This window comes from Leucoraja erinacea, chromosome 3, assembly GCF_028641065.1.
Source record: "Leucoraja erinacea ecotype New England chromosome 3, Leri_hhj_1, whole genome shotgun sequence".
Taxonomy (NCBI): domain Eukaryota; kingdom Metazoa; phylum Chordata; class Chondrichthyes; order Rajiformes; family Rajidae; genus Leucoraja; species Leucoraja erinaceus.
In genome coordinates this window covers 70,734,448-70,878,626 of record NC_073379.1, presented here as the reverse complement: position 1 = coordinate 70,878,626, position 144,179 = coordinate 70,734,448, and the positions used below count along the sequence as shown (strand labels likewise).

At 42.5% G+C, this 144,179-nt stretch overlaps 2 protein-coding genes across 8 annotated transcripts in view; one reads left to right on the top strand and one right to left on the bottom strand.

The window, feature by feature from the left end:
* The first annotated feature begins 50,343 nt into the window (after positions 1-50,343).
* Positions 50,344-127,692, top strand: LOC129695699 (spindlin-Z). 7 transcript variants are annotated; one of them, XM_055632888.1, is made up of 8 exons: positions 50,344-51,677; positions 82,406-82,499; positions 87,925-87,993; positions 105,623-105,681; positions 111,390-111,438; positions 118,305-118,555; positions 118,672-118,908; positions 121,254-127,692. In XM_055632888.1, the coding sequence occupies exons 4-8, from the start codon at positions 105,627-105,629 to the stop codon at positions 121,454-121,456; spliced, it is 795 nt and encodes a 264-aa protein (XP_055488863.1). In that variant the 5' UTR covers positions 50,344-51,677; positions 82,406-82,499; positions 87,925-87,993; positions 105,623-105,626; the 3' UTR covers positions 121,457-127,692. The 7 variants fall into 7 exon arrangements, with proteins under 7 accessions (XP_055488863.1, XP_055488862.1, XP_055488864.1 ...); XM_055632887.1 differs by having other exon boundaries at positions 105,462-105,681; XM_055632889.1 differs by having other exon boundaries at positions 50,344-51,761; positions 105,462-105,681.
* Positions 127,693-133,391: 5,699 nt separating this feature from the next.
* nxnl2 (nucleoredoxin like 2) overlaps positions 133,392-144,179 on the bottom strand; it is a 13,420-nt gene continuing 2,632 nt past the window's right edge. The window contains exon 2 of the mRNA XM_055632895.1: positions 133,392-133,815. Coding sequence (XP_055488870.1) covers positions 133,644-133,815 — 172 coding nt within the window. The 3' untranslated portion in view covers positions 133,392-133,643. The remainder of the gene's footprint in view (positions 133,816-144,179) is intronic.

Genomic DNA, 144,179 nt, shown 5'->3' with positions numbered 1-144,179 from the left:
TTACATGCACTGTATTTTGGAAACTACACACAGATACAGTGAAAATATATCTGGGAAAAGGAGCTCTGAATAGGAGGATTGACCAACATCCTGGCTAAATCTATAGGTCTTGATCAGAGTTGAAAGGAGGAGAGGAAATGTAAGGTTTTGACTTTTGTTCCTCATAAACAAGAATATCATTGCATTTTTATCAACATTCCCACAGAATATAACACAGAAAAATTAAAAGTCAGAAGTGTTATCCCACTTTTTAAGACAGGAGGGAGAGAGAAAATAGGGAATTGTAGACCAGTTAGCATGACATCGGTGGTGGGGAAGATGCTGGAGTCAATTTTAAAGGATGAACTAGCGGCACATTTGGATAGCAGTAACAGGATTGGTCCGAGTCAGCATGGATTTACGAAGGGGAAATCATGCTTGACTAATCTTCTAGAATTTTTGTGGATTTGTGAATGCAGTGTACCTGGACTTTCAGAAAGCATTTGATAAAATCCCACATAGGAGATTAGTGGGCAAAATTAGAGCACATGGTATTGGGGGTAGAGTGCTGACTTGGATAGAAAAGTGGGTGGCAGTCAGGAAACAAAGAGTAGGGATTAACGGGTCCCTTTCAGAATGGTAGGCAGTGACTAGTGGGGTACCGCAAGGCTCGGTGCTGGGACCGCAGCTATTTACAATATATATCAATGATTTAGGTGAAGGAATTCAAAGTAACATTAGCAAATTTGCAGATGACACAAAGCTGGGTGGCAGTGTGAACTGTGAGGATGATACTATGAGCACGCAGGGTGACTTGAACAGGTTGGGTGAGTGGGCAGATACAGTTTGATGTGGATAAATGTGAGGTTATCCACTTTGGTAGCAAAAACGGGAAGGCAGATTACTATCTAAATTGTGTCAGGGTGTGAAAAGGGGAAGTACAACGGGATCTGGGGGTCCTTGTTCATCAGAAAATGAAAGTAAGCATGCAGGTACAGAAGGCAGTGAAGAAAGCGAATGGCATGTTGGCCTTTATAACAAGAGGAGTTGAGTATAGGAACAAAGAGGCCCTTCTGCAGTTGTATAGGGCCCTAGTGAGACCACACCTACAGTGTTGTGTGCAGTTTTGGTCCCCTAATTTGAGGAAGGACATTCTTGCTATTGAGGGAGTGCAGTGTAGGTTTACAAGGTTAATTCCCAGGATGGCGGGACTGTCATATGCTGAGAGAATGGTGCTGCTGGGCTTGTATACTCTGGAGTTTAGAAGGATGAGAGTGGATCTTATTGAAACATATTAACAAGATTATTAATGGTTTGGACACGCTAGAGGCAGGAAACATGTTCCCGATGTTGGGGAGTCCAGAACCAGGGGCCACAGTTTAAGAATAAGGGGTAAGCCGTTTAGAACAGAGTGTTGCGAGTCTGTGGAATTCTCTGCCTCTGCCTCGGCCGGTTCTCTGGATACTTTCAAGAGAGAGCTAGATAGGGCTCTTAAAGATAGTGGAGTCAGAGGATATGGGGAGAAGGCAGGAACGGGGTACTGATTGGGGATGATCAGCCATGATCACGTTGAATGGCGGTGCTGGCTCGAAGGGCCGAGTGGCCTACTACTGCACCTATTGTCTATTGTCTATTGTCCATTCATATGTTGTCACATCATAAATATACAAATATCATCATAAAGTCCAAAAATACACAGCTATAAACATAAATAGACACTGGCATTAACTTATTGTCTGCTGAGAGCACATGACATAAATCTGACATGGTGAACCTTGTACATGATCACTTCTGCAGGTCCTTGCCTGTGTCCATAGATTCTCATTTGGCATTACAGTAATATAAGCCAAAAGTCCTCTAAAAAAAAGATCAATTTATGTAGCATGAAAAACAAAACACCTGAGCTGCCAACAGCTTTGTTTCTTTGTGTTTTACAATGAAAAAAGGGGACTCACTCAAGTGAATCTTACATTCCACCAAGAACAGGATGCTTACTATAGAGACTATAGGAATCAGCAGGAGGTACCTGTAACACCAACAAACTTTAAACCCTGGATTTGTTGCTCAATTTTAGGATGTTTGGAGATAAACTGTTTGTTTTTCACCACGCCATCTCCCAGCTTACTTATATCAGGGAAATTAAAATTAAAATTAGGGAAGGAAGCTTATTTCATGTGATGCCATTCATAGTATAAACTAATACCTAAGCTGAGAATGAGTAAAATAGGTTCAAGAAAAGCAATAACTACTGGGAATGTTATATTTCCTTTATGTTTTATTTTCAAACGAGTAGGAACCGTTGTTATTTAGGAACTTTTTAGGGGGATAATAAACACAACTTGATTCTTTGATATAACCAAATAGTTTTAAAGTAGAAACACAAACCTTTTATAGTGTGCTTTAAGCTGAATGTGTTTGGCAACTTAAAATCATTGTGAAATGACATTGGTCTAACCTCAATGTATTTTAGTGTGACGTTAATCATTGTAAATTTAGATCAATGCAGCAGAGGTTCATTTCCTTCACTGATGGGACAATGCAGAACAAGCAGAATAATTGCCCCAGCATCTCTATAAGCTGTTACCACTATTAAATCAGCTACTTCAGTATAATAGCACCCTTAAAAGAAAACAGATTCAATTAAAACAGCTACACGTTTATTTATTTACGGAGAGTCGGTATGTCAAGGAGGACTCTCTCGAACATCTCCAGGTGCACAGTAGAGAGCATGCTGACCGGTTGTATCATGGATTGGTACGGTAACCTGAGCGTCCAGGAGCAGAAAAGGCTGTAAAAGGTCGTAAACACTGCCCAGTCCATCATCGGCTCTGACCTCTCTACCATCGAGGGGATCTATCGCAGTCGCTGCCGCAAAAAGGCTGCCAGCATCATCAAGGACCCACACCATCCTGGCCACACACTTATCTCTCCGCTGCCATTGGGTAGAAGGTACAGGAGCCTGAAATCTGCAAGGTTCAGGAACAGCTGTTTCCCCACAGCCATCAGACTATTAAACACAACTTCAAACAAACTCTGAACTATAACAGCCTATTGCACTTTATCTGTTTATTGATATGTGAAAAGAAAGAGATTAGTTAAGATATGTGAAAAGAAAGAGATTAGTTAAGATATGTGAAAAGAAAGAAAGAGATTAGTTAAAACAAATGTAGGTCCCTTGCAGTCAGAAACAGGGGAGTTGATCATGGGGAACAAGGATATGGCGGACCAAGTCAAGTCAAGTCAAGTCAAGTCAAGTCAAGTTTATTTGTCACATACACAAACGAGATGTGCAGTGAAATGAAAGTGGCAATGCTCACGGAACAACAAAACAACCAAACAAATTCTAAACACAATCACACATATTATTTTACGTAATAAATAATAGAAGGAAAAACGTTCTGTACAGTTAGTCCCTGGTGAGAAAGGCGTTTACAGTCCGAATTGCCTCTGGGACAGTCCGAATTGCCTCTGGGCAGTCCGAATTCCAATTGAATAACTACTTTGGTTCCGTCTTCACTAAGGAAGACATAAATAATTTGCCGGAAATAGCAGGGGACCGCGGGTCAAAGGAGTTGGAGGAATTGAGTGAAATCCAGGTTAGCCGGGAAGTGGTGTTGGGTAAATTGAATGGATTAAAGGCCGATAAATCCCCAGGGCCAGATAGGCTGCATCCCAGAGTACTTAAGGAAGTAGCTCCAGAAATAGTGGATGCATTAGTAATAATCTTTCAAAACTCTTTAGATTCTGGAGTAGTTCCTGAAGATTGGCGGGTAGCAAACGTAACCCCACTTTTTAAGAAGGGAGGGAGAGAGAAAATGGGGAATTACAGACCAGTTAGTCTAACATCGGTAGTTGGGGAAACTGCTAGAGTCAGTTATTAAAGATGGGATAGCAGCACATTTGGAAAGTGGTGAAATCATTGGACAAAGTCAGCATGGATTTACGAAAGGTAAATCATGTCTGACGAATCTTATAGAATTTTTCGAGGATGTAACTAGTAGCGTGGATAGGGGAGAACCAGTGGATGTGGTGTATCTGGACTTCCAGAAGGCTTTCGACAAGGTCCCACATAAGAAATTAGTATACAAACTTAAAGCACAAGGCATTGGGGATTCAGTATTGATGTGGATAGAGAACTGGCTGGCAAACAGGAAGCAAAGAGTAGGAGTAAACGGATCCTTTTCACAATGGCAGGCAGTGACTAGTGGGGTACCCCAAGGCTCAGTACTGGGACCCCAGCTATTTACAATATATATTAATGATCTGGATGAGGGAATTGAAGGCAATATCTCCAAGTTTGCGGATGACACTAAGCTGGGGGGCAGTGTTAGCTGTGAGGAGGATGCTAGGAGACTGCAGGGTGACTTGGATGGGCTGGGTGAGTGGGCAAATGTTTGGCAGATGCAGTATAATGTGGATAAATGTGAGGTTATCCATTTTGGTGGCAAAAACAGGAAAGCAGACTATTATCTAAATGGTGGCCGATTGGGAAAGGGGGAGATGCAGCGAGACCTGGGTGTCATGGTACACCAGTCATTGAAGGTAGGCATGCAGGTGCAGCAGGCAGTAAAGAAAGCGAATGGTATGTTAGCTTTCATTGCAAAAGGATTTGAGTATAGGAGCAGAGAGGTTCTACTGCAGTTGTACAGGGTCTTGGTGAGACCACACCTGGAGTATTGCGTACAGTTTTTGGTCTCCAAATCTGAGGAAGGACATTATTGCCATAGAGGGAGTGCAGAGACGGTTCACCAGACTGATTCCTGGGATGTCAGGACTGTCTTATGAAGAAAGACTGGATAGACTTGGTTTATACTCTCTAGAATTTAGAAGATTGAGAGGGGATCTTATAGAAACTTACAAAATTCTTAAGGGGTTGGACAGGCTAGATGCAGGAAGATTGTTCCCGATGTTAGGGAAGTCCAGGACAAGGGGTCACAGCTTAAGGATAAAGGGGAAATCCTTTAAAACCGAGATGAGAAGAACTTTTTCACGCAGAGAGTGGTGAATCTCTGGAACTCTCTGCCACAGAGGGTAGTTGAGGCCAGTTCATTGGCTATATTTAAGAGGGAGTTAGATGTGGCCCTTGTGGCTAAGGGGATCATGGGGTATGGAGAGAAGGCAGGTACGGGATACTGAGTTGGATGATCAGCCATGATCATATTGAATGGCGGTGCAGGCTCGAAGGGCCGGATGGCCTACTCCTGCACCTAATTTCTATGTTTCTATGTTTCTATGATGTGTGTGCATATATATATATATTCTATGGTATATGGACACACTGATCTGTTCTGTATTTATGACTACAATATCCTGTTGTGCGGCAGCAATGCAAGAATTTCATTGTCCTATCTGGGACACATGATAATAAACTCCCTTGACTTGACTTGCCAACAATAGTCCTAAGGAACATGCCAAATAATTCTGCACCAGAATGCTACATTTCACCGTCATGGTAGTAAAAGGTTAATGATGACACATTCCATTTGGTTCAGTTTCTCCTACACGTAACACAACACCAACTTATATTTATTCAGAGCCTTTAATGAATTACAACCTTCCAGGGCAAAAAACAAATGTTTAGTGGATTTTCTTAAATAAGCCGAGGAGATTGAGATGTTAAAAAAGGTTATTCTCAAGATGAGAGCTTTACTGTGGACAGCATGATTGACATCAAAAATACGAATGCTCCAGATGCCAGAATTTATAGGAGCACTGCTAGAGGAAAGATGTTGTTAGGCAGAGAAGATTTACGAAGATGGGGTGCCAGGACTTGAGGGCCTGAGCTATAGGGAAAGGTTGGGCAGACTTGGACTTTATTCCTTGGAATGCAGGAGGATGAAGGGTGATCTTATAGAGCTGTATAAGATCATGACAGGGATAGACAATATGTACAGAGTGTTATTACCCAGAGAAGGGTAATCAAGAACCAGAGAACATAGGTTTCAAGTGAGAGAGGAAAGATTTTATGAGAAGCTGAGGGGCAACTTCTCCGAGATAGAGGATGGTGGATATATGGAACGAATTGCCAGAGGAGGCAGTTGAGGGAGATATTATAACAACAAGGGCGGCACGGTGGTGCAGCAGTAGAGTTGCTGCCTTACAGCATCCTGAATATGGGTGCTGCCTGTACGGAATTTGTACATTCTCCCAGTGACCACGTGGGTTTTCTCCAAGATCTTCGGTTTCCTCCCACACTCCAAAGACGTACAGGTATGTAGGCAAATTGGCTTGGTGTATGTGTAAATTGTTCCCAGTGTGTATAGGATAGTGTTAATGTGCGGGGATCGCTGGTTGGTGCGGACTCGGTGGAACGAAGGGCCTGTTTCTGCGTTGTATCACTGGACTAAAACTAAACTGAAACTAAACTAAAAATGTTAAAGATATTTGGACAAGTACATGGACAGTTTAAAGGAATATAGGCCAAAGGTGGGTAGGTAGGACTAGTGTAGATGGGGCACCTCGATGAACATGGGCAAGTTGGGCTGAAGTGCCTTTTTCCATTTGGTATGGTTCAGTGACTACAACACTGATATCTAAAAGAGTTGCAGACCTTATGTTGATGGAGAGATGGAAAGAGTTGAGGCCATTGTTGAGAAACACCAACAAAAAGGATTAACTGCCTCCAAAACTTAGTGAATTTAGGCTGCAATTAAGAACTGTAACTGATATTTTATTTAAATTTGTCATTAAATTTGCAAATAAATTTGTACTTGGGGCAGCACGGTGGTGCAGCGGTAAAGTTGCTGCCTTGCAGCGCTTGCAGCGCCGGAGAGCTGGGTTCGATCCCGGCCATGGGTTGTGTCCATACGGAGTTTGTACGTTCTTCCCATGACAGGGTGAGTTTTCTCCGAGACCTTTGGTTTCCTCCCACACTCCAAAGACGTACAGGTTTGTAGGTTAATTGGCTTGGTGTATGTATAAATTGTCCCCAGTGTTTGTAGGATAGCGTTAATGATCGCTGGTCGGTGCGGATTCGGTGGGCTTGTTTCCACACTGTATCTCTAAACTAAACTAAACTAAAACTAAAAGATGAATTGTAGCATCACAAAAATATTATATGAATTCTAAACTGGCAGCATCATTGGCATGGCTCTACATTAGATCATTCCACATAGTTAGTCTTATTAATGTGGCCCTTGCTCATCTTCATGGCAAAATGCCACAAAAATCCGATAGTGCCAGCAATACCATGGGATACACTACATCGTTTGCACTCAGCCTTGGAGTTAACACCGTGATTCAATCATGATGCTAATGCCATTTGGTGGCAACATGCTGAGAAGGAATTTCATTCCACATTTTATAGGACAGTACTATTCATGACAGCAATAAAAACATGAAACAATGTTCCTGGGGCATAGTACTGGATTTTTAATTGACAAGAACCAAAAACAGTGTTACATTCAGCAGATACATAAATATACAAATATTAATATTGCAGAATTTAATTTCTGGACAGAATTTCTGCCATACCACATTCAATACCAAACCTTCAATTAAAAAGTGCTGCAGAATCTTCCACTTGAATTCATGAAAACATTGCTGTATAAAACATGTTCATGCATGGCTTTGAGAGAGTGTTCTTGTCTGTGATACATCCGGTAGGCGGCGCGACTCTCGTCAGCAGCGGCCTCTGCAGCCCGTCTGCGTTTTTATTATTTTTTGTCTATGTTTCTGTGTAGTTTTTTTTTTTTTTTTTTTAGGGGTATGTGTGTGGGGGGGGGGGGGGTAACTTTTAATCTCTCCCTGCACGGGAGACCCAACCTTTTCTGTCGGGTCTCCGTTGTCGTTGGGGCTGCAACGAGGAGCGGCCTCCAACAGTAGAAGACCGGGGACTCTGGTGCCGACGACTCACCTCACCGTCGTGGAGCTGGCCGAGTCCGGAGCGGGTGGAGCGGTGGTGGAGCACTGCTGCTGCTGCGGCCCGACCTCCGGAGATTCGGAGGCTGCAACTGCAGGTCTGGCGGACGGCGGCACCGGGAGCCCGCGGGTCCCTGGAGGGAGACCACTTTTCAGGGCTCTCGCAATGGCGACTTCTCCCGCCTGAGTTGCGGGGTCGAAGAGCTCCTGGAGCGGGGCCTGACATCACCGCCCCGCGCGGCTTGGAATGGCCGCGGGACTCTGCGAGCGCACGCCGGGGGCTCTAACACCAAGACCCGGTTTGCGCACCACCCGGCGGGGTTTTAATGGCCGCGGGACAATCGCCATCGCCAGCCGGGGGCTTTGACTTTGACTCTGACATCGGGGGGGGGGGGGGGGGGGGGAGAGTGCAGTGGAGAGATACGTTTTTTTGGCCTTCCATCACAGCGATGTGATGGATGTTTATGTAAATTATCGGTTGTGTCTTGGGTCTATTTGTTTGTAATGTATGGCTGCAGAAACGGCATTTCGTTTGGACCTCAAGGGGTCCAAATGACAATTAAATTGAATCTTGAATCTTGAAATCTTGAATCTTGAATCTTGAATACAAGCTCTGCTGTAGAGATCTCAGCGTGGATTCCAAGCATTAAAGCATCGTCATAGGTAATGCTGCAATTGCTTGAGTCATATTTTTCCATGGCAAAGCATTACCCGGTCGAGGGTGAGGATGGCACTGGCTATCGAGGATGGGCCATGTGGGTGCTGGAGGACAGACACGCCACCGAGAACAAAGGAGGACCTGGCGTAGGGGAACTGCTGTGAGTGGGGGTTGGAGGGGGGGGAGAAGAACAAATGAGGACCCGGTGTGGGGGAACCGCCGTGAGGGGGCAGAGGAGAACAAAGGGGAGGACCTGTCATGGGCGGACTGCCATGAAGGGGGAGGGGTGGGGGGAGAGTACAAAAAAGGACATGGCATGGGATACTTTGTAACTTTGTTGGTGTTCTTTATGTAGCGACTCTTTGCATACCTTGGTTATGCAAAATAAAAAAATATCACTGTGACTATAAAGTATAATTCATCCATTCATTCATTCATTCATACATACCTGCTTCATATTATTTCAGGGATTTGTAAAATAAAATTACTTGATCATTTATTTTCACTTGTGTATTTCCTTTAGTTCTTTTGAATAAATCCCCACATCACACACAATGAAATTACAGGGTTAGGATACCAACTGCCAAAAACTGTTAAACCAGTCAAAATAACTGACTGAATTTCCTTACCAGTGGGATAATATGTGGCCTCTAAACTGCACAACAGAATCGCAGTATGAAACTTAAACTACAATCTTTAGAGCATGTTTTTATTCAACAGAGTATTATGTATTAAATAATTAGTCACAATTTATGTTTAATCGAACACCGTAATAATACTTTAAGTTTAGGATGGACTTTGAATATGGTTTTGTGACTGAGGAACAATTACTTCATATGTTATTTTGCTACTAAATTGCATAAAATAGAATATGATAAATTCTCAGAACCGCGTCAAAATTCTGAATTTGCAAAATGTATTTGGAAATAAACTGCAGTTTTAAATGTTTTGATTTAAATGCAACTAAAGAATTTTGATTTAATTGCTTCTAAATAGATAGATAACTCTTACTCTCTGTTTGCACATTTCCTTCCTTTCTCTATAATTTTCATCTGCTCGAATTTCAAGCCAGGCCTCATTCTGAGTCTAAGGTAGACACAATGCGCGGGTGGACACCTGTCTCCCTGTAAGCTTTAAAGGGTAGGAGTATATATACAAATTGCTGGAGTAACTCAGCAGGACAGGCAGCATATCTGGAGAGAAGGAATGGGTGACCTTTCGGGGCGAGACTCTTCTTTAGTCTGAAGAAATGTCACCCATTCCTTCTCTCCAGAGATGCTGCCTGTCCCGCTGAGTTACTCCAGCATTATGTGTCTTCCTTCGATTTAAACCAGCATCTGCAGTTCTTTCCTATTCATTCTGAATTTTATGTTTTTCTAACATCTTTAGAAGTTCTTGAAAGACATTTGACACTTGAAAGGCAATTGGCAAGTTGTGAAAAGAGTTTTCCATGTATTCCTATATCTTACTATGCACTTCTAAAGGTGAAAGAGTACAAATCAGAGTTTTTGCTGGAACAGGCATCGGCCACTCTGAAGCGTATTTTTCAAATCGGAACTTTGTTTTTCTCTACACCTTCTCAATGTGGACTGGTGCAGTAATGATGAATCAACTAAGATGGCACAAAATGCTTGTGTAACTAAGTTGGTTAGGCAGCATCTTTGGAAATAAATTTGATTGTGACATTTCATCGGGTACACAGATGTCACCTGACCCACTGAGCTATTCCAGCACTTTGTGTCTTTTTTTTGTACACCAGCATCTTCAATTCCTGGTGTCTCCATCAACTAAGGTGTGGCGAGCAATGGCCAGATTTAACCTGCTGCCTTGCCACTAAACCAATAACAGCAATCCTGCTGGATGCACAAGGCCTTCCCGTTTTAAGCCTCTTTGCTCTCAATCCTGGTCTTCCACCCTTTACACCTCTTTTGGTTTCTCACCAAGGTAAGTGAAAGCTGGAAGTTATGCCTGATCTTCAGCGGCCTCCAGTGGTCCCTCCAGAGATGTCAGGAAGACCAAGGGAAATTGATCAGAGCAAGTATGTTAGCTTCGAGTCTCACTAATGCCCTCAATCAAATACCTCGTCGCTTTTAATATGTTTATTGTGCCTAGCAATTGGTGTACTCATGATTCCCTCAGAATACGGCAATGCTGTTTGGGTGGCTAAATTAGCCTCAATTTCTGTCCAATTTCCACCAAACATTTGATAGAGCTTCCTTTGCAGATTAAGAACCCTCCTTGCTTTGAAAACTTGTTCAATGTCATACTGAGCTCCTATAATGTTATACATAGGATGCTATAATCACATTTCCCGGACTCCCAAATAATTCACATCCTGAACTTAAACTTTCAAAAAGACATGCAATTCCAAATGACGTATACATTCTGATGTCAAATATTTGGAGGGTGTGGGAGATGGTAAAAAGTATGCAAATCCTGGCAGGGCTAAATTCCACATGATGGATTGCTAATTAAGCACATCCATGGGGATTCATATTTTGGATGGAAATAATAAAAAACTAAGATCTAGTTAGTTCAAGATTCTACAGAGAGAATATGTTAAGTCAGGGGAAAACAGGAAGACAATAGACAATAGGTGCAGGAGTAGGCCATTCGGCCCTTCGAGCCAGCACCACCATTAATGTGATCATGGCTGATCATCCCCAATCAGACCCAGAATATGTTAAGGCAGGGGAAAACAGGAAGAGGATCAGCCAGCACATAACACAAGTACCATCCTTGTTTACAATTTACAGCCAGGTTCTGAAAACCGTTTGAACTTAGTTGCAATTATAATTATAAACAAATTCAAAGGGTCAACAGAACTGAAAGCGGAAGTTCTGAAATTACTGCATAGTATAAATACAATCTGCTCCTTGGGTAGACCCAGAGGATTGAGGTTGACTTGCTTCCACACTGGTTTTGTTGGTTCTGTAGAGCTGAATGTGGCCAATGTGAGGACTATAGACTATGCTACAGAAAGAGGTGGTGGTGGCTAATGGGTAGCCGATGAGGTGGTGTGATCCCTCTACCATCTATGTGCTGTTTCTACGTGTTTCCGATAGATTGTCTCATGGTTTGTATAATTCCCAATGCTCCCTCTCCACTTGGACTGGTGGTAACCCATAGATTCCCAAAAGTCAGTGAGAATGTTGCATTTGCACAAGGAAGTAAAGAGCACATCATTGAATCTTTTCCTCTGTCCAACTGCCAATCTCCTTTCATGGCAGAGCTCAGAATAGAGCATCTGCTTTGGGGAAACTGGTGTTCAGTATGCCAACCTCATGGACTACTCAATGGTGCTGATTGACAGAAGCCGGGAGGTCTCAACGCTGGGAGTGACAGCCTGGTTCATTTATCATTTCAGTGAATTGGATGATTTTGATACATGAATTGATTGATTGAAAGATATGGCACGGTTTCAGGTTCTTTAGCCCACCAAGTGCATGCCAACCATAATCTTTCAGCCACTCTAGTTCCATGTTATCCCACTTTCGCATCCATTCCCTACACAATAGAGGCAAATTAATCTACAATTTGAGATGGTCCCTGGGTGGAGGTATATGGAGACACACATCTTTCCATCCACCCCTTTTCGGCCTTCCGCAGAGACTACTCCCTCCACGAATCCATGGTGCACTCATCCCTTCCCACCCAAAGCATCCCCTCCCCAGGTACTTCCTTCCATCCCGGGACCCCAGCAGTCTTTCTAGGTGAGACCGAGGTTCATTTGTACCTCCTCTAACATCATCTACTGCATCCGGCAGCTTCTGTGGAGGGAATGGTCAGGCAACATGGTGTTTTCATGTCTATTAAAGTTGCTTTGATGTACAGTCTTTTACCTAGAGTAAGGAGGTCAAGGACCTGAGGACATAGGTTTAAGGTGAGAGGGAAAAGATTTAATAGGAGCCTGAGGGCAAATTTGTCACACAGAGGATGGTGCGTATATGGGAAAAAAGCTGCCAGAGGAGATAGCTGGGCCAGGTACTATCACAACATTTAAAAGGCATTTGGACAGATACATGGAAAGGCTTTGAGGAACATGAGCCAAACGTGGGCAGGTGGGACTAGTGTCGAAGGGGCATTTTGATCAGCATGGGCAAGTTGGGCCAAAGGGCCTGTTTCCATGGTCTACGACTCTATGTATAGTCATGATGTGGGAGAACACAGGTAATAATCTGCACCTGGCAAAGTTCCACCAGCAATAATGAAGTAAAGGATCAGGTAACATGTTGACTGTGGGAAAATTCAGCCAAGAACTTACAGCAAGCTCCCACCTCCTGTTGATATATAATATGAAATCAGGAAGCAGGAATGTTCCTCCATGTACCATAATAAAACAAGCGAGTGCCGGTACATTTGCAACATCCCTCTCCACTATAGATAATTTCCCTTGTGGCACCAAGGACCCTGTCTTTATGCCAACTCATGTATTGCCCTCCTCAAATGGCAACATGCAGCAGAGTGCCTGTTTGACAGTACAGCTCTCGAGGACCACTTACGTATGGTAGGAATTCAAGCTTGGTCTGTGTTTCACACTGAGACAGACAGGCATCTGGGGTTACTCACTCAGTTGCATTTGTGACTGGATTTAACACAAGGTAAATACCTACCACAATATAATTTACAGCTTTAGTTGTTAACTTTAATAGATTAATTGAGGATAACCTCAATTCTGTTCATTGTTGACAAAGGATCATTTTAAACTGTATGCTTAAAATACTGAGTCTCCTAAGATAGTCCTTGATATGAGTTCAGACTTAAAGGAAATGGCATCTATTTTCAGCATTGACACTGGCAAAATCACCAATTCAGTATTAATTTCCCGATTAAAAACATAATTTGAAGAGCATTCCGCTCACTTGGATCTGACTCCGGTTCCGAAGCTGCCCTGAGGCCTGTGACAGATGGGATAGGCTGACTACTGTGTCTGTCACTCCAGCTGATCTGCAGGAAGTAACCAGGGAGGTAAGAGATATCGTGGAGCAGTTTTGTGCACACCAGGTGCTCCCATTTAAATTATAACAATGAGCAAAAGCAGAGAAAAGAAGTACGGAAAACCAAAACAAATAATATATATTGGAAATTATTCCAAGGCACAATTAAGCTCTGACTTTTAACGTTAAAACAACATGATTGTAAGATAGAATCCAGGAATAGCAAATAACAAATGAACATAGAAACAATAGAAATTAGGTGCAGGAGTAGGCCATTCGGCCCTTCGAGCCTGCACCGCCATTCAATATGATCATGGCTGATCATCCAAATCAGTATCCCGTACCTGCCTTCTCTCCATACCCCCTGATCCCCTTAGCCACAAGGGCCACATCTAACTGCCCTCTTAAATATAGCCCATGAACTGGCCTCAACTACCCTCTGTGGCAGAGAGTTCCAGAGATTCACCACTCTGTGTGTGAAAATAACAGGCTAATGACCTGACTGTTAAAAATTGCAATATCCACTGGAATAATGTGACCACTTAAGAAGGTGAAGATTAAAAATGATGACTTTAAAAATGTAATTACGTAAATACAAAATTGTGGGAAAAGAGTTTTAACATATTATTTGCAAATAGATCAAATTATATTTAGAAAAGTAATACATTTAACTTGCGAGAGTCTTTGAACTGATTTTAAAAGCTCGAAGAAAATTCATCAATGATTGTTTGTGCAATTTATTGAAATAGCTGGCATAATTGCTTTAATAATTAGACTTTGCACACTTTTGGTGGACTTAGCATGGACCATGTAGAATACTAATGCCCACTTAGTTCTCTTGAAATAATTTATTTGAGATTTGGCAAAAGTCTATAAAAACAACACTATGATGTTTTGCACATAGAATCGTGTGCTAATACAGGTCCTCTGTGCTTCCAATTCTGAGCTGTATGCTGCAAGATCGCTAATCTAATGGCCAGCCTGAAGACATTATGTTTTATATTTAACCCTTCAAAAGGCAATTCATTATTTTTTTATTTGACATTCTATTCGTCTTAAACCTGATATGTGTATCTTTACCTACTTCATCTTTGTTCTGGGCTATTAATACCAGAGATGCTTTTGCTGAACAAAACCTACTGAGTGGCTCCAGAGAATTTGTGGTACTTCAGTCTTCATCGCTATGTTTCCAGATCATGCTGGAGATGAATGAAAATTCATGCAAACTCAGCATAAAAGGGGACCATTGAAGTGAGGGGAAAAAGGCAGGAGAAAGGGAAATAGTGACTCCTCCTGTCTCTGTTCCCATTCCCCCCCCTGAAGATGCTTGGTTTACCAATGCTAGGCCATAAAATGCGCTTTACTCTGGAGTCCAACCTGCCTTTTCATTGATAGGATAGGATTGCCTCTGTAATTTCAGCGGGGTTCCAGCACTAATCAGACCTTCTCCATTCCTTTCCTCTCAGCATTCTGAAGGGATCTTTTCATCCACTCTTCCCTCTCCACAAGTCACCCCCGTTATCAAGATTAACAAGTTATCACTTGTTCGTACATCTAGGAAATGTAACATCCAACCTTTTCTCTATTCCCTTCCCACCAGTCATGTACCCTTCTATATAATATAGAGACAAAGATCTGGAGATGCTGGTTTACCAAGGTAGGCCATAAAATGCTGGAGTCACTCAGTGGGTCAAGTAAAATCCCTTGAGAAGATGGACAGCCGATGTTTCGGGTCTGGGGCCTACTTCAGATTGAAGAAAGGCCCCAAAGTGAAGCATCGCCTATCCATGTTCTCCAGGGATGCTGCCTGACCCGCTGAGTTACTCCAGCATTTTGTGTCAGTCCTTCCATATAAAGTCCTTCTTCCAATGTAATATATTGCATTTGGTGCCTATGATGCAGTTCCTTCTAAATTGGAGAAACTAATCAGAGATGGAGATATCTCTTTGCAGAACACTTCTGTTTAGTTCTCTCCCACTGTTCTCTGCCTTTGGCCTCTGACTTTGCTCTAATGCGACCCAGCATATGGTCAAGGAGCAGCAGCTTATCATTTGTCTGGGCACATCAATCATCTGGACTTAATATTGAATGTAACAATTTCAGATGAGCCTCTGTACTCTGCCTCTGCACAGATGTGTCTGTACCTTTCTGTTTCAATTTGTTTCAATTTTCTCTGCTGACTGCTGGTTTAAAAATATATATTATCCTGGCAATTTTGGTCTGCACTCGATCACAAACATTCCTTCTCTTTCCTACACCTCCCCCCCTCCCTACAACTTTAAGCACAATTCTATTTGTGCAGGAGTCTAAGAGGTGATCTTATAGAGGTGCATACGATCATGAGGGGAATAGAGAGGGTAAATGCATAGTCATTTTAGAAACATAGAAACATAGAGAATAAATGCAGGAGTAGGCCATTCGGCCCCTCGAGCCAGCACCGCCATTCAATATGATCATGGATCATGAATCAGTACCCTGTTCCTGCTTTCTCCCCATATCCGTTGATTCCGTTAGCAAGTTAATTTATACCCAGAGGATGAGAATCAAGAACCAGAGGTCTTAGGTTTAAGGGGAAGAAGATTTAATAAGAACCTGAGGGGCAACTTCTTCACACAGAGGATGGTGAGTAGATGGAACAAGCTGCCCGAGGAGGTAGTTGAGGCAGGTACTCTAACAACATTTAAAGACATTTGGACAGGTACATGGATAGGAAAGGTTTAGAGGAATATGGGTCAAATGCCAGCAGATGGGACCAGTGCAGATGGGGCATGTGGATCGGAAAGCACAAATTAGACTGAAGGGCCTGTTTCCATGCTGTGTGACTAACTCTAATGAAGGATTTATTTCTCTCACCGGCGGCACAGTAGCGCAGCGATAGAGTTTCTGCCTTACAGTGCTTGAAGCGCTAGAGATCCGTGTTGAATCCCGACAAAGAGTGCTGTCTGTATGGAGTTTGTACGTTCTCCTCGTGACCGGGTGGGTTTTCTCAGAGATTCTCGGTTTCCTCCCACACTCCAAAGACGTACAGGTTTGTAGGTGAATTAGCTCGTATTAAATGTAAATTGTCCCTAGTGTGTGCCGGGTTGTGTTAATGTGCGGGGATCTGTGGTCGGTGTGGACTTGGTGGGCCGAGGGGCCTGTTTCAGCGCTGTATCTCCAAATTAAACTAAACTAATGCTGAATGTTCCCAGCATTACTATGTTTCTTTCAAAATTCCAGTTTCTGCGGTTTTTATGTTTCAATTCCTTGAACTTTTGCTCAACCATATCCCATGATGTTTTATCTGACCACCTCCCAACCATTTCCCACCACCACCACAGCACACATATGGTATCCATCCCAAGTCGTGTAAATGCACATTGCATGACTTTTCTGACATGGCCCAAAGATGCTTTGTGTAACTCCAGGATAAGCTATATTTTATCACCAGATATCATAATATAAAACCATAGTTTAGGATCCTCTGCAACCCAAGAGGAATTAGTTTGGGGAATTAGTATTGTGATAATCAGTGTTATACTGTTTGTGGTTTGAGTAGTTCATTGTTAAATTTTCATAAATTTAACGTTTTCCCCGTTTGGATTTATAACATGCCAAATTACACTCATTCATTTTTAATCGTCTTTATTTATAAATGTTTTATTATTGCAAAACATTTTATGAATAGGCTAGTATAAAAGAAAGAAACTAAGTTCATGGCATACAATGTTGTTTGGGGTCAGTTAGAATCTGCATACGTCTTGGAACTTGACTGAAATGTACTAAGTGTATCCGTGCTACCAAAGCAGGGAAATAAGGTTGGCATCTACACTGTTACCAGCCATATTTCCAGTGTGGATATCAGCCGCATGGTATCCCCACTGGGAATATACTCGGACAAAATGCAGCAACTGACTGGTGATGTGTGATGGATATTCTCTATCCACACTCGAAAGGCTTATGCCAACCTCAGTTTTCTAGCACAGCAGCAGAAACTGACTGAGGTTCAAAGAGCTGATTAGGACAAGATTCTGACCAGTGCGCTGGTGACAATGATGACTTTAAGATTATGAACCTCATGACTCAAGTACTAATATAAAAAACCCCAGAAACTCCACAGTAACCTTATCAAAACTGTGATGTTAGTAAAGAAAAATATAAAGCCCACAGTGATGTAATCAAGTCATGCCATGCGCTTGTCCCAGTCAATGTAATCGTCACATACCGATGATGGCGAGGTAGATAACAGTATAATTGTTCGGATACTTTATTTTAGACTTTAGAGATACAGCATAGAAACAGGCCCTTTGGCCCACCAAATCTATGCCAACCTGCGATCACCCCACACACTAGCACTATCCAACACACTAAGGACAATTACCAAAGCCAATTAACTTAGACACCTGTACGTCTTTGGAGTGTGGGAGGAAACCAGGGCAGCTGGAGAAAACCCACGCGGTCACAGGGAGAATGTACAAACTCCATACAAACACCCATGGTCAGGATCGAACCCGGGTCTCTGGTGCTGTAAGGCAGCAACTCTACTCCTGCGCCACTGACCTCCCCTAATACAGTACAGTTACAGATACTGTGAGGGAGTTGAAGAGTTACAGAGAAAGACACATAATGATGAACTGTGTGTGTGAGTGTGCATAAAGCTGTTTTTGCACCTGCCCTCAACAGATAACTTGTTCTCTGCGATTCATTGGTATGTTTTTCTAATATTGTACGTGTTTTGGAAATACAATTTATAATCTCTTTAGAAATTAATCCTCTGAATTAAATGTGCTTCATTCAAAAACATAACTGTGTTTAAACAGCTTAATTAGCCGGGAGGGGGGACCTGCGGCTCGAATTATTGACAGCTAAACCCATTCATAAAAGACACTAAGGTCAAGAAGTAAATTAGTCTTTGAATTATAGGCTTTCTTTATTGAGGGTACTTACAACGGATAGGGCTTAACATCTTGAATTAAGCTTAGGACTCAAGGAGAAATGCACTCAATATCATCACAGATGGTGCACATGTCTCCTATTGCTCCTATGCTCCTATACGTCAACCAATATCCATTTCATATGTCTTACCCAGGTTCTTTAAACTTTCAAGACAAACAAAACGACACAAGCCAGATCCAGATGAAAACACAACTCTATTCACTTATACACACACACGCACACGCACACACATACACATACACACAGTTAGTCATGCAGCACTTAACTTAGATTCTAACTATATGTCCGAGTCGTAAGCACTGTATGTTATGCTCAGGTCTGGTCACAAGGGTTTTGGTTGGGTATCAAAGTTCTCTGCTCTTCTTGAAGTTTGATCTCCTACCTCAGGTGATGCTGGTACCATCTTCATTCCTTTGGTTGAAACCCTCAAAGTAAACCTTCGCTACCTGTGCTGCTTGCTGGCTACACTGGCTGCAGAAAAGAGTCCCAACCTCTTCTATCATCACCTATCCATGTTCTCTATTTATAAATTAAACTTTGTAGTCCAGCAATCATCTGGTAAAGCTGCACAATACCTCCACACTACTCACAGTCCCCCAGGACTGGTCTTACCGAGACATTTTACTGTGTGGGATAACTTCCAAGTCCTTGTGTTCGAATTCTTCAGATAAAGATATAAAAGCCCAAATTCTGTTAATGTTTTCAATTTTTTTAATACCGTTCCATAATTTCCATCTGGATCATTGGAATTCTACTTTTGCATTTCACCTTGTCACCATTTAAATGTATTCTGTTTTATTCCTTTTAAAATCAAAATGAAAAACTTTGTTTACCTGTAATTATTTGCTCATTTCCTTAAGCTATTAATAATTCTTCAACGCTTCTGGGTACATTGGCTACAATCCACCTTTCTTTGTGCCATTAGCAAACTTGGAAAAATCATTGTTCAGGTTTTCAGTTATATTCATAACACATAATATAAGACATTGCTGTATCTACCATCAAAAGATGAGAAGAAATGTAATGGTGACAAAACGGGTTTGACTTTGCATAGTCTTCCGGCTAATTGTATTGTGGGTTAACCTCCTTGAGATTAAGTTAACAGTAGTCCTGCAATCCAATAATATTACCACAATGTGAGGATGTTAGTTTGGAAAAATCTTGAAAGTTATTGTTGTTAAAAACTAAATAATGTCATGTTAAATATGATTGGTCACCATAAATAAGATAAGCTAAGAATTTTTAAAAACTGAGTAATGTACTTTCCTTCTGGCGGTCAAAGTATGGCTGCGTCTTTTCAAGAAGATTGAAATAAGAATTATTAATAAAATCCTTCACAAAAAAACTGCAATTAATTTCCTTGCATGTAGACTGAATTTGGTTAGAGTAAAGGAAAACACATGCTACAGAACTCAACTTGTGCTCAATGTTCTGTCTGATCAGCGCTGTAACATCACTCTAAGATCCACTTTATCCCATACCTTCTGGGTAGCCTACTCTAACGCACTCACCCATTGTTCACCTCAGACTGTGCATGAGGCTGTGAAAAATATAATGCAAATTCAATCCTGATATTGAAGGCTTATTGATTGATACGTACACCCTTAATAAAAGTTTAGTTCAATGTGACAATTAGATTAGTTGGTACAATATTATCTGCATCAAAACAATAGAAAATGTTTTATGTAACAGCATTAATATGGCACACTACTCGATAATTTGGAAATGTTCCATGTAGATATTGCTTATTATTTCTGCTTTACGACATTGGGAACAAGATATATTTAGAGGTGTTCAAGAAGGAACTGCAGATGCTAGAAGATTGAAGGTACACAAAATTGCTGGAGAAACTCAGCAGGTGCAGCAGCATCTATGGAGCGAAGGAAATAGGCGACGTTTCGGGCCGAAACCCTTCTTCAGACTCTGAAGAAGGGTTTCGGCCCGAAACGTCGCCTATTTCCTTCGCTCCATGGATGCTGCTGCACCCGCTGAGTTTCTCCAGCAATTTTGTGTACCTTATATTTAGAGGTTCTCTATTGTAGATTATATTTTACCATATATAGTTTCCTAGGGTGTTATCCCAAATATATCCACAGATTGCTCAACCGAGTCCTTGCATTCCAAACACACATTTCTTTAATCAGCAGCATTAAAAAAAATGTAAATGTTAAACTATTTTAGATAAGTTCTCTGACAAAACCATGTATGTGATAGAAAGATGTGATTTGATTGTACTGGCTCCAATGGGGCTGCACAAAGAATATTGCTGGTATAAGGATGAATGTTTACAAATCTGAAATGTAGAGCAAAACCTGTCATTCAAGATGTGTGTAAGGTTAAAATGCGAAAAATTGCTGACAGGACAAATTTCTGAAGAATAATGAAGGACGTTGTATAAATGTGAAGGAGAGCTAAGGCCAATGTATGTCTGCTCTCTCTAAGAATATAATCAATGCTTGAAAACACTGAACTTCTCACCAGCAAAGAAGAGGTTAAAAGCAAGTCACTGAAGAGGAACAGGCAACAGATGTTTGACATGGTGAACCAGGAGAATTAATAAACTGCGAGAAGTTTATTAAGTCTAAACAATTGGAAGTTAAAAAAAAAAGATAAATGAATACAGTGGAAAACAAAATCTTGTTGCATGTTAAAAAATGGTTTTGGATAGTGCTTCACGATTCTCACCCCAATTTCACAGAGTTCTGACTCGTATACAGGCCCACTACCGATTCACTGACACCCTTGGTACCAGAGCCTTGCCCATATTAAGGATAAGAGGGAAGTCTTTTATGACCGAGATGAGAAAATTACACAGAGAGTGGTGAATCTGTGGAATTCTCTGCCACAGAAGGTAGTTGAGGCCAGTTCATTGGCTATATTTAAGAGGGAGTTAGATGTGGCCCTTGTGGCTAAGTTACTGCAGCATCTTGACATTATTCTATCTCACCTTTCAGGTGGACCGCGTCACCATCCCCTCTCCAAATCAATCGTAAGCCCCCATTTACTGCAACGTATCTAAGCTACTAGCGGTAGGGGCCCCGGGTGATCTACTGTAACACACTGCTGAGAGAAACAAGCTTCCTTATCTCCGTTTACTATTTCATGTTTACATTTACCATCCACCCTTCAACACTTTCCTAAACAAGAGGTAATACGTCTAATCTTCCTTTGCCGATTCCCACAAACCTCGTCTACACCTGGTCAATGAGAGATGTCAATTGTCACTTCCAAACACCCTTTCGTTACCTTGTTCAATCCAATCAAAATTAAGTAAGGAAGGATATTAATATTTACTCCCTCACTAACAGTCTATGGTGCTTTAGAGACACGGAAGATGTATAATTAGTGGATCAGAGGTGTATTGTTGAATTATTATTACGTGACCTCTGTTGGTCCGACAAAATAAATAATCTGGCAAGACTTGGAACCAAGGATGCTGGAAATCGGTGGTGTACCTGTACTTGTGGAGTAGGAAGCCCAGGTCTCAGACGCATTATTGAGGGTAGTGGTCACTGTTGTCTGAACTAGGTTTGGATTTTCAAATACTCGTCTTCTGAATTAAACAAAGGCGATGTTGGGCAGACCACATTGCTTGCATGCCCAACATCAAGTTCGCAACACACTCTATTCCATGTTTTATACATCAGCGAGGCTAAATGTAGATTAAGACGACCGTTTTGCAGTTTACTTACGCTTGGTCCGCCAAGCCCAGCTGGATCACATGGTTGCGAACCATTTTAACTCCCCTTCCCATACTGACCTTTTCGAGTTATCTGGATTTAAAGCATGCAATTACACCGTTAGTCTCAACATGCTATCCTTAGACTAGTCACTGAGAATTTGTTTAGATTCTAAAATGTTTATTCTCAAAGTTACTCCTGTGGGCTGCAAATTCTGTCTGGTCTGTTATTTGAACTAATTTGCACACAATGCACTTATGTTGCACTGCATTACTTCATTAATTACTGGAGTTCATTTCAGTCTCTGGTTATCATCTCACCAGATGAAGGAAAAGAGGAAGGGTGAGTATATGTGATAAAATTAATGGTGGCTACAGGGGAACAAGACAAAGGGGAATGGAAAATAGACACAAAGTGCTAGAGTAACTCAGCAGGTCAGACAGCATCTCTGGAGAAAAAGGATGGGTAATGTTTTGGATCAGGACTCTTCTTCCGACTGAAAGTAGAGGTGAGGGAACTGGAAGTAAGAAAAGGCCAGAACAAAGCAGAGCTGGCAACAGATGACCCAGGAACGGTGGAGCAACAATGGGCAATTATGGGCTCCACCCTTCCTTCGTATTACCCTATACAAGCGAGCTTCATTCCTCTAAAGTTGGTCTCGGTGCCCCATCCAACCGCACAACATATACCATGAAGAAAATTACATTACATTTTATTTCAATTTGTAGATTTTCTGAGACAATCCTTTAGGATTGAGTATGACTTACTTTCACCCAATTCCATTGACTTCAAGGTGGTTGATGAGGTCATAAGTTCATGTTCATAATTGATAGGAGCAGAATTACTCCATTCGGCCCATCAAGTCTACTCCGCCATTCAATCATGGCTGATCTATCACTCCCACTCAACCCCAATTTTCCTGTCTTCTCCCCAATACCCCTGACACCCGTACTAACCAAAAATCTATCTCTCTCTGCCTGAAAAATATCCATTGACTTGGCGTCCACAGCTTTCTGTGGCAATGAATTCCACAGATACAACACCCTCTGACTAAAGAAATTCCATCTTATATTTTTAAGAAAGGAAATCCTTTTATTCTGAGGCTATGACTTTTGGTCTTAGACTCTCCCACGGGTGGAAACATACACTCCACATCCACTCTATCCAAGCCTTTCATTATTCGGTAAGTTTCAATATGGTTCCCGCCCCCCCCCCCCCTCATCTTTCTAAGCTCTAGAGATTAGAACCCCAGCACCTCCAAATGCTCATCACATGTTACCTACTCAATCCTGGGATCAACATGGAACCTATTGAATCTGCCGCAAGTCAGATAGGAGGTTTTGAAGGGTGGATGGATGGAATGAGAAGAAGTGCTTTGTTCATCACTTCTCACCACACTTCCACTTAAGTGATGTGTGGTTGGCATTGCCTTACTAGAAATTACTTCTTTGTTTTATTCAGTCACAGGACAGAGGCTTCCACAAGTTATAAAAAATGAACACTATTCAGGAAACGTCTCATGACTCTTCCCATAACTGAGCTTGAAATAGAATATTTATTTTGGGAGTCTGGTGTCAGGCATGTAAAAGGTATAGAAGCTAGCTGCCCATTGAAGCTAGCTGGGTGGAATTAGAGCATTATTGCTGGGGATGTTGGCCTGGGGGAGAACTGTAATATCCATATATTGTTGCGGCTGTACTGGGCTTTCAGCGTACCCTATTAATCACATTCCGTATTAGCAATTGTTGAGCTGTCAAATGGTCTTTTGATCTGTCCTTGCATTATATTCTCCTCTGATGCCTGAAACTCCGAGATGGTAATTGTCGTGATGTCCAAGTTTTGGGTAACGCTGCTCTGTCTTTGTTTTCCTACAAGAGTTACCGAAAGCAAGAAGCCAAGTTCCTTTCTTACTGACAGATAAACTTCTCACAGGAATTCTTAAGAATTAGATTTAAAACTCAGCGGGTTTCACAATTTTGCTTAACTCATAGGAAAACATTTTCTGCGTGCATTCTAATTTCCAACCAGTTCAGTGTCAAATCTATGGTTTTCAATGTCAATAGTTTTTTACCATAGCATAATGCGCTTTTAGCTAAGGTAATGAAGAAGCTTCATACACTTCAAGAGGCAGTGAATGCAAATGAATTCTGGCAAAGATAATGAGTAACCAACAATGCAGTTGACTAAATATTGCAGGCGAATTGAACTCAGACTTAGAATAGAAACCACTTAGTCAAAACGTTGACAGTTTTGGGTATAGCTGGGGCATACTAATATTGCAGATCTCAACAATGGGGCATTATTTGTTTGCATGGAAAGGAGGTGCCCAGAATTACCAATCAGCAATGGGGAATTCAACCATCACGCACTAGTGTTCGATTCCTATTTAGTCAATTTTTGTTAAAGGGTGCTGCAAGATACTAAAAACAATCCAGAAGACATTTTTAGGAGGGCTTGACTGAGCAAAGTTCTCCTGAGTTACATGTCATGAAGCCTCTTTCCCACAAAGCTAATTTTGCTGCCATTTCTGAAGCAACAGTGAGGCAGATACAAAGCATATAAACATACACCAGTATGATACAGGCAAGCTTGGACCTTGAGCAAACACAAAGGGGTGGTTGGATGGTCAGTCCATTTGTTTATGCCGATTTTGAGAGCTGCTTTAAATCACCTTTGTATGTTTTATGGCTGAGTAGTCACTTGAATGAAAACATTATCTTTGCATGGGCCCTACTACAACAAAATCATTATCATTAATTTAGCATGAAAATAGCAGCACCTCTGACCTTTATTTATTGGCTTAATGCTAAACTTACAGAGCTATACAAAATCATATCTACCGTCTGTGCTTTTTTGTGAGAGTACGCACCTCTAAAAAGTTAAATGTTATTATTTCGTTTTCCAGCCACATGATATATTAAAGGTGCGTACCTTTAATAGGTGGCACCTATTTGTCTACAAAAAAAAGCACTGTCTACCATTGATACTTTTCTTTATGAAGGCAGAAACTTGCCAGTTTCCAATTCAACAACAGGTGTGGGCTATGTAATTTGTTATGGTCTCTAATCCCGAGGGGTTAAGGGAGATTCACCTGATCGCAGTTTGATTTGCTGTATCTAGATTAGGAAAGCCTGCAGACAGAGCTACACCCTATGGATCAGATAAATGTGATCATAACTCCTTTCAGTTTTCCACTTCATTTGCTGCCAATTAACTACTTTCCTCTGGCATCAATGACACCCAGGTGCAGACAGTTTATCGTCTGACTTTGTTCAATACCCCCATTTGAGATAGATGTCTTCTTTTTTCTGCAATAAGTAATTTTCTGTTATACGAGTTAAACTGCAGGGGGTAATTGTGGTTAGATGCCTCGATATCACAGAAGAAAGAAATCCTGAAAGATTTCTTCAAAAACGTAACTGATTGAGAATGCATTACTTTTAATATCCTACAGTGGAGAGTTTATATATTTTATCCCAAGCGCATTTTGGTAGATGTTCTTCTTTATCCAAAAGCTATTGAAGATAATTAATAATACACAGCGCAAGAAACTTGGTAAGTGATTATTTTGTTACAGAAAATGTATATATGTAATGGTTTTTTATCGTGGCTTTTGCAATGTTTGCCAGAATAATACTACTTTTCTCAAAAGGACACAAAGTGCTGGAGTAAATCAGCGGGGCAGGCAGCATCTTTGGAGAACATGGATAGGTGAGGTTTTGGATCATGATCCTTCTTCAGTGATTGGGGGAGAGAGGGGGGGTGGTGAAAGCTGGGAGAGAGTAGAGGTAGGACAAAGAGGGGCAGGTAATGGGTGGATACAGATGAGGAAGGCTCTTGATAGGCAGATGGATGGAACAAAGGACAGAGATTAACACAGAAGGCGTGAGACAGAAGGATGGAAGAGTTGCAAATTGTGAAGCCAGAGAAAGGAATGTAGGATGAGGGTGAGTTATGATCAAAATCGGAACAATATATACTTTTCAACCCCCCCTCGCCTGTGTCCACGCTTTATCTTGCCTCTCCTCTCCCAGCTGTTTACCCCACCTCCCCACCAATAGTTTGATTTCTGACCCGAGTTTTTTGACCCGAAACATCACATCCATGTTCTCCAGAAATGCTGCCCGACCCGCTGAGTTACTCCAGCAATTTATCTCCAATTGGGTAGACCAGCATTTGCACTTTATAGATAATTAAACAAACAGCTTGGACCCATTAAATAGATGTCTGAAAACAAGAAGTTATCAGGTTTAGAAAAGTGAAAACAATATGAATAAAAGCAGGATAAAATTCAGGAATGGCTTTTCAAAAGATTTAAATTTGGATTCATGCCATTCTTGATGCAAAAAATAGCCCAGCGTACTCGTGCTTTTGAATAAAATTGAAATAATTATAACTATTGTGCAAGTGCAAAAAGCATTGTGACAATTATGTTACTTCTAATTTTTGATACATTTTTAAAAGCAGATCTAAATGTTGAAAATAAAACGCTGGATAACAGATGTTGAATAACAGGTTTCAATTTTCTAAAAGTACTGAGAATTCTTTCTAAATCCAGTCTCATGTTTGAGATCCAAAGTTAAGATTGTATTGTACTTTGAATGTACAGAGCAGGGTGTCTGACTCCTGTGTATGGGTTAGGGTGCCTGAATCTCTGACTATTTGGGGAAATGTGTTTGCAGTTCTGCCAATATATTGAGGAGTTTGTGGTACTTCTTACTGCAAAGTAAGCAATTTCTCACTATGTAGTGAGGGGCACGTGGCATTTCTGACTGAATGGGGAGCGATTTATGATTTCTGACTGTAGTGAGGGGGCATTGTACTCCTCACTGCAATCAAAAGGGTGTTTCATCTCTGTACATTGAGAGGATTGTGTGGCAGTCCTGACTGTGCAGGGAAAGGTGTTTGATTTCTGACAGTGAAGTAAGGTATGTCTTATACGTCTGATTATATGGGGAGAGTGGTTTGACTTCTAACTGTTGGGGGGAGAGTGTTTTAGTCATGAAGCAAAGTCTATTTCTGACTGTATGGGGAGAGATGGTTGATTTCTGACTGTATGCAGAGAGAAGCATAATTTCTGACTGTATGTGGAGAGATGTATGATTTCTGACCATATGGAGAAGGGTGTCTATTTAATTACTATAAGTGGAGGGATGCCTGACTGTATAGGGAGAGGAATCTGATTCCTGTGTACAGGAAGAAGAATCTGATTTCTGACTGGATAGGGTGGGGTGTCTCATTTCTGACTGTACAGTGAGGAATGTCTGATTTCTGAATATATAGGGAAGGGTGACGAATTTCTGATTGTATAGAGAGGATTGTCCGATTTTTAACTATTTGGGGAGGTTTCTGATTTCTGATTGAATAGAGAGGATTGTCTGATTTCTGACTGTTTGGGGGTAGTATCTGATTTCTGATTGTATAGGGAGAAGTGTCTGATTTCTATGTAATGACTGGTATCTCATTCCGGACAGCACGGGGATGGCTGATTTCAAACTACATAACCATATAACCATATAACATATAACAATTACAGCACGGAAACAGGCCATCTCGACCCTTCTAGTCCGTGCCGAACACATAATCTCCCCTAGTCCCATATACCTGCGCTCAGACCATAACCCTCCATTCCCTTCCCCTCCATATAACTATCCAATTTATTTTTAAATGACAAAAAAAACGAACCTGCCTCCACCACCTTCACTGGAAGCTCATTCCACACAGCTACCACTCTCTGAGTAAAGAAGTTCCCCCTCATGTTACCCCTAAACTTCAGTCCCTTAATTCTCATGTCATGTCCCCTTGTTTGAATCTTCCCTACTCTCAGTGGGAAAAGCTTTTCCACGTCAACTCTGTCTATCCCTCTCATCATTTTATAAACCTCTATCAAGTCCCCCCTTAACCTTCTGCGCTCCAAAGAATAAAGCCCTACATAGTAAAGAGCGTCTGATTTCTGACAGAGTATTAAGGACTACTTACTCTAATTGCCTTAAGGGCAGTTTGAATTCTGACAGTATAAAGGAGGATGTCTACCTCTGACTGATTTTTGCCTGCAGATTGTGGATTTCTTGTTTCCTGACAATGTAATGATGGGTAAAATAAACATCAAATCCTTGAAATGCTCAGGCAAATTCTGTGGGAAGAATAACATAAATAATATATCCAATCAATGACCTTCCATCTATAGCTTGCTACACTGATACTGCCTAACCCGATGATTCTTTCCAGCATTTTCTGATCTAATTTCAGATTTGCAGCATTTATGGTGTTTTGGTTTTCAATCAGTGTACGATGAAATCTGACCAACACCAGTATATAAAATTATACAAGGCCAGAGTGCAGAAGCAGAGCTCGTTAGGTCATCTATATCTAGCAATGTTACAAAATTTTGAGATTTTAAAAATCAAGTCTTTAATTTATCCCATCAGATAACGCATAAAAAGAAGTTTAATTTGACATCTAATTCACTTTCATATCTTCAGTATTAAAGAAGTTATGGCCATTTTCATACTCGGAAATTGGCATCTTGTTCCCTATTGCTTTTTCATTGACTTAACACAAAAGCTGTGATCGAGAACATTTAAGAAAGCCAATAACTTTCTTAAAATTTAAGAGAACTGAAAGAAATTTTCAGTTATTATAGATTGAAGCATTCTGAAACAAATATGAAACAATTTTACTTAGATTACTTGAAATTAAAGCATATAATTAGTTAGTTACCTAATTGTAGCTAATTACTAGATCTAAACATCTATCCATTTCTTAAGAATAGATTAACATTTTTAAATGGCCTAAGTGTCCAAATAACATTCACACAAGAATTCAGAATATAACATAATTTTTAAATCTCATTGTCATGGGTTTCTAGGCCAAATGGAAGGAATTTAATGTTTAATACCTGTAAATTAATGGCCATTTAAATCAGCTTGCGAGTGGGATTTTCTGGAACAGTACCATTTGGAACGTTCAGGTTGCGGTGAATTTAGTTCCCCATATCGGCAGCAAATACACTGCCAGTTCTTTGGGGGGAAAAAAATGACCGTTTCGCAACTTAAAATGTGAATTAACTACATCTTAAGAAACACTTTTATACATAAAAATAAACTACTTTCTTTTACCTGGTCCTCCATAAAATCCGTTCCAGTTGTCTGCCTTCACCATTGACGCCTTCAGAAGCTGATTTTAAAATAATTCCAGCGATTAACTTTCGGGTGAATTTTTTTAAAAACACACAGAACGGCTGTAGGAACGATTCTTTAGCAACATCTTGCACTCCAACAAAATATAATTCAGGACCAGGTTGGGAAAAAACTCCGTTTTAACCCCGCCCGCCCTTCAAACGCGCCAAAATTGCGCACACGGCTAGTGGCAGAATCGCAGCGCCGCTGAAGGTAAGTTTTGTAACATACCTACTATATCTATATCTATGTGTTTGTGTATATTATCGTTTGTGTATTTGGCTGTTAGTTTGTATATATATGTTCTATATTACTAAAAGTCTGCTCTTGACCGCTTTTGGCCCACTGTGCTGCGATTTCCGAGAGAACGCCACCACTTACAGCCGTCATTTTTGGCCACCTCACACAGAGCCCCCCCCCCTTCCGGGACCAGAGGATTTTACCCATCGATGAAAAATCAGAGAGATATTAATGTTTTTTTTTAAATTGCCATTCTCTCTGCTGCCCCTGTTGGAGGGAGGGGGAGGGCCTATAAAACCAGGAAGTGGTGTGCCTCACTCAGTCTCTGCAAGATGGAGGAATCCAGAGCGTCACGTCTCGACTCAGCTGTGAATCAACAGAACACACTGAATGTGTACTGAACTGTGAGTGTGGTGTCTATGTGGTGTTTTGTGTGGTTTTATTGTGGTTTCACCCTGCTTGAAATGGTATGAAACTGCATTTGAATGTGGTGGCCTTGCACCCTGCTTGAAGTCGTACAAAACTGCACTTGAATTTGGTGGCCTTGCACCCTGCTTGAAGTGGCATGAAATTGCACTTGAATTTGGTGGCCTTGCACCCTGCTTGAAGTGGTAAACACCACACTGACAGTTAAGTAGTCATTCAGTGTATTCAGTTGATTCGCAGCTCAGTTGTGACCTTTCCCTCCCCCATCATGCAGCGACTGAGCCACACCCACACTTCCCGGTTTTATAATCTCTCCCCCCCTCTCCCGCCAGAAGGGGCATGGCCTTCATGGAGTGATTGACAGGAGAGTGAACATTTTTAAAACACTAATAACTTTTATTTTTCATTGATGGGCATAATCCTCTGCACCTGATAAGCGGAGGGGGGCTGAGTAAGATGGCCAAAAATCACAGCCGTAAGTGGTAGCATTTTATCTCAAATCTATATACAGTGCAAACAGGAAGTTGACAGGTATCCACCACCAACAGCCATTTGCAGTGCTTCACTTCAAACCAACCACCGCGAACAGCCATTTGCAGTGCTTCACTTCAAACCAACCACCACCAACAGCCACTTGCAGTGCTTCGCTTCAAACCAACCACACCCACACAGTCATTTGCCGTGCTTCATTTTACAGAATTTGCTGCTTCACTTCCCCCTCCCGCCACCAAGGGGCATTTGGTGCTTCATGGAGTGATTGACAGGAGATTTGTGCTTCACCTCAAACCACCACACCTTTTTAAAACACTAACCAACACATTTTTTATTTTCAAATTGATAAGGGCAGGTCAGTAAATCCTCTGCACCTGATAAGCGGACTGGGGGACTGAGTAAGATGGCCAAAAACTCAAACAACAACCGGTAAGTGCCTTCAGGAGAGAGAATCTCAACATTTTTTAAACACTAATAACTCTTTTATTTTTCATTGATGGGAACAATCCTCTTGTATTGCACAGCGGAGGGGGATTCTGAGTAAGATGGCCAAATGTCACAGCCGTATGTGGCGCCGTTTTTTCTAAAATCAATATACAGAACAACAGGAAATGGTCAAGATCAGACTTACTCAAATATAAATATACGTATGTATGGATATATAGACTGAGTGGGACCCGTTGGGTCCGAGCTTCACAAGGGAGGGCTGGTCCTCAATGCAATATTCCACATCTCCACCAATTCCGATATACACACACGCACACACACTCACACACTCACACTCACCACACACACACACTCGCATATTTACACACACACATACCACACAGACCATTTGCTGTACATTCACGCACATACAACCAACAGACTCACATTTACATTTTCAAACACACATTATAGGGCACTCACAGGTCACACTCAAACACACACTCACAGTTTACACACATACAGGTGTTCAGTTTTATTCGAAATCTGGGACTGAGAGACTTGTCGGACCCTCACGGATTCCCCCATCTTGAAGAGATTGAGGTAGATTAGGTACGTAGCGCGGGCGGCTTTTATAGTCCCTCCGGAAGGGGTGTGGCCTTCAGGAGAGAGACTTCTCAACATTTTTTAAACACGTCAAGTTTTTATTTTCCATTGATGGGTGAACAATCCTCTTGTCCCCTACCTGGTGCACTCCCAACATCGCGGAGGGGGATTCGTGAGTAAGATGGCCAAAGCTCCGTCACAACCGTATGTGGCGCCAAATTTTTTCTAAAATCAATATCCCACAGAACAATGTTGGGAAAGGCGGTCAAGCCCAGACTTACTCAACCCGGTAAGGCATTGCCCGCTTCCCGCTGGTATCCCAGTGCTGTACGCTGCCGACTCCCAATATAGACTGAGTGGGCCGCGGGCGGCGTTGGGTTGGAGCGCCTCGCAGCCAGGGGTAGAGTTGGGGGTCGGAGTACAACCTCAATGCCCCGCAGCCCCAGCTGGGATCTGGCCACCACAGCGCTCCGATACACACACACACGGTCAGGCACTGACCGCTTACACTCTCCGACCAGGTAGGGGACTAAGAATTACAGTTTATCCCTCACCCACTCCCCTCCCCCTCACACACCCCCACACATACATTCACACACATAGCCATCCAACTAACTGACTCATTTAAGCAATGATTTACAGAAAGTGTCACATACGGTCTCCGGGGAGGAGGCAGCCATACAGTACACAGACCTGGATTGACGTGGGTCGACGGGTCAACTCTCACGCCAAACCACGAGCTTTGGTGTGCAGACACATCCTGGAAAAAATGGCCGGTTTTCGGAGTTCTTCGGTTTCCGGAACACCGGATAAAAGGTTGTGCACCTGTACTCACATATACACACACACACTCACGTATACACACTCACACACACATACACGCACACACTCACACTGACTCACACACCATCATATGACAGTAAACAATCTTGAATATACTCACATGGCTGAGCGCGGCCACTCCAATGTGGAGCTTCCGCAGTCAGCGTGACCTCTGCACTTACCGGAAATTACGCAATTAGCACGACCTCTGCACTAACCGGAAATTTATTCCTTCCAAACACAGTCGGACCTAATAAAGTATTTATTCCTTCCAAACACTGTCGGACCCAATAAAGCATTTATTCCTTCCAAACACAGTTGGACCTAATAAAGCATTTATTCCTTCCGAACACAGTCAGACCTAGTAAAGCATTGCAGTTTCAAGCACAGGCAGGGCAGCAGGCCAAACACCTCATGGCATTGTCATTTCATTTCAATTCATTTCCAATTAAGCATTGCACTTTCAAGCACAGGCAGGTCAGCAGGCCAAACAACTCATGACATTGTCATTAAGAGCTAAGAAATCATTTATTGCAAGTACATTGCAGACTCACAGTTCAGTTGATTCACAGCTTAGAATGACAGTCGTGGCCTCTCCCTCGCGATCTTGCAGAGTGACTGACTCGCGTCCAGGTATCCGGGATTTTATAGTCCTGCCGCCCCCCCCCCGGAAGGGCGTTACCTTCATCGCGGTGATTGACTGGCGAGAGGATCAATTAGCTGATCTCAAGGTTTTTTAAGCACTCGTAACTTTTTTATTTTTCATTAATGGGAAAAATCCTCGGGGCTGGCTCAGCAGAGGCGGACTGTAAGTAAGATGGTCAAAAATCACAATGATACAGGGTAGCGTTTTTTCTAAAAATCAATATACAGCACAGACAGGAAGTGGTCAAGATGAGACTTCTAATTATATAGATATACACACTTTTTAGTTTGATTATTTTTTGTTTTACAGCTATGTGCTTACATATCTGTTGTGCTGCTGCTTGTAAGAATTGTATTGTTCCGTTTTGGGACATATGAGAATGAAAAACACTTGACTTTCGACTCTGTATGTCCTTTCATTAACCTTCAATACTGATGTCTTCTTGTTTGTGAAGACTTTGTGATTTCTAATAAAATAATGAGTGTTGGATTTCTGTCTGTGGCAAGGCCTGACTTACCTCCGTGTGTATTGAAGATAGTTTGATTTCTGACAGGGCTGAGAAGGAAGCCGGATTCTGAATGGGAAGGATTTCCAACTGTGTTGTGAGGGTTTATGAATAGTGAGTGATATGGGAATAAAGACTATCTGAGTTTGAAATATGTATTGAAGCCTATCCGATTTCCAGTCAAATCGTGCAGAGTATTTGATTTCTGACAGTGAGTTAAACTATCTGATTTCCGACTGTAATAGTAATACTGTTCTAACTGTAAAATAGAGATGTCTCTCATCATGTGGAGAGGGCTGTTTGATTTCTGCCTGTGTAACTACCTGATTTCCATAACAGAAAATGCTGGAAGTACTCAGCTGATCCCATTTCTGACTGTGCAGCAAGTTTGTTGCAATTTAAGACGGGTAGAAATGATTGCTTGATGGTGCTCACTTAATGAGCACTGTCAGATGTTTAAAACCACTCATTCAGAACCCAATTGATGAGATTGCAGCATTGATGAGAATAACAGTATCATTGAATATCAGCACTTGTGAGTAACACGCCAGTTATACAGCAAGAATAATAAAATGCAATGAATATATTACCAAAATACTTCAGATTGATACTAGGCATGGGTGCAGAGTTAGTCCCAGAGCCACAACAGGGATCTTTCCAGCTTCTATGAGGGGAGGATCTTTCCTCCTTGCACCAGTCCTCAAATGGTGATGCATCCTTCAGAGATACTGTGGGTGGCCATGGTGGCACAGCAGTAGAGTTGCTGTCTTACAGCGCTTGCAGCACCGGAGACCGGGTTTCGATCCCGACTATGGATGCTGTCTGTACGGAGTTTGCACGTTCTCCCCGTGACCGCTTGGGTTTCCTCGCACACTCCAAAGACGTACAGGTTTGTAGATTAATTCAGATTCAGATTCAGATTCAACTTTATTGTCATTGTGCAGTGTACAGTACAGAGACAACGAAATGCAGTAATTGGCTTGGTGTGTGTGTAAATTGTCCCTAGTGTGTGTAGATAGTGTTAATATGCGGGAATAGCTGGTCGGTGCGGACTTGGTAGGCTGAAGGGCCTGTTTCCATGCTGTATTTCTAAACTAAACTAAACTAAACTAAACTAAACTAAACTAAACTAAACTAAACTAAACTAAACTAAACTAAACGTTATGCCTTCGTGGGTGTTGATGCTTCCTGTCTGTAAATGGGTACTGTAAAGCAGCATTCTTAAGCCCCAGTCCCACTTCACAACCTAAGTCGCGATCTCTGATGACCTTAAACGACCTAAAAAAAATCAAGGTTGCGATAACCTACGACCATCCACAACTATGTGTACGACCTCCTACGATTATGTTGAAGACCTCCCACGACTATGAAGAAGACCTCCTGCGACCTCCTTCGCCTGTGGTGAAGACTGGCTTCGACCATCTACATTTTGCTGCTGTTTGCAGTAGCCCTTTTGCTTCAGCAGCCTTTTAAGAAAGGCAGAAGGGGAAGAGCAAGGGTGAAGAGGAATCACATGAAGAGGTCTCAATGGGTGAATGGAGATAATGTGATGGACGTCCCAGTACACCAGATGACTGGAAGAGAGTGGCGCTGGGCTTTGACAAAAGATGGAACTTTAAGCACACTTGTGGGGCAGTGGATAGCAAGCATGCCGTTCTTGTCCCTGTCCCTGTACCCCTCATTTTCCATTTCGTACCGGATGGCATTTTGCTGGAACCATTTCTCAAGGTCCCCCTCCTGCTGCCTGGTGAAGGTGTAGGGCATAACCTTCCTCCAGCCCTCCCTCACCACCAATGGGGCATCTGCCTCTGAGGCTGTGTCAGACACAGGAGAAAGGGCTGCTCTGCTGTCTTCAAAGGAGGCAGTGAAGGATGGGATGGTGGTGGGGATATATACTACCACCCTGGTCTCCTCCTCCAGGTGTCTCTCATGCAGGGCTCCCTCCTCCTGCACCATCACCTCCTGTGGCATCACCTCCTGTGGCATCACCTCCTGCCACTCTTCCTCTTGGGTGGCCAACACCTGCATGGCTGTTTATTTTTTAGGGTTGTGCCCTTCGCCTGCTCTGCTGCCTTGTTGGTGCCATCTCTAAAACACAAGTCTCCTCTCCAAAAAACTCTCCAGCTATGAATGAGCAGGTGACATTCTGCTGTTTAAATAACCTTTTTTATCTACTGACCTTTTTTTCACCCCGGAGCTATTACCTTTGACCGCCTCCGACCACCTACAACTACCTACGACTAGCATCACGACCTACCTATGACCTATCTACGAGTAAAAAGTATCAATTTTTTTCCATTCCGACCTTTTTTTTTTAACTCATGGACATTTTTTATCAGGGTAGAAAAAACGCCGCGACCTACTTGATGCCACGAGTACGCGGAGACCACTCACGAGCATGAAGAAGACCTCCTATGACCTTCTACGACCTCGTGGCGACAAGGGCAAACTCGGCAGAGGTCGTGAATTAGGTCGTGAAAGTGGAACAAGGGCTTTACACTTTTTTTTGACCATGTTTTGACAATCTAACCAGCTATCATGGACCCTTATCACACTTTAATTATTCTTCTTATCACATGGGGCTCAGCAAATCCTTATTGTAGACTGTGTTTAAGAGGGAACTGCAGATGCTGGAGAATCGAAGGTTACACAAAAAAGCTGGAGAAACTCAGCGGGTGTGGAGCATTATGGAGCACACGTTTCGGGCCGAAACCCTTCTTCAGATGATCTTGGGTGGGGACAGAAAGGGGGAAAAGGAGGAGTAGCCAGAAGGCTGGGGGATGGGAGGAGACAGCAGGGGGGCTGAGGAAGGGGAGGAGATGCTGCTGCACCCGCTGAGTTTCTCCAGCTTTTTTGTGTAACCTTATTGTAGACTGTTGCTTCGGGCAACCACGCACATTGATTTACTCTGGGATTATCTCTCGGTGCAGCCTTATCTATGATCAGAGTCCACTGGTCATCGCATTGTTCTAAATTTAAACACCATTGGCTGGTCTGACCCTTACCTATAACTGACAGTAAACACACAAATCATTAACTGCATTTCTGTTTTAGTTTAGCTTCGTTTAGAGATACGGTGTGGAAACAGGCCCTTCGGCCCACCGAGTTCACGACGACCATCGATCACCCATACACTATTTCTATGTCCTACACACTGTGGGCACATTACAGAGGCCAATTAACCTATAAACCTGCACATCTTTGGAATGTGGGGAAAATCCGGAGAAAACCCACATGAACACAGGGAAAGCATAAACACCACGCAGTCAGCAACTGAAGTATCAAACCCGGGTCCCTGGTCCTGTGAGGCAGCAACTTTACTGCTGCGCCACTGTGCTGCCTGTTGTAATAGGTGAGCTATTTTTTATATTGTTATATACATTAATCAAAGGATAATATCAAATTTGGCAATTTTAATTTGCAAGTGTAGGAGGGCATATGCATCAGTTAATTAACCCTTCATTTTCTAATATAGTCATTTCTAATGATGTATTGCCCACGGTGGTTGTCTAAAACAGAACTGGGCAATGTGAACATCTGAATTTTTATTACGTAGAGAAGTCTTTTTGATTTCTTTGTGAATCTGTCTTTTCCAATCAGCAAACCTCTAAATCCAGAGCCTGAATTTGCACAATGGATATTTGATGACTTCTTTACTCTAAGTGTTTCTTCAGAGTCTTGCCTCTTGTCAATTAATACCACAGACAAAAGGCCAGTCAACTCTATTATACTTTAAGGCTTGTTATTACTACTCATTACGTCCAAAACTTAGTACACTTATAGCAACTGTCTCACATTTTCAGATCATTACTTGATCTAAAATAAATGTTCAAGCATTACTTGATCTAAAATAAATGACCAGGTTCAATCCGAGAGCAACTAGTCTACTCTGAACCTGGGATGTTTTTCTTTGCGATAGTTGTTGTCACATTTTTTGTGCTTATATCATTAGTTTTATATGTTTAGAAGAAACGTCTTCTGGAACATTCTATGCTCATTTCTTGCCCTCAGAAAACACAATGTTGTGACTGACTGTCACTGACACTGAAGTTTTCAGATTTAAAAGGGCTTTATTCATCACAAGCGGGTCTGATGGCGAATCTATTTCTCCTGTCTCGACATTCAACAGTAGATTTTTCAAAAATACTTTTCGCTAGTCTATGGTTGCTCTGCTGTCCCTCACACAACCTGGTCATGAAGAGGGGACAGCCTGCCTTGAGGTCTCGGGAGCATGGAAGAGAAGATTGACGTCAACAGAGAGCAAATGAAAGAAGATACAGGCAAATGGGCAGCTGGCTGTGAGTTATAGGTGAGGGCATTACATGAGAACTAAAGATGGGAGGAGAAATGCAGACATCCTGAGTCAGACCTATTGTGCTCCACAATGTCAGTGGAGATCCAGAGACTTTGGGCAGACAACACAATGGGTCAACTGCAGTCAGGCTGCATCACTGCTGTCAGAGTCTGAGCCAGAACCAAATTAGCAACCCCATCAAGGAAACTGTCTACTCCCTGATGGTCACAGTTTGCTCTCAATTGCCAGTTCCCTGATCTATCAGAACAGCAATCCACTCTCAGGTGGCAGCAATATGTTCTAGGCTGGCAACACACTTTTTTGGAAGATAAAGCAATCTGTTTTCGGTTAACAACGAGCTGTTCCTGGGTGGCATCACTGTTCTTTCCAAACACTAATATATTCCAGAGAGACAACAAGCAAAGCTTTGATTTGAGCAGCCTGAGAATCCAATGAGTCACAGAGACCTTGAATAGTCTCCTCTTATGTCTCCATGGAAACCAAAAACCTGCTCCATCAGCTGGTGCAATGTGGACGTTTTGACGCCGGCTTGCACAACCGTGTAAATCACTTTCAGAGTTTAAATTATACCCTCGTAGTTCCACAATAAATAGCTTTATGTTCCAATGAGCATGTGCAAGGCTGGAGATGGATTGCTTCATGCTCCTTGATGTCTTGCATTCTGCCAGACAGGATGAAAATGGCTGGGATGTTTGAGGTTGTCTTGTGAGCCCCCCCTCTCCTTAGATCAAAGACAGTCATACAGTGTGGAAAGGGCCCTTCGGCCCAAATTGTCCACATCGACTAACATATCTCATCTACACTTGTCCCACCTGTCTGCATTTGGCCCATATCCCTCTAAATCTGTCTGATCCATGTGTCTGTCTAAATTTTCTTAAACATTGCAATAGTACCTGCCTCAACTATCTCCTCCAACAGCTCGTTCCATATACCCCATACCCTTTGTGCGAAAAAATTACCCCTCAGGTTCCTATTAAATCTTTCCCCCGCCTCACCTTAAACCTATTCTTGATTCTGGATTCCCCTACTCTGGGCAAGAGACTCTGTGCGTCTACCCGATCTATTCCTCTCATAATTTTGGAATTTTGGTAATAAGATCACCCCTCATACTCCTGCACTCCCAAGGCATAGAGTCTTAGCCTGCTCAATCTCGCCCTATGGTTCAGGCCCTCGAGTCCGTGCACACAAAGTTGAGAAGGTTGTGTTAAGTAAAGTTAAATTTCTTCCTCTCCTGAACTTCTCATGCACAGCATGCAGCACTAGCAGTGGTATTACAGCTTACGAGCTGTGCCCCTTGATGCTTGGAGTCCTCACTATATGTAGCTTTGAAAGTTTTCGGCAGCTGTGCTAAAGTAAAGCAGCAATGGCTTCACAACTGTGATCAAAAAGTACCTTCCAACTACATTGAAATGAGTCGGCAAGTTGAGCATTCAGATGCTCTCCTTTGGAGTAATCCAATTTTTAGGTAGTCTTATTTGTGATTCATGTGCCTTGAAATATCTAAAAAGATAATCTGAATACAGGTCTGCTTTTAAAAATTTCTGGAAAAATTTTAACTGCTAAAATGTACAATTATATTTTGGTATCATCGAAAAATGATATGTGTTAGTAAAGTAAGTACAAGTGAGTTCAAATGAAACCTTGAACAGAATCTGATACTTAACATATCCAATTACACCAAAGTAGCAATCAATAAAGCAAATTGAATCTTGAACTACATGGTTGAGAAGTACATTTTAAAGAAGACCATGCTTAAATTGTGCAATGAATGTTTTGACTACCTTGTTCAATCTTGACCAGAGATAAAGGAAAAGCATTTACGAACTAATTATTTATCTATTTGGCTGTGTTCAAATTGTCTGCCACATATGTTGACAAAACTGTGAAAGCATGGATAGTTTGCCAGGTAAGATTGGAAAAAATGGGGCTTCAGGAATGTGGAATGCAGTCAAAATTAATTTAACTAAACTTACAAGAAAGGAGTTAGGTTGCGTTTTGTAGCCTTCACCAATAGTGTGATGACATTGAGTGTGCCCCTTCTTGAGTCCTAAGCTTAAGTCAAGACTTTAAGCCCTATCTGTTGTAAGTATCTACTTGGACCCTTGTTATAGAAAGAATTGAATTGAATACATTTTATTCGCCAAGTATGTATACATACAAGGAGTTTGCCTTTGTGCTTTGCTCGCAAGTAACAACGCGATATACAGTAGACAATTAAAAATAAAACATTATAATTTAAACATGTGAAGAATTAAATAAAATACCAGAGCAAAAGGAGGCTACAAACTTTTGGCTGTTGAGTAGAGTAGAGCTACTGCTCGTGGGGAAAAAAAGCTTTTTTTAATGTCTTGCTGTGGTAGCTTTGACAGTCCGGAGTCGCCTTGCAGAGGGATGTGCTTCAAACAGTTTGTGGCCAGGGTGAAAGGGGTCAGCGATGATCTTACCCACTCGCTCCCTGTCCCTTGCAGTGTACCATTCGTCGATTGGGGGGGGGGGGGGGGGGGGGGAGGGGGGGAACGTTGCAGCCAACAACCTTCTTGGCTGATCGAACGATGCACTGCAGCCTCCGGATGTCATGCTTGGTGGCTGAGCCAAACCAGACCATGATGGAGAAGGTGAGGACAGACTCTATGATGGCAGTATAAAACTGGACCATCATTGCCTGTGGCAGATTGTGTTTTCTCAGCTGCCGCTGGAAGTACATCCTATTTTGGTCATTTTTGACTGTGGAGTTGATGGTGGCCTCCCATTTAAGGTCCCTGGAGATGATGGTTCCAAGGAACTTAAATGACTCCACAGATGTGACTGTGGTGTTGTTGATGGTGAATGGGGGGGAGGGAAGGGGGACCTCTCCTAAAGTCTACAATCAATTCCACTGTCTTAAGTGCATTGGGCTCCAGGTTGTTACGATGGCACCTGGACGCCAGCTGTGTCACATCCTGCCTGTAGGCAGATTCCTCCCCATCTTGGGTCAGTCTAATCAGGGTTGTGTGATCTACAAACTTGAGAAGCTTGACAGAGGAGTCTGTGTGAGGTTCAGTCATTGGTGTAGAGAGAGGAAAGGAGTGGGGAAAGTACGCAGCCTTGCGGTGCTCCTATGCTGAGGGTCTGTGGGTCCGAGATGTGCTTTCCCAGCCTCACATGCTGCTTCCTATTTGGTTTTAGCTTAGTTTAGTTTAGAGATACAGCGTGGAAACAGGCCCTTCGGCCCACCTGGTCCATGCCGACCAGCGATCACTGCACATTAACACTACCCACAAGGAACAATTTTTACATTTAACAAGCCGATTAACCTACAAACCTGTACATCTTTGGAGTGTGGGAGGAAACCAAAGATCTCGGAGAAAACCCCTGAGGTAACGGGGAGAACATACAAACTCCATACAGACAGTACCCATAGTCGGGATCAAACCCGGGTCTCTGATGCTGCATTCGCTGTAAGGCAGCAAATCTACCGCTGCAACTGTAACCACCCCCAAACTTCCTGTTTGTCAGGAAGATGGTGATCCATTGACAGAGGGGTTCAGGCACAGTCAACTGGGAGAGTTTGGAGCTTGGAGTTTTGAGTGTTGAATGCAGAGCTAAAATCCACAAACAAAATCCTTGCATTGGTCCCCTGGTAATCTAGTTGCAGGGGGTCCAGCAGGTGGTTTGTGATATTTTTCAGGTGGGTCAGTACAACTCTTTTAAGGGTCCTCATGATTACAGAGGGCAGTGCGACAGGCCTGTAGTAAGACTAGTAACCCTTGGTTTTTTGGGTACGGGAACAATAGTGGAGGCTTTGAAACGGCAGGGACAGTGCAAGTTTGCAGGGACTGGTTGAAAATGTATGTGTAGACTGTGTAGACTGGTGCCAGTTGTTTGGCACAGAGCTTGAGGCTAGAAGGGGAAACATTGTCCAGTCCTGGAGATTTCCAGCTTTTCTGACTCCCAAATAGCCTCTCCACCTCCTCAATTGCTATTGTTAGCAATGGAGAAGAGGCTAGACTGATGTTGGGGCAGCAAGGAGGGAGTGGGTAGTGGACGAGGGCCCAGTCTTTGCAGACTGGAGTCAGGCTGTAAGTGGGTGTGAAGTGGTGATTTGGGAGGAGTGGGTGGGGGAGGGAGGGTAATGTTTCTGTCTATCGAACCTGTAGTAGAACTCATTGAGGTCGTTGATCAGCTGATAATTGTCCAAGGAGTGGGGGGTGGGGGTTTCCTCGTTGCTGGTGACTTCTTGCAAGCCCTTCCACACTGAAGAAGCATCATTAGCTGAGAACTTGCTCCTCAACTTCTCAGAGTACCTTTCCTTGGCAGCTATGATTCCTCTTCTCAGCTTGTACTAGACCTGCCTGTAGAGGTCTGCATCCCCACTCATGTAGGCCTCATCTTTAGATTGGCGGAGTTGTCCGAGTTCTGCTGTAAACCAAGGCTTGTCATTGTTCAAGAGTTAAGAGTGTTTTATTGTCATATGTCCCAGATAGGACAATTAAATTCTTGCTTGCTGCAGCACAACAGAATATGTAAACATAGTACATAACGGGAGAAAAAAGTTCAGTGTGTGTATACACACATGCACACATACTCAATAAATAAACAATTATAGTACAATAATAATAATAGTCTGTTGTAGTTCAGAGTTTATGTCGTGTTTAATAGCCTGATGGCTGTAGGGAAGAAGCTGTTCCTGAACTTAGACGTTACAGTTTTCAGGCTCCTGTACCTTCTTCCCAATGGCAATGGTGAAATGAGTGTGGGGCCAGGATGGTGTGGGTCTTTGATGACGATGGCTTCCTTTTTGAGGCAGTGACTTCGATAGATCCCTTCGATGGTGGGGAGGTCAGAGCCGGTGATGGACTGGGCAGTGGTCACAACTTTTTGCAGTCTTTTCCGCTCCTGGACAATCAAGTTGCCGAACCAGGCCACGATGCAACCAGTCAGTATGCTCTCAACTGTGCACCTGTAGAAGTTCAAGAGAATCCTCTTTGACATACCGAATCTCCGTAGTCTTCTCAGGAAGTAGAGGCGCTGATGTGCCTTCTTTATAATTGCATCTGTGTGCTGGGTCCAGGAAAGATCTTTGGAAATATGCAAACAGGATTGTGGGTCCTCATCCTTCCCCTTCAAAAGTCCACAATCAGTTCCTTGGTTTTACTGATGTTGAGAGTCAGGTTGCTGTGCTGGCACCATTTGGTCAATCCGTCTATCTCACTTCTATACTCTGACTCATCACCATCTAAAATTCGTTCAACAACAGTTTTCGGCAAACTTGATGATGTAGTTCGCACTATGTCCGGCTACACAGTCATGGACATGGAACAGGGATCGGCAACCTTGTTCTGCACAGAGACCAGGACGCATGTGTGTGAGCGGATGGCGGGCCACATCTATCACGTGTACACATGGATCCTGCCCCATCCCACCCCGGATGGCAGGCATCAAATCACGTGTTCACATAGATCCCGTCCCTTCGAGGACGCCACCCGGAACACTGGCCCCTAGTTACGGGCGCTCACAAACATGGCGCACCTACGGACCATTGCCTTGGCTCTGTCCTGAAGGCGGTGGCTCAAATAATCATACTCACTCGTCACCGGCCAATTGACAGCCCCGATCCCGACAGTGAAGCCCAGACACAGAAGATGCACGGCTGTGCCAGCGACTTTGCGCAGGATACAGTACAGTCGGCGCTCGGCCGCGCTCGGCATGGCGCTCACCGCTGCTCTGCAGCTCCGCTGTTGCGGCCGCTAGTGCAGGCCGCCTTGCGGCCTTGCGTCACCGCGCCTGGGTGCTGCGGCCTTGGGTCCAGGAGGTACCGGAGATGATGGAAGTCTGCAAGACGGATAATTACGGGAAAAAAATATGCCTGCAGGCAGGATGATTTCGGGTTACGGGCCACATTCGGCCCAGGGTCCGTAGGTTGCCGACCCCTGGTATAGAGTGAGTAAAGCAGGGCGCTAAGCACACAGCCTTGAGGTGCTCCCGTACTGATTGTTACTGAGGATGAAGTATTCCTGCCAATTCAAACAGACTGTGGTCTGTGGATCAGGAAGTCGAGGATCCAATTGCAGTGGGATGCGCAGAGACCCAGTTTCGTGAGCTTGGTATCCAACTTGGAGGGGATGATAGTATTGTACGCCGAGCTGTAGTTTATAAACAACAACCTGACGTAAGTGTTTTTATTGTCCAAGTGGTCCAATGCGGAGTGGAGAGCCAGTGAGATCACATCCTCCTTTGACCTGTTGTGGCGGTACGCGAACTGTAGTGGGTCGAGGTTCTTGTCGAGGTAGGAGTTGATATGCCCCATAACCAACCTCTCAAAACACTTCATCACCGCAGATGTTAGTGCCACTGGTCGAAAGTCATTAAGGCACGTCAACTTACTCTTCCTCGGCACCGGTATTATTGATGCGGGTCCTAGTGGAAATGCAACTGTCCTCACAAAAGTTGACATTTATTTTTAGTATAGAGATACAGCGCGGAAACAGGCCCTTCGGTCCAACGGGTCCGCGCCAAGCGATCCCCGCACATTAACACTATCCTTCACCCACTTGGGACAACTTTTACATTTACCAAACCAATTGACCTACAAACCTGTACGTCTTTGGAGTGTGGGAGGAAACCGAAGATCTCGGAGAAAACCCACGAAGGTCAGGTGGAATATGTACTAACTCCATACAAACAGCATCCATAGTCGGTATCGAACCCGGGTCTCTGGCGCTGCATTCGATGTAAGGCAGAAACTCTACCGCTGTGCCACCGTGACCGCCCCAATATCAGTGTCTGTATATTCATCAAGGCTTGTGGTTGATTCCCTGAACACAGTCTAATCAGTGCAGTCAATGCTGGATTGTAGTTTTCAATGCCCTCGCTTGTCCACTTTTTCATTGTTCTGTCCACAGGCTTATAAGATTTTAGTTTCTGCCTGTAGGAGGGAAGAAGGTGAACTAAACAATGATCCGGGAGTCCCAGAGCAACATGGGGAATGAAGCGATATGCATTCTTGATTGTAGATTAGGAGAACAAAATTTAGACAGTATTGTGATGTTGCAGCATCAACCCTGGTTAGTATAGAAGCAAATTCCACCGCCTCTTGAAATAGTGTACTGTATCAACCTATATTTCAAATGCTTCATGACCTTAGTCTCATTTTTGAATATATTTAGCTGTCAATAATCACTATTTATAGCAGCAGGTCCCCCCTTCTACCAAATGAAGTCGTTGAAACATAGTTATATTTAAATGAAGTGCATTCAATTCTGAGAAGTAATTTCTAGGTAGGTTATAATTTATGAAGGATTTCCAAAACACTTACAATACAAGAAAAGCTTTTCCCACTGAGAGTAGGGAAGATTCAAACAAGGGGACATGACTTGAGAATTAAGGGACTGAAATTTAGGGGTAACATGAGGGGGAACTTCTTTACTCAGAGAGTGGTGGCTGTGTGGAATGAGCTTCCAGTGAAGGTGGTGGAGGCAGGTTCGTTTTTATCATTTAAAAATAAATTGGATAGTTATATGGACGGGAAGGGAATGGAAGGTGATGGTCTGAGCGCAGGTATATGGGACTAGGGGAGAATATGTGTTCGGCACGGACTAGAAGGGTCGAGATGGCCTGTTTCCGTGCTGTAAATTGTTATATGGTTATTATATGGTTAAAAACGTACCAATGAGTTGCAGACGAACAAGTCGTTCGTCGAGAACAGAGGCTGAAGAGTGGATTGTGTGTCTTTCCTAAAACACTTGCCTTTCTTCCAGTTTTTATGCTTTTTAAAAACTAACTACATCATCGAAATATGATGGTTAAATTCATGAGACTAAGTGGATGGCATGACTTTATTAAATCTATGTGAGCCTTATCCTTTTATTTATATTCAGTCCTTGGTACAGGATGGTTCAATTCCTAATAATCTAATGGGTCAGAATATTTCTCTTGATAATGAGATGAACAGTGCTCTTTTATTATTCCGCAACAAGCCTTTTGAACCTTATGGTCATTTTATGCTGCTGTGCTAATTGCTTCTGCTGTGCTAGAACACCGAGATTAGCAAAAAGACTGGATAGTTAATATCCATCACAATAAAAAATTACCATGCTTAATACTCCAGTCAACTGTGAGGAACCAAGGTACTCTACAATGATCTGTTTCAAATAGGTTGAATGCTGAAAAGTAGTAGTCAAAAGCCATTGAGAACATTACTGACCAGAGCAAAATCCATTCATTATTGTTAAACAGAAACTCCCCATCAAAATACCTCTGTGTGATAACTGACAACAATCAAACAATTACATTTCCTCAAAGACAATGTGGAAGTCAGCCAATGGACCCCTTGACCCCTGGATAACTACAGGATAACGATTACTATAATCAAAAGGCAAATGGAGGCAGCAAAATTAGTTGTATACAAAAATACATGCAGTCAACTACAGATTTAGAAAAATGAACTGCAACTTAATTGTTACAATTCCAATTTATTACACAATCTGTCTGTGATTTATTGAATCCTTTGAGATAAATGTGAGGCTGACACAGATGACATAGAATGAGTTAAAATTTTGCTTAGAAAGCAAGGCTTGCAGACAATGATTTAGGATGGAGGATGTGAGTGATTAGCACAAACTTTAGTGGATAATCATTCGTGAAGGTGGGGATTCGGCTAATTATGGCCAGTAAAGTTAATCTTTACTGGTATGAAAATAGGAGGGGTTTCCTGGATAGATGCAAGAGCATGTACATCATTGGCAGATAGACCAATGACAGCTGTGAGGAGGTAGGGTTAAGCTCAAGTGTGTCATAGAGTCATAGTGCCATAGAGTGATACAGTGTGCAAACTTGCCCACACCGGCCAACATGTCCCAGCTACACCAGTCCCATCTGCCCGCGTTTGGTCCATACCTACCAAACCTGTCCATCCATGTACCTGTCTAACTGTTTCTTAAATGTTGAGATAGTCCCTACCTCAACTACCTCCTCTGACAGCTATTTCCATACAGCCACCACCCATTGTGTGAAAAACTTCCCCCTCAGATTTTCACTAAATCTTTTCCCCTTCAATTTAAACCTATGTCCTCTGGTCCTCGATTCACCTACTCTGGGCAAGAGACTCTGTGCATCTACCTGATCTATTCGTCTCTTTTTTTTTATTTTTAATTTTTTTTAATTTTATATCACTCCAAAATCTATAATGTTTTATGCAGGAAACTAAGGAGTGTGTTATAGTTGCGTTTTGGGATAGTCATTTATCATAAATGGGGGATATAGTTGGATAACATTTGTTCATTCTTGTTTTTGAATAATATAATCTATGTAATAATACAAAGTTGGTTAGAGTACAAGCTGGTTGTTATTTTCATTGACGCGCTGTATTAGAGACATGATTCCTACTTCAAACAAAGAGGGTGTAAAAGCTGTCTGCCACTACTTTTACATTGCAGCTGCAGGGAACAGACAGACTTATAAGATAAATTAAAGGTAACTGCAAAAACAGCACTTTTACATCTGTAGCATTGTATGTTTTTAAATCATGGATAACATTAAATTGTTCTCCTGTACATAAACTAATATATTGTTATAGATACTCACATGAACACCCGGGATACTCCGCAGCCTTCGTCTCCAGCAGGTTGCGCTTTCTCTCCCTATTTCTATAATCCTCTCTGGATTTGTCATAGAGAATCTCATTGCATTCCACCAGTTCCCCCTCTTGTTCCCTGTTGATGTTATATGGCCTTACCTTCTGCCATCTTCCCTTTATGTTATCGTCTGCTGAAGCTATTGGGGAGGCAACAGCTACTGGGGAGGCAATCTCAAATCCACTTTGATCACCCTCTCCCTGCTCCAAGGAGCCCACAGGCAGTGGTATCTCTGGCATCTCCTCTTGCCTCTCCACCTGTCTCTCTTGCTGAATCTCCTCCTCATTTACCTGCATGGCTAAAAACTTTCTGACTTTCTTTGACCCCTTTCTTTGCGCTTTTCTGAGAGGCATCTCTGCAAGTCTTACTGTGAAAAAGATTCTCAAACAATGACAATTAGGTGGGACGTCCTCGATGGACACATGGTCCATTGGCGATATTGACACCACCTTTTTTACTCACCTTATGTCCCCTCTGTCAAGCTTCCGGGTTTACCGTTCACAGGAGTTCCCACGGTACCCGCAAGAGTCATTACGGATATCGCACGGATATCGCACTGGCATCTGCGTTCATACAATGTTGCAATGCTCACCAAAAAGTGCTCAAGTCACTCTTGGAGAAATTCAAAAATGTTTGAATTTTCTCCCGACCTTACAAAGTTACACGACTACCTGCCGTTAGCGCCACGGAGGTCCTCGGTGGTCCACGAATGCCGTACTGTTATCGCAGGAGGTTCCCACGATGTTAAACTCTTGTTAAGTCTTGCGTCAGGTCGCACCGTGAGAAAGCCCTTTAAAGGGGGCTGAATACTTTTGCACGCCACACTTTTCAGTTTTTTATTTGTAAAAAAATTGGAAAACCATGTATCATTTTCCTTCCACTTCACAATTATGCGCCACTTTGTGTTGGTCTATCACATAAAATCCCAATAAAATTCATTTATGTTTGTGGTTGTAACGTGACAAAATGTGGAAAAGTTCAAGGGGTATGAATACTTTTGCAAGCCACTGTAAATGCGGCCTCACCAATGTCTTATAAAACTGCAACATGACCTCCCAACTTATATACTCAATACTTTGACTGATTGACCACTCTATCTACCTGAGATTCCACCTTCAAGGAACCATGCACCTGCACTTCTAAGGTAGACAAAAGTGTTGGAGAATCTCAGCGAATCTCAGCGGGAAACTCTTCTTCAGACCTCACCTGCACTTCTATATCCCTCTGCTCTACAACACACCCCCAAGCCCTACCATTCACTGTGTGGTGTCTAATGCTGGAATGTTAGACTTCCCAAAATACAACACCTCACATTTCACTGTATACATTATTGGACCATTCCTCAGCCCACCTGGCCAATCGATCAAGATCCTGCTGCAATATTTCACAACCATCTTCACTATTTGCAAAACCACCCACTTTTGTATCATTTGCAAACTTGCTAATCTTGCCATGTACAGTGCATTCAGAAAGTATTCAGACCCCTTCACTTTTTCCACATTGTGTTACATTACAGCCTTATTTTAAAATCGATTCAACTCATTTTTTTATCATCAATCTACACACAATACCCCAGAACGAAGAAGCGAAAACAGGTGTTTAGAAATTTTTGTGAAGTAATTAATAAATAAATAACTGAAATATCACATTTACATAAGTAAACACACTCAAAATTGTCCGTAGACCTCGGAGACAGGATTGTGGCGAGACACAGATCTGGGGAAGGGTATAAAACAATTTCTGCAGCATTGCAGGTCCCGAAGAGTACAGTGGCCTCCGTCATCCTTAAATGGAAATCTTTGGAACCAATCTTCATAGAGCTGGCCACCCGGCCAAACTGAGTAATTGGGGGAGAAGGGCCTTGATCAGGGAGGTGACCAAGAACCCGATGGTCACTCTGACAGAGCTCCAGAGTTCCTCTGTGGGGATGGGAGAACCTTACAGAGGACAGCTATATCTGCAGCACTCCACCAATCAGGCCTTTATGGTAGAGTGGCCAGACGGAAGCCACTTCTCAGTAAAAGGCACATGACAGCCCACTTGGAGTTTACCAAAAGGCACCTAGAGGACTCTCAGACCATGAGAAGCAAGATTCTCTGGTCTGATGAAACCAAGATTGAATTCTTTGGCCTGAATGCCAAGCGTCACGTCTGGAGGAACCCAGGCATCGCTCATCACCAATACCACACCTACAGTGATGCACCATCATGCTGCGGGGATGTTTTTCAGCGGCAGGAACTGGGAGACTAGTCAGGATCGAGGGAAAGATGCAAGGCGCAAAGTACAGAGAGATCCTTGATGAAAACCTGCTCCAGAACGTTCTGGACCTCAGACTGGGGCAGAGGTTCACCTGCCAACAGGAAAACGACCCTAAGCACACAGCCACGACAACGCAGGAGTGGCTTCATGACAAGTTTGTGAATGTCCTTGAGTGGCCTAGCCAGAGCCTGGACTTGAACCCGATCGAACATCTCTGGAGGGACCTGAAAATAGCTGTGCATCGACGCTCCCCATCAAACCTGACAGAGCTTGAGAGGATCTGCAGAGAAGAATGGGAGAAATTACCCAAATACTGGTGTGCCAAGCTTGTTGTGTGCGTGTGTGTGTGCGTGTGTGTGTGTGTCTGTCACATTCTATTGAGCAAGATGTTTTGGCCCTTCTACAAGACAGAATATTGCTGCAGGAGCAAGCATACAAAACGGTGTGGCATACCTATGCAATGCTGGTTTCATGATTTTTTTCTGCACAAAAGCATTTTTAGGCTATTAAATGCTATTTAAAAAAATGTGACATGAACATTACTTCAAATTGAACTGTCAGAAAGGCACAGCTCCAGTGAACAAAAATAAAATTTGGGATCAATTGGATAGATTTTTTAGATGATAGATATAAACACATTCTACACTTTTCTAAGCAGTGCATTAAGAACAAAAACAGGGAGGCTGAAGAGGAGGGGGAGTCCTGGGGGATAAGGGGAAATGAGCCGCCCCAGCGCAGTTGGGGGGCTATGGTGGAATATTGCATTGGGGGAACGGTTGCGTCGGGGAACGGGTGAGTGTTGGAATATTGCATTGGTGGAAAGGGTTGCGTTGAGGGACCAGGCCTCCTGTGTGACTGGGAGCCAACGGGTCCCACTTGGTCTAGTAAGCTATTAAAGTCCTCAAACCTCCCCTGTCACTGAGTGGGATTTTCTAATCTTGGTTGATCTTCAACAATTTCTATGAGTAATCTCAGTTTAGACCGTACCTCCTCCCATGCCTTGTACACAATTTGAAGACAGATGCCACAATGAAGATCCTCATAAAGTGGTGCTGTGGATCCTTCACTGTTAGTCAACATTTACATTAAATTGCAGCATATTGGAAAATTTACATAAGATCTGAGCTCCTGCTCTGATTTGCATATTCTGCAACTGGAACAGATTTTGCTTTAGACCTTTTCAACACGATAAATGTGCTTCTATGGCGGTATTATTTTTGCAGCATGACTTCTTGAAAAGTAATAACATGTTGAAACGAGGTACTGCAGGTGCTGGTTTATAAAGAAAAGTACAAAGTGCAGATCAGCGGGTCAGGCAGCATCACTGGAGATCAGGGATAGGTGACATTTTAGGTCAGGACCCTTTTTCAGACTGTAGCGATGTTGACCTGCTGAGTTACTTCAGCACTTTGTGTATTAATCAACATCTGCAGTTCCATGTTTCTACACTTTTGTGCTTTCTTTATATATAGGTGCGAACACTACTGAGTGTGACACTATTGAATGTGTAGACACTGAGAATATATGCAGAGTTTTGCACAGTTTCAGTGTATATATTTATTCTGAATAAAGTTTATTTTTGGAAATTTATAAACAAATCCGAAACGGATGTATGTAGCAGAATGAAAGGGACTGCCCCTGTTCCATTGACCATTGCAAACGATTTAAAACTGAACAAAAGAAACTGGGAGAGCTTTTTAAATTCGCGCGCGTGCGTAGGAATGGGATAAGTCGGAGCCTTGTTCCAATGCAGCGGCTGGTGTGTGTGTGTGTGTGTGCAGAATGCCAGTGATGGACATGCAAGCAATGCTCTTTTTGCTGCCGCCTCCTCAACACAGAGCATTACCAGAGACACTTTGTGGCAGGAAGTGGGTACTGCGCGATGTTACCGGCTGCAGATTGGCGTGAACTCCATGTGCGAGCTCACAATCTGGCAGAGAGGAAAGGGAGGGAGTGAATGAGTTTCACCGCCGGCGCTGCTGCTGCTGCTGCTGCTGTTGCTACTGCAGCAGTGTGTTGCTTGTGTGAGACCGTGAGGTGGACGTTGTGTGCGCCCGGGACACGCACCGCGGCTCCACAAAAACAAATCTATATAAAAAAAGGTAAAGGAAATGCATGCATTTTTTTAAACCTTAACTTATACACAGTCGGTTGGGGTTTGCAGCATTGGAGCGGCACCAAGTGAGGTAACGGAATATCAGGGAAAGAGGGGGGAAATGCCCAAGCGGGCCGGCCGCTGCTGCAGCAGCTCCTTTGTTTGAGTGCGGGCGACAGGAGCCGAGCCCAGTCGCTGCTGCTGCTGCTGCTGCTGCTGCTGCTTCTCTAGTGGTGCCGTGGACATTGTGCGGCATCGCTGCTCTGCAGAGCGGCTGCCACCGTGCTGTTGTGATTTATCATATTTCTCTCTCCCTCTTTGATGCCGTGAGCGTCCGGCGACTTTAGCGAGGACAGAATTCTGCTTTGCATATTTGATTGATCAGACGGTGAAGGTTTATGCTGCACTTTTGTCTTTCTGCTTCACCATTACCTTTTTTCAAAAATCCAGATTTACCGGATCGTTGAAGGTTTTGTCGATACATAACAACAAGCACGTTTTATATAAACCGAGTCAATCAGTAAATGCATGTACTGGAAAGATTTTAATGTGGAATTTTGTTTGGCAATGTAACGGAATGTTAGACTAAGTCAGTTGGATACGAGTTTTGTTTTCGGAATAGTGTATCATGAACTGCATTTCCATTGTAATGGGTGTAAATGTGTTCAGCAATCAAGTCCAAATATTTAGCACATTTTCCTATGCAAGTTAAAATCTCTGCGATCTTGGAAACCAGTTCGTGGTACTCCCGCTGCAAATTAATACATTTTACAGTATGATGTCAGTGTGATGGACGTAATGCACGGAGGAGAAACGGCAGCAGCACTGAATTGACCAAACATACATGTAAACAAAATCGTTGAGCGATTATTTAAAGATTCAGATCACATCACCTGCAGACCACGTCCATCATCTGGGCATAACTTTGGATCTGAAGGATTCTGAACTTTATTTTATATGTTGTAATCTGATACAAAAATATATAGATTTTAATATAGAAAGAACACCATAAACATTATTTAAAAATCGGGTGTTTTTGGTTTAAAAATCTTAAATTGTTGACTGGATGATATTCAGATTAAGTCATCTTAACAAATACTGTTGTTGATACTGTTGTTGATATGTTTGCATATAAACGTATCAAATTACATTTAAGGTTAACGTTCAAATTTCATATCAAATTATTACTTGCACTTTTTGAAATGTTATTGATGCACTGACGATTTCCCCTTGTTAAACTCCTGCCCTCTTTGAGATAATGTCATAGAGATCAGTCAGTGGTACATCATTAAAATAATTATTCTTCACATTTGTGGTCATACTGACAAGGCCAAGCCTGATTCTGCTCAGTCCTATTTCTCAATTGGATGAAATAGTGATGGGAATTAGTTTAGTGTAGAGGTACAGCGTGGAAACTGAGTCCGTACCAACAATTTACACATACACCAAACCAAGTAATCTACTGTCTGGAGTGTGGGAGGAAACCGAAGATCTTGGAGAAAACCCATTCGGTCACGGTGAGAACGTGCAAACCCCGTACATACAGCACCCATAGTCGGGATCGATCCCATGTCTCACGCGCTTGAGGCAGCAACTCTACCGCTGCGCCACCGTGTTGCCGGTACTGCTTGAATAATAGTCAATAATTCTTGACTTGCCGGGTACTCGCCACCCAATCCCCGCCACTTCCCTGAGAATCTTCATGCAGTCAGAGTAAAAAAGTGCCTTCACCCTTCCATTGCTCATTATTAGTCCAACCAGTCAAGCCCCACTTTCAAGCCCCACCCTGTTCCAACTACTCGCATTAATGAGTCACACAACTGCCGCTTCACACAGATATCCAGAAGCTGCTGTCACCAATTCAGCCCTCTTCCAGTTTCTGATGATGAATGTTTAACTTCTCCCATTCACCTTTCCACCCACAATCCTAGGGCTGTTAAGGATAACTCTAATGGTCTTCCATCATTAGCCAAGGTCAATTGCCAAGCACATTGAAAATCAAATCTAAGATAATGCTAGCTGTTAGATTGGATAGGGTTTGTAATGAGCAAGAAAAAAACAACCTTGGAATTCTCAAAACAAACAAGTCGGTTAATTTCAAATGAGGTGTTTTACTAATATTAGGTTAAGGATTAATAATGTCTCAAATACACGGAAAACACTTTTTTCCCCATACACCTAGATGTGTCCGATCCAGGAGTTTCGCATCTCTAACCCATCTACCTCTGACCATGCAGTGCCCTGAAACACCTGTGTTAAGTCTTCAGGATGTGAGCTAGGCTGAAAGCTATGGAATATGGTGTAAGTGCTGAAAACAGAGTTGGATGGAATATGTGCATGGTAATGAAAGATAAGGATGTTAAAATGAACAGGTAAGGTGCCGCGAATGGAGGCTGTGATTGGATAAGTCTGTGATTTATGCTGTTCCTTGTTAGTTGCAAAATCGGGAGATGTGGGAAGATTGGCTTGAAGGAGAAGTAACACATGAGATAACAGAAACATTGAATAGTGTTTCAGAGGTTATGGTGGATTGGCAACAGGGACGAGTTCTGTTTAAATCAAAGTAGAGAAAACTGAGGTATAGATGTAGCTTGCCAAAGATGATCAAGTTTATTACCATTGCACATTCTTCTTAGTGCCAGTGTTGATGCGTGTGCACTGACTGCAATGCTGCCTCCAGAAAGAATATTGCTAAGTCTTCCACAGGCATTCAGAGCACTATATTTGCAGCAGCTTCTTTTCCTCTCTTCTGTTTGTTTGAATCCACGTTTTAAGTGCAGATAGAGCATGGAAGTGATAAATTGCTTTTATTTTGCAATTTTGTGTCAGCCAAATTTCAGAGTTTATTTGGAAAAGCTTTGTATGGTTTTGGCAAGGGGGGGGGGGATCAACAACTAACATTTTGAGAAAGTTGGCATTGCTGTAAAAGTAACAGAATCTTTATTTCCAAGTCAGAAGGTTATGTGTTTAAGACACCCGAGGCTTGTGCTTGGCTGACTATACATTGCAATAGTAAATAAACCACTGAAATAAAATGTTAAAGTAAGTGAATTGTATCCACCTGCCATTATCTCATGGGCGGATGTGATAGCTACCAGGATATTGTTTAGCGAATACAGCAGAGTGGGTGGCCAGAGTGGTGTATGGGCTAATAATGGACCCCTGTCAGTTTTACTGAATGTTGAATCATAATCCTTCATTGTCACTTGGTCATAGTCCTGGAGCTCTGTACCTAATTGCATCCTGTGAGCACCTTCATGAGAAGAACTGCAGCAGATCAAGAAGATGATTCACCAGCATCTAATCAAGGGCAATCGGAGATTGACTGATCTTGCAAGCAGTGATCACAATCTGTAAAAGGAGCTTTTTAAAAAACAACGACCATATTTTATCTGGTCATTGCCTCCGCTGTTTTCTGGCATGCGACAGTAATTGTCACAGCACAAAATTACTTAATTAGCTGTAAATTCTTTGGGGCAAATGTACAGTATGGAAAGCACTATATAATACAAATGAATTCTTTAATCTCTGCCAGCATTTGAATTTGATGGCTCAGCATGGAATCTTAACCATGGTTATGGATAATGGCAGGTCAAGCTTGATGCACTGATTCATTATTGTATGTTGCCTGGGCCACTCACAATTGACTGACTTCCCCCAAAACCATAAAGCCAAATAGGAAAAACATGTGTTTATTTAAAAGACAACATTTTGAAGCTGTATTAACAAAATTGTGAATAGCTTAGAAATTGAATTGCACTGCAGATAAATAGAAAATGAATTTATAGAGGTAATTGCTTATGGGTCAACAGTCTTGTATTTTCCTCGAATATCTGGTGTAACTTGGCAATATCAGTTTCATTACATCAGGAATTGGTATTGGTGTTGAAGGGATGGTATTTAAATGTGTGTGCACATGTATCTGAAGTGCAAAGGTGCTTTATATTCATTCGGGGGATGTGAGAGTCACTAGTAAAGCAAGCATTTATTGCCATCTTTAACTGGTTTTGAACTGAGTGGCTTGTCGGCCCATTTTGGAGAACATTTAAAAACTGGATAAGTTCGGGGCCCAGAGTCGCATCCAGTTTCCTTCTCAAAAGACTGGCACTCCACTAGACGCTACCTGCAGACCACTGATTTAGACTGGACTTTAGAGAGACAGTGGAAGCAGGCACTTCAGCCCACCGAGTCCACACTGACCAGCAATCGCCCCGTAAACTAACCTACACACACCCGGGACAATTTTACAACTTACCTAAGCCAATTAACCTACAAACCTGTACGTCTTTGGAGTGTGTGTGGAAACCGGAGCACCCAGAGAAAACCCGCGCGGTCACAGGTAGAACGTACAAACTCTGTACAGACAGCGGCCATAGTCGGGATTGAACCTGGGTCTCTGGCGTTGTCAGGCAGCAACTCTACTGTTGCACCAGTGTGCTGCCCTTTTTTCATTTGCAAATCTTTTAGTTCTCTTGTCTGAAGTTCCACCCATATGCTCAAGCAAACATCAGCCTTGTCTGACAAACCACCTGCATCCTACAGTCACTCTCATCACCTTCTCTTAGAAGTGAAGGAAGCTACTGTCTACTGCCTTTGTGTAGCTGTACCGTTCTTCCCAGCCTGGAGATTTTGCTAAGGTAACAACCTCAGTGGTGAACAGCATTCATCACATCTAACAGGGGGTGTTGAAAGAGACTGTAGGTTCCAGATGGTCTGTCACCCATTGCCAGTCCCCAGCCACATGTTGGCCAATTGCTGCCCTGAGCCCCATATCTCATCACTTACCCTGATCCACAAGCAGCCTCTCCAAAAGAGTCCTGTGTAATTGCCACAAGAGTGCTGGGTCATGTCATAAATGATAGGAGTAGTATTAGGCCATTCGGCCCATCAAGTCTATTCTGATCTATCTCCCTCGTAACCCCATTCTCCTGCCTTCTCTCCATAACCCTAGATAATCTATCTCTGCCATAAAAATATCCATTGATGGCCTCCACGGCTGTCTGGCAACGAATCTTACAGATTCACCACCCTCTGGCGAAAGAAATCCTCATCTCCTTCCTAAAGGAACGTCCTTTAATTCTGAGGCTTTGAGCTCTCGCCCTAGACTCCCACTAGTGGAAACATCCTCTCCACATCCACTCTTTCCAAGCCTCTCGCAATTCGGTTAGTTTCAATTCATTCTTCTAAATTCCAGCGGGTACAGGCCCAGTGCCGTCAAATGCTCACCGTTAACACGCTCATTCCGGGGATCATTCTTGTAAACCTCCTCATGACCTCCTCCAGGACCAGCACATCCTTCCTCGGATATGGTGCCCAAAATTGCTCACAATAACCCATATGTGGCTTTATAGCGTCTGCATTACATCCCTGTTTTTTGTATTCTAGCCCTCTTGAAATAAATGCTAAGATGAATTATGAGAGAAACTCAGTGGGTCACAGGGAGCATCTGTGAAGGGAATGGACAGACAATGTTTCAGGTTGGGGCACTTCTTAAGACTTATGATAGTCTATCTTGTTACTGGGGTTATTCTAATTTGATCTTAATGGATTACTATAGTACAGGTGCACAACCTTTTATCCGAAAGCCTTGGGACCAGGCACTTGTCGGATTTCGGACATTTTCGGATTTCAGAATGGAAGATTTTTAGCGTAGATTAGGTAGGTAGCGCGGGCGGCTTGAAAAGTCTGGAGCAGCTGCCTCCTCCCTGGAGACCGGGAGAATCATTGCATAAATGTTAGTCAGTTAGTTTGGAGGGATTTTATGTGGTGGTGGTGGTGGTGTAGGGGTGAAGGGGGAAACTTTAATTCTTAGTCCCCTACCTGGTCGGCGACTCCCAACCTCGCGGAGCTGGGGGCTCCGTCCGGCCGCGGGCGGCGCCGGTTGTAGCTCCGACCCCGGCAACTCTACCCCTGGTTGCGAGGCGCTCCAAATCCAGCACGGCCCGCGGCCGGACGTCCCAGCTCCGAGAATGTCGGGAGTCGGCGGCGTCGCAGCGCTGGGATACCAGCGGGGTGCGGGCAATGCCTTACCGGGTCGCCGTGCGGCAAGCTCCGGAGCGCTGTGGCCGCCTTCTTCCAACATTCGCGGAGCATCGCTGGATTTGGAGCCGCGGAGCTGGGGGCTCCGTCCGGCCGCGGGCGGCGCCGGTTGGAGCTCCGACCCCGGCAACTCTACCCCTGGCTGCGCGGCTCCAAATCCAGCGCCGCTCCGCCAATGTTGTGTGTCGGCGGCCACAGCGCTCCGGAGCTTGCCGCACGGCGACCCGGTAAGGCATTGCCCGCACCCCGCTGGTATCCCAGCGCTGCGACGCCGCCGACTCCCGACATTCGCGGAGCTTGGGCGTCCGGCCGCGGGCCGCGCTGGATTTGGAGCGCCTCGCAGCCAGGGGTAGAGTTGCCGTAGGTCGGAGCTACAACCGGCGCCGCCCGCAGCCCCACCGGCCACAGCGCTGCGGAGCTTACTGCACGGCGACCCGGTAAGGCATTGACCGCTCCCCGCCTCTCCGACCAGGTAGGGGACTAAGAATTAAAGTTTACCCCTTCACCCCCCTTCACATAAAAGCCCTCCAAACTAACTGACTAACATTTAAGCAATGATTTACAGATGTTTAAGTGTCTCCCCGGTCTCCGGGGAGGAGGCAGCCACTACAGTAGTACAGACCTGGGTTGACCGTGGGTCGTTTCGGGTCAAGTTTGGCGCCAAACGCGAGCTTTGGTGCGCAGACGACATCTGGAAAAAATGGCCGGTTTTCGGAGCTTTTCGGTTTCTGGAACACCGGATAAAAGGTTGTGCACCTGTATTTTATTTCGTTACATATAGTATGGTCACCATCGTGAAACCAATATGATTATTCATTGAAGATATACACAAAAAGCTGGAGTAACAGGGAGCATCTCTGGGGAGAAGGAATGAGTGATGTTGCGGGTCGAGATCCTTCTTCAGATTTTAGACATTCATTGAAATGTATCCCCTTGTAAGACATCGACCATCTGTTCGAAATTCGTGTACTTAATCCTTGGAGTATTCTGCAATGACTAATTTAATATTTTCAGGTGATATCTGAAGGTCATGTATTTAATGCTGCATATACTTTGGGGGCATTTTGTACAGGTTCGAGTTGTATCCATCTCGTAAACCACCCTATTCTTCTCTTGTACCACATTCTGCATTTTGCTATTGTTCTCTTTGCGTTACCTGTGTATGACATGATTGTATTTGTGCATAATATGATTTGACTGAGTAGCACAGAAGCACAGATTCTCACTATCTTGGGACACATGGCAATATTAATAAACCAAACCACTATATAGTAGGAAAGATTGATCACAGCAGCTGAGAACTTCCCAACTTCTCATTTGCACAAATAATTAGAAATTTTGAACTGCATATCACATTCTCTAACTCCATCTGTAGGTTTTCAAGATTCTGTGTTACACTTGCAAATAATCCCAGTATTTTTGGTTTTCACTGATATATCCATATTACCTACATTTGTGACATATTGCCAACTGGCACATAAAATGGACTATTCAGATCAACGGGCCTGTTGTATAGATACATTAATCCACCTTGAGTTTGCTTATTTTGTGAAAATGTCCTTCCTTAATTTCTGTGGAAATCTGAGTTTTCCTATCCATTGTGCTATAAGCCCACAATAGTATTATCTACAAATTGACTCGAATAGCGGAGAAACTATATGGTCAAGGGCAAAAACAAACTGCAGGAGAAATTCAGAGGGGCATAGGGCATCTGCAGAGGTAAATGGACTGATAACATTTTGGATGGGGACCCTTCTTCAAGATTGGAGTACAGGGGAGAATCTGGTAGAAAGAGATGCAAGAGCTGGCAAAAGATGGGTGGATCTAGGTAAAGTTGGGTTGATTGGCAGATGAATCAGGTGGGGGATAGTAGGGCGAAGCTAGTCACAAATGCGGGTGGTGATGTGGAGAAGACAAAGGGCTTTGCATTCAGATGCTGGCTTACAATAAAACTGCTGCCATAACTCAGTGGGTCAGGTAACATCTCTGCGGAACATGGATAAGTGACGGTTTGGGTCGGGTTCCTTGAGTCTGACATAGGTGTGCTTGTTATGGAGATGTTCCAATGATGAGGGATGGCCTGGGAGATGATGGCCTCTGCTGTGGATCTTTTGTGGCTGTAGTTGATGTGCACCATGACCGGCCTTCGAAAGTACAGTACTTCATGATGGTAGATGTCGGACCACTAGTCACTAAGGCTTGTTTTTCTTTAGATGATAATTATTTTTTAAAGCAGGTGGGTTCCTCAGATTGGAGGAGGGAGAAGTTAAAGATGTGTGTGAATACTGCTGCCAGCTGGTCTGCACAGGCTCTGAGGGTAGGGCCATGAACTCCATCTTGGCAAATCCCTAACCTGATGAACTGAGTTCCTCCAACAGTTCCTTTAATGCTCAAGATTCCAATCTTGAGCACAACAGGTCTTAAGTAATAGGAGCAGAATTAGGCCATTTGGCTCATCAAGTCTACTCGGCCATTCATACATGGCTGACCTGTCTCTCCTTCCTAACCCCATTCTACTGCCTTCTTCCTATAACCTCTGACACCCGTACTGATCAAGAAATCTATTGCTCTTTTAAGTCAAGGATTGAATTGAGACTGGCAGCCATAAAAATCTTCCATTCTTTTAAATGATTTCTTTGGGCAATAATTTATTTTTTTAGTGTGAATTTATGATTGATGTAATGTGCTTTGATATTTTATGCAAGCTTCAGCCTGTTATTGAACTTTGCATAAGTACCAAATTTGCATCTACACTTTAAACTCTTGTAAGTGAAGTAACTCATGATGGTGAAAAATGTTGAGTGGATGGATAACAATGACATTAGAAATTAATTGATTTCAACATTATAAACATGATTTCAACGTGTTATAATAACTATTAAGTTATTTAGATTGTATGCTTTGTATTGAAGAAACATTGCCACTCTGGTTTGTTCCTGGCCTGTGGAAGAAAACATTTTGCGGGATAAATTGCAAATATGGGATTCAGAGCAGAGAGATGAGCATATGGAGGAGGGGGTAGGAACAGTGACTAGTGTGGTGGGAGAAATGTGTGAACACTGGGGGGGGGTGGAAGTATTATTTTGTAATTGGAAATTCAGTATTCATACCATTGGGTTGTGAGCTGCTGTGCTTCTGATTTGCATGGGACCAAGGACAGAAAGGAAGTCAAAATGGTTGCAATTGTGAGCCAAATCAGGCATTTGGTATCCCTGGATGGCAATGAGAGAGAAGGTGTAGGGACAGGTGTTGTATCTCCTGCGGTTGCAAGGGAAAAGTACCTGTAGAGTTGGCAGGTTGGACAAGAATGCATGAATGAACCGAGGAGTTAAGGGGAGAGTGGTGTCTGGAAAGTAGAAGGTGGAAGGATCATGTTGAAGCTGGAAGAAATGTCAGACAATGATTTGTTGGATGGGATGAATGGTGAAATGAAAGGTGGGAACCAGGAGCATTGTAGCCTTGTTCTGTCTGGGGAGGGAGAGTAGGAGTAGAGCTGCGTGACACTGGAGGAGATGTGGAAGATGGCACATCTTCGGGAAACGCGGTAAGCTCGGGAAGACTCGAAGATTTTTCAACATGTTGAAAATGCCCACGAGAGCCCTGAGTACCTAGGAGCGGCCATTACCGTAAATCTCCGAGTTCATATCAGGGCAAACTCGGGAGAACTCTTGAATGAACTCGTACAGTGGGACAGGGCTTTAATGCTCACTTTGTAAATTGTGATTATCTACTTATCTAGGTTGCTGATTGTTCTTGCTCAGATTTGATTCTGCAAGTGCTTGCTACTTTCTAGAGTTTTGCTAATGGAAATCTAGACAAGTGGCGCAGCAAGTGGAAGAAACTTTTGGTAAGTTTAAGGTTCCAATGTGGTTGTCTGAAACATGGATGTATTAGTAGGCATTTTCCTTGGAATATTTGTTGACTATGAAATTACAGAGTTGGACAAGCTGCCGGAAGATATGGTGAGAGGGAGGAGCCTGAAAGAGAAAGAAGAATCTTGCCTACGCATTAACAAGAACATTACATGAGATGTCTTCAACAGGAATGTGTAGTTTAAAAATAAATTAGTTTAGAGATACAGTGGCCATCGACTCCGTGCTGACCAGAGATCCCTGCACACTAATGCTATCCTACAAACACTAGGGACAATGTCCATTTTTTTAATACTGAAGCAAAATAACCTACAAGCCTGTACATCTTTGGAGTGTGAGAGGAAACCGGAGCACTCAGAGAAAACCCACGCAGGTCATGGGGAGAATGTACAAATTCTGTACAGACAGCACCCTGTATGTACACACTGTTGTACAAACAGCACAAGAGGGCGGCGCCTCCCGGCAGCGGCCTCTGCAGTCCGTCTGTCTTTTTTTGCTTTTTGTCTGTTAAGTGGATATCTTGGTTTTAGTTTTTATATTATTTTTAGCTGTGTATATGTGGGGGGTGGGGGGGGGGAACTTTTAAATCTCTTCCCTGTACGGGGACCTGACCTTTTCCTTGTCGAGTCTCCGTTGTCGTTAGGACTAACATCGATGGCCTCCAACTGGAACTGACCTGGGTCTCCAGTGGCAGAGCCTGCGGACCCACCATCGCGGAGCTGGCCGACCGGAGTGCGGATCGCTGTGGTGGCCCGCAGCTGCGACCCGACTTCGGAGCTTCGGAGGCTCCAGCTGCAGACCCTGTGGACGGTAACATCGGGAGCTCGTGGGTCCCTGGTGGGAGACTGCTTTTCGGAACGGCAAACTTCGCCCGCCTGAATCGAGGGGTTTAAATCGACCCGGAGCGGGGCCTTGCATTGACTGGCGCGGCTTAAACGGCCGCGGGATTTGCCATCGCCCGCCCGGGGGCTCCAACATCTAACATCAAGAGCCTCGATCAGCTTGATGCAGCAGTTTGACTGCTTGACTCCGGAAGAAGAATAAGAACAGAGAACAGGGAAGAGATAAGACCTTTGCCTTCCATCACAGTGAGGAGGTATTTGGGGATTCACCGTGATGGATGTTTGTGTGGAATTGTAATAATTGTGTGTTTTGGTTTTTTGGTTGTTTGTTGTTACGACTGCAGAAACGTAATTTTGTTTGAATTTACGTTCAAATGAAAATAAACGGCATTCTGATTCTGACCCGTAGTCAGGATAGTGCTGTAAGATAGCTGCGTCATCGTGCCATCCTTCTTGAAATCTGTCACCTGCTATAGGCACAACTAGAAATTCAAGAAAACAATGGACTCCATCAGAGATGTCTGTTAGTTGTGATCAAAGCCATAAGCAATGTGCATTTGGTATCTTTCAAAAGAAATTAAAATTAAGGCTACAAATGCTAGAAATCTGAAGTAAAAATAGGAAATGCTGGAAACACTCATCGGTTCAGGCAGCATCCGTGGAAAGAGAAACTGTTCCCGCCTCCGGATGAAATTTTTTTTATTAAACTGAAATACTTCCATCATGTTTTATTTGCAACTTCATAGAAACATAGAAAATAGGTGCAGGAGGAGGCCATTCGGCCCTTCGAGCCTGCACCGCCATTCATTGTGATCATGGCTGTTCATCCCCTATCAATAACCCGTGCCTGCCCTCTCCCCATATCCTTTGACTCCACTAGCCCCTAGAGCTCTATCTAACTCTCTTAAATCCATCCAGTGACCTCTGTGGCAGGGAATTCCATAAATTCACAACTCTCTGGGTGAAAACATTTTTTCTCACCTCAGTCTTAAATGACCTCCCCTTTATTCTAAGACTGTGGCCCCTGGTTCTGGACTTGCCCAACATTGGGAACATTTTTCCTGCATCTAGCTTGTCCAGTTCTTTTATAATTTTATATGTTTCTATAAGATATCCCCTCATCCTTCACTAACTTGTACTCTCAATACAAATAGGAATGATTATGGATCCTTCTCTTATCAGAGAACATCAACCAGAGTCAACGATGAATTCTTTGCAGTACAGGATGTACACGCAACATTTTTGAATAAAACATTTGTCAATTCAGCGCATTACTAATGACAAAGGAAATGCCACGGTCAATGCCATATATAACCTATCCAGGTGGAATATGAGGTGTTGTTCAGTCTGTTTGTCCACATGGTCATGAACGTGTTGGGCACCTCTTGAAAAGGACGGTTTCCAAGCTCAGCGCAACGTTTGTACTAAATTCTTGCATGGTCTCTCACATTGAAAACCGGCTGCTGCAATTTCTACATCAGTATACCCATGTCTAGGATTCTGATTAGTGGGAAAATGCACGCAGCTAAAATGTTGATGCTGTTGTTTCTGTTTTTTCAACTAAGCTTTCTAATGCATCAAGCATTCTGTAAATTATCTATCAAAATTCTTATCTGAGTCATTGAATAATGCTACTTTTGTGCAGTATGTTTGAATCCAATCAATATGCTTGCAAAGTTATTTTATATTAGTTAATGCCTCAACAACTACCGAACATGATACTTGCATCTGTTCTGATGAAGTGCTATGGGACTGCGAGGGCAATGTGTGGGGCAGGAGCAGGCAGATTTGACTAATTAATTAAGCCAATTGTTAAGTTTGATTGATCAATCCAGAAACTGGTGGAAAATTGTGTTCCCCATCCCTTCTGCAGTCAAGGACCCTTAGCAACGGAGCGGAAAGGGCATTCGCTTTCATTCCACGGTGCCACTCATGATCCTGATGCTAGGGAGATGTCGAACTCCTAGTGGAAAATTACTTTTTGAATGCATGAGCAGACCACACGATAAACTATTACAGCAACCAACTTTGCCAAAGTGTTAAGCATATTCTTGGCATAAAAGCCATTATTACACCTGTGAATGCTACATGTTGTACTCCTATGGCATTTATAATCTTCTGAGAGTTCCACCCTGGGTTTCCATCTGCAATGGTGATTCGTGGGTTATCTCCACTGGTGATCTTGATGACCACTCTTTTATTAGGCCTCGTCTGAAGGCTTGTTGAAGGTACCCCTGCCCAGTAACTAGTGACTCGGGTCATTTATTCAAGGGTTGCGTAAATGAGACACGTGGTCCATCATTCCCCCTTTTCAATCCTTCATTCAACATCGGCCTCCACAATTGGAGGTGGCCATTTAGTTCCTTTTTGTGCCCAGCGAGAGAGGTCATTTACAGTTGACTTATTTCCCCAGAACTTGTGTAAAGTTGGCTTCTTTTCAAGGTTTAACTGTTTGCCATATGGTTAGAATGTGCTTTGGACATTGATTAAGCTTTGTTTTATCAGTGTTCGAATAAGATACAAAATAAACATGAATTAGTGCAAGTCCAGAGTAGCTTGAAGGTTCATGCACTGTCAAGTGATATTATTACATTTTGTATACTTGTTGTCTACTGATACCATGGATGGATTGTATAGAAGCAGAACATACATCAATTTTCTCACCATTATACTTGAATTCCCTTGCAGCATTGATTTTTTGTTATAAAAAAGTTTCATGGTCATATCAAAGTTAACTAAATTTTAAGTCTTAGTTTATCAGTTTACATTGTCTTATAATTATCCTTTTTAAAATTAATTTAATTATACTTTCATGCATTATATCTTTTGTATTTAATTCAGTTATATATCTTAAAGTTGCTTTAACATTTTATTAAAAAAAACTATTTAAAAATAATTATGTAAATGGGGGGTAGACACAAAATGCTGGAATAACTCAGCGGGACAGGCAGCATCTCTGGAGAGATGGAATTGGTGACGTTTCGGGTCGAGACTCTTCTTCAGATTGATGTTGGGGGTGGGTGGGACAAAGAGAATGTAGTCGGAGAGAGTAAGGTTGGTGGGAGAACTGGGAAGGGGGAGGGGATAGAGAGGGAAAGCAAGGGCTATTTGAAGGGCTCCATGTAAATGGGAGTGCTGACTATGCATACTATTTGAATACCAGATGGACAGCTTGTATATGAGGCAAGGTTTGGGAAAGAAATATGGCACTGGTATGAAATAAATGCAGAGTGGTAGCTAATGCTGTAAAATTGGAGAGTAGTAGCATTTAGGCTGAGGATTGGGTTGGGAATGAAATGTACACTGAATATTGGTAGTTGTGTGGGGCTGAAGAAGTAATAAAATCTAGGTTTTAAGTATATTGCAAGCGACATTGAAAATGTGCATGTAGTTCAATGATTAATTTCCAGGATGCATGGGTGACAGGAGCAGAAGTAGGCCATTCAGCCCATCAAGTCCACTTTGCTTGTCCAATGGTGGTAATAAAAACTCATCTGGATGAAATAACAAATATGCTTATAGTTATCGATATATTAATAATCTTGAAGATTTGGTGAGAAAATTCTTGAGAAAAGTTGATCTATCTGTAACTGTTGTTCAGTTATTTCTATGGTTACTGGCAAAACTGTTTTTGGATTCTGGACGAATACAGTGTATTATGTAAAATTCAAAAATGTTATTGTGGAGTTGTATAAATGTCACAGACAGAATTGAAATTAATATGAAGAGGAGGGTGTCATTCATAAACTTATTTGGGCAGTGGTGACAGGGAATAGTTACATCCAGTGGATGGCTTGTGCCATCAGTCATTTCCCAAAGGAACCTTGCAGCAAGAACAAGACAGTGATTTCTAATGTACTGCAAAAGAGTAATTTAAAAAACTAGCCGCTAGCTTTTGAAAACTGACGTAAATGGAGATCCAGATAAGTATCCAATATATGTTCTGCGATGACAGAAAGTGGCCCCATAATGGTTAACATTAAAGTTGTGGAAATATGCAGTTCCCTATTCCGCAACATCGCCCATAATAATTATATACAAAACAACACATTGTGCTTGTAGATACCAAAACCGTGTCTCTTTTACATTACATTTTAAAATAAACATTTTTTATTATTGCTGATCACTTGGTGAAGGGGAGAGAAGCTTACAAAACATCAGACTGATGTTTCATTTATGGCTTAGTCTAGGATAATTTTAATTAAATGTTGTAAAGGTCTTTTATTGTCACGTGTAGCAATTAAGGTACAGTAATATGCAAATTACTATATAGCCATACAATAGACAATAGGTGCAAGAGTAGGCAGTTCAGCCCTTCGAGGCTGATCATCCCCAATCAATACCCCATTCCTGCCTTCTCCCCATATCCCTTGACTCCGCTATATTTCAGAGCCCTATCTAGCTCTCTCTTGAAAGTATTCAGAGAACCGGCCTCCACCGCCCACTGAGATGGAGATTTCCACAGACTCGCAACTCTCTGTGTGGAAAAAGTGTTTCCTCATCTCCGTTCTAAATGGCTTGCCCCTTATTCTTAAACTGTGGCCCCTGGTTCTCGACTCCCCCAACATCGGGAACACGTTTCCTGCCTCTAGCGTGTCCAAACCCTTAATAATCTTATATGTTTCAATAAGATACCCTCTCATCCTTCTAAACTCCAGAGTATACAAGCCCAGCAGCTCCATTCTCTCAGCATATGACGTCCCGTCATCCCGGGAATTAACCTTGTAAACCTACGCTGCACTCCCTAATAGCAAGAATGTTCTTCCTCAAATTAGGAGATCAAATTAGTACACAAATCAGTTTTTGCTACCAAAGTGGACAACTTCACATTTATCCACATTAAACTGCATCAGCCATGCATCTGCCCACTCTGTCCAAGTCACCCTGCATTCTCATAGCATCATCTTCACAGTTCACACTGCCACCCAGCTTTGTGTCATCTGCAAATTTGCTAATGTTACTTTGAATCCTTTCATCTAAATCATTGATGTATATTGTAAATAGCTGGGTCCCAGCACCGAGCCTTGCGGTACCCCACTAGTCACTGCCTGCCATTCTGAAAGGGACCTGTTAATTCCTACTCTTTGTTTCCTGTCTGCCAACCAATTTTCTATCCATGTCAGCACTCTATCCCCAATACCATGTGCCCTCATTTTGTCCATTAATCTCCTTATCAAATGCTTTCTGAAAGTCCAGGTACACTACATCCACTGGCTCTCCCTTGTCCATTTTCCTAGTTACATCCTCAAAAGAAATCCAGAAGATTAATCAAGCATGATTTCCTCTTCGTAAATCCATGCTGACTCGGACCGATCCTGTTACTGCTATCCAAATTTCATCTTTAATGATTGACTCCAGCATCTTCCCCACCACCGATGTCAGGCTAACTGGTCTATAATTCCGTTTGCTCTCCCGCCTTTCTTAAAAAGTGGGATAACATTAGCTACCCTCCAATCTACAGGAACTGATCCTGAATCTATAGAACATTGGAAAATGATCACCAATGCGCCACGGTTGCTAGAGCCACTTTCTTAAGTACCCTGGGATGCAAACCATCAGGCCCTGGGGATTTATCAGCCTTCAGTCCCATCAGTCTACTCAACACCATTTCCTGCCTAATGTGGATTTCCTTCAGTTCCTCCGTCACCCCAGATTCTCTGCCCACTAGTATATCAAGAAGATTGTTTGTGCCCTCCTTAGTGAAGACAGATCCAAAGTACCTGTTCAACTCATCTGCCATTTCCTTGTTCCTCATAATGAATTCACCTTTTTCAGTCTTCAAGGGTCCAACTTTGGTCTTAACAATTTTTTCCTTTTCATCTACCTAAAGAAGCTTTTACTATCCTCCTTTATATTCTTGGATAGCGTACCTCATCTTTTCTCCCCGTATTCAGGGCTCTCACTTAACTTTTTTTCCCTGTTGCCAGCCGGGCAACCTAGGCAGCTTTTTAGGTTGCCAAATGACAGTTTAGGTGGTCATTTAAGATGGCTTGCATGACGCGTGCAATAATGTGCTCGGACGAAGTGCGTAGCTACCAGTCGGAATTATGCTCAATGAAACATTCACATATTATTTCAAATAAAGTCACAAACTAAACATATTCACCAATCAAGACATGATATATATACCATGATATAATACGGTATCTCAACTCTTTTTACACATTGCAATTAATGCAATCTCTATTATTTTTTTCCACTTCTAAACAAAAATGTGGTTGGATTATTCAGCGTATGATCAACCTGTGTCAATAAATCCTGGACCATGGTAATATATATGCTTAACCATGCACACTACAGATTGATGCAAGCATGTTTTCTGTGAAGGACCGAAAATTATCATGACAAGGCCATAGCATGGGTCGTTATTGCTATTGTTACAGAAACATTCTCGCTTTCCACATAATTTATCCACAACAAAATATACAGGTTGCAAGGAAATTTCTAAAGGCATTTTATGATAATAGCTGTTAAAACTGACTATACCCATCTGACAGGTTAAACATTACACTAACTGACAAGAGATGGCCAAAGGACATAAATGCAGCAAATGTTCTTTTGGTAAAATGTTTAAAGCTGTCAAGACACCACATTACCAGATTCAGATTAGATGTATGTGTTGTGAACAGTAATGAAGATACCTAGTTTGTATACACCAGATTAAAACAAAAATTGTTGATAAACGCTGTTTCCATCATTCCCACTTCAGAATTAACGTTAAAATTTCAACTGAAATATCTCCCGACCAAATTTGTGATGTATATGACTGACTGTAGAAGTAAAACCTGGATAAATCCAACGTATAGTTGTGAATGTTGCTCATTAAATGGCTACAGTACTGATACTCCATATTAAGAGCATTGATTTGCCGTTAAAATGAATTATGTAATAAAGTGTCAATGGTAAGTAGCAGTGACAATCGAACACTGCGGTTTTAATGTTTCACGTGTTCACAATTTAATCCATCTTTATGGACTAAAACAAATAATAACATTGGGAAATAAAACACATTTGATTGCATTCCGTTATCAAACATAGTCAATGTTCACTCTGAAGACATTTCCAGCACAATTGGGGCGAGGGGGGGGAGGTGGTGTGAATCAGTGCGGGATAGATGGCGGTGGGGGGGGGGTTGAGAAGGCAATCAGTGCGGACTGGATGGATTGAGGAAGGGAAATTAGTGCGTGTTGGTTGGAATAGGTAAAATTGTGAGGGGAGAGCGCGAGGGATGACAATGGGGTTGAATGGAGGGATCAGTGCGGGATGGATGGGGGAATCTGTGCAGGATGGATCGGGGATCACTACAGGATGAATGGGAGTAGACAAAAATGCTGGAGAAACTCAGCAGGTGAGGCATCATATGGAGCGAAGGAAATAGGCAACATTTCGGGTCGAGACCCTTCTTCAGACTGATCCCCCCCCCCATTCTTCTTGAATGGGGGAGATCAGTACAGGATGGATGGGGGGGGGGTTAGCCTAGGATGAATGGGGGAGATCAGTACAGGATGAATGGGGGGGGGGGGTCAGTACTGTGTGGATCGGAGGGTCTGTGCAGGATGGATGGGGGGGGACACTACAGGATGGATGGGGGAATTACTACAGGATGAATTGGGAGATCAGTACTGGATGGATGGGGGGGATCAGTACAGGATGAATGGGGCGTTCAGTCAGTAAAGATGAATGGGGAGATCAGTACAGGATGACGGGGGGGGGGGGGCAGTGCAGGATGGATGGGAAGGGAGGTCATTACAGGATTAATTGGGGGACCAGTGTGGGATTGATGGGGAGGGGGCAGGAGAATCATGGAGAGGTGAATATGGGATTGATGGGGAGTGGCAGGTGCATGGAGAGGTGAATATGGAGATCAGTGCAGGATGAATAGAGGGGGGGGGGGGGAAACACAGGGGATGTCGGTGAGGACTGATTAGAGGCAGGAATGAGGATCAGTGTGGGATGGAGAGGAGGGGGGTCGCAGGATAATCCATACTGACTCCACGTCTCCTGTTTCAATGCCTTGCAAGGGACTGAATTTCACTCCTCACCAACAGAGCTACCCCACCCCCTCTGCCCACCTGTCTGTCTTTTCGATAGGATGTATATCCTTGAATATTCAGTTCCCAGCCCTGGCCCTCTTGCAGCCATGTCTCTGTAATTCCCACAACATCATGCCAATTTCTAACTGAGTCTCAAGCTCGTCCACTTTATTTCTTATACTTTGCGCATTCAAACACTTTGAGTTTGGTATTCACCTCCCCTCTCACACCGCTTACAATTGGCCCTGACCGTACTCTCTTATCCCTTCTCGAACTTTCCTTCCCATTAATTCAGGAGTCTTTTGTAACTTTTCCTGTACTCACTTCCCCTTTAACTCCATCTTTATACTCTCAATTTGTCAATCCCTCCCCCCCACTATTTAGTTTAAACCCACATGTGTAGCCCTAGCAAACCTGCCTGCCAGAACGTCGGTCCCCCTCCAGTTAAGGTGTGATCCGTCCCTTTTGTACAGGTCACCCCTACCCCAGAAGAGACCCCAGTGGTCTATAAATCTAAATCCTTGCTCCCTGTACCAGCCCCTCAGCCACACATTCAGGTCCCCAATCTCCCTGTTCCTGTCCTCACTAGCACGTGGTACTGGAAACAATCCAGAGATAACCACCCTAGAAGTCCTACATTTCAGTCTTCTTCCTAACTCTCTAAACTCGCGTTGCAGAACCTCCTTCCTCTTCTTCCCGATGTCGTCCGTACCCACGTGCACAACTACTGCCGGCTGTTCACCTTCCCTCTCGAGGATGTTCTGAAGTCGGTCTGTGATATCTTGAACCCTGGCACCAGGGAGGCAACAAACCATCCTTGAGTCTTGCCTGTTGCCACAGGATCTCCAGTCCGCACCTCGGACAATGGAGTCGCCCACCACTATGGCTCTGCCCAACGTCGGTCTCGCCGGTCGATATTCATCTCTAGGATTGGAGCCACCGACCTGTCCACCGCTCGGACTGGAAGTGTTGTCTCCCCCCGACAGCTCCCCAGAGGGAGTACCTGTTTACATTAGGCACAGCCACCGGGGTCTCCTGCACTCCATGTTTACTCCCATTTCTCTCAGTCACAAACCTTCGTTCTCCATGTATCCTTGGCGTGACAACCTCACTGTAGGACCTGTCCAGGAAACTCTCATTATCCCGGATGGCCCTGAGGTCATCCAGCTGCTTCTCCAGTTCCCCAACATGGTCCTTCAGTAGCTGAACCTGGACACACTTACCACACTTGTAGCAGCCAGAGGCTCCACCGGTGTCCCTAGCCTCCCACATCCCGAGAGCATCACACCGACTCATCTTACCCATCATGTATTCACCGCGTCCCGCCCTCTTCAGATGTTTGCGTAGTATCCTCCTAAGACTCTCGAGCCAAAGACTCACACTTTTCTCTCAAGGCACTACCTCACAAAGCTGCTCTCCAAGAGCAACCTTGCTTATATTGGCTGATAAATTACCTGATTCACCAATTTACAAATCAAATTCCTCAGTTTAAAACTGTATTTTCCCTCTGATTCACCTTCTTTCCCACGGGTTTCAGCCAATAATCTCTTCTCCCTGCTGATTGATTGTTGCTTCTCCGATCTCCACATTAGGACTGGGCTAGGACTGGCTTTTTGGCAGCACAAATACATAAAAGTTAACAAACATCCACCACAGCAGATTCCCTACATTCCTCACGGTGTGGAAGGCAAAAAAGTCCAATCTTCTTCCTCTTTATTTCTCCCGCAGTCGGGGCAGTCTAACCATCCATCGGGGCGATCAAAGCTCCCACAGCCGGCGGTCGAAATGTCCGCGTCGGGGCGGTCGAAACTCCCGCGGTTTGGTGTTCCCGAAGTCGGCCTCTGACCAGAGACTGCGGGCTCCTTGATGTTAAGTCCGCAAGCACCCACGGTTGGAGCTCCGAGGTCGATCCCTGGCAAAGGAATCGCGGGCTCCGCGATGTTAAAGTCCTGTAGGCTCCCCGCGGTGGAGCGCTCGAAATCGGTCTCCAGCAAAGGCCTCCAACTTGTCGATGTTAGGCCGCAGTGCGGACGGAGATACGATACGGAAACAATCGCATCTCCGTCGAGGTAAGTGATTAGAAACAGTTTCTCCCAAAACCCCCCTCCCACATAAAACAATCTAAAGAACACTAAAAACATACATTTAACACGTACTACTTAAACACAAAGAAGGAAAGGATAGACAGACTGCTGGCGAGGCAGCCATTGCTGGCGCCACCCGGTGGTCCAAAATACCAGGTAATGGATAATTGCAAGACGATAGGAGGGTGGGAGGATGAAGGAGAGTTGCCGCATTATTGCCATGTTTTTTAAATGTTTTTTTTAAGCGTACGCACCCTTGATTTATTAACTAATTTTTATTTTGACCAATAGTTAAGAGGTAGAAAGGAAGAGTGTAAGAGTCCTCGATAATAATTGCATTGTATTGTAACAAGATCAGATTCCAATGTAATTTTGTTGTGCATGACTGGTACAATCTCATCTATTTCTACAACTGCTGCTGCAGTAGAGTTTCCCAGCACATCTATGTCAACAGAGATCATTGTCAACCATGCTGGCAGCTGCACTGAAACAGACCGCAGTACGATCAAAACGGCTTGCCATGCAGTGGTTTTTGGAGGCAGGTGTTGAGCAACTGATTACTATCTTTGAAGATGACAATCCTGATTTGAAATACGGTGTTAGATCTGATTGCAGGATGCAACATGCCAATCTTTGCTGGAGTGAACTGTATCAGATGACAGATCTGTCTAGATGATCATCAAAACTTTTTAGTCGGCCATCTGGGAACAGTAACAGGAAGAACCTTTGCCATCAACATAACCTTTCTCGAGCTTTAATTCACCAGCTCCATCATCATTTCAGCAACTGTGACAGCGCTGGCTCTCACCCCCTGTAGACTATTCCTAAAGGCTACCAAGAGGACAAAGTGATGATTCTTCGCTAAGCTGGAGTCGTAGGCAGATGCGAAACATGTGGCAGGGCTTGTCGCTAACACCTATAATACAAAACTGGCTCGTGGAGGAGCTGTAGCATGTCTAGATGAACCCGATGCTTTTCATGGACGTTCAATAAGGAGAACAATGACATATAACTATATAACAATTACAGCACGGAAACAGGCCATCTCGACCCTTCTAGTCCGTGCCGAACATGTATTCTCCCCTAGTCCCATACACCTGCGTTCAGACCATAACCCCCCATTCCTTTCACGTCCATATAACTATCCAATTTATTTTTAAATGATAAAAACGAACCTGCCTCCACCACCTTCACTGGAAGCTCATTCCACACAGCTACCACTCTCTGAGTAAAGAAGTTCCCCCTCATGTTACCCCTAAACTTCTGTCCATTAATTCTCAAGTCGTGTCCCCTTGTTTGAATCTTCCCTACTCTCAGTGGGAAAAGCTTATCCATGTCAACTCTGTCTATCCCTCTCATCATTTTAAAGACCTCTATCAAGTCCCCCCCTTAACCTTTTGAGCTCCAAAGAATAAAGCCCTAACTTGTTCAACCTTTCTCTGTAACTTAGTTGCTGAAACCCAGGCAACCCAGACATAACTGCACAAGCCTCCGGAGCCCACGATGATCCTGGAATCTTGGATTTGGAGGCTGATGTCAGAGTATCCTTCAAGAAGGTGCATCAAGGAGATGTGTGGTGCCCAAGATGCATTGGGACGAGTGCTAAAGACCTGTGCGGACCAACAATACTTCTGCAGTCTAAGGCTCCTACCTGCTTCGAAAGGGCATGGAATCATACAGCACAGAAACAGGCCCATTGGTCCAAATTGTCCATGCTGACCAAGATGCCCCATCAATCTAACCAAGATGCCCCATCTATGTTAGTCCTACCTACCTGCATTTGTCCCTTATTCTAAACCTTTCCTATCCATGTACCTGTCTAAATGTTTATAAAATGTTGTTATTGTAACTGCCATAATTACCTCCTCTAACGGGCAGTTCCATGTACCCACCACCCTTTGTGTGAAGAAGTTGCTCTTCTGGTTCCTAGTGTTGTTCCTGGACCAGGTGAGACTATCTGTAATTGGCGCTACGAGGAACTTTATGCTCTCCACTCTCCACCGTGGTGCCACTGATATTGAGGGGTGTGTGTTTTGGCTGCGCCCTCCTGAAGTCGACAATCATCTCCTTTGTTTTGTCGATGTTTAATGCTAAATTGTTGTTGCCTCACCAGTCCACCAGTTGTTTGACTTCCTCCCTGTACATTGATTCTACCTGAGGAAACTCAAACAGGCCTCACTCCCACCCAACATCCTCAGGACTTTTTACAGGGGCACAGTGGAGTCTGTACTCACGTACTGCATTAACATGTGGTACTCCAACTGTAACTACTCAGACAGGAAGGCTCTGCAGAGGGTAGTGAGGGGAGCAGAGAGGATCATTGGCGTCTCCCTACCCTCGGTACAAGAACTGTTCCAGAGCCGCTGTTTGAAAAAGCTCTGAGAATAGCTAAGGACAAACTGCACCCCCTCCACACACACACCTGGATCTCCTGTCATCAGGCAAGAGATACCGTAGCAGCAAAACCCCGACTACCAGACTGCTAAACAGCTTCCTGCCACAGGCTGTGAGGCTGTTAAACAGTCACTCCACCTGATTCTGTTGCTTTGCACTGACAATTTAATAACTCTGGCACTGGCCACTCAAATCAGCTGCCCTGGAGATTTTAATGACTGTTTTTACTGTATTTTAATGTTGCTGTTTTACCTGCTTTTAATTATTTATACTGTTTCATCAGGGACTGGATTGTTTTTACTGTTATTATGTGTGAAATGTTTACGTTTTATGTGCGATCCCTGGGAAATGTCTTCTCATTTTGCACTGTACAACTGTTGCTTTGCAAGATGACAATAAAGGTTGATTGATTGATTGATTGAGATCCATCAATTCCACAACACTCACCAGGCACTCACTGTGAAGTTCCTGCCCTGGTTTGATTTCCCCAACATTTTAACAAGTTCCAGTCTAATACCATCGAAGTTGGCCTGCACTTCAGAATTTTAACTTGTGGGCCCCGCCCTGTCTGTATCAATAACTATTTCAAAGTTAATAAAACAGTGATTGCTCTCACTCACACTTCAGTCACGTGCCCTTCCCAATTTCCTAAAACTCATGTTTTGTCCTCTCTTTTGTAGAGCCCACTACATATTACCTGAGGAAACTAACCTGAATACATTTGACAAATTTCACTTTGCCTAAGCCCTTGGCACTTTGACAGTCCCAGTCTATATAGGGACTGTAAAATATATAGATAAACCCCCTACTATCATAACCCTGTTAGTCTTGCAGCTGCCTGCAATCTCCCAACATATTTGTTCTTCTAATTCCTTTTGATTATTTCACGGCCAATTGTGCACTCCTTACGAAGTGATCGTCTCTCCCCCCCCCCCCCCCCCCCCCCCCATTCCTCAACTCCACCCATATCCTTCACTACATGAACCATCAGTAATATTGTGTTACTACTGCCTTGACGTTCTCTTTGATCAATAAAACATCACCCCCTCTTACCCCTACCACTATCTCACCTGTAGCACCTGTACCCTGGAACATAAGGCTGCCAGTCTATAATAGCTATAACGTCGTAGTGCACAGACCGATGCATGCACTGAGTGCATCCCCCATACCCGTTGGGCTTCCCACATTAAAATAAATGCAAGTTAATCCAACAGCCCTTCCTCATTCCCTGCTGTGCCCCTGTCTATCTTGTCCACTGACCTTGCTTTCATCCCCGCAGGCTGCCAGCCACTGGCCTGCCTCAGTCCTGCATTGGAGCTGCTCTTGGGCATCTATTGTACCGATACCTAAGAAGTGCATGGTGATTTGCCTCAATGACTTGCCTAGTACGATGTGCATCCACCGCAATGGACTACTTTATGGCCAAATCAACTGCCTCAGAAATGATTGGGAAGGAACTGCAGATACAATATAATACAATACAATATTTATTCCATGCCATTTGAACCTCGGTGAGGCTCAAATGCAACTCCGTTTCCACAGCCGTACAAACAAAACAATTCCTACAAGACACACAATTCAATTTACACAAACATCCATTACAGTGGATCTCCTCCTCACTGTGATGGAAGGCAAAGTATTTTGTCTCCCCTGCACCATTTCTCTCCCGATGCTGGTTTACATCGAAGATAGACATAAAATGCTGGAGTTAGTGGGTCAGGCAGCATCTCTGGATAGAAGAAGGTTCTCAACTCAACGTCACCCATTCCTTCAATCCAGAGATGCTATCTGTCACGCTGAGTTGCTCCAGCATTTTGTGTCTGCCTCAGAAATTATCTGGGTCTGCTTTAATTTGCCTTTGGTGCAAAGTCAATAGCATTTGCTATATCACTGGCTCCCCACTCTGCTCTAGACTATCTGGATAACAAATATTTATGTTAGGTTGTTGATCATCGGCTACAGCATGGCATATAATACTATCGTCCCCTCCAAGCTCCATGACCTGGAGCTCTATACCTTCCTTTGCAACTAACCCTTGATGTTATCGGCAGACCCCAATCAGTGCAATTGGTTACGCCTCACTGACCATCGATGCAGGTACATCTCAGGGCTACATGCAGAGCCTCCTGCTCTTCTCTCTTTGCACACATGACCTTGTGGCTAAGCACAGTTCTAATGCCGTCTACAAATTTGTGGACGACACCACTATTGTTGGCCAAATCATAGGTGGTGATGAGTTAGCGTAGAGGAGTTAGATGGAATACCTGGTTGAATAGTGCCACAACAACAATTTCTCTCCAAAAATCAACAAAACCAAGGAAGTATTTCAGAAAGGGGAAGTCAGGCGTCCATTTGCGACTTGTTGTTGGTGGCAAAGGTTTTCAGCTGACCATTCCTTGGCTCAGCATGTAGATATAATCACAAAGAGGGCCTTAAGACATAGGAGCAGAATTCAGCCATTTGACTTGTGTTAGCTCCGCCATTCAATTATGGTTGATATATTTGTCCCCATTCTCCTGCCTTCTCACCGTAACCTTTGACACCCTTACTAATCAAGAGTCTATCAATCTCCGCTTTAAAAATACCTAATGAGGCCCTTGTGCTGAATGTTTAATCAATGGAGTAAATACGACGGAGGAGGACTACCTGGAGGGTTGGAATGAAGTCTTTATAGAAAGTAGTTTTGGAGAAAATTACTGAATATTGCTATATGGCCTATTGAATCTCTTAAACATCAGCTAATTGCTGGAAGGGGTTGTTGACAGTACTTCCAAGCAGCACTTTTGTTTTGGTCATAAACTTCTCTCTGATGACCAGTTTGGGTTTTGCAGGTGAAGAATGTGTTGAGCACCCCTGGTGAAATTGCCAAGGGTCATAAAAGAAAAAACACTCCAACGTCTACTCCCAACTTTGGTTTACAATAACCTGGATTGAAACACTTCTGATTGTGCAAGCTTTGATAAATGAAGACAAATTAAATCTTCTGTGACACTCTATCTGTACTGGGGGAAAAATGCAATAAGCAAATGCATTGGCCAATGTTACATTACCCTTTCTTTCTAAGTTACATATGTAACCCTGTGTACTTGTGGCTGCCAAGGTCGCCAATATGCTAATCATCTGGTGATGTACACCTTCCACTAATTGACCCAGGCTGCAGTGTATTTGTATGGGAGGCCTGTTTTTATATTTATTTATTAATTCATCTTTGGCTATTTTTGGCTATCAACCTAACTTATTTTATTTACTTGACCTTGCATCTATAATTTGTGCTATCCCTTTGACTTCAAGATCCTGGGATATATCAAGTTTCTGGACACTTGACCTCCTGAATACAGGAATTCAACTAGAACTCTTTGTACATCATGCTTACTTTGTAATTGTAATTAATTTATTAGCCAAGTATGTAAACCTACAAGGAATTTGATTTGCCAACAGTCATACAAAAAAGCATGAAGATACATAACCACATAAAAATTAAACATAGACTTCAACAGCCACCACAACGGCGTGTGAGAATCCCCAGAGCACACAGTATAAGTGGAGACCCACAGCCATCAGTTCAATGTCCAGGCCATACACACGCTGCTTCACCATGATGTGACCAGAGTTGGAACAACCGCTGTCACTCTTTCTGCAGTCCCTGTCCACCTGAACAGTCAGAAACCCATCCACACTCGCACTAGACTACGGGATGTCCTCGTGGAGCTTTGTCCCCGCAAAACACCAAGATCACTGCACTCACGGCATTCCCTCCGAATCCTCACCAGTGCAGGCAGCATGTCCATCTTGTTTTTTCAGCGACCTCACATTCCCCATTGTGATGGAAGGCAAATAACTTATACCTTCTTTCCTCCTTTTCTCCCACGGTCGGGAGATCAAAACTTTCGCAGACGAGGCGATTGAAGCTCCCGCTGTCCGCGATCGAAACTCCCGCGATCGGGGTGGTCGAAGCTCCTGTGGTTGGAGCTCCCGCAGTCGATCCCTAACAAAGGGACCACCAGCTCCACGATGTTAAAGCCGCAGTGCAGTCGGAGATACGATGAAAAGTTGCATCTCTGTCGAGGAAAGAGATAAAGGTTTCCTCTAACCCCCCACCCCACCCCCACATAATACAAAAACTAAAGGTACACCAAAAACATACAAGTAAACACAGACCAAAACAGCAAAAGAAGAAAAAGACGACCCAGGCTGTTGGCGCGGCTGCCAGGTACGGTGCCACCTAGGTGTTATTTATCGTGGTATTCATTTTACAGACTACAGGTTTACATTTAAATCACACTTTTTAATATACATAGGGTATAAATCTGTGTTTGTTGCTCAGAACTATCGATGTGCTGTTTAATTTGCAGTCCGTGATCTAGTGAACAAGTCCTTTGTCACTAAGGAGATGTTATTCTGTTTAATGTTAGACGATTATCACAATGAAATTGTTTGATGCCGGGGGGGGGGAGTGCTTCCACACCTCGAAAAAAAAATTCCTTAAATAGAATCCCAAATTACCAGGAATTTGTTGGTATTTCCTGAAATTTTCAAAAATGTTTCCCGTGTGCTATTTTTTTTTCTCTGTGGGCACACGTTAACTACACAAAGAAGAACAAGGCAAAACAGATCTATGTAACTACACCGTATCTGTTTGTTTCTGTTACTCACTTGTACAGTGTTATGCAAGGCAGCTTTCGTTGTCTTCATTTTATCAACCTGCTCTCATGTGTCTCTGTCTCCCTCCCTCTCTCCCACCCTCCCTCCCACCCTCCCTCCCTCCCTCCCTCCCACCCTCCCCCTTTCCCTCCCTCCCTCCCTCCCCAATGTCTAAATTTATAAATTATTTTCAAAGGTTGATAGATGAGTTTACTCTTGTAATGATACTGATGCAGACAGTGAAGAAAGCGAATGGCATGTTGGCCTTTATAACAAGATGAATCGAATATAGGAGCAATGAGGTCCTTCTGCAGTTGTACAGAGCCCTAGTTAATATCAATACAGTTAGTCTGAAGAAGGGCCAGAATAATAATAATAATAATAATAATAATAATAATAATAAATTTTATTTATGGGCGCCTTTCAAGAGTCTCAAGGACACCTTACAAAATTTAGCAAATAGAGTAAAAACATGTAAGCGGAATAAAATAAATAGTAAAGACATCACCAGTACACAAATTAAAGACAGAATTCAATCCAAAGACAAAAATCAAAAACACAATATGAAGAGAGAGCAGCGGCAGCTAAAGCACGCCAGCGTACACTCTCCTTTCCGGCAGCCATCTTGGACACAGAATAAAATAATCATTTACACACAAAAAAACCATCCCCCCACAATGGTTACCACAGAATGACTGCTGGGGTCCCTGGATGGAGTCGAGGGAGGAGGTATAAGAACAGGCGTTGCATCTCTTAGGGATGCAGGGGAAAGTACCTGGGGAGGGAGTGGTTTGGGTGGGATGAGTGAACAAAGGAATTGCCGAGGGAGCAGATTTGGCAAAACTGATGCAGATGTGAAGATGTGATTAGTGGTGGGATCACTTTTGAGGTGATGAAAATGTCAGAGGATGATGTGTCGGATGCGGAGGCTGGTGGGGTGAAACGTGAGGACCAGGGGATCTTTGTTCTTGTGTGTGTGATGGAAGAGGGAGTCGGAGCAGAAGAACACAAAAGAGACATGGGTGAGGAATCCATCCATGACAGCTGGTGGGAAACTCTAGGTTTCTGTGTATAACATTTACAATATAAACACTTCCATTTATATACTTTTATTCAGCTTTGCACAAACTCCCAAATGCTTTTGTAGTCAAACAAGTTATTTTGGAATACAGTTACTACTATATATATTGGTGAAATAAGATCATTGTTAGCTTGGTTTATCATGACTTTCTATGTCAAGAAATTAAACGTGGCATTAAGTGAATAATTCAGTTTTCCAATGGTAGCATGTATGGATGTTGTTGATCTGAAAACAAATACTGCAGTTGCTAGACATTTTCAAGCAAAATACTGAATTGTCCACTGAACTTGTTGCTGCTTTTTGGTATGAACAGACAAGATAATTTTTCATTAAATTTATTAATTTGACGCACGACCTCAGACAATGGGTAGTAAGGCTCTTAACAGCAGCTTTCCATTGAATCATCACAATAAGAAAGGACCACGTTAGCTCAATCTTGGAACCAAAATGTACCAGTTTAAGTGTTCCCGTAAGTTTTTTTTCAACAGACTTTTTTTCCCCACTCGTATTTTGCTAAATTATTCACCATATTTGCTCAAATCTGAAGTTCTTTTACCTCATACAGGCAGCTGCCATGTTGCCCCATGCCCATCTTCAATATTCAATATTCCCCAGTTTCATAATTATGATCTGTGTTGTCTCATGTTGTCTAAATTTTAACAATCCCTTTGTCATCTCAGATCCAATGGTTACTTTATGATGGGTGGGAGGCCCGATTTGCTGAATCATTGGTTAATTTGGACTAATAAAGAAACGGCATTGTCAACCTACAAGCGGTGGAAGTTTAATCCATTAGTTCAAACTTCCTGGTGCACGAATACCCGGAGGTGGGCAGGAATTTGGCCGTCACTTCTACGGTGTGGAGATAGGTGACAAATGTACTTAAAATTGATTGGATTTAAAAAAAAAAGTAAGCTAGTCATCTGTGAATGTCACACCAAGGGAACTGCAAGCAAGACACTTAGTTTGTTCTGAAAGTGTATTTAAGGGCCTGTCTCACTTTCACGACCTAATTCACGACCTCTGCCGTGTTTGCCCTTGATTCAAACTTGCAGCATGGTCATCACGAGGTCATAGGAGGTCGTAGGTAGGTTGTGATGCTAGTCGTAGGTACACGTGGCATCAAGTAAGCCAGGGCATTTTTCTAGCCTGATGAAGAATGTCCACGAGTAAAAAAGGTTGTGAATTAGGCCATGAAAGTGGGACAGGTCCTTTATCAGCAGCTGGTTGGAAATTGGATATGTCTTCTGAGGTAGCAATGCTAATTTTCATTTGTTCATTTTGCGGTTGCAGCATTAGATGGTAGTTTTGGGCTCAGAAAATTCCAAGCAACAATATCCCTCCAACACTAATGACAAAATGATCACGTTTCCCTGGATTTTATGGCGTCACCCCCCCTCCCCCCCAAAGAAAAAACAAGATTTGGTTACCTTTCATTTTCTCAATGTCGTTCAGTGTTAACTATTCTCTTGAGACTGTCCCTGCATCAAATAATAGTGATGTCATCAAAACTAGCTGTACAGACACCGTGGATAATTCTTATAGGACAAAGGAAAGAACAAGCACATTATTAGCTGATATTTTAGCTGATTTTAAAGATCACTGATAAATTGGACCATACACGTTACTGTCAAAGCTGATATGTCATTAGTTTTATTTTAAAAAGGCTTAAATATTTAAAAAAATGGTTAATATATTGAGAAATCTAGACTATTCATTAATTATTTTTTTCTCTTGATTGCATGGAAGCATTTCACAGATCGTCAGAAACTGGAAGAGGGCTGAATTGGTGACAGCAGCTTCTGGATATCTGTGTAAAGCCGCAGCAGTGTGACTCATTAATGTGAGTAGTTGGAAATAGGGCGAAAGTGGTGCTTGTCTGGTTGGACTAGTAATGAGCAATGGAAGGCATCGAGATTTCACTGCCTGCATGCAGATTCTCAGGGAGGTGGCAGGGGTTGGGTGGCGAGTACCTGGATAGTCAAGAATGAGCTGTCAAAGCCATTATTCAAGTAGTACAGGCAGCACGGTGGCGCCATGGTAGAGTTGCTGCCTTACAGCACCGGAGACCTGGGTTCGATCCCGACTACGGGTGCTGTCTGTACGGACTTTGTATGTTCTCCCTGTGACCATGTGGGTTTTCTCAGTGATCTTCGGTTTCCTCCCACACTCCTAAGATGTACAGGTATGTAGGTTAATTGGCTTGGTGTATGTGTAAATTGTCCCGAGTGTGTGTAGGATAGGGTTAATGTGCAGGGATCCCTGGTCGGTGCAGAATCAGGTGAGCCGAAGGGCCTGTTTCCCCGCTGTACCTCTAAACTAAAGTAAAGTAGGATGCTTTAAGTCCACTTGACTCCACTTCAGGTCCAGTTAGTTTACACTAGCATATGATTTCCACAATGAATGATGTAAAAATATATTTCTGGACCACCCTATTTAACACATACAGCAATGTTTTTGTGCTGAAATTTAAATCATATAGTCACAAAGACTGGTAATCATTGTTCATGTTTATTTGAACCATGGAGTCTTTTTGGACAGAATGAAAGTGGGAGTCAATTAGATACCTCAGGGTAAGAGGAAGATTTATTTTGCTGTAAATATTGGCGAACTGAGTGGGTTTTATCAACAATCTAGTACTTTTATGGCCACCATTACTGATGCTCGCTTTTCATTCCAGATGTATATCATGGCTTGAATGTTAAATGCCTTTTCCTTGGCTGTAAGAGTGAGATTGGAACTGGAGACCAGATCAGTTGTCTAGGTGTCTGGATATTGGTCCAATAACTTAACCATTATGCTACTGTATCCTTAGTATCATCTGTAGCTGGGAATGCTGCCATATTTTTAGAAATCCTCTGAACAGGTATTCAAAAGCAAAGCCATAGATTGTCATATATACTGTTTCTTCACTTACTCTGAGATGCTTTTACGGCATTTAATGTGCATTTTTATTTATGATCTGCTCTGTACTTGGACTTGGATTAAGCAACATAATTCAACTTCGTGTCCCCAGAACTGTTTCGTTAAGCAGCATATTCGACCAGCTTTTCTAACAATTGTATCGTGCTGTGGCTGATAACAACTCCTGCAACACTCACAGATTGTAGTTTCTAAGGAAACCAGATTTATTGGACATTAGCTACAGTTCGTTGCAGCTATTCTGATTTTTATTGTTTGAATTTAGATAAATGGAATAATAGTGAAAATCCATTTTATGCAATTTGCCTCTGTGGATGAGTTGATCTTATTCATTTTCTTCCTTAAGACTTTCTTCCTAAACACTAAGACTGTTCTTCCTAAAGACTGCGAAAATAAATCATTAGCTTTGATTTTTACCAAATCTGTATGCTTAAGATCTATTCAAACAATTCCTAAGACTGCGATGAAGCCTATTGAGCAAAAAAGTGGATCAATTCCTTGTGAATTGATGGCTAATGTGTATTATATCCAAGGGATATATTAAATATACAAGGGAGGTGCCGTGGTAGTCTGGTGCGCTGATCTCTACAAGGCGTCTATCTCTGAAGAAGGGCGTCGGCCTGAAACGTTGCCTATTTCCTTCGCTCCATAGATACTGCCGCACCCGCTGAGTTTCTCCAGCATTTTTGTCTACCTTCGATTTCCCAGCATCTGCCGTTCCTTCTTGACCATTTTATCTACTCCACTGCGATATCTCCTCAAAGTATACCTACTTTGAAGAAATGTTCCTCCTACCTCCAAAGACAGTTTTACAACCTCCTCTCTGACTGCCCCCCCCCCCCCCCCCCCCCCCCCCCCCCCCAGCACCTCATTTTCCGCTTGGGCAGTCTGCATCCCAGTGGCCTGAACATTGACCTCCAATTTCCGGTAACCCTTGCTGTCTCCTCTCCTTCTCAGCTCTCCCACTTCCCTCCGGCTCCTCCACTTCCTTTCATCTTCCCCCCCTCCCTGCATCAGTCTGAAGAAGGGTTTCGGCCCGAAACGTTGCCTATTTCCTTCGCTCCATAGATGCTGCCGCACCCGCTGAGTTTCTCCAGCATTTTTGTCTTCCTCCTACTTATTGTTGGACCATGACCCCACAGACGAGCACCAGGCCACTATCTCTAGCACCATCACTGACTTCATCAACTCCGACTCCCTGCCCACCCAAGCCTCCAACCTCATAATTCCCTAGCCCCGCACGGCCCGATTTTACCTTCTCCCAGTTTGCACCCCAGCGGTACGAACATTGACTTCTCTAATTTCAGGTAGTCCCTACTACCTTTCTCCTCCCCTTCTCAGCTCTCCCTCAGCCCACTGTCTCCTCCTCTTCCTTTCTTCTCCCCCCCCACCCTCATATCAGTCTGAAGAAGGGTCTCGACCCGAAATGTTGCCTATTTGGGGTTACTGACCATCCCGCGGTCTTGGCATAAACTCAGGGGCGACCGCGCTTTTGCGGTTGCAGTATCTAGACTATGGAACAGCATCCCTCTTCCCATCAGAACTACCCCCCTCCATCAACTCTTTTAAGTCTAGTCTTAAAACTTATTTCTACTCTCAAGCCTTTCTTGAGGTCCTCTGAGGGAGCACTGTATGTATCTACGTATGTATCGTTTGTAGCACGTTAGTACCTGCACTAATGTAAAGCACTTTGGTCAACGAGAGTTGTTTTTAAATGAGCTATAGAAATAAAATTGACTTGACTTGACTATGTCCTTCACTCCATAGATGCTGCCTCACCCGCTAAGTTTCTCCAGCATTTTTGTCTACCTTGTATTATATCCAAATAGCTTTGCTAAGATTCCGTGCTATTGGGTGATATTCCACCAAACATAAATCTAATTCATTGCTTGAGTTTTAAAATAGTGATAGTATTGAAGTTGCTTTATTGCTTATGTTTTGTGGAGTCTATAAAATCGATACATACTGTCATATTTGGATTTTAATTATTTCCAGTCAAGGCATCTGGCTAAAATCCACCATTTAACATTGCATTTTAAATTTCTGTGATTGTCTTGAGGTTATGAGAAAGCAAGATGTTTCTCTGCCTGCTCCTGCCCCACAGAACTCATCTCCAAATACCTTTACTCCATCGTATCTAGTCACCCCATCCCCGTCCAGTCCATTCTGTCCTACATTTGAGACATCTCACACTACCTTCAATACTTTTCAATTCCTAGGCCCCCATTGCCTCATCTTTACCATGGACGTCCAGCCCATTTACAATTCCATTCCTCACCAAGCAGGGTGGTCTCTAGGCCCACTGGTTCTTCATTTTCCCTCTACCAGCACTCTCCCCCGCCTGGTAGAACTTGTCCTCGCCCATAACAACATCGCTTTGGACTCTCGCTTCTAGTTAAAGTTGGAGCCATAGGCACTCGTATGTCTTTTGTTGATGATATCAAACAATCTTTGTTTCAAACATACACCCGCTCCATCCCCCAACTCTTTCTCTGCTATATTGACGACTGTTTCGGGGCTGCCTCCTGCACCTATGCAAAACATGTTGATTTCATTAACTCTACCACTAGCTTCCATCCCCCCCCCCCCCCCCCCCCCCCCCCCCCCTTAAATTCACTTAGATTATATCTGATACCTCTTCCCTTTCTTGATCTAGATGTCTCCATCACAGGAGACAGACTATCGGCTGATGTCTGCTACAAACCCATTGACTCACAGTTATCTGGATTGCACCACCTCCCAACCTGTCTGTTGCAAAGATGCTATTCCCTACTTTCAATTTCACCATCGCATTTACTCCCTAGATGGGGATTTCCATTCTAGAACAACTGTGATGTCCTCTTTCTTTTGGTAAATGTGGTTTTCCCTCTGCTGTTGTAGATGGATCCCTCACCAGCATATTCTCCTTGTCCCGTAGTTTTGTTTCACTTCCCCCTCCACTAGACGGAATAAGGATAGAATTCCCCTGGTTCTTGCCTTTCACCCTGCTAGCCTCTGCATTCAACATATCATTCTTTGATATTCCCGCCACCTTCTACATGATCCATGATCAGTTGCTTCTTCCCCTTTCCACAGAGACCACTCCCAAAGCAATTCCTTGAGTCACTCATCCCTTCCCAAAACACCCTCTCCTCAGGTACATTCCCCTGCAAACGCTGGATAAGTGATAGCTGTCTCTATATCTCCTCCTTCCCATCCATCCATCGACCCCAGCAGTTATTCCAGGTGAGACAGAGGTTCATGTGCACCTAATCTTATCTACTGCATTTGGTGCACCCAATGTGGCTTCCTGTATATCAGCGAGACCAAGCGTAGACTAGGTAACCTTTTCACCGAACACTTGCGCTTGTTCCTCCAAGGTCTGTTGGTTCTCCCAGTTGCTAACCATTTTAACTCTCCTTCCCATTCCCATAACGATCTTTTTGCCCTGTGCCTCCTCCGTTGCCATAGAGAGGCCACACACAAAGTGGATGAACAGCACCTCTTATTCCGCTTGGGTACCTTACAGCCTCAAAGTATGAATAGATGAATTATCCAATTTTAGATAACTAACCTACAAACACCCCCTCTTTTTCCTGTGGCCCACCTGGTTGCGTGGCCATTTCTCCTCTCCTCCCCTTTTTCCCCATCCTCTTCCACCTATGTTCCTTCTTCTGGCTTTGCATTCCGTGCCTTTTCAATTCTTATGTCTCTCTACCTTGTGCTTTTTGGCTTTACATCTCTGGCCCTTGTCCAACCATCTGCCAGTCAATAACCCTTCTCTCCTGGATCCACCTATCACTTGCCAACCGTTGCCCCACCCCCACCTCTATTCCAACTTTCTCATCCCCTACCACAATCAGTCTGAAGAAGATTCCTGACGCAAAATGTCGCTATCCGGGACCTCGAGAGCTGCTGCCTGACCTGCCGAGTTATTCCAGCACTTTGACTTTTTTATTCTTCCACCCCTGGCATAGCCTGCCTTGTGTAATTAGGATATTATATCTCATAAATACATTGCAAACACAAGACAAATTGACTTCCAAGATTGATCAATATTACTGTGGCCAAGAAAGTATCGAGGTTTGTTCCTATACTTTCGAAACATTTCAGCTAGATTGACCATGAGAACAATATTGCGTAAACTCCGGAACTCTTAGACTTTGAATTTGAGTTATTAGACTGAGTTATTTCATATCCTACCTATCCAATGCAATTGATTTTTCACCTATCTATTATTGGAGGAAACTCAAATTCGGGTTACCGCATATATTGAATTTTAGTGATACACTGAACTGATAACATGGACTCTGATATTTGTTTTGTAAATTAACTATCCAGTAATTGTTGTTGTTCAAAATTACTAGGTAATCTGACCAAGGCCTTTGGATACAAGCTCCTCTTGTGCTGTTAAGCAACCATGGTCATCAAACAAGGTAAGAGTGTTAAGCAAAATTAGAAGTACAAATGTAGAAATCCACTACGGTAGGAAAGTTATAAACATTATGGATATGAATCCAGTAATATAGGGAAAACATTTTTTGTACAGTGTATGAACGTTGGCATGCCAGGGTTTCTTACCCATCCCTAATCCATCCCGGGGCGACAGATGGCGCAATGGGCTAAGTGTTCGGCTGGCGACCGGAAGGTAGCCGGTTCGAATCCTGCTTGGAGTGCATACTGTCGTTGTGTCCTTGGGGCAAGACACTTCACACACCTTTGCCTGTGTGTAATGTAATGTAATTATGTGAAGCACTTTGGGGTCAATGCAAGTTGACTAAAAATGTGCTATATAAATAAGATTATTATTATTATTATTATTATTATTATTATTATTATTATTATTATTATTATTATTATAATTGCCCCTGAACAGTTAAGAGTCAACCGTTTTAGTATATCTGTTGCTGCATTTTGGTTCAATTAGGAAAAAGTGACAGACTTCCTAGTCTGAAGGACTTCAATGCATGTGGATTTTATGACTATCAACGTAAAACAGCTTTTTGCTAAATTCCATATTCCGATGCAAGGAACTGCAGATGCTGGTTGACAAAAAATTGGACAAAATGCTGGAGTAACTCAGCAGATCAGGCAGCATCATTGGAGAACATGGATAGGCAATGTTTTCACGTTTCTGGTCGAGATGGAAGTGTACAGGGTTAGGGGAAAGGGAGGCGAGAAAGTGGGAGAAATCGGTACACAACCAGGTGGAGCACAGGGAAGAGAAAGGGAAATAAAAAAGGGAGGCGGGAAGAGAGGTAGGTAAATTACATTTGAAACATTGCATGGAGAATCAGTCTGAAGAAATGTACCTCCCCTGCTTAGTTACAGTGGGAATCCTGATATTCCATGCTCCATAGCTGATTTCTGATGGGCTGGAAGTATCAGTGGCTGTTACATTGTTTTATAGAATATTGTTGCACAAGTATCAATAGAAGTGATTGCTTGTCAATTTTCAAAGCAACTGTTAAGTGGCTTCTTGAAAAATAAAACGTAGCCTAAGTTCTTAAGAGACAATGTTGTCTGATCACTGCAGGGAGATTACATGTAAACCGTTTGAGTTTCAAAACTGGTTGTTATTTAAATACAAACTTTATGAGAGCTTATTTCTATGTATGGTTTTGATAAATTAGGCCTTTTTAACCTGAGGAAGATCTGTATTTACGACCTAATTAAAGGTGAATAACTTGTGAGCTTAACCTGCATTATCCCTATGTCTTTAATTATTGGTTGGGCAATTAATATTTAACTTGGATGTGATTTTAGATTGAGGGCATGATTTATAATCTAGTTTCTTTGGCAGTTTGCCAAGGGAATTGGTTACACAATAGTATGTAACCATCATTATGATGGCTGGAAAGAAAACATAATCAATTTTATTGGTACAGTTGCTGCTTGTGCTTAAAACTGGAGGAGGTTGACTTGGTGAGGATTTAAGTCTTCCTCTATTCTTGGGATATATTTGGCAAGGTCATAGAATCCATTGTTCTATGGTTTTGTTCTTTGGATGGGCAGCAACTGCTCTTGTACAAGTTGAAGCCATTGAAGACATTTTTTAATGCTATCAATCGATTCCAGATAGATGTCCCCCCCCCCCCCCCCCAATAAATACCTCTAAAGTAATTAAAATGATGCCATAATGTTGCATGTAAAGCAACGTACCTAGTTACAATGGCATGGTTTTTCCATTTAGTTAAAACCGTGATTCATTTTGATTAGTTTATCTGCTGGCAAAGTGTATTTCCTCGTGAGATTTGGGCACCAAAGCATTTGGAGATTACAAGGTTTGGAAGTAAATGTTTTTTTAACAGATATGAAAAACCATTTGCTTTGTCCAATTAAACTATCTTAAAGTAACCGAATAAGATGACAATATGAACAGTGAACGTGTATAGTTCTAAGTTGCAAAGTACACATCTGAAATGCACAATCTGTTTTTTGCATCAATTATATTATCGAGCAATCCAACATTCCATGTTGTAAAATTCTTAGTGAAAGGGTTATTTGAAAGTAGCCTAGTCTTTAACAGAGGAAAATGTGCTTGGGTAAGGAGACATTGTTGATTTCACTTAATTCCTCTAGTCAATGACTGAAATAAAAATTTGTGAAATATGCATATTTTGGTGATATGGGAAGTTAGTTCTGCTATAATGCTTGTTTCCATAACATGAATTGTATATAATGCAAGTGATGAGCTATGGAACACTATTTGCATTGTGGGCTGAATTGCTTCTAATGTGATTTCAACCAGGAACTGGAGAACCACTTAGGGTGCAGAGAGTTTTAATGACAACTAGGCCAGGTGGGACCCGTTGGGTCCCGTCCCCCAACGCTATGGGTGGGGGGGGGGGGCAGCATCACGCGGGGGGGCAGGTCCCTGTACGCAATATTCCACCACTCACCCATTGCTCCCAACTGCGCAGGCGCGGCTGACAGGTTCCCACTGTGACACAGAAGATGGAGGCATTACTGTGCAGGCTAAGTGTAGACCCGTTGGGTCTGCTCCCCCAACGTAAAATTCCACCACTCACCCACAAAATTCCACCACTCACCCATAGCCCCCAACTGCGCAGGCGCGGCACATTTCTCCTCATCCCCCAGCCCCCACCCTCCCCCTCCTCTTCACCCTCCCTCTTCAATCCTAGAGAGGGAGGGGGGGTGGCAGAGAGGGAGGGGGGTGGCAGAGAGGGAGGGGGGTGGGCAGAGAGGGGGGGGGGGGGCAGAGAGGGAGGGGGGGGGGGGCAGAGAGGAAGGGGGGGCAGAGAGGAAGGGGGGCAGAGAGGGGGGGGGGCAGAGAGGGAGGGGGGGCAGAGAGGGGGGGGGGCAGAGAGGGAGGGGGGCAGAGAGGGAGGGGGGCAGAGAGGGAGGGGGGGGCAGAGGGAGGGGGGGGCAGAGAGGGAGGGGGGGGGCAGAGAGGGAGGGGGGGCAGAGAGGGGGGGGGGGCAGAGAGGGGGGGGGGCAGCAGCAGGGAGGGGGGGGGGCAGAGAGCAGGAGGGGGGGCAGAGAGGGGGGGGGGGCAGAGAGGGAGGGGGGGGGCAGAGAGAGGGAGGGGGGCAGAGAGCGGGGGGTGGAGAGCGGGGGGTAGAGAGCGAAGGGGGTAGAGAGGGTGGGAGTGAGGGTAGATAGGGAGGGGGCATCTCCCTCTACCACCCCACTCCCCATCCCATCTCCCTCCTCATTTCCATCATCCTCCTCCCCTCACTCACATTCCCTGCCCCAGGACCTACGCAGGTCGTATAGCAGCGCCAGGGCCTGGAACTCGGCCTGGTTCTCGTACTCGGTCCAGCCCTGACTTGGTTCCAGCGGCGGCTGTTTTTTCGGCCCTGGGCTCGGCTCATTCCAGCTCGAGCACCAGGCTCGGCTCCAGCCAGGGCCCGGCACCACCCTCGCCACCAGGGTTTGGGTACCAACAGCGGCCGCCAGGCAAGTGCGCTGCAGTGCCCCCTCCCTCCCGGAGTGCCCCGTCCTGCCTTGCAAGTCGATTATGACGTCACTCGGGTTTTATCCCCTTTTTAAAAAACTTTAAACGATTAAAAAGTGCGCTAATATAGGCGGGAATGCGACGGGAAGATGTTTATCACCTCTACGGGAACAATGTGAGTAGAATGTGTGAAAATGGGATGGTTGTGGCCTAGCGTTTGGAAGAAAATAGGAAAATAGAAATTGGCACACACACATACACACAGACAGCCACAAACAAGACGAAGAGTTTTGGTAATAGTACAGATGTTGCCAGGACTTGATATGCTGAGTTAGATGGAGAGGTTGAGCAGGTTGGGACTTTATTCCTTGGAGCACAGGAGGATGAGGTTTGTTCTTATAGAGGCGTATAAGATCATGAGAGGAATAGATATGATAAATGCACAGAGCCTAGAGTAGGGGAATGAAGAACCAGAGGATATGGGCTTAAGGTTAGGGGGGAAGATTTAATAGGAACCTAGGCATTTTTTAATACAAAGAATGGTGGATATATGGAAGGAGCTGCCAGAAGAGGTTGTTGAGCCAGGTACTATCACAACATTTAAAATATATTTGAGCAGGTGCATAGATAGGATAGGTTTAGAAGGATATGGCCAAGCGCAGGCAGGTGGGACTAGGATAGATGGGGCATGTTGGTCGGCATGGGAAAGTTGGGCTGGAGGCCTGTTTCCATGATGTATGACTATGACTCTTAAAACTTGTATTCTATGTGAAAATAAGTGCACAATAAAATAAACGGGGGATGGGGAGGGTGGATTATTGTATTACTGTGCGATGAAGAAAGCCATATATACACACTTATTTGTTTATCAGTAGGATTTACATAGTGTGACATATAATTGTGATAGTTTAATTGAAAAATTATTACTCCTTTGTCATTGTCAACTCTGCAATTAACAATGGGTTGGGTCCAAACACAAATTAGGGATCTGATGTAATATTATAAAATCAGTTGCCTCTCGTGACTGTACAAATACAAGAAACCAGCTTATTAAGTGCCACTGAACATCATTGCATGTCCTGCCCTACCAGGTGCTGGCTCGAAGGGACAAATGGCCTCCTCCTGCACCTATTTTCTATGTTTCTATATACTCTCTGGAGATTGTTTTTGACACATGTGTTGTATGCGTTTGTTTTGAATCATGTCTAATGGAGCTGTGTAGCTGTAGCATTTGGTTATTCACTCTAAATTGGAAAATATGCATTGTTGCAAGCACTTAGCGCTAGAAATATGCTCTGATCATCCACTTAAAGCATACTGATCATGCTAGAGAGTTAATACAGCATAAAATTTACATGTACTTGAATCTCTTTTCAAGTGATTATGGATTTTTCTCTCTAAAATAATAAATGTCATACAAGTCCCCGCCTGAAATATGGTTATAATAATGCATTATTCTGAAATTAAAAAGCTTGCCAGTTTGAATTTTTATGCTGAGGCTTTTCCTTCTCAGTCAACATATCCTCCATATACTGTTTGAAGTGAATCGAATCATTGCAGAAAATTAGACAGCCAAGCCTTTTATCTCTAAGATTATGAAAATCTGCAGGAAGACCTAATATATTTAGAATACCTGCCATGTGCATTGGAGTTCTATGAATCGCTTGTAATTAATGTCTTTTTTTCAGCCCAGTCCCTAATAAAGAGGGAAGTAAGAAGATAATTTATGTTATAATTTATGATAATGGTATGTTAGCTTTCATTGCAAAAGGATTTGAGTATAGGAGCAGGGAGGTTCTACTGCAGTTGTACAGGGTCTTGGTGAGACCACACCTGGAGTATTGCGTACAGTTTTGGTCTCCAAATCTGAGGAAGGACATTATTGCCATAGAGGGAGTGCAGAGAAGGTTCACCAGACTGATTCCTGGGATGTCAGGACTGTCTTATGAAGAAAGACTGGATAGACTTGGTTTATACTCTCTAGAATTTAGGAGATTGAGAGGGGATCTTATAGAAACTTACAACATTCTTAAGGGGTTGGACAGGCTAGATGCAGGAAGATTGTTCCCGATGTTGGGGAAGTCCAGGACAAGGGGTCACAGCTTAAGGATAAGGGGGAAATCCTTTAAAACCGAGAAGAGAAGAACTTTTTTCACACAGAGAGTGGTGAATCTCTGGAACTCTCTGCCACAGAGGGTAGTTGAGGCCAGTTCATTGGCTATATTTAAGAGGGAGTTAGATGTGGCCCTTCTGGCTAAGGGGATCAGAGGGTATGGAGAGAAGGCAGGTACGGGATACTGAGTTGGATGATCAGCCATGATCATATTGAATGGCGGTGCAGGCTCAAAGGGCCGAATGGCCTACTCCTGCACCTAATTTCTATGTTTCTATAATTCATAAACCATTAATTCTTTCATTCACAATTCTATCTGTTCAAAAATGCAGATGGACCAGAATAAATGTTTCCATTCTGTTTTAATTTACACTGGATCAAAATATTAATGCCACTTTAAAATGTTGAAATTAATTATTGCAAATAAGAATATCACTTTTACACTCTCCCTTTCTTAACCCTTTTTTTCCTATTCAGCAAAGAAAACCCACCCCCCTCCAAATGAAAAGGTAATTTGCCTTATTAAGCAGTTTGCTGTTCATACTCAGACCTGACCTGCCAATACCATTTGTGAAAACAGGCGCTCCTGCCCTGTGCAGTTCTACAAACAGTTAGGGCTGTTTGTTCTATCAGACATTACCTTCCCAAAGCATGCAATGTGGGACATGATATAAGAATAGAATTAAACTTGTTAATTAGCAATCGTCCAACTCTGAGCTGCTCAGCAAGGGCCACAGCACACCACCTGGCCCTATAAATGGTTCATTGCCTGGTTCCAGTGGTTGCACAAGCCAATGTTTGTAGATATTATGAATCTTTAGTTTAGTTTAGAGATACAGCGTGGAAACAGGCCCTTCGGCCTATCGCGCCTGTGTCGACAACTGATTTCCGGTACACTAATGCTATGTCCTACACCCACTTGGGACAATTTACAATTTTGCCAAGCCAATTAGTGTACAGACCTGTACGTCTTTGGAGTGTGGGAGGAAATCGGAGCTTCCCGAAGAAAACCCACGCAGGACACGGGGAGGAAGTACAAACTCCATACAGACAGCACCTGTAGTCGGGATCGAACCTGGGTCTTTAGTGCTGTAAGGCAGCAACACTACCACTTGCTGCCCTGTTTAAGTATAGCAGAACGATAGGAAAATTAACAACACTCCTTGTAATGAATATTTTATTCATGTCATAGACTGGGATGACAATAAGGTTGCACATAGAATAAGCTGTAGGTCAGGTAAACCAATCCTGGCCAAATACCTGCTGGTCTCAGAACATCATGATTTGTACCAGATCCAAACAACGTGGCAGTAATTTGTGCTGGGACACAACAAAATGGTATATTTTTAGATCGGGAAATCAAGCTCCTGCTTGGCAGCTGCACACTTAGGTCGTAGCACAAGGTGAACAATTTTTAGATCTCAATGCCTGGGAACATCACATGTTTATTCCAGAACTGAATCACATAATTCACCACTCAGCAAACCCTACGAGTTACGAGAGGTCTGGAGAGAAGAGGCTTGGAACTAATATAATAGCCATATTGGCAAGATTCAGCAGAGCAGGAAGGAGAAAAATAGAAGGACATGTTCCCATACAGGCCATTGGTGCAGCATCTGTGGCAGCGGGTCCCCATCAAGTATTTGGACCATTAATTGTGCAAAGCTTATGGGTGGAATGTACAGGGAATTCTTAAATGGCTACTTCAGAATGCTGGAAGGTTATAAGCCTTTTGGGAAACCCAGCAAACCCAGCAATTTCTACTAATGTTATTTCCTATAGCCTTGATGCCACCTCCAAATGAGTGTGCAAATCCACATCAAATGTCTGCCTGGATTTATAGCCAAACAAACAGTGGCAAGGGCATCGTACGATTTAACTCTATTCTGGGGAATATAGAGGAAGCCAAAGCTTGTTAGCAGCATACAAAATTGGAGGACAGATGGCACGAGCAGATTGGGGTTCAGTTCATTCAATATTGTACCCCTTTTATCCCTATCAGCACCTCCAGCAATGTGCGAAATAGCTCTTGCCCAATACCCAATCAAGGAAGGTTTTAGGCCGTTGAAGAACCCCTGCGTGGCCACTTGGTGGCAGCAGGATTACACTTGTTCCAACACAAGGGCGGCAAAGTTGTGGGGCATCTCCTCCACCTCCTCATCAGTTCTTGTTTTTCGAGACACAGCGTAGAAATAGGCCCTTTGCCCTACCAGGTCCGTGCTGACCTGCAATCACCCATACACTAGTTCTATCCGATATACTAGGGACAATTTACAGAAGGCAATTAATCTATAAACTTGTGCTTCTTTGGAACGTAGGAGGAAAATGGAACACCTGGAGAAACCCACACGGTCACAGGGAGAGCGTACAAACTCCATACAGATAGCACCAATAGTCAGCAATGAACCCTAGGTGATTGGTGCTGTAAGGCAGAAGCTCCACTACTGCACCACTGTGCCGCAAGGGAACATAGGAGCAGTTCCAAAAACATCGAACAGAGGCAATCATATTCAAAGTCCAATCTCTGTACGATCAGCATCTCAGCATCCCAATACACCAGCTCCTCAGCATGGATGATGTTATCGACAAACTAGACAAACTCCTCGGGCCAGGACACTCGTCCACAAACCTGACGGTCTGATGTGCGAACTAGAGCGTTTTTCCATTTAACATTAGTGAAGAACAAACTTATAAACCTGCTTATTTATTATGAGGCTGAAGGACATTCAGGGATCATTCATATGTTATGGAAATAACTATCAAGTGGAAGGAACATCACGGAAATGCCTCGTCATTCGCAATAGAATATGAAAGGACAGGGCTCACCACAATGGACCACTCCCTCTCCTATATTGCATTAAAAGCAAGCAACAGTGTGTACAGGCACGATCCAACAAAATGTCAGGAGGGTAAAGGTCAATGTTAATATATTAACACCGTGCAGGAATATTCTAGTCACAACTATACTCAAAATGTTCAAAATAAAGAATGAGCTAAAGACATTCCTAGTCTCATCTTTCCATATGCCAAGTTCCACATTTTGTGGACATATCCAATCCTGCTGTGTTGATATGGGCGCGGATATCTCTGTACTGAATTCAGATATTATTAAACAGGATCAGTGCAGGATCAGGTCATTGCAACGAGGAAGAAAGATTCCAAGGGGAGTTAGGGGCGACCGTGACTGACAAGGAAAGTCAAGGACAGTATGAAAATAAAAGAAGAAGTATAACGTAGCAAAGATGAGCGTGAAGCCAGAGGATTGGGTAATGTTTAAAGAGCAACAGAAGATGACACAAATCTGGGGAGCAGTGTTAGCTGTGTGGAGGATGCTAAGATGACTTGGATAGGCTGAGTGAGTGGGCAAATGCATGGCAGATGCAGTATAATGTGGATAAATGTGAGGTTATCCACTTTGGTGGCAAAAACAGGAAAGTAGACTAATATCTGAATGATGGCCGATTAGGAAAGGGGGAGATGCAACGAGACCTGGGTGTCATGGTACACCAGCCATTAAAAGTAGGCATGCAGGTGCAGTAGGCAGTGAAGAAGGCGAATGGTATGTTAGCATTCATAGCAAAAGGATTTGAGTATAGGAGCAGGGAGGTTCTACTGCAGTTGTACAGGGTCTTGGTGAGACCACACCTGGAGTATTGCGTACAGTTTTGGTCTCCTAATCTAAGGAAAGACATTCTTGCCATAGAGGGAGTACAGAGAAGGTTCACGACTGATTCCTGGGATGTCAGGACTTTCATATGAAGAAAGACTGGATAGACTCGGTTTGTACTCACTAGAATTTAGAAGATTGAGGGGGGATCTTATAGAAACTTACAAAATTCTTAAAGGTTTGGACAGGCTAGATGCAGGATGATTGTTCCCGATGTTGGGGAAGTCCAGAACAAGGGGTCACAGTTTAAGGATAAGGGGGAAATTTTTTAGGACTGAGATGAGGAATTTTTTTTTTTCACACAGAGAGTGGTGAATCTCTGGAATTCTCTGCCGCAGAAGGTAGTTGAGGCCAGTTCATTGGCTATATTTAAGAGGGAGTTAGATGTGGCCCTTGTGGCTAAAGGGATCAGGGGGTATGGAGAGAAGGCAGGTACAGGATACTGAGTTGGATGATCAGCCACGATCATATTGAATGGCGGTGCAGGCTCGAAGGGCCGAATGGCCTACTCCTGCACCTATTTTCTATGTTTCTATAACTAAAAAGGCAATACGGGGAGAAAAGATGAGGTACGAAGGTAAGCTAGCCAGGAATATAAAGGAGAATAGTAAAAGCTTCTTTAGCTACGTGAAGCGGGAAAAATTAGTTAAGACCAAAGTTGGACCCTTGAAGATTGAAAAGGGTGAATTTATTATGGGGAACAAGGAAATGGCAGACAAGTTGAACAGGTACTTTGGATCCGTCTTCACTAAGAAGGACACAAACAATCCCCCTGATGTACTAGTGGCCAGAGGATCGTGGGTACGTGATTCACAATAGAACGGTGACGGAGGAACTGAAGGAAATCCACATTAGACAGGAAATGGTGTTGGGTGGACTTATGGGACTGAAGGCTGATAAATCCCCAGGGCCTGATGGTCTGCATCCCAGGGTACTTAAGGAAGTGGCTCTAGAAATCGTGGACGCATTAGTGATAATTTTCCAATGTTCTATTGTTTCAGGATCAGTTCCTGTGGATTGGAGAGTAAGTAATGTTATCCCACTTTTTAAGAAAGGTGGGAAAAAGAAAACGGAATTATAGACCAGTTAGCCTGACATTGGTGGTGGGGAAGAAGCTGGAGTCAATTATAAAAGATGAAATAGCGGCACATTTGGATAGCAGTAGCAGGATCGGTCTGAGTCAGCATGGATTTAAGAAGGGGAAATCATGCCTAACTAATTTTCTGGAATTTTTAGTGGATGTAACTAAGAAAATGGACAAGGGAGAGCCAGTGGATGTAGTGTACCTGGACTTTCAGAAAGCATTTGATAAGGTCCCACACAGGAGATTAGTGGGGAAAAATTAGAGTACATTGTATTTGGGGATAGGGTGCTGACATAGATAGAGAAGTGGCTGTCACACTACTCAACAATGTAACCCCCCCCCCCCTACACTATGACTGTATGCATGTAAATAGATTTATTTATTGAAATCATATTCTATGTCGCTCTTCCAGGGAGATGCTAACTGCATTTCGTTGTCTCTGTACTGTACACTGACAATGACAATTAAAGTTAAATCTGAAGTTGAATCTGAATCTGGTTGGCAGACAGGAAACAAAGATTAGGGATTAACGGGTCCCTTTCAGAATGGCAGGCAGTGATTAGTGTGGTACTACAAGGCTCGGTGCTGGGACCGCAGCTCTTTGTAATATATGTTAATGATTTAGATGAAGGGATTAAAAGTAACATTAGCAAATTTGCAGATGACACAAAGCTGGGTGGCAGTGTGAACTGTGAGATGCTATGAGAATGCAGGGTGACTTGGGCAGGTTGGGTGAGTGGGCAGATGCATGGCAGATGCAGTTTAATGTGGGTGAATGTGAGATTATCCACTTTGGAAGCAAAAACAGGATGGCAGATTATTATCTAAATGGTATTAAGTTGGGAAAAGGGGAAGTACAACGGGATCTGGAGGTCCTTGTTCATCAATCACTGAAAGTAAGCATGCAGGTACAGCAGGCAGTGAAGAAAGCAAATGGCATGTTGGCCTTCATAACAAGAGGAGTTGAGTATAGGAGCAAAGAGGTCCTTCTGCAGTTGTACAGGGCCCTAGTGAGACCACACCTGGAGTATTGTGTGCAGTTTTGGTCCCCAAATTTGAGAAAGGACATTCTTGCTATTGAGGGAATGCAGTGTAGGTTCACAAGGTTAATTCCCGGGATGGCGGGAATGTCATATGTTGATAGAATGGAGCGGCTGTGTTTGTACACTCTGGAATTTAGGATGAGAGGGGAGCTTATTGAAACATATAAGATTATTAAGGGTTTGGACACACTAGAGGCAGGAAACATGTTCCCGATGTTGGTGGAGGCCAGAACCAGGGACCACAGTAAGAATAAAGGGTAAGCCATTTAGAATGGAGATGAGGAAATACTTTTTTACACAGAGAGTTGTGAGTCTGTGGAATTCTCTGTCTCAGAGGGCGGTGGAGGCAGGTTCTCTGGATGCTTTCAAGAGAGAGTTAGATAGAGCTCTTAAAGATAGTGGAGTCAAGGGATATGGGGAGAAGGCAGGAACAGGGTATTGATTATGGGTGACCAGCCATGATCACATTGAATGGTGGTGCTGGCTCGAAGGGCTGAATGGCCTACTCCTGCACCCATTGTCTATTGTCCAAGTAGAATGTCCAATTTTTAAAGTGCCTCTACAGTTATACAGGATTAAACAGACGATAGAAGTGAGTATAAAATCACTAGATCAACTTTCCCCATAACATACAAAACTGCTTCTTCTAATAGGAGCCCTGATGCCTCCTGTTGGTTCACACAGATTTTTAAAGGTGAAACTATAAGACTGCACTAGACCAACTATATCCAGCAACAGTTAGATTACTAGCAAGACAAAATAATCGAAGCCATTTAAAAAAAAAAGTTATACATAAGTACCATGATCACATATAATAATATCCAAACCATTGTGAAATGGTTGACATGGAGGCAATTAAATTAGGATGCAATTTATTCTCTTCTTAGAAACAGTGACGTGTTCCTGAAGATGGAGGAAACGATCCCTATAAGAAACTGTTGACTTTCAACAAGTCCAATATTAAGAACGACCACCATCACGACTTCATATTCCATATTTGTACATTCCCTGCAAATATGTGTTATCTAAAAGCCTGCGATCACTTTTAGATAAGCACATATTGTATTTGCTTATCTAAAAATGAATCTAGTCAGGTACAAGCAGGAACAGCAATTATAAAAGATAAATTCTTACATGAAACAGAACCTCATGAGTTATAAACTCGTCATTTAGGGAACCAGGGTGCACAGTTTGCTGCGCCAATGCCCTAGAAATATGTTTTAAACTGGTGAATATAGTTAAACCAGTTCTGATCTGTACTCACCTTCATTATATCAGGAGTGCAGTGGAATGGGATCACCATTTCTGGTCGACCACCGAGTGGAAAACACACAGAGGCTAATCACTTCCACTTGTGAACAAGGAGGGCTGCTTATAATTGTTATTGACTTAGAACATATTGCAATAAGTAGGACCACTTGGCCTATCAATGTTGCAAATTGTGTTATATTTAATGTTACAAGAACAATCTATATATTTTATTGACATAATTCCATTGCCTGACAGAACAGATCGGATAGCCCTTGCTCAAAGTTTTCTAGAAAAAGAGAAATGTTGGGAAGATGGATCACTTGTCCAGGATTTATTGTCGCCAAAATGGGAAGAGACTTATGTGGGTGGTCTTTTTGGTGTCAGAATGCCAGGATACAGCAACACCTGGGTATTCATTCCCATGGGAGGAACCTAAACAAGCCATACATTCTGAAGCCTTATTCTGGTCACCCAGAAGTGGAAGTCCAACCAGAATTTTCAACCATACCCCTCGTTTTGTCAGTAAATGTAAAGGGAAGCCTTCCTCTATCTGTTTTACCTCAGACATACTGCTGAATTTGATTCTCTTCAACTAAGACACAGTTTTGTGGGCTTTTGTGGGATGATGCAAGGTCTTATATCCAGAAATTCAAATAATTGAATCTTGAGCAATGTCCAAAGAAAATGTAAACACTCCAATGAAAATAAATTAACCATTTTTGGCTCAATAAAAGACATCACCAGCTGATGAGATGATCTAATGGTAACAAAGACTGTGGTCTAAACTTGAATTATTTCAAAGATTGTAAAAAGCAAGAACTGTCCATGAAGAAAAAACATTTAAGATGACCATTATAAGGGTATTTGTGTGGTTGTCAGGCACATAAAATGATTATTGTAGGAAGAAATGATGATCAGAAATCTTCTCATGTGAAGAGATGTGTGCAGCTGAGATTAAGGAGGTGACCACAGATAAATATGATCATGCAGGAACCCTTCTATTGAGGGATACTCAATGAGTTCCATGGGCACCTAATCAAGGAAAAGCTCCTCTATCCTGGTAGCTTATTGGTGAAGTGAGAGTCACACCCAGGGGGAACCTTGGCAGGAGACAGATCTCAAAATTAGTTTCAGCAAGGACTAGCTGGGCTAGAAGTCATCATTTAATAAGATTCTACAAGGACTTGTAGGGCCGAGATGGCCTATTTCCGTGCTGTAATTGTTATATGGTTAAGATTGGTGTGTGATATTTCAACACAATCCAGGCCCAAAAAGCTTATTGCTGACCTCAGTTTTTTAGCGTAGCAGCAGAAACTGTCCTAAGTTCAGAAGCTTATTGTTAATTAAGGTAAGCTTCTGACCAGTACACTTCGCCTATCGTGTTGACATTGTCAAGAGAAGGAATACTGACCATGATGACCTTAAGATGATGACCCTCCTGACCCAAGAACTGATTAGAAAAGAAGAACCATGTGGTCCACAGTAACCGTACTGATATTGTGATGTTAGTAAAGAAAAGGTAAGGCCAGCGTTAATTAAATCATGGTGTCTACTTGGCCTGCAATGTCGTTACAAAACATCACACAAAGATGATGTCAACTAGTATAATAAGCAGTACAAATGTTAGAAGACAGTGAAGGTGATAGGGCGTTACAGACAAATGACACAGAATCCACTCCGCAGCCTCTGTTCTCGACGGACAACTTGTTCATCTGCAACTCAAACGTTTTTCTAGTATTATAGTATTGTACTTGTGTTTTGGAAATCGTTGATAAATTATAACCCTCTGGAGAAATTACTCCTCAGAATTAAACATGCTTCATTTAAAAGTATAACTGTGTTTGAACTACTCTGTTCGATGGAAGTATCTGCCCCTTCATTGGGAGGAGAACCTGCGGCTTGAAACAGTGATTATTGCTAGCTAAACCATTCGGAAAAGATACTCGGGTCGTGAAGTAAATTCATTTTTGAAATATAGGTTGATACAGTATAATTACCCTAAAGTTAGATACTTATAACACATAGGACTTAACACCTTGACCTAAGCTTAGAACTCTTGAAGGGGTACAATTGATATTGTTGCAATATGCAAGTAAAAAATGATGTTGTGCTGTGGGTGTAGTGTGATAGCAACACTCAATTATTTTTCCTCCTTATAACAAAAGGGAGTAATTTGGTTATCAGCAGCACAAAGTGAGCTTACAGCAAATTAGCAGCCCCTTTTAAGATATCTCTGATTTTCCATTTCCATTTCCATTTAATGGTAGAAAAAAAAATCAACCACTATACGTATAAAACATGTGTGTGTGTTTATTTGTTTGTGTGTTGTCACATCTTCGCGAAAAAACGACGTGGTAACGGTAACATTTTTACATATTCCGGTAGAGAATTTTCCCATGGAGTCCAAAATGGCCTTATCTGAAAATTTCAGGCTTTATTTCTCGAGTTATTTTTGGACAAAGTTCAAAAATCTGAAAAAACTTTGAATTTAAAAACCACTGTCTTTCGCTAATTACGTCACTAATGGGTCTGCTCTGTGCACCCTTCTTCCACGCGCTGTGAGTGACATCACCCCCCCTCCCCCTCCCTCACCGACTACTCCCCTCCCCAGCCCGGTTATTCAGAAGACTGCTGGCTCGCTTGGCTCTTCGGCTAGCTCGCTCGGCCTGCTTGGCTCTGGTCCGGTCCTCGGCTTGGCCGCGGTCCTGTCCTCGGCCCGGGTCCTCTCTCTCTGCCCTCTCTCTCTCTCTCTACCCCACCCCCCTCCCTCTCTCGACGTGCCTGCGAGTTGGGGGCTATGCGTGAGTGGATAGGGAGGGAATGGGGTAAAAGGAGCGAATTAATAATATTAATATAATATCAAGGAGGGTGGTGAGTGTGGGGGGTGGTTACTGTGCATGTGACGCCGCAGGCTGCCCCCCCAACCCCCACTACCGCGCATTGAGGGGACAGGACCCAACGGGTCCCACTTGGTCTTGTGTCTTATAAATTTTTTGCCTTGATGCAGTGAACCTGCTGATGAAACCAAGGTAATACCATTTCCACCTCACTGATTTTAACTGCCATGTTGTAGATTTCACAATAAGCAATATATTTTGCTGATCAATCCATGCTTGAATGTTGTCTAGAGCAACATAATACATAATTATCCTAAAGATTGGTGAAATAAACTGCTGCACTTTGCAATTTGTCTGACCCTAACTTGGGGGGGGGGGGGTGAAGTCATGAAGGCAGAAGTTGCCAGCACCAATTTGCTAAAGCTCGCTGCTTACACACAGAAAGAGTTAATACTTGCATTGGGAAGAGCCCCCAGGATTGATCTTTTGGTTAGTAAAGTCCTGATCTAGAATACCATGATCCTGCAGAAGGACAAGGTCTTTGTGACATGGTCAGAACCAGGTCATCCCACAACATGACTATGAGAAAAAAACCTTAAACAGCCAGCAATGCCGAGCCTCAATTCTGTCAGAGGTCAAAGCTGTCAAGGACTTGAATGTTTCTATGTGTCATTTAAAAGATACTAGACCAAGTGCAGACCCGTTGGTCTGCTCCCCCAATGGTGTGATCCCCCAACCCAATATTCCACCATGCACCCGTCTCCACCAATGGAACTGAAGCCGTTCTCAAAAGTAAGATTCCAGCACTGCCCTGCCTCCCTCAGCAGTGGATTAAAAAAAAATCCAATGGCACCTCCCCTGCCTGCTGCAGCAGTGAAAAGTTCAGAGTGTTCCTGTCTTGCAACTTTGTTTTGAAGTGTGTTGGAAGCTGACATGTAAATGGAGAAGCCAGTTTATTTTGGAAATACTTGGGGTGGGGGGGGGGGGGGGGGAGAAGGATTTGATTAAAAACGTGTACTTCAACACGACAAAATGTAATGAGGAGCGGATACTTAGAAAGAAAAGCGAAATCTCTACCGAAATGGAAAAGATCTCGGAGATTGAGCGTCTGGATTGGGCGTGGCAATGAATCAAAGGAAGAAATGCAGCCGGCAGCCGTACATGCAAATGGATCCATTCCGATTGGACATCTGCGATTATCGGGCATGAATCAAAAGGCAGAAAGGGATCCGGACGGCAGCATGCGACTGCATGCGGCTAACGCGACCTAACGTGGTCGCTTGAGCCGTATGGGGCCGGTCCCACTTCGATCGCCGGAGCCGTATAGAGTTTTGCGGGGCTGGTCCCGACATCTCGCGGGGCTCCGAAAAACTGACACAGTCCAAAAATTCCGCGCGACAACGGCCTGTCGGCAGTACGCAGCACCTTGACGGGCGTACGCAGTGACTCGACACCGTAGGCAGCGGCTTGACGCCGTACGCAACGTTTTGACGGTGTACACCTAGCGCATGGCATTGCGTGGTGACGTCACCGCCCGGCGTGCCTTGCATGATGACGTAACCGCCCAACGCCGTGTGATGTTCAAATTCAGTCAGCCCACCTCCTGCCCAGCTGATTGGTGAGTATGATGTTGGGACCAGCCCCGCACAACTCCAGACGGCTGGAGTTGGAAGTGGGGCCGGCCCCGCGAGGCCGTACGCCTCAAGCCACCACGTTTGGTCGCGCTAGACGCATGCAATCGCATGCTGGTGGGACAGGCCCTTAAGGAACTTGTTTGTAGGTGGTAAAATCCTTCACTTGCTGATGCTTATGGGCGGTGAATGCTGGCAATGTAATTGGGAAAGTCAAAGTAATTATTCTGGATGTACAAGAAAAATGATGTCAATAATTTTGAAATGATGTACCTGTACTTATATTTGTTTCAATAGTTTTGTCATCCAGATGACAATTATTCAGGAATAATTACTTATCTTTTAAAAAAAAAACAGGTCTACTGGATTCCTATGTACTAACCCTGGTTCCATGCAACCCTTAATACCAGTGCTGGGTACCACTGCTGTGGAGTTGTGTGCACAGCTTGGGAGTCTCTACATCACGCTGCAGGCACCACTTTAACTTTACTTTACCAAAACCTGTGCATCCTATGCAGATGAATGAAGACTCCATTTGGGAAGCGATCCAGTCAGAGGTTATCAATTGATGCAGCAGGTAAGATTTGTTAAAGGCAAAGGAAGTATCTATTCGATTTATTTTGTGCTTCTCATCTTTTCCCACCTCCCTCCCCCCCACCCCACACCACCCCTCGCACTGCCCTTCTTTTTCACAATTTGGATAACAATCCATTGTTTCGGGGCGTGCGATCCAACTAGCTTTGTCTTGTAATTTCTTTGATGCATGTTAGATTATTTATTGTGCGGAAATCAAAATTGAAATAAAGTTAGGGGTCAAAAAAAATGTGGAATGATCAATAGATTAAAATTTAACATGAAAAGAAACTAAATGCCTGGAAACACAGTTGCAAAACGTTGCCTTTTTCATTAAAGCGCAAATCATTGAGTGTTGAAAACAGGATTCATAGAACATACTATAGAACAGTACAGCACAGGAACCACAATGTGCCAATATGATGCCAAGCTGATCTCATCTGCCTGCACAGACCAATATTCCTCCATTCCCTGCATTTCCATGTGCCTATCTTAAAGACTCTTAAATTTCACTCTTGTATCTGCCTCCACTACCTCCCCTGGCAATGTGTTTCAGGTGCCCATCATCCTCTGTTTAAAAAACATGCCTCGAACATCACCATTAAACTATTCCCCCCTTCAGTTCAGTTGATTGCTTTTTAATAATTATACATATATTGGCTCTATTTTGGACCTCCTCCACACCACAAGGCGTTGACTCCCGGACCTGCTGTCTCATCTGATGATCAGGTCAAGTCCTCCAACTCACTTTCTTTCTACTAACCAGACATTGAACACCCCCAGCACTGCCAATTGGTAACAAGCAACCTTTGCCACCGCTCCATGGTTTTATTCTTCATTGCATCACTCTGGACTATGTGACAAGTAGAGATACTATCATGCAAGGCTAATTTATTATTATTTAATCCTTCATGGAAGCTTATTGTGGATAAGATGGGATAGAGAGAAATAATCAATTCCTTTTGTAAATTCACCATCACATAGAAGGAGGCTGTTTTTCAATCTATATCCTGCCTCAGTTGCTGCAATTTGGTGCTGCAATAATTGTGTGATAATTTAACTGGCTGCATTTGTTGTTTGTTTGACAAACATATATAGGCCTCGTAGATCTATTTACTCTGTCCATAAGGTAAACATTTTAAACATTTCTTGCAGTAAATAACCATTTTGGTCCAGTTTAAGGCTGACATTTGCACATATCACAAATATCACTGCAAATATGAGGAAGACACATTGCATCCACAGAGGTCTAACATTTCAGATCAATGACATTGGAACTTGGAATAGTTAAACAGTTTTAAGGAGCAGAGAAAAGGAAAGGGAGGCAAGAACAAATGACAAACTCTTTGATAAGGCAAGAGGGAGTCTGACAAAAAGTGTTATAGTACAAGGGGCAACATTTAGGAGCAAATTAAAAGAGATTGTTTATCTGGAATTACTGAGGAATTTTATTAGCAATGCTGCAACATTTTTTTTTACATCACAGTGAAGATATGCTCTGGATCTTGGGTGGTGTGTTTGTCCTCAACCTCATGTAGCTGCAGCTTTTCCTGCCATGCATTCGCAAAGGAAGGTGCCATGGATATTTATGGTGTTGGAAGTGTGAATTAAAGGGAGAGAGCACCTGCGGGTACAACCTATTGGAATGCCAAAAGTAGAAGATGATGACTAGCTTTCTTCTGTGCTGTGATTTCTTCGATGCATGTTGGTTTAGTTATTGTACTGAATCAAACCTGAAATAAAGAAAGGGGTCCATAAAATCGTGGAAAGTATGATAGATTTAAATTTAACAGGGAAAGAAAAGAAATGCCTGGAAAACTTTACCTTTTTCATAAGTGTGCTGAGGAAAATCATAGTGACTGTGAAGAAGGTTCCCAGATTAGTTGCTGCGATTTGGAAATTCAGCAAAATGCTGCCTGCCATACTTGTGTTGATTAATTATTTTGGGGTTTGATGTAATTAGCCTCATTGTTCCGAAGCGCACCTATTGCAGTCCATCAGGATTTTAATCGGATGAGAGTTTTAGAAGCAGAATTCACAGTCCAGTACAGTACAGGTCCTATGGCCCACAATATTTGTGGCAAACATGATGCCCAGCTGATCTCATCTGCCTGCACTAATCGATATCCCTCCATTCCCTGCACTTCCATGTGCCAAGTAGAGATCTTAAAGCCTCTAAAATGAAGCATTTCATAACAATTGTCAGAAATTGAAAATTGTGACGGCTGCGAGGGCAAAAAGTGCAGAAAGGGGGAATCAACCTGATACTGGTGGTGAGGCAGAACTGCAGATGGTGGAACGGATGTGGTGAGAGCCTTGCCAATCATGTGAAGGAGAATCCATGTTTGAGGAAAACGGAGGATCCATTAGAGACATTAGGACTGAGGTGACAAAGTCAGAAAAGGTGTGATGGAGGCAACCTTTCACTTTCCTAACCTGACCATTCATTCCACAAAGCTCAAATTATGGGCCTGAAAGACCCAATGGCGACTTTCCAATAGACAGGGAGTATTGTCAGTTTTTTCCAGTCTGAACTCACACTTGTATCAGAGGCACAACACTAATGACTGTGCGTAGCTTTATTCAAATTATTGATTGCAAGTACAAAGTACAAGTCTCGCAACTTGTGAAGTATACTGATTAAATCCTGGCAAGACTTGGAGTATCCATCAATCTGGGTCCCAAATTTTAGGTCTCTCCCCGTGTGTGTATGTGTCCTCAATCGTCATGTAGCCACAGCTTTTCTTGCCATTCCAAGTACTGTTTTTGTACAAAGCAGTTGATTTCCCCAATATGAGTCTATTGGCAACACCATCACACCATATCTTCTCTATCCCATATCCCCATCCCATTGTGCACATATTTCTCCCTGATCCTTTTCCCTCCTTTGTACATTCATCTCCCATCCCCGTCCCCTATTTTGCTTTTATCCTCCTATTCCCCCATCATCCATACCCTTCCCTTTAGCTTTCCATTTCACTCCTTTTGTCTCTATCTGCCATCCTTTTGTCTCCTTTGCATCACTTATTCCACCCATCTGCTAATCAAACCCATCTTCCTTCACCTGTATCCTCCTATCACTTGCCAGACTATGTCCTGTCCCCACCTCTCTTTTCCAGCTCTCTTCAACATACTCCAGTCAGTCTGGAGATGGGTCCTCATCTGAAACGTCATCTATCCATTCCCTCCATAGATGCTGCATGACCTGATAAATTCTCCAGCACTTTGTTTTTTTGCTCCAAATCTGAACACTCTATTCATTCTTCTCTCCTGCGAGGTTGTGTTTTAACCTTTTGATTACTGCATTCCAGACTGCAAAACTCAATGCTCACAGTTCACAGCGATCTTCTCAAGGGGAGGGTAAATGGATGGTGTGATGATGTTGCCAATAGTCTCATAGTGGGCAGGCTACCAATATTGGGGAAATCAACTGCCTTATACTAAAACAATGCAGACTCCTCATCTTCCATGTAATTTTTACTTGTTGAATATACTGTAGGAAGGAACTACAGATGCTGGTTTACACCGAAGATAGACACAAAATGCTGGAGTAACTCAGCGGGACAGGTAGCATCTCTGGAGAAAAGGAATAGGTGACGTTTCGGGTGGAGACCCTTCTTCACCATGAGAGAGGGAAACTAGAGATATGAAAAAGTTCAAAGAACAAATGAATGAAAGGTATGAAAAGAACATATCAAAGCCTCCAACATGATCAAGGAAAGGTGGAGCCCACAGTGATTCATTGTTGGTTGTGGAAAATCTAACGACTGGATACAAACAATGAAACTAAGCAGGATGACAGTGAAACCAGTAGGACAACTAGGGTGGAGGAGGGAGGGAGGGAGAAAGAAGGAATGTAAGGGTTTTTGCTACCCAAGCAAAACATGAGGTGCTATTCCTCCAATTTGTGTTCAGCCTCATTCTGACAGTGGAGGAGACCCAGGAGAGAAAGGTCAGTATGGGAAGGGGAGTTGAAGGGTTTGGCAACCGGGTGATCGCATAGGCTAAGGCGGACTGAGCGAAAGTGTCCAGCTAAACGATTGCCCAGTCTGCGCATGGTCTAGCTGATATAAAGGAGTCCACACCTAGAACAGCGGCTACAGTAGGTGCGGTTGGAGGAGGTGCAAATGAATTTCTGCCTCACCTGAAAGGGCTACCGGGGTCCCTGGACGGGGTTGAGTGAGAAAGTATAGGGATAGGTGTTGCATATACTGCAGTTGCAGGGGAAAGTACCTGGCGAGGAGGTTTGGGTGGGGAGGGATGCGTTAACCAGGGATTTGCGAAGGGAGCAGTCTCTGCAGAAAGCGGAAAGGGTTGGAGATGGGAAGATGTGACTAGTGGTAGGATCTCGTTGGAGGTAGCGAAAATTTAAGAGGATTATGCAACTCGGGGGATGGGGAGCAAGAGCAGAGCTGCGGGGTACAGACGACACCCGTGTGAGGGCCTCATCTTTGATGGAAGAGGGGAACCCCCTTTCCCTAAAGAATGAGGACCTCAGATATCCTGGTATGGAACACCTCATCTTGGGCACAGATGCTGCGGAGATTGAGGAAATGGGAGTAAAGGATAGAGTCTTTGTAGGAATCAGGGTGGGAGGAAGTGTAGCCTAGATAGCAGTGGTAGTCAGTAGAATTAGATGTTTGTGGATAGTCTATCTCCTTTGATGATGACGGTGAAATCAAGAAAGTGGAGGGAAGTGTCGGGGATAGTCCAAGTGAATTTGAGTGCAGGATGGAAATTGGTAGTGAAGTTACCGAAGTCCATGAGATCTACATGGGTGTAGGAGGTAGCCCCGATGCAGTCGTCAATTTAGCAGAGATAGAGTTTGGGGATAGGGCCAGTGTACGCCTGGAACAGGGATTGTTTAACGCATCCTAGAAAGAGGCAGGCAAAGCTGGGGTCGATGCGAGTGCGATGGCTACGCCTTTGATTTGGAGGAAGTGGGAAGAGTCAAAAGGGAAGTTGTTAAGGGTGAGGACCGGCGGAGTGTTGGTAGAGGGGAATTGGATGGATGGTTCTGCAGTTGAGGAAGAAACGGAAGTCTTTAAGGCCTTCCTGGGGGGATGGAGGTGTAGAGTGACTGAACGTTCATAGTAAAGATGAGGGAGTGAGGGACTGGAAAACGGAAGTCATTGAAGAGAAGAAGGACATGTGAGGTGTCTTGGACAAAGGTCAGGAGTGATTGGACCAGGGGGAATAGGATGGAGTTGAGGCATGTGGAAATGATTTCAGTGGGACAGGAGTAGACATAAAGAATGGGTCTGCCAGGGCAGTTCTGTTTTTGGAATTTGGGGAGAAGGTAAAACTGGGCCATGCGGGGCTGGGGAACGATAAGGTTGGAGGTTGTGGAGGGCAGACAGCCGGAAGTGAGAACAACATGGAAGGTTTAAAGATGCCTAATTGAAGGATGAGAGGTTAGAAACTGGATTGCCCAATGCCATGTTTTTGAGCACAATGCATGAACAAAGCTAATAACTTTACGCAAGTTGTGTCATATTCACAATTCACAATGTTTAGTTTCAGACATCTGTACATTAGATGTACATTCTTGTGCATCATTGGATGTGTCGGATGCAGATGTCAGAGTGGAGATTAGTTACAGATTGCCGGTCAAACTTGCAAACTGAATAGAGCTATTTGCTTCTGATTATGTAAAAGTGCATCAACATTCTGCATTGCTGATTAGACTTATTCACTTTCTGTTTTCTTAAGGTCTTCCTGGTGTGTCTGGTAATATGATGAAGAAGAAAAGTAATCACAGGTGCGTCTGTCAAAGTCATAACAGATGTAAACTGTCATGTTGTCATTAAATTACAAGGAATTGAAGATGACTAGGTTTGTTGGGAGTGAAGAAAACAAGCATATAGGGAGAAGTTGTTCATTCAGTTCTTTCATATATATATAATATATATATACACACACATGGAAGGGCTGGTCCCCCAATGCAATACCTCTTCCCATCAATCTCAATCAATCAATCAATTCCAATATAGGTGGCCAACAGTTTGTTACAGGGTGGGGGGGGGGGGCACATGAAATTTCTGGAGCGCTAGTAACACTAAAAAACAATGTTGTGGGTATAAATAGTTAAAAGCAGGGGACAATGTTTACAGACCAATCATAAAAAAGTATGGCCATTGTGAGTGGCCTGTGCCGATTGGATTCTTGCCAGGCAGGCAAGCTCACGTGACTGTGGGGTGCAGAGTGACTGTTAGCAGCTGGCTGTGGTGACTCACGGCTATTCCTTGATGCTTCCATCTCTTCAAGCAGGGTGCAAAGCCAGTTTGTCCTTGGCAAATGCAGTTTCTTCAACCATTTCAATATAGCAAGGTGGGGGGGGGGGGGGGGGGGGGCCACCAAATTCAAGTGCACTTGTTTCCTACCATTGTTCAATGGATTCAGGGTGGCAGCTCACCCTCACGGCTTGGGCTGGGTTGAAATTTACTACCATTTCAAGCAGGGTGCAAAGCCACCAAATTCAAATGCAGTTTCTTACCATTTCAAGCAAGGTGCAGGGCCACCAAATTCAAGTGCAGTTTCCTACCACTTCAAGCAGAGTGCAAGGCCACCCCATTCAAGGGAAGTTTCATACCATTTCAAGCAGGGTACATGGCCACCAAATTCAAATGCAGTTTCATACCATTTCAAGCAGGCTGCAAGGCCACCAAATTCAAGTGCAGTTTCATGCCACTTCAAGCAGGGTGCAAGACCACCAAATTTAAGTGTAGTTTCATGCCACTTCAAGCAGGGTGCAAGGCTACCAAATTCAATTGCAGTTTCATGCCATTACAAACAGAATGCAAGGCCACCAAATTCAAGTCCAGTCTCATATCATTTCAAGCAGGGTGAAAACAGCACAAAAAAACACATAAAAACCACAATAAAACACATAAAAACCACACTCACAGTTCAGTAGACATTCAGTGTGTTCAGTTGGTTCACTGCTCAGAGAGTCGTGACCTCTCCTCCCCATCTTGCAGAGACTGAGCCATGCCCACACTTCCGGGTTTTATAGTCCCCCACCTCCAACCCGAAGGGGCGTGGCTCTCATGGCGTGTTTGACAGGAGAGAGAATCTCAACATTTTTCAAACCAACCACCACCACATTTGCTTTGCTTTTTCAAACCAACCAACCACCACCACATTTGCTTTTTCAAACCACATTAAGGGCACTCACAGGTCAGTAAAACCACTCACAGTTTAGTAGACATGTGTTCAGCGTTATTCACAGCTCAGACTGAGAGTCGTGACCTCTCGCTCCCCCATCTTGAAGAGACCGAGGCAGTCCACACTTCTGGGTTTTATAGTCCCTCCCACTGGAAGGGGCGTGACATTCATGGTGTGATTGACAGGAGAGAGAATCTCAACATTTTTTAAACAATAATACGTTTTATTTTTCATCGATGGGAAAAATCCTCTTGTCCTGCACAGCGGAGTGCGACTGAGTAAGATGGCCAAAAATCACAGCCATAAGTGGTAGCGTTTTTTCTAAAATCAATATGCAGTGCAAACAGGAAGTGGTCAAGATCTGAGGTTTAATTTTATAGCGATGACCAGGAGACACATGGTAAAAGTAATGAATAACAGATGCAGTGGGAACGTGAGGGAAAACTCTGCAAAACGTGCCAGTAAGAGTGGTAGAAAAGGTAGGAGTTATTTATTAAAACAAGAACCAGTGTTCAAAATGACAAAGTAACCTGTTCACAGTTTAACATGCAAGGATACTTTAAGGCAATCAAAGCCAATCATTGGGTGTGAAACATTGAAATATTGTAACATTTTGGACAATAGATAAATTTGCAAATTGACCCACAATGAAATCTTCAAATGACGAAAGGGAAAAACCTGTGGTGGCCATTTCATACATTAAGGATACTTTAAGGGTATCAACTGCCAAAGCCAATCATTGGGTGTGAAACATTGAAATATTGTAACATTTTGGACAATAGATAAATTTGCATGTTAATTGACCCACAAGGTTCTATCCTCAGAAGCTTCTTGGCCAAGGGCCTATTCCTAAACTATTCTGTTCTCTATTCTATAATTACTGGTCTATACTCAAAATCTTAAAGCCGAGTCGTTGATTATAGGTATTGAAACTGCAGTTACAGGTAATAATTTATTGTTGGCTTTGTATTGTTGGCTATATTCAGGGGAGTAGGAGGCAACCGTGGCTGACAAGAGAAGTTAGGGATAGAATAAAACTAAAAGAAAGCGATGTATAACACAGCAAAGAGTAGACAATAGGTGCAGGAGTAGGCCATTTGGCCCTTTGAGCCAGCTGATCAATCCCAATCATTATCCCGTTCCTGCCTGCTCCCCATATCCCCTGACTCCGCTATTTTTAAGAGCCCTATCTAGCACTCTCTTGAAAGTAGCTGGAAGCCAGAGGATTGGGAAACTTTCATAGGAAAACAGAAGGAAACAAAACGGGCAATATGGGCAGAAAAGATGAAGTACGAAGGGAAGCTGGACAAGAATATAAAGGACAGTAAAAGCTTCTTTAAATATGTTAAGGAAAAAGAGTAGCAAAGTCAAATGTGAGTCCCTTGAAGGCAGACACGGGTGAAATTATTATGGGGAACAAGGAAATGGCAGAAGTTGAATAGGTATTTCGGATCTGTCTTCACTAAGGAAGACACTAACAATCTCCCAGAAGTACTGGAGGAAAGAGGATCTAAGGGAGTCGAGGAACTGAAAGAAATTTTCATTAGGCAAGAAATAGTATTGGGTAGGCTAATGGGACTGAAGGATGATAAATCCCCTGGACCTGATGGTCTGCATCCCAGGGTCCTCAGGGAGGTGGCTCTAGAAATAGTCGACGCATTTGTGATCATTTTCCAATGTTGAATAGATTCAGGATCAGTTCCTGTGGATTGGAGGATAGCTAATGCTATCCCACTTTTCAAGAAAGGAGCGAGAGAGATAATGGGGAATTACAGACCAGTTAGCCTGACTTTGGTGGTGGGAAAGATGCTGGAGTCAATTATTAAAGAGGTAATAATGGGGCATTTGGATAGCAATAAAATGATTAGTCCAAGTCAACATGGATTTATGAAAGGAAAATCATGCTTGACTAATCTTCTAGAATTTTTTGAGGATGTGACAAGTAAAATGGATGAAGGGGAGCCAGTGGATGTAGTGTGTCTAGACTTTCAGAAAGCCTTTGATAAGGTCCCGCATGGGAGACTGGTGACTAAAATTAGAGCACATGGTATTGGGGGTAGGGTGTTGACGTGGATAGAAAATTGGTTGGCAGACAGAAAGCAAAGAGTAGGAGTGAACGGGTCCTTTTCAGAATGGCAGGCAGTGGCGAGTGGAGTGCCGCAAGGCTCGGTGTTGGAGCCGCAACTGTTTACCATATATATTAATGATTTGGAAGACGGAATTAGGAGCAACACTAGCAAGTTTGCGGATGACATAAAGCTGGGTGGCAGTGTGAACTGTGAAGAGGATGTTAGGAGGTTGCAGGGTGACCTGGACAGGTTGAGTGAGTGGGCAGATGCGTGGCAGATGCAGTATAATATAGATAAATGTGAGGTTATCCACTTTGGTGGCAAAAACAAGGGGGCAGATTATTATCTCAATGGGGTTAGGTTAGGTAAGGGGGAGGTGCAGTGAGACCTGGGTGTCCTTGTACACCGGTCACTGAAAGTTGGCGTGCAGGTACAGCAGGCAGTGAAGAAAGCTAATGGAATGTTGGCCTTCATAACAAGAGGATTTCAGTATAGGAGTAGAGAGGTTCTTCTGCAGTTGTATAGGGCTCTAGTAAGACCACATCTGGGGTATTGCGTACAGTTTTGGTCTCCTAATTTGAGGAAAGACATCCTTGTGATTGAGGCTGAGCCATTGATTGCAGCGTAGATTCACGAGATTGATCGCTGGAATGGCGGGACTGTCATATGAGGAAAGATTGAAAAGACTGGGCTTGTATTCACTGGAGTTTAGAAGGATGAGGGGGTATCTTATAGAAACATATAAAATTATAAAAGGACTGGACAAGCTAGATGCAGGTAAAATGTTCCTAATGTTGGGCGAGTCCAGAACCAGGGACCACAGTCTTAGAATAAAGGGGGAGGTCATTTAAGACTGAGGTGAGAAAAAACCTTTTCACCCAGAGTTGTGTATTTGTGGAGACCAAATCACTGAATGGATTTAAGAGAGAGTTAGATAGAGCTCGAGGGGCTAGTGGAATCAAGGGATATGGGGAGAAGGCAGGCACGGGTTATTGATTGGGGACGATCAGCCATGATCGCCAAGAATGGCGGTGCTGGCTTGAAGAGCCAAATGGCCTCCTCCTGCACCTATTTTCTAAGTTTCTATATTTTAACAAAATATAAAAACTAGACATACTCTATGTTTGAAGATTCTACTGCTGACTTTCATATCTACTACTTCAGTGTGTCGAGTAACTCAGTTCACTGGTCACAACATGTTTCATCAGGGATTGAAACTTTGGTCTAATTATGAGGTTTTGACTGAATGGTTTGAAAATCTATGTAGTGTGTCATGACATCCACATCTTGAAAGTGAGAGGTTTCCGCAGCGTCCTCCAGGGTGAGGCTCCAGACTGTCTCAAATTTTCTTAGTTTAAAGTGAAGGCTGAGAATTAAAAAATAAAATATTACAAAATTTCATCTTTAGTTTATGCGTGAATCATTAACATTGTGATTGCACGAGGAAAGCTTATTTGTGTTTTTCTTCATGTATGTATCACATATTTATCTGAATTGATTGCTGGGTTACACATTTTTACAACTGACAGCAACTTGGGTGAAATGGTCAATTTGTCTGCATAATCTTTTTGTTTATTGTTCTTTTTCTTCTCTGTACTGCAAGTTGACTATATATTGATATACAGGTGCACAACCTTTTATCCGACGATCCAAATAACGAAAAGCTCCGAATAGCGGACATTTTTTCGGTCCTTGAAGAAAGGTCCTTGAAGACGTTCACCGAGGGCGGCCCGCAGAGGTGACAGCGGAACCTCCGGTCGGTCCTCGAAGAAAGGGGAACTAAATCCCCATTCTTAAAAGAGAAGGTGAGGGTATATTGCGCGGGAGGGTTAATAATTTACAATCTGCTGCTGCCTGCCCGCTGAGTTAAAATGTTCCCACGGTAGACTCACGATACACAGTGTATTGTGAGTCTTGCGTGGGAACTTTTTAACTCAGCTGGCAGGCAGCAGCAAATTGTCGCTCCCTTCAGTTTCACCCCACCAACACCCCTCTGCTTCCCGGCCATGTGTGTGACCCCATCCCTCCCCTCTACAGTTCCCCGCCCATTGCACCGGCGCGGGGGCTTTGCACTGTCTTCACGTCGGAGCCAGTGCCAGTCACCGGAGACGTCAGGACTAACGGGACACCGGCCCCCAGGCCCACTGCAAGCACGGAGATCCCAGAGACCCACAGCCAGCAGCAGCCCAGCCCCGTTCCAATTCCAGAGGAACACGCTCCCCGTAGGGACCGAAGCTGATGGTGTGCAAAGTGCGTCTTGGTCTTGAGATTGCGGATGAGGGGGCGCAGCTCGGGCTGTGACGTCTCCGGCCACCCCCTGTACAGGAGCTGAGACTGGGAACTGTGGGGTTGTTTGCAGTTGCAGAGGGAGGGGGCAAGGGCGGTAAAGTTCCCAGTCTCAGCTCCATTCCAGGGGGCTGACCGGAGACGTCAGGGCCAACGGGACACCGACTGCAAGCACGGAGATCCCAGAGACTCACAGCCAGCAGCAACTCTAGCCCAGCCCCACTCCAACTCCAGAGGAACCCGGGTTGCGGATGAGGGGGCGCAGCTCGGGCTGTGGGCGAACTGCCACTTGTCACTGTAGCGGCGCATCGGGGAGCGGGTTCTTGTTGGTCCTGACGTCTCCGGCCATCCCCCTGGACAGGAGCTGAGAGACGTCAGGACCACCAGAAGCCGCTCCCCGATGCGTCGCTACAGCGATAAGTGGCAGTTCGCCCACAGCCCGAGCTGTGCCCCCTCATCGGGACACCGACCCCCAGGCCCACTGCAAGCACGGAGATCCCAGAGACTCACAGCCAGCAACAACTCTAGCCCAGCCCCGCTCCAACTCCAGAGGAACCCGGGTTGCGGATGAGGGGGCGCAGCTCGGGCTGTGGACGAACTGCCACTTGTCGCCGTAGCGGCCCATCGGGGAGCGGATTCCTCTGGAGTTGGAGGGACAGGGAGACACAACGACTTTTGAGAATGGTGGGCAATCACTTCCAAAGTTCTGCCCACACAGTCAGTACACCTCTCCTACACTTGTCTCCCGCACTAAGATCATCTCGCAGAGAATGATCCCAGCCTAACCCTCCCTATTCTCTCCTATTCTGCAAGAAAAAACTACATTGAACTCAAACTCGCGATCGAGTAACTGCCGGGATCGAGGCGCAAACTCGCGACCTTGCGGATATGAGCCGAGCACTCTGCCACTGCGCCAGCCGTTAAAATCTACGCTAAAAGTATTCCATTCCGAAAGCCGAAAAATTCTGAATTACGAAAAGTGTCCGGTCCCAAGGCTTTCGGATAAAAGGTTGTGCACCTGTACCTATATTATGTGGAAACAGAAGATTTAAATGTTTCCTCCCGCTCGTGCTTCAATTTCTAAATTTCATGCTCCTCTCCTTAGGAAACATCGTAGCAACATGGGACCAAGCAAAGCTGTATCCCATTCACAGCGAAACATAGTCGGTTGCAGAATTGAACATGGGTGGAAAGAACAAGGTGGAATAACGCAGTGGAAAGGCACGGTTCTCGATCAAGTTCCAGTAAATCCTGCACTTTACCTTATCAAATACGATGGATTTGACTGCGTATATGGACTTGAACTTCACAAAGATGAAAGGGTGTTAGGCTTTCGCGTCCTCCCAGATAGAGTTTGTGAGTGGAAAATCATTAATCACACATAATTACATGATCAAAGCTTCCTTTTATCAGTGTAATGTGCATAATTACAGCAATTGCTTAGTACTCAGTACATTTTCTTTTGCTTTTAGCTGCCTCTCGAATCACTGATGTAGATCTGGCAGAAATGATGATAGGCAAAGCAGTTGAGCACATGTTTGAGAAAGATGATGATGGGGCTAAAGATGAATGGCGGGGAATGGTGCTAGCACGTGCTCCCATTATGACTACATGGTTTTATATCACCTATGAAAAGGATCCTGTCTTATACATGTACCAGCTTTTAGAAGACTACAAAGAAGGAGATTTGCGAATTATGGCTGACTCAAGTAAGTACAAGGAAAACATTCCTATTATTTTTGTAAATAACTGTTCTTTTCCTGACTATTTGCTGTACGTAACACAACTGACGGAAGCAACTTTAATTGGATGTTTTAGATATAATTTCTACAAAGACCAGAGAATGATCCCTGTGCAAATATGAATGTATGGACTGGGATCGTTGTTCAAGCCTTGCAGCTATATTTCTTGTAAAAATTTAATGATGCAGTCAATAGGTGTAGAAAAGCGAGACAGCCAAAGATATAATAAGTGTTGCTAGCACATTTGCCACTGCCCTCTGTCTGGAGTTGCTTTGCGAGTGGAGCGGGAAAATGATCTGAAATGGGGTTTTATCAGATTTTATATAGAATGGATCGTGCTTTATCTTGTAATGCAATTGTGTATTTGCTTGCACACTGATTTCTAACTGACTGGGTGTTAAGAGGAGAGCAGGATTTTACAGTAGGAAAGTGATTTTTGACTTCTGATCCTTTAGAAAACTTGATTTGGTTTACTGTTGCCAGAGTTGCCAAATTAAATGTTTGATTTTTGAATATGATTATGACAGGAAAGCAGCTGATAGACTAGTGATATAGCTTGGTTTCTACTCCAAAGTTATAATGTTAGCGGAGCTCATGGACATAATTTCATATACTATAATGGATTGAATTTGTAAAATGAAACGAGTTTAGGAATGATAAGCACATGTTGGGTATTATTGAAAGGGAGTTCCACTGCTTGAGTGAGTTTCTTAAAAAATCAATGCATATTAGGCGTTTCTTTGGCCTTTGAGCATGTTTCTCTCATAGCACCAGTGTCTCAAGCATGCCTTTTCGAAGGATTTGTGGTGGTTTGCAGATCCTAGCTCAAGAAATAATGCAACATCTAAAGCTAATTTACATGCAGGTCTTGATTCTTCCTGTGGGCTGAATAATCAGGTACTCAGAATATTTAAAAAAAAAAGTTTTTTAATTGTTCTTGGGATATTGGTATCGCAGGCAATCTCTGCAATTATCATGTGTAGGAAAAAACTGGTTTAAATCGAAGGTAGATACAAAATGCTGGAGTAATTCAGCAGGACAGGCAGCATGTCTGGAGAGAAGGAATGGGTGACGTTTTGGGTCGAGACCCTTCAGTCTGAAGAAGGCTCTCGACCCAAAATGTCACCCATTCCTTCTCTCCAGAGATGCTACCTGTCCCGCTGAGTTCATCCAGCATTTTGTGTCTATCTGCAATTATCATCCCTAGTTGCACCAAGAAGGTAATGTATTGTTTCTTGGATTACTTGAAATGAGTGGATTCCAAGGCAACTTCAAAAGGAAGTTGATTTAAATGTAGACCATTCTGGATAAAGGTGGCAGATGGTTCAGTTGAACTTTGTTTTCATTTTTCATGCTATTTAAATTCTAATGTTTCAGGAACCTGTTCTGTGAAATATTGAGGAAGTTTAAATAACTTTGTTTATAAATTATATTGCAAATTACTCTTATTTTTCTTTGATTGACTTTTTGTAGTGATGCTCTCCTTTTCCAACACAAAAGTATCCCAACATTCATGAAAAACAATTGTCTGTTGGGATCTATCAAGATCAGATGAGAAATGGTTCTGCTTCCTGTCACAAAGTAATTATATGACCCTGAGAAATGTTGATGTATAAAAGAATCTGTGTATCCTTACCCACCCATCATTAAAACCAAAGATGCAGGTGAAGCAAGTAGTTAATAAGTCAAATGTATGTTGGCATTCATTGCAAGAGACTTTGAGTACAGGAGCAATGTCTTATGGCAGTTATGTAAAGCCTTAGTGAGATAACACTTGGGAGTATTGCGTGCAGTTTTGGCACTCCTTCCATAAAGAAGCATATATCTAATGTAGAGAAAGTGCAATGGAAATCCTGGGATAGTAATACTGTTGAGTGAAGACAGATTGCATCAGGTAAGTTTGTATTCATTAAAGCTTAAAGTAATGAGAATGTACAACATTTGGATCAGGCTTGATAGTTTGAATGCAGGAAATATGTTTCATCTAGCTGGGGTGTTTGGAACCAAGGAGGTACAATCTCAGGATATGGGGTATAACATTTAGAAGTGAGATGCACAATTTTTGTATTGATGGTGGTGAGCCTGTGGAATTTTCTGCCATAGAAAGAAGTGCAGGCCAAGTCATTATATGTATTGAAGGCATAATTTCTACTCACGAAGGGCATCAAGGAAATAGAAGACACGTTGGAGATGGAGATGGTCAAAGGGCCAAAAGGCCTCCATTTTTAATTGTTTCTTCTATTATTTTAAAGCTTAAGTAAGCTGCAGACTGCAGATTCGTTTTCCTGATGGTTACATTTCTGTTTCTACAGATAATGATTCTCCACCAGCTGAGAGAGAACCTGGAGAAGTAGTAGACAGCTTGGTGGGTAAGCAAGTGGAATATGCCAAAGAAGATGGCTCAAAGAGGACTGGCATGGTCATCCACCAAGTAGAAGCCAAACCATCAGTGTATTTTATCAAGTTTGATGATGATTTCCACATTTATGTTTATGATTTGGTAAAAACGTCTTAGACACTCCATAGTATAATGGGAAGGCCATATTGGCCTATACATGAACTAATTCCATATGTGGACATTTGATGAGCCAGGCTTCTTGAAGCCCAGTAAACTATTGTAATCTCACAGTCTCTGCCATAGACATAAAACACAACAGAAGTTTGAAACAGGCAAATGGGTGTACAAATATTTCCATTTATGATGGTCTGAATGCAAGATGATTTTTGGAAAAATAAGTCTTAAGCCAGTATTTAAAAATATGGGAACAAGATTTCCAGTGCACTTTGTCACAAACGTGCTTGAAAATAGTAAACCCGAATGAGGGTTTGGAAATAGAGTGAGTGATGTAGTGGCATAAATTTCAATTAGATGTGAATAAAACAATCATCTGAATTGGGGGGGGGGGAGGTGGGGGACCCATTAAATGGTGATGGTCGAGTGAAATGGATTGGGCATCAAAACTTACAGCTTTTTCTATCTAACATTCCATATGACAATTATGACATTTATTTGAAGTTGGGCACACCTTAGTTGACCTCAGAATAAGCTGCAAATGTATTAATGTTTTACTATAAAATATTGATCTTTTTATGACCTGTTGCAGTTTTACTAAGAAATGGAATTCAATATTTTTCATAAAGCCTTTTGTTTTTCAATATAAACATGATAAATATCATGAATTTGCCATGTATTAAATAGCATGTATGTAAAAAACAAATGCTGTTGTTAAAAGAGTAAGGGGAAATAGATTAATTTGTGAAATTGTTTGGAAACTTGAAGAACATTATAATGCAGAAGTAATTTTAAAGTTTTTGTGATAGTGACCATTGCTGGCATGTATTACCCTTCCCTAGTTGCCCTGGAAGGATGGTGTACTGTCGACTTGAACTGCTGTCTCCCACATATTGAATGTCAGCAGTTCGATTCAAATGAGTGCCTTCACAAGACAACTTGGTGAACCATGTTGTTAAATTGCATATCAGCAAGTTTGCAAGTTCCTGCTCTAAAGGACGTTGAGATGTGACAGCTTTGGTATTACTTTAAGTAATGTTGGCTTCAAATCTAGTTTAATACGATCTTTAATGTGACTTTGAGAAAGTATCTAAAATTACGTGGTGTCAATTTGTAAATTATACCTCCATCAGTTATGTTGGCTAATTTTTCTGTGATTTATTTAATCAGATAAAAAATACTTTATTTACTCCAAATTGATAGATAATTGGCAAAATATAACTAAATATTTTCATTCGTGTAATAATTTGTCAATTTAATAACCACCATTTCTATTTCCAGTGTCCTAATTTAATTAATTTTAGTTATTCTTACTCTTACTCAAACCTCTCCAAAACATCATATCTCCTTTATTTCCTAAATTGGTGCACTCCAAAATGCATTTATATCAAACTCCTCAATGCTCGTCACCTTCTATCTCCTTGTATCCCAAGCTTGACTTCATTTTGCATAATCTCACATTATCCTCCAAAGATCCAGAGAGGACACTAATTGCAGTACTCCAAACTCCCCCATGCCATATGGTGTGGTCTATTGGAGCTATTCCTTCTTCTTGTTGCACTGGCCTCTTCCTGTGATGATTGTTTGGGCTCTGCCAATGAACCAATTACTGTCGTCCGTCTCTGCATTTAATTTCTGAATGTCCGCCCATTTGTGAATAAGATTAACGTTTGCGACGTTAACATTTGTGAGTTTAATGTGGATGACTGTATTGACGTCATGACCTGATGGAAATGTGGGTGAGAGGCAATCACATCTTCTTAAATTAAAATTCTGCCAAGCTTGTCCCAAAACTGTCCCTCTGATAATCCAACTCTTACCACCAAATCATACCTTACCCTCTAGAACTTCACCCAACTGCGACCATCTTGCCACCTTCTCAGTCTGAAGAAGAGTCCCAACCCGAAATTCCCGGCCTGACTCACTGTGTTCCTCCAGCAGTTTGTTTTATGCTGAAGATTCCAGAAGTGGCAGTATCTTGATCCTTTATGTTGCCATCTTTCTGTGTTGTCTTTCATTTTGATTCTATTTCTACCTTGAAAATTCTATATCCCAATGACAGCTATATTTGTACAAACTGTATCTGTCCATTTTTCTCTCTGCCTTTTTACAACTGCACTTTTGCAGCTGCCAACTTGTTTAGATGCACTGCTTACCCTATTCCTATTTGATTTATACTATATCTGCCAGTTTGCCCTCCCATTTGTATTGGCACACTTTGTAGAAAAGACACACAGTTCTTTAGCATCATTTATAACCTCCGAATATCCCAAGGTGCTTTGCAGCCAGTTAAAGTGTAGTCACTTGTAATGAGAAAAGTGGCAATAAATACACGATAAACACCCGCAGACTGCAATTTGGTTATGACCAGATAACTTGTTTTTAGTGACGTCATTGAGAATAAATTTTATCCAGGACCTCATGGATAACTAACTCTCTTTGTCGTCTTCAAACCAATGCCGTAAGATCTTTTATATCATTTGATTGAACAAATGGGGCTTCAATGATATATTTGAAATTTCATCTAAAAATTGATATTTACGACAGTTCGGTAATGAGACATTGCCTACGTTTTTGTGGTTGAGTCTCTATAGTGGGACGACCACACTGACCTGGAGACAGGATTTATGATAACTTGTTTTTCCATTAAGTGGATGACACAATCAATTGTTGGTCTGTTCTCATCTGTAAAATCCTCTTCTCAACCACCAGGTTGTATTTCCACTGAGGTTTCTTCCTGCCCTTTTATTTAAATTGTATATTTCATTAGTTTCTGTTCACCATCTCGAACATCCTTTTCAAGTCTATGAATGGGTTATCACTCTGAAAGCAGTCTCGTGCTATCCCAAAACTCTGAATGCCATTCCTGTCAAACTACTGAAATTGATCTTATCAAAGACACATTGACATCCTGTATAGCTGTGCCCAAGGTAACCAATCTTCACCTCTTCATTCTCCTGCCTGTAGCCTCGGACATATAAACTACACATCTTCTTCCCTATTGTCATTTAGCTGGGTGGGACCACACAATCATCATAACTAAATATCATATTTTCCTGAGCTGGTAGCTCCGGTAATTTCTAGGGATCTGTTCTTCGCTCTTCCTGTTCCTCAGTGGCATCAACTGTAAATTGAGTTAGTTTGCAATCTCACTGCTTGACCTCACTACAACCTCTTGATTCCCATTCTGTTTCTAAATTTCTCATATGCTGATAGATCATCAGAAAGCTCTTCCATGTAATTATTGAGAATTTTAAGCTTAAGAGTGAAATACGAGCTCCATTTCATACCAATTATTTGTATTCTTCGGCCTGATCAATGTGCAACCAGATTGTTTTGGTACTGCATTTTATTTCAAGGTTAGTTTCTGACTTATCATTAGCTAGAAAATCTATTTTCATCTCTGCAACATTGCCTGCTTTGTCTTGCTCTGCTCATCTACTGTTGAAATCTTCATTCATGCCTTTGTTGTTTCTGGATTTGACTGTTCTAACTTGTAAATGGAGCCCATTTTAAGCTCCACTTGTCTTACTTCACACCATCTACCCTCTCTTTCCTTACTATTGATTTCCGGTTAGATGGCAACACACTTAAATTCTCAGTGTTGCATCACCTTGTAATTTCCTTGAAGTCTTGAGATAATTGTGCACTTCCAGTTCTACTGTTTTAATGAATCTTGATTGTTAATCTTCCATTATTGGTGACTGTGCTTCAGCTGTTTAGGCCTTAGGTTTGGAATTCCACTCTCCCAACCCTCTCTAGGTTTCTTTTTTTCTTTGGACTCCACTTAAAAGCTACCCATTTGACTACCTGTCCAATACTTCTTTTTGATGAGTTGGTTTCAATTTTATTTATTCATTTTCTGTGTCACTCCTGACACATATTTGAGTAGTTTTAATAATGTGCTATATAATTTGATGATGCCGTAACTGCACAGTACGACTGAACTATTTCCTAAGAGTAACAAAAGATGATTTGCCTCTAGCTGGCTATATATTGATTCAAATGTATAAACTACATATGAACTATGAAAGTGACACTCTTGCATTACACCTGTTTTTATATGATACTCTTCATTTTAAGTCTTAAATTCTGTCATTGTACATTGAGAGGCAGCAATTTAGAAATGATTGGGGACAACTAAACTGCAATTTAAATGATGGCATTAATACTTGTTTGTAAAAGTTGCTGTTTAGCAAGGAAATTGCAAGGAGGTGATGCAAGGAAATTACAGGAAGTTGGTGCAAAACTGAGAATTTAAAAGTGTGTTGCCATCTAACTAAAAAATCAATAGTAATGTAAAGAGAGCAGATTATTTGAAGTAAGATAAGTGGAGCTTAAAATGGGCCTTGCATATGGGTCTTCAATCACTAGGTCTTTTCAGTCAAGGAATAGTTCTAAATGATTGGGCACTTCATTGGTGGGAGGGGGTTAGAAGTATTCTCAGTTGAGACTCATTGAACATCTATAAATGTTAATTAGAGGAATCCAGGAAAGGCAACTGTACTTTGTATGAAGGTTTATTGTGTAGTAAGAAAGACATGGCAATGAAACACAAATTTTAGCCCACCTGGGATATTTGGTTTTACAATATCTGATTTATTAATAAATTCTGAATCGCTTCACAAATTCTTGTATTGCCACTGTGTAACAATTTCAGAAACTTTACCAATGGTACAGTTATGAGAATTAACAGGCCAGGTATTATATATTGCTTAAAGCAGATTAAAATCAAATTACTTTAATAAGAAATAACTTATTAACTAATGAAGTTAAATTAATTCATATGGAATAGTATTTCCTTTATTTTCTCTTTTTTGAGAGTGATCAGATTAAGATGGTTCAAGGCAACTGTTGCTGTCCAGAGGGTAAAAACAATAAATATTTTTGTAGTGTTTCCAAGGTTGTGGTGAATCTCAATGATATTAAACATCTATGCCAGTACCTGTATCCCTAAAATAAATTAAAAGTGCATAAGCTTTTATTATAAGCATATTATTTTCCTTGAGATATTTTTGAAACATTTCACAGGTCACACCATATGATTGCCCCAATATTAAATTGTTTAGTTGCTACTCCAATGGTGAAGTATTTCAATTTGTGTATTTTATCATATAAATAGTATTTCTGATAATGCGATATGAACAAATAAAAACTCCTATTTTCCTCAGTTGTTAATATATTATAAACTTACCTCCTCCACAACCACTGCAATAGCCTGATTTTCTTTTATCCTTTATATTGACTGCAGTAAATTACACCAGGATTATATTCCATCAGCACTGATGGACATCCCACAACTTCTCCAGGTGATAATTAGATTTAAAACAAAGTCTTTATGTGTTAGCGGGTTATTGAACATCAGAGGCACAATAAAAATATTTGACATTTGCCTCACCAGGCTTTGTACTGTTCCCATTTCTCTTCCAACTTTCATCCCCTCCCACCTCACTCATCAGTCTGAAGATGGGTTCTGACCCGCAACATCACCTATCATATTGTCCTGGGATGCTGCCTGACCCGCTGAGTTACTTCAGCATTTGTGTTTTTTTCAAATATTAGAATTGCCTGCTAAGTAGTGAAAAAAAATTGAAAATATTCTTTAAGCTGATGGTAGTTCTAACAGTGATACCGGTTTGTGTGCCTTAATACCTCGCAGGTGTTGCGACATAGTACAGTGATTGAACTATTATGATCAGTTTTGAAAGACATTCTCATGCAGGTCTCATGTTTGTTGCTCTTCTTGGGATATGGAAACCAATGTGATTTGCAGTGTTAACTTTTTTGTTTTGCAATTCCGTTAATCTGAGCCATAGATTTTAATTTACTGTATAGTGTCTTGCTGGCACAATGCCTGTTTCGTTAACTCTCAGCGCACAAAGTATTTCCGTAGCTTCTGATGTAAATAGAACTGTTTTGTTGCAAAGTTGTTAATGCACTGGTAGAACAGTTGTAATTGAAAAGCAGTTTGGTTGTATTTCTGTTTTTAAATTATATAATGGTTTTTGAAACACTAAGACAAGACACACAGCATATTTTTAGTGTAATGGCATATTTAAGTAATTATTTTATTATCATGGTCCTTTTCTCAATCCCTCAATTTCAAGGTTTGTTCCCAACAACAGGTGCATGCCACTAACTTGATTTTGCAGTTAGACTAGCAGTCATATTCAATAATTTAAATCTTTTGTATAAATCACACTTTTAAGTGCATCATTCATTAAAACTTTCTGAATCTAGATGATTTTTTTAAGACCATTTCAACCATCCGCCTGGATTTTTGCTTTATTTATTCAATGTTTTTTTGTTTACACTTGTGGCTTGTGTCCATATATTTGGATAATGTGGTGAACACATCGCCGTTTTATTCTTCATTCGTCAACACACAGGTACTGTGATTCAACCAGTATTCAAATGTGAGCAACCAAAGGCAGATCAAATGTTCCTTGTAGATTATTTCTGTTAGCAAATTGCTACTTCTATACTGTATTATGTACTACTACATAACCCAACCATGTTGTTAATATACAGTGCCCTCCATAATGTTTGGGATAAAAACCCAGCATTTATTTATTTGCCTCTGTATTCCACAATTTGATATTTGTAATAGAAAAAAAATCACATGTAGTTAAAGTGCACATTGTCAGATTTTATTAAAGGTATTTTTATACATTTTGGTTTCACCATGTAGAAATTATAGCAGTGTTTCTACATAGTCCCTCCCATTTCAGGGCACCATGATGTTTGGGACACAGCAATGTTATGTAAATGAAAGTAGTCATGTTTAGTATTTTGTTGCATATCCTTTGCATGCAATGACTGTTTGAAGTCTGCGATTCATGGATATCACCAGTTGCTGAGTGTCTTCTCTGTTGATGCTCTGCCAGGCCTGTATTGCAGCCATCTTTAGCTTATGCTTGTTTTGGGGGCTAGTCCTCTTCAGTTTTCTCTTCAGCATATAAAAGGCATGCTCAATTGGGTTCCGATCGGGTGATTGGCTTGGCCACTCAAGAAATGACAATTTTTTAGCTTTGAAAAACTCCTTTGTTGCTTTAGCAGTATGTTTGGGAGCATTGTTTTGCTGTAGAATGAACCGCCGGCCAATGAGTTTTGAGGCATATGTTTGAAATTGAGCAGATAGGATGTGTCTATACACTTCAGAATTCATTATGCTATTACCATCAGCAGTTGTATCATCAATGAAAATAAGTGAGCCAGTACCTTCAGCAGCCATACATGCCCAGGCCATAACACCCCCACCACCGTGTTTCACAGATGAGGTGGTATGCTTTGGATCTTGGGCAGTTCCTTCTCTCCTCAATACTTTGCTCTCGCTAACACTCTGATATAAGTTAATCTTCATCTCATCTGTCCACAAGACCTTTTCCCAGAACTGTGGTTGCTCTTTTAAGTACTTCTTGGCAAACTGTAAGCCAGCCATACTATTTTGTGGCTAACCAGTGGTTTGCATCTTGCAGTGTAGCCTCTGTATATCTTTTCATGAAGTCTTCTGCAGACAGTGGTCATTGACAAATTCACACTTGATTCCTAAAGAGTGTTTCTGATCTGTTGGACAGGTGCTTTGGGGGGGGGGGGGGGGGGGGTTCTTTTTAATAGAGAGAATTTTTCTGTCATCAGCTGTGGAGTTCTTCCTTGGCCTGCCAGTCCCTTTGCGATTAGTAAGCTCACTAGTGCTCTCTTTCTTCTTAATGATGTTCCAACCAGTTGATTTTGGGAAGCCTAAGGGTTGGCTGATGTCTATAACAGTTTTAATCTTGTTTCTCAGTCTCATAATGGCTTATTTGACTTTCATTGGCACAACTTTGGTCCTCATGTTGATAAGCAGCAATATACATTTCCAAATGTGATGGAAAGACTAAGTGCTGAGAGCTCCCTTATTCCTGCATAAAGGAGGCAATTAAACACATCTGAGCAATTACAGATGACTGTGAAGCCATGTGTCCCAAACATTCTGGAGGTGACTATGTATAAATGGGGGGGGGGGGGGGGGGGGGGACTGTGTATAAACACAGCATACATGGTGAAACCAAAATGTATAAAAAAACATTAATAAAATCTGACAATGTACACTTTAACCACATGTGATTTTTTTTCTATTACAAATCACAAATTGTGGAGTATAGAGGCAAATAAATAAATGATGGGTCTTTATCCCAAACATTATGGAGGGCACTGTTTATAAACACATTCATATTGCAGTGTTGGCAGAGTTTCTGCAAAATTTGCCAGTTTGTAAATTTATTGGAACGAGTCTACAAGGAAATTCTAAACCTAATCCTTATTGGTAATTCAAATAAATGTGACTTATTTGAAGTCCTTCTGAAGAAAAATTGGGCAGAGAGCACTAGCATTGAAATTGACGTATTGAGTTACAGATTTGGATGCAGTGCAGTCATGACCTTGGTTAAGTCTTTGTTCTCGGAGCCAACATCAATCTTTTCTTTGGGGCTTGTGATTATAAGTGACACAATCTTGAATATGTAATAAAAATAGTCAATCATTTAACTTGGGCTATATAACTACTGTGTGAAGTACAGCTTCTATATTGTGATATTTTAAATGCAAACAGTGTTTTTCTGCATGTTCTAAAGTTAGACCCATTTCACATAACCAATTTTGCATGTAGAACTATATTTTAGTTTGTCTGTTTGTTTATTGTATTGTCTGGTTGTTAGCTAGGCTGAAATGTACTGATTTTAGAACAGTGCCAATTGTGGTGGCTTATGTTGTAAAAGGGACCATACTTTTTTATTTTACGAGCGACGGGTTGTTGGGTGGGATGGGGGGGAATTTAGGTGGTAGGAAAACTTACCAAGGGTTCGTCGTTATGAATTAACAAATGTCAAAGGAACCTAGGTTTTATTAAAACATGTAACCCTGCTTGGAATCTGTGTCCTGAACATATTGAAGTGTCAAGTTTGGCTAATAAACCAATTTGAAATAGCACTCATTGGCACTTAAGCAGAAAGGGGCCTTTTGTTACCAATTGAAACGCACAGAATGAGCATTTATTGATACTTGTGCCTTGAGCCATTGTTTTATTTAATACTGATTCGGCAAAGTTAACGCAATACAACCTTCTATTATGCCTCCATCTGAACTAAGAAGTAAGAAGATGTGGATGTGCGCGTGCTTGCGTATCAACATGTGCGCGCTTATGGTCCTTCACTAGTTAATGTTTTCTAAAAAACTACTTGGCATAAGTCTATTGTATATGTATAATTAAAATGTAATGTTGATGTTTGCTTCTGGAATTTGGCAAATTTTCAGATGTTTAGGCAATGTAGATCATGTTGCTGTAAGCCATTAGCTCTATAAACATTTTGCATCTTAAAAATCTTCTGTAAGGTTTTTTCTAATGTTGTATAATTATAAAAATAAAAAAGTGCAATTGAAATGTGTATCATACTACTTCAACTTCAACGTCTCAAGTAGCTTGAAGACAGTTAATTAAGAATGAATAAGAACAACATGTATTTACAAATTTGATACTTTCCTGTATATTTTACTTTGGTTCACTAGATCATACCCTGATGTCAATGAAGCCTAGTCTTGTCGACACAGGCTAATCCTCTGAGTAATTGTTATTTCCAACAGATAAACATAGTGATGGGAGAAGAGTATGGGTAAGTCGTAAACATTGCGATGTATCCTAGTTTAATATGCTGAGCACCAGCCACAATAACTAAATAATTTATGAACATAATGTAGAGTAACAAAAGCAACTTGATTCAACGTGCAACAAAATGACAAGAAATGTTGTTCATGACCTAAAGTTAACTGTCTTGTGTTATAGTGGAGAGTATATACACACACAAAACAGTGTATGCTGTACCACATTTGAGTTGCCTTTTTTTCTCTCTCTAGTTTTCAGAAATATTTAGAATAAACAGTCTTTTGATGAATCTACAAATTCAAACAAATTGAATGTAGCAGTGTTAGCTAGATCCAATGCTTTTGCTAGGTCAGTGGGGTAATAATTGGAAATAGCCAAGGTGTATTTTTCTTCAAGTATATCAGTCAAGATTGTGTTCACCATTCTCAAGGAAACCTCACCCAAGGCACCAAATGTTACAATAGATTGTTTCCTGCAAAGCTACCTGGGCTGAAGAGGTCTGAATTTGATGCCATTGTTTATTGTTGATAGTCCATCATTTTTTTATTTTGCACAATGTATTCCACTACCAAAGTTGTTGGTGCATTTGGAAAGAAATGTTTTACATTTAACCCTCATGTAATGATAATCCTTTTTGTTCCCTTCACAACCTCCTCCCAAACCACCTTTTCATTGCAAATTACTTGCTTAAAACTTTTTAAAAATTGTCAGAACTGAAGATAGTTAGTCAACATAGATAACCACAGCTGCAAAAGCATGGACTTATTGGGGATAGTCAGCATGGCTTTGTGCAGGAAGGCCATATCTTACGAACTAGATTGAGTTTTTTTGACGAGGTGATGAAGATGATAGGGATGTTGTCTACATGGACTTTAGTAAAACATTTGACAAGTTTTCTTGTGGTATGATGAACCAGCAAATTAAGGAAGATGGGATCCACAGAGACTTAGTAGATTGGATTCAAAATGGGTTTGGGCATTGAAGAGGATAGTGGGCTAATCAGTAAGTTTGCAGATGACAAAAATTGACAGAGTAATGCCCCTGTCCCACTTAGGAAACCTGAATGGAAACCTCTGGAGAAAGTTATCAAAGGATTCTGTGGGATACAGATTAGTTGGAAATGTGGGCAGAGAAATGGCAGGTAAGTATGAGTGGCTGCAATTTTGGAGGCAAAATTTAAGAGGAAAGTATACAGTAACTGCTGGACCCTTTACAGCATTAATATCCAGAGCCATTGTGTGGTGCAAGTCCAGAGTTCCTTCAAAGTGGCAACAGAAGTAGATAAGGTGGTAAAGAAAGCAGATGGTATACTTGCCTTTATTGGTTGGGACATGGAGTATAAAAGTTGGGAAATTAGATGCAGCTGTATAAAATGTTGTCTGGCCACATGTGGAGTACTGGTTGTAGTTGGCATGTTACAGAAATAATACAACAGCTCTGGAAAGGGATGCAAAAGGGTTCACTTGGATGTTAGGACGGAACTGCAGATTTTGTGTCTATCACCACCAGGATTAGAGAGTATTAGTTATTAGGAAAGATTCAACAAATTTGAATGGCTTATTCTCGAGCACTGGAGGCTGAGGGGTGAACTGATATAAATATTAAAAATTATGACAGGCATAAATAGCGTAGAGTCAGTCTTTTCCACAGTGTAGAAATGTCAAAGGCTAGAGGAAATTGGTTAAGGTGAGAGAGGAGAATTGCAAAACAAGTTATTTTTAAAGAGTGGTTGGTGTGAAAGGCTGGAATGCAATGCCCGGGGGAGGTGCTGAAAGAAGATATAGTAATATTTACGAAGTATTTTGGCAAACGTGAACATGCAGGGACAGGGTGGATATGTGCCATGTGCAGGTTGAAAGGACTAATTAAAATATGCATTATGGTCAGCACAGACGTTATGCATCCAAGTGCCTGTCGTTTAAGGAAACAGCCCCATTTCATACAGTTTAACAATTAGTGTACCCTGCATTTGTGAATTGCATTGCAAAAATGCAAGATTTTATTTGGCTCTTTTCTCTAGTTGACCCACTAGATCACAAGAAGGACCCAACTATCTCTTTCACTCACTATCCAGTAACTTTTCAATGTCCATAGATGTCAGATTTCGCACTCAAGATCCAATCGCAGTGCAACTACCACTGCCCGTATATTTTCATCCCATTTTAGGATTCATCTTTTCAGTAAACAAAAAAGTATTTTATACCATAGGGTCTAAAGTAAAATATATTGACAATCACACTAGCAGTCCTTTTTCATGCAGTGAAATCTCATTGGTTAAAAAAAAAAACAAAGTAAAAAACGTTAGGAGTAGTGCTTTTAATAAAAATGATATACTAAATCTACAGTATAAAAGTATTTTCTATAATAAATATTAGAAACAGTGTACAAATGTTTACAATTGCATAGTTGGCTATTTAGCTACAGAGTTGTTACATAATGTACATAAGCTTTTTCATTGTAAACATGTTCTATCTTTCAATTAGAAAAAAACTACATTCAAATGTCATGGGCTTCCCTAAACATTTCTATGCAAGGTATACTTCAAGACAGTTCTCATTCAGATGAAAAATTCTGGAAAACATCTGCTACCTCGATCCAGTTCCTGAAGCACGCCAAGCCATAAGCTCGTATCTGTTTACGACCTTTATCAGTGATGACATCTCCATTCTGTTTCACAATGACCAGCTTTGGTATTGCTGTAATGGTGTATTTCTTCTTCAACTCTCTGATACACAAAGAAAAGTGTTACTAAAGTATTACATCACAAAGCAGATATTTCACTATCTAATGAAGAGTCTTGGTCTGAAACATTAATTGTTTCTTTCTCCATGGATGTTCTCTGACTGAGTAACCTTGGCATTTTAATTATTTTAATTTTCATTTATTTCTTTTCAACTTTGCATTTTCCCCATCTACACTTTGGTGCTATTTACTGGAAGTTCCAAATATTCTAGTCAGTCTTTTTTCTAAAATAGGTCCTACAGGTATTGTGACAATTAAGGGAATATAAAGGAAATAAAACTGTCATGCGAGCAAGGGATGAACAGGATAGCTTTCAAAGCATAATCTTGTTAAAATTAGCTTCAACGGCTATTCATTTCTCTGTCTCAATTGTTTGGATCAACCAAAGGAGAAATATTTTGGTGTTAAAAATTGAATTATTGAAAATTTGTATTTTCTTGACAGTAGGGTTTTTTCAAATGATGTTAATTTAAATCAAATTATTTTGTAATTCTCAAACCTTGCGTATAACAGGGACTATCTGCTTCAATAATATCCTTATCTGGTCCAACAAACACGATTCTACACGAACAACAATCTAGTTGATACTTAATAGTTCTTTAAAATGATCTAGTAAGGTGCTCAGTTATGTCAAAACATGATCTTTGAAGAAGGGCCCCGACTTGAAACACCTACCATGTTCTCCAGGGATGCTGCCTGCCCTGCTGGGTTACTCCAGCATTTTGTGTCTTTTCATAAATTTAAACTGAGCTCACCAAATTTGGAGTAGGCAAAATCTCTCCCAGCTTGTTGCAACTGAAAAAAACCTATCATCAACAAGAGTCAAGAGAGTTTTATTGACATGTGTCCCAGATAGAACAATGAAATTCTTACTTGCTGCAGCACAACAGAATATGTAAACAATATGATAAACGAGTAGAAAAAAAAGGTTCAGTGTGTATATATACACAAGTGAGGACTATGGGTCCAAATTGGGAGATTAACCCACAAACTAGCCAGGACAATGATACACAGATGAGACGAGGTCTGGTTACTACTCCACATTCTCCTTAGATGGTGAAATGGCCCCACAATTGATTGATCAACTGTTGAAAGTCACAGAGTACCAAGAGCACTGAATGCTCTTTGTGGGTATTTCACAAGGATTAGTGCAGTGCACCACTACTGACCAAACCCTGAAAGATTTTTAGTAAAATAGTAGTTGGCAGTGAAGAATGTAATTCAACACATTCACACCAATCGACATGTTGCAAATGTATGCAAATTAGCAGCACTAGTATGACCAGTCCTCCTACTGAGAACATCATTGGTTGTACGGAATCAACAATGCTCAATGGATCAGCAGCATCCATAGAAAGGCCCCCTCACCTATATACATATTTCTTGACAGGCTCACCCCTACCTCTATTACAGCTTTCTCCCCCACTCCAATTAGTCTTAAGAAGGATCCCAACCTGAAACATCACCTATTCATGTCTTCCGGAGATTTTCATGATCTGCTTCCGACTCCCAGCACTTTGTTTTTTTCCCCATAGGGGGGGGGAAGCTGTATTAATGTTTTAGGTTGTTGATCTTCAATCAGAACTGAACTGACCTGAAACATTAATTATTTATTTCAACACACATGCTCCAGCAATTTATATTTTTAATTTGAATTCGAACATTGGCAGCTTTTTGGGGCTTTTGGATTGTGTTAAATGGGATCAAATTCAGCAAATCAAAACTAGGCATTCATGAGATGGTGTAGCCATCAAAAACAGAATTTAATTCCATTACAATTGCACTCTACCATTACAATCAAGCAACAAGATTAACCTTGACTCAACAGTGACTGCAGAAGGGATACTTTGAAGGAATAGCTTTACCATCTGGTGTCACATCGTACACAAGAAGGTTATTTTTGTCATTACTGGAATTAAGTTATTTAATATCAGGATGTGGCAGCATCTATGGGGAGGAGGAATAGGCGACGTTTTGGGTCGAGATCTTTCTTCAATCTGAAGAAGGGTCTCGACACGAAACGTCGCCTATTCCTCCTCCCCATAGATGCTGCCACACCCGCTGAGTTCCTCCAGCATTTTTGTCTACCTGAGGTTTTTCCAGAATCTGCAGTTCTTTCTTAAACAATATCAGGGGTTGTTACTTTGTTCTTGGAGGCATTTGTATTTAATGATTGATATCTATCCATTATAATAAATATTTTCTGAGCCACCCAACATTTACAGAAGCAATCATCATGCTATCTTTGACTGGCTGAGCAAGAGCCATCCAGAAACTGTTCAAGAGCACTCATCTGTGCCATGGCTGACATGTCCAATGTCAGGGCTCGAAATTAGCGGTTGCCCGGGTGCCAATAGCGACCTAAAGTGCCGCCGGGCAACCTAACAGCCGTCCCATTTTGCCCGGCTTGGCAAGCAACTTGAGCAGGCCTCCCTCTCTCTCTCTCTCTCACTCTCCGTCTCCGCCCTCTCCTCATCCGCCGGCACGGCCGGTCACCTTACACATGCGCATTTCCGCGGCCTGCACATCCTCCCCCAGCACATGCGCACAACCACCACATCGTCGGTTGTGGTTGTGCGCATGTGCCGCCCTGCACATGCGAACTGCCACGGTCACTTCCTCCCTCCCTTTGCATTGTGGGAGATCTGGCCACCATTGCTGTCTGGTCGCCGCCGCCTCCGCTGTAAACCAATGCAGAATCACTCCCTGGAGCTGGAGTAACTCTTATTTCTTGGTTTCCTGGTCCTCCAAAAATATTCCAAATGGAATTTAAACAGTAGTGGACCCACCACTACCAAACTCTGAAACATTACAGCCTGTTGCACTTTATCTGTTTATTTATTGTGTATATATATATATATATATATATATATATATGGTATATAGACACACTGAACTTTTATCTCCCGTTCTGTATTATGTTTACATATTCTGTTGTGCTGCAGCAAGCAAGAATTTCATTGTCCTATCTGGGACACATGACAATAAAACTCTCTTGATTCTTGACATGGACTTAAGCAAAAAAGGGTTCTTGGGGAAAAAAGAGGTACCTTAAATCTAGTTGCGTCTGGTAACAATGGGAGGGTGAAGACTATTCCTTGTTTTAATTGTGTGGGGGAACTCCATAGAGCAGCCAGCATCTCTGGATAGAAGACATTGGATGATGTTTCAGGTAGAGACCCTTCTTTACTTTTCCTCTGGTTTTAGTGTTTTAGTTTAATTTAAAGATACAGCGTGGAAACAGGCCCTTCGGCCCACCGAGTCCACGCTGATCAACGATCACCTGTACACTAGTTCTATCCCACACCTTAGCGACATAAGCCAAGAGTGTTTTATTCCCGTCCCAGTTAGAACAATGAAATCCTTACTTGCAGCAGCACAACAGAATATGTAAACATAGTACTCTGTAAACAATGTTATAAATAAGAAAACAAAACAGTGTATATTTATACATGAATATATATATATAAATATCTATATAGAATTTACCTCCTGGGATTAATAAAGTTCCATTGTATAGTATCGTGTATGTAGGAAGGAAGGAACTGCAGATGCTAGTTTAAACTAAAGATAGACACAAAAAGCTGGAGTAACTCAACAGGTCAGACAGAATCTCTGGACAAAAGGAAAATATTACGTTTTGGGTTGGGTCTGAAAAAATTCCTGCACACCTTTGGAATGTGGAAGGAAACGAGCACCCAGAGAAAACCTGTGCGATCAAAGGGAAAAGGAGCAAACTCCATACAGACAGCACCTATATTCAGGATCAATTCCGGGTCTCTGGCAATTTTAGGCAGCAACCTTATGGCCAATGTACTGCCCCATAGTCTTGAATTGAATTAAAACATACAGTAGCTGTAAGGGGGAACATAGTGTCACCGAGATTAGTAATCAAAGTTATCAACGTATAATTTTTTTGGGTGTTGGAAAATAAAATATAGTGGCACAGCTCACACGCCAGAGATCTGCCTCACACGCCAGAGATCTGTGTTCAATCCTGTCCTCGGGCACTGTCTGTGTTGAATTTGCACATTTTCCCACATCCCATTGGTTTTGTAGGTTAACTTGTCTCTGTAAAATTGCCCCTAATGTGGAGGGAGTGGGTGAGGAAAGTGGGATAACAGAACTTCTGTGAATGGGTAGACAAAAATGCTGGAGAAACTCAGCGGGTCAGGCAGCATCTATGGAGCGAAGGAAATAGGCAACGTTTCGGGTCGAGGCCCTTCTTCAGACTGATGTCGGGGGGGGGGGGGGGGGTAAAAGAAAGGAAGAGGAAGAGACAGTAAGCTGTGGGAGAGCTGGGAATGGGAGGGGAAGGATGGAAAAAACAAGGACGACCTGAAATTGGAGAAGCCAATGTTCATACCGCTGGGGTGAAAACTACCCAAGTGAAATATGAGGTCCTCCAATTTGCTGTGGGCCTCACTCTGGCCATGGAGGAGGCCCAGGACAGAAAGGTCAGATTCGGAATGGGAGGGGAGTTGAAGTGCTGAGCCACCGGGAGATGAGGTTGGTTATTGTGAACTGAGTGTAGGTATTGTGGGAAGTGATCGTCAAGCCTGCACTTGGTCTCACTGAGGTTGATCATACACTGAATAATCCAACCAGATTTTTGTTTCGAAGTGAAAAGAAATAATAGAAATTGCATTCATTGCAACGTGTAAAAAGAGATGAGATACTGTATTATTATTTTGCTGCATGTCATTGTGGTATATATCATGTCTTCATTGGTGAATATGTTTAGTTTGCGACTTTATTTGATAATAAATAATATGTGAATGCTTCATTGACCATAATTCCGACTGGTAACTATGCACTTCGTCCGAGCACATTATCGCATGTAAGCAGTCTTAAATGACCACATAAACTGTCATTTGGCAACTTAAAACGCTGCTACATAGAACAGTATAACATACCTTCCGCCTACAATACTTCTGCTGAACACGATACCTAGCTGAACTGATCTCGTATGCTTGCAAGTGATCCATATAACTCAATTCCTTGCAAATCCACGTGTCTATCTAAAAGCTTCTTAACCACCACTATTGGATCTGCCTCCACCACCACCCCTGGCAATGCGTTCCAGGCCCCTACCACTATGTAAAAACTTGTCCTGCACATCTCCAATATCTTTTCACCCTCTCACCTTATAGCTATGCTCTCCAGTGTTGGACATTTCCATCCGGAAAGTGTATCCCATCTATGTCTGTCATAATTTTATTTACTTCTGTCAAGTTTTTCCTCAACCTCCGACATTCCAGAGAAAACAATCCAAGTCTATCCAACCTCACCCTATAGCTGAAACCCTCTAAACCAGGCAGGCTTCTGATAATCCTCCTCTGCACCCACTCTGAAGATTCTACATCTTTCCTGTAATGGGGCAACCAGAGCTGCATGCAGTATTCCAGATGAGGCCTAACTAAAGTCCTATAGAGCTGTGCCATGACTTCCTGACTCTTATATTCAATGTGTCTAGTAATGAAGCTAAGCATCCCATATGCCTTCTTTACCACTGTATGCTTTACCACTTATGCTGCCAATTTTAATGTGAACTTGGACTCCAAGATCCCTCTGCACATCAATGCTGTTAATAGTCTTGCCATTAACTATACTCTTCCCTTACATTCAACCACCCGAAGTGCAAAACCTCACATTTGCTTGGGTTAATCTCCATCTGCCATTTAACCGCCCATTTCTGCAGCTGATCTATATCCTGCTGTATGTACTTACAGCTTTCCTCGCGGTCTGCGATTCTTCCAATTTTGGTGTTGATCCAATTTTGGTGCAAACTTACTCACCAACACTTCTAGGTAATTTCTATATAATCACAAACAGCAAAAGTCCCAGCACAGATCCTTCCAGCACTCAAGTCAAGTCAAGTTTATTCGTCACATACACACGCGAGATGTGCAGTGAAATGAAAAGTGGCAATGCTCGCGGACTTTGTGCACTCCACTGTACACAGACTTGCAGCCAGAATATCTACCTTTCACCATAACCCTGTCTTCTATGAATAAGCCAGTTCCGAATCTATGCAACCAAATCAACGTGAATCCCGTACATTCTAATCTTCAGGATCAGCCTACCACGAGGCCTATCAAAAGCCTTACTAAAGTCCACTTATACACCATCCACTGCCCTGTGCTTTTATAACCAATTTAAAAAAAATCAATGTGATAGCTATGCAAATTATTAGGCCATCATTTGCCCTCTTAGGTAGACATACATGATTCATAGCCATTTTTTTGACCAAAATAACTGAGTTTTCCCAATATTTTGGGCCATCTCTCAATCATCTTTGGAACAGATGATTTAATCGCTTATTACAAGCAAATCAAAGGTTCTAGGAATCTGATAAGTAAACAAGGCCAAGAATCAGGTCAGCCTTTGACTCGTTGATTAGTGGAGCCAGCAAGACTTACTCTTGCTATTTTGCCTCTTTATGTGCTCACTACTGTTTGTGATAATTGTATACAAATTGACAATGTTTATTACATAATAGTAACTGCACTTCAAAAGACTACTCAAACTGTAAAGTGCTTTGACACATTATATCATCATGAAAGGGCTTTTAGAAATACAACTGCCTTTCATTTCAGAAAGAAGATCAAACCTAGTGCTGAGTTACAAGACTAATTTAGTAATTAGAAATCATGAGCATTTTGTATTAAGAAAATGACCTGGTAGGTTGCATTTATGCATAAGCAGCAACAGTTTCAATAAAAGCTTTTAAATGTTAAAGTGATTTTTCAAAGGATACATGGAAATCAGACCGAAAGTTTGAGATTGGCATATCCACAACAACCCAAATGATCTGGCATTTCAAATCAATTGTAATGTTTGCCCATCTAATGTAATGCAGAATGTTACATGTTTGATAGTAAGATCACATTTACATGGAATCGTTATAAAAAAGAATCTTTATAATTGCCTAAAATTATCACTTAAAATACAAATTACCTCACTAAATCACAGCATAAATGTCAATTGTTATTCTTCAGAGAATATTCACCTTATAGTTTGCTGCGAGCAACAGGGATCAACATTAAGATAAGCCTTCTTACTTTAAATCCACAGCACAGAAAATTTACGAAATACTGCTGACAATCCTGGTATAGAAGACGATTATAAATTCCAAGACCGCTTCTCCTGCACTTTATTAAATTTGAAAAGCAGAATTATTCAATAATATTCAAACACCATTCACACATCAAAACTCATCAAATACGTTCCTGTTTTGTGACATGCAAAACTAACAGATGGGTGCATAAAGCAGAAGAGATAATCTCACAGAATCGTACAGCACTGAAATAGGCCCTTCAGCCCACCACGTCTTTGTTGACTTTTTGCCCATCTATATTAATCACATTTGCTTGCATCAAGTTTGCATCCTTCTATACTTTCCCTATTTACAGCACATGTCTAAATGTCTCTTAAACTTAGTGATCTGACTCCTACATCACATCTTTTGGCTGTGCTTTCCAGATTAAAAAAAACACTCTACGTATTAACTTTCCCCTCAAATCCCCTTTAAAACCTTTCTCTCACTTACTCCTACTATGAGAAGAAGATGATCTACCCTAGGGCTCTTATATATTTTATACCTCGAAGTGATCACCCAGCAACATCCCTTGCTCCAGGAAAAACAAGGCCAACCTATCCAATCTTCCCCTATTACTAAAGTGCTCCACTCCAGGCAACATCATGTTAAATCTCCTCTGCACTCTCCCAATGCAACCACATCCTTTCTATAATAGAGTGACCAGAATTACACACAACACTCCCAAATGCAGTCCAACCATTGGCTTGTATAGCTACAACATAACGTTCCAACTTCTATATTGTATGCCCTGACCAATGGAGCCAGGCATGCTATATGGCTTCTTCACCACCGCATACCCCACTGTACATATCCTACCCCTATTTGACTTTCCAAAGTGCATCACACCACATTTGTCAGAATTAAATTCCATTTGCAAATAATTGACTAGCAGTGACTAATTGACTAGCAGTGACTAGTGGGCATGTTGCAAGGCTCAGTGCTGGGACTCCAGTTATTTACAATATATATTAACGATTTAGATAGGAATTAAATGTAATATCTCCAAGTTTGTGAATGACACAAAGCTCGTGGCAGTGTGAGCTGCGAGGAAGATACCATGAGGCTGCAGGGTGACGTGGATAGCTTGGGTGAGTGGGCAGATGCAGTATAATGCGGATAAATGTGAAGTTATCCACTTTGGTGGCAAGAGCAAGAGGGCAATTATCTGAATGGTGTCAGATTAGGAAAACGGGAGGGGCAATGAGACCTAGGTGTCCTTGTACATCAGTCACTGAAAGTAAACAAGTAGGTACAGCAGGCCGTGAAGAAGGCAAATGGCAAGTGGCCTTCATAGCGAGAGTATTTGAGTATAGGAACAAGGAGGCCCTACTGCAGGTGCACAGGGTCCTGGTGAGACCGCAGCTGCAGTATTGTGTGCAGTTTTGAGGAAGGACATTCTTGCTGTTGAGGGATTGCAGCGTAGGTTCACCAGGTTAATTCCCAGGATGGTGGGACTGATATATGATGAAAGAATGGATCGACTGGGCTTGTATCCACTGGAATTTTGAGCGATGAGAGGGAATCTTATAGAAGCATGTAAAATTCTTAAGGAATTGGACAAGCTAGATGCAGGAAAAATGTTCCTGAGGTTGGGGGAGTCCAGAACAAGGGGTCAGTTTAAGAATTCAGATTCAGATTCAGATTCAATTTTAATTGTCATTGTCAGTGTACAGTACAGAGACAACGAAATGCATAGGGGTAGACCATTTAAGACTGAGATGAGGAAAAACTTTTTCACCCAGAGTTGTGAATCTGGAAATCTCTGCCACAGAATGCAGTGGAGCCCAATTCACTGGATGTATTTAAGAGAGAGTTTGATATAGGTCTTAGGGCTAACGGAATTAATGGCTCGAAGGGCCGAATGGCCTACATCTGCACCCACTTTCTATGTTTCTAATTCACCCAATTTTTGATCTATATCCTAATGTAGCCTAGGCAATCTACCTTGCTGTTCACAACAGCGGCAACTTTTGTGTCCTCTACAAACTAGCTAATTACAAATTCTACGTTCACATCCAAGTTGCTAATGTGTATCACAGACATGAATGGTCCCAACACTAATCCTTACAGCACAAAACTGGTTATTGATTTTTAATCAAAAAGGCACCTTTCCATCACTACTGTCTGGCTCCTTTCTCCAAGCAAATTTTGAATCCAATTAACCAGCTCACCTTGGAATCCAAGTGCCTTAGCTATCTGGATGAATGTACCTTGTTGAATGCCTTACTAAAGTCAACATATTGTCTCTACTACCCTGTCTTAATCTTAGTTACCTCCTCAAAACCCCCAGTAAAATGAGTGAGAGGATTTCTCCTGGTGATCATTCCTGATCATCTCTTGCTTTTCAAATTGTACATAAATCCTATTCTTTCGGATTTTCTCCAATAATTTTGTTACATTGACTCAAGGCCCACAGTATGAAGTAAAGTATAAAGCGTCCTTTATTGTCATTCAAACTTGTTAGTTTGAACGAAATTACGTGCCTTGCAGTCACGACAGAGAATAAAATAACAAAACACACAACGAACACAGTTTAACATCCATCACAGCGAGACTACCAGGCACCTCCTCACAGTGATGGAAGGCAAAAGTCTTAAAGTCCTTGTCTCTTCTTTCCTTTTTCTCCCTCTGAGTTGAGGCGATCCAGGCTTTCGATGGGCCCCCCCGCCGGGTGATGGTAAGTCCCACGGCCGAATCCGAGTTCCGCGAACGGGCCGGTTCAAACTTCACGGCCCAAAGCGGACGAAGCTGCCACCCTCCAGTCCAGTGGACGAAGCTGTTGTTGCGGGAGCTCCGGAGAATCGGTCACCAACCTGGGACCTGCGAAATCCTGATGTTGTCGTCCAATGGCCCTGCGGCCGAAGGCTCCAAAGTTGAGCTACCGCTGCAGCGCCACCACAGCCCCGAAGTTGGCCAGCTTCGCGATGGTGAGTCCTGGCTCTGCCTCCGTAGCCTCGAGGTCGGTCCCAGTTGAAGGCCGCCAGCTCCTCAATTTGGCCTCAGTGCAGACGGAGACGGAGATACGACAAAGAAAAGGTCCCATCCCCCCGAAGGAAGAGACTAATACAAGTTTCCCCCGCCCCTCACACTTACACAACTAAAAATAAACTAAAACATACGTCCAACAAGACAAGAAAACAAAAAAAAACATAACCTGTAATTCTCCAACTTATGCTTGCTGTCCATCTTAAAGGAATAACATTAGCTATTCTCCAGTCTTCTGGCAACTCATCTGTGGCTAACCA

Bases quoted from the DNA above. Each gene is read 5' to 3' on its own strand.
- LOC129695699 (XM_055632893.1), top strand. From the start codon at position 105,627: ATGAAGACTCCATTTGGGAAGCGATCCAGTCAGAGGTTATCAATTGAT. The intron at 111,439-118,304 runs GTGCGTCTGTCA...TCCTCTCCTTAG, and splicing joins AAGAAGAAAAGTAATCACAG to GAAACATCGTAGCAACATGG. The intron at 118,909-121,253 runs GTAAGTACAAGG...CTGTTTCTACAG, and splicing joins GCGAATTATGGCTGACTCAA to ATAATGATTCTCCACCAGCT.